The 144,179-nt window shown below is 43.9% G+C and overlaps 2 protein-coding genes across 2 annotated transcripts; one reads left to right on the top strand and one right to left on the bottom strand.

Annotated features, from left to right (window-relative positions):
* Positions 1-38,165: 38,165 nt before the first annotated feature.
* On the bottom strand, positions 38,166-115,137 carry LOC106584451 (potassium voltage-gated channel subfamily KQT member 1). The gene is made up of 11 exons (XM_014169807.3): positions 114,498-115,137; positions 75,331-75,421; positions 61,305-61,431; positions 60,018-60,096; positions 59,576-59,672; positions 58,330-58,470; positions 51,158-51,268; positions 50,822-50,917; positions 48,958-49,086; positions 44,150-44,345; positions 38,166-38,284 (listed from the first exon to the last, which is right to left on the bottom strand). Exons 1-11 carry the CDS (start codon positions 115,001-115,003, stop codon positions 38,166-38,168), a joined length of 1,692 nt encoding a protein of 563 aa, XP_014025282.3. The 5' UTR covers positions 115,004-115,137.
* A 4,547-nt stretch (positions 115,138-119,684) lies between these two features.
* LOC106584460 (small ribosomal subunit protein mS35) lies at positions 119,685-137,348 on the top strand. The gene is made up of 7 exons (XM_014169817.3): positions 119,685-119,880; positions 120,206-120,243; positions 124,185-124,349; positions 124,492-124,576; positions 126,708-126,847; positions 134,866-134,933; positions 135,129-137,348. Exons 1-7 carry the CDS (start codon positions 119,790-119,792, stop codon positions 135,208-135,210), a joined length of 669 nt encoding a protein of 222 aa, XP_014025292.3. The 5' UTR covers positions 119,685-119,789; the 3' UTR covers positions 135,211-137,348.
* Positions 137,349-144,179: the final 6,831 nt, after the last annotated feature.

Genomic DNA, 144,179 nt, shown 5'->3' with positions numbered 1-144,179 from the left:
ATCACTTCAATCATCAGCACTACAAACTACCACTTTAACTTCACTTTCAGCAGCACAATTACTACTTAACCAATGTAACTGTTTACTCAACCAAGTCTATTAATACTCCACATAGTATAGTATTGGCATGTGTGGGGCAGCAACAGTTAGCCAGGTGGATCAGTCACTCCAGCAGGCAGGCAGTCAGTGAGTCAGGTGGGTCAGTCACTCCAGCAGGCAGGCAGTCAGTGAGTCAGGTGGGTCAATCACTCCAGCAGGCAGGCAGGCAGGCAGGCAGCAGGCAGCCGCCCTCTCCAGTCTCTCACATCAAAGGGCCTGTCTGCAGCTCCCCTGTAGCCCCCTAGCCCGCTACTTCAAAAGGCCTCTCAGCGCATCACAGGCAGATTCCCATCAAAGGCAGGGATGGCTGCTCACCCATACAGGCAGGCAGATATTAAAAGCACGTTATTGGAGGGAAGATGAGAGGAGAGGGTATGGAGGAGAGGATATCTAGGTTAAATAATCTCTCCCTGTCACTCTCTCTTTCTCTCTCTGTCCTTCCCTAACTCTGTCTTTTACTCGCTCTATTCTCTCTCTCTCTCCCCCTTTCACTATATCCCTCTCTCCATCCTTCTCTCTCTCCCCATCTGGGAGATTCTGAGTGTCCAGGCATGGCAGGACAGGGTGATTAAAATGTGAAGGAGTCCAGCAGCAGCTCAGAGATGGTGTAGTTTGGCAGGACTGAGTGGTGCTCTCTCCCCCAGATTTGGGTGGGTCAGGTCTCAGGTCATTTAATGTAAGCCATGGGCTACACAGCCGATTCACACTTGAAATTACCCCTATGAGCCGCAAGTGGGCCTGAATGGCTACATTGTTGTCTATCGAGAGCTCTGACAAGCGCTGGTTCAATGAGAGCCTTAGGGGTTGGAATAATTTGACCAAATGCATGGGATTTGCAAGTGCAGATTGTCACTGCTGCCCAACACTCATTGTCAGGTCCAGCTAGGAGGCTTCCAGACTAGTCTGACCAGTCAAACCGTCATTGCTTCTGTTTAAAACACCAGTTGAACCAGATACACTTCTTACATGTTCCAGTGTAATACAGTGTTTGAAATGATTAACAACGGCACACCCATCCCGCTCGGCACAGATGTCAATTCAACGTCTATTCCACGTTGATTCAACGTAATTTCATTGAAATGACATGGAAACAACGTTCATTCAACCAGTATGTGCCCAGTGGGACAGCTCTTTAATCTTATTTTCATTCTCTTTTATATTATATAATTCAGTGTTTCCTTGGTTAACACAAACACTTTAGATTACATCAACAGATTCACTTCAGCATGTATACTTATTTCCATAAATGTCACGCTTGTTGCAGCTCATATGTGCAGCTTGTTGTTATTGAAAAGCGGCAGCGGCGGTTCAGTCATGATACCTCTCTGTGCATTATCCCAACTCATTAGAGTTAATGTCCAGACGTCAGAAGAATGTTTTATGGACTCTTGAGGAATTACTCTCAGCACAAGTCAGTCAGTGTTGTGCAGTGCAGCCGGGAAGATAAGGGTTTATATTCTTAAGGGGGGCAGGCTGCCTCAGAAGGGCTTAGGCCCAGTGTGGTGAATTAAATTGAACGCCCAGACTGAATTAGTTCAAAGCAGACTGAGACCCATTCTATGAAACTGAACAATTAGGAGGATTAAAATAATAATTCTTCAGGGGGGGTGTAGCTGCATTATTGTTGCCACGGCAGCAGCAGCACCCAGCAGTAGGGGTGATGGTGGGGGGGCATGGAGGGAGGCTTTATGTTGCTTGCATATGAAAAGTGATGGCTGACTATGAGAAATGTAATACACTTAGTGAAAGAGAGAGGTCAACACAATCGCAAACACTATATATTGTAGGCCTACGCTTCACTCTTCAGTTTGCATGTAGTGGGGATTTTATGATCAGAGGGATGCGGACGCAACACATGTCAAGACATGGACCATTCACTCCCTTTGTAGGTATTTTATATAAAGTATTTTGTATCTATTATAACGATATACAATAAATGTTGTTTTATACAATAATATCATATTTTTACACAGTACAGTGCATTCGGAAAGTATTCAGAGCACTTTACTTTTTCCACATTTTGTTACGTTACAGCCTTATTCTAAAATGTATTGAATTGTTTTTTTTCCCTCATCAATCTACACACAATACACCATAATGACAAAGCAAAAACAGGTTTTTAGAAATGTTTGCGAATTAATAAAACATTTAAAACTGAAATTTCACATTTGCATACGTATTCAGACCCTTTACTCAGTACTTTGTTGAAGCACCTATGGCAACGATTACAGCCTTGTGTCTTCTTGGGTATGACGCTACAAGGTCGGCACACCTGTATTTGGTGGTTTTCTCCCATTCTTCTTTGCAGATTATCTCAAGCTCTGTCAGGTTGGATGGGGAGTGTCGCTGCACAGCTATTTTTATTTTCAGGTCTCCCCAGAGATGTTCGATCGGTTTCAAGTCTGGGCTCTGGCTGGGCCACTCAAGGACATTCAGAGACTTGTCCCGAAGCAACCCCTGCGTTGTCTTGGCTGTGTGCTTAGGGCCGTTGTCCTGTTGGAAGGTGAACCTTCGCACCAGTCTGAGGTCCTGAGAGCTCTGGAGAAGCTTTTCATCAAGGATCTCTCTGTACTTTGCTCCGTTCATCTTTCCCTCAAGTCTCCCGGTCCCTGCTGCTGAAAAACATCCCCACAGCATGATGCTGCCACCACCATGCTTCACCGTAGGAATGGTGCCAGGTTTCCTCCAGACGTGACACTTGGCCTTCAGGCCAAAGAGTTCAATCTTGGTTTCATCAGACCAGAGAATCTTGTTTCTCATGGTGTGAGAGTCCTTTAGGTGCCTTTTGGCAAACTCCAAGCAGGCTGTCATGTGCCTTTTACTGAGGAGTGGCTTCCGTCTGGCCACTCTACCCTAAAGGACTTACCGTTGGAGTGCTGCAGAGATGGTTGTCCTTCTGGAAGGTTCTCCCATCTCCACAGATGAACTCTGGAGCTCTGTCAGAGTGACCATCGGGTTCTTGGTCACCTCCCTGACCAAGGCCCTTCTCCCCAGTTTGGCCAGGCGGCCAGCTCTAGGAAGAGTCTTGGTAGTTCCAAACGTCTTCCATTTAAGAATGATGGAGGCCATTATGTTCTTGGGGACCTTTAATGCTGCAGAAATGTTTTGGTACCCTTCCCCATATCTGTGCCTCGACACTATCCTGTCTTGGAGCTCTACGGACATTTCCTTTGACCTCATGGCTTGTTTTTTGTTTTTGACAGATGTGTCCCTTTCCAAATCATGTCCAATCAATTAAATTTACCACAGGTGGACTCCAATCAAGTTGTAGAAACATCACAAGGATGATCAATGGAAACAGGATGCACCTGAGCTCAATTTCAAGTCTCATTGCAAAGGGTCTGAATACTTATGTAATAAGGTATTTTTGCTTTTTATTTTTAATACATTTGCAAACATTTCTAAAAACCTGTTTTTGCTTTGTCATTATGGGGTATTGTGTGTAAGGCTGTAACGTAACAAAATGTGGAAAAAGTGAAGGGGTCTGAATACTTTCCAAATGTACTGTATATTTAGTAAATCCTAGAAAAATAAAATACAAACGTACCCAGTTAAGACAATATGGTATAAGAGGGAAGGGATAGCCCACTTCAATCCCAGACGCACAGACACAGTGGAGGTGGGTTAGGAACTCTGGGCTTACTGGCCGGCTGGCTGGCTGACTGGCTGGATGGCTTATTGTCTGGCTGGCAGGCTGGATGGATGGCTGACTGTCTGGCCGGCTGAGTCATTGGCTGGCTGGCTGGTTGGCCGGCTGACTGACTGACTGGCTGCTGGCTGATTATCTGGCTGGCTGACTGACCGACTGACAGACTGGCTGGCTGGTTGACTGACTGGCTGGCGAGCTGGCTGGATGGATGTCTGACTGGCTGACTGACTCGCTGGCTGGAGTACTGGCTGACTGACTCGCTGGCTTGGTGCAGCAGCAGCCACAATCCCCCTGTCATCCACCTGTGTGTAAAAGGCCCTTTGTCAGAGCGGTCTAATTTGATCTGACGCACCCTACACATGGAACAGCTCAGCGGCTCCACTCACTACTACTGATTATACAGAGAGAGAGGGAGAGGGAAAGAGAGACGAAGAAAGACGGAGGGAGAGAGGGAGCGTGCCATTAACAGTGAGCTGAGGGAAGTATAGCAGAGTAGTGCTGAGAGTGGAGTGTGGCGCCCGAGCATGAGGCTGTCAGGGAGGTTTACCTCATGCAAAACCCAGGGCTAGGCTAGCTCCCAGACTCTCCGAAAAAGTTTTCATTTAAAGTGGCACTCTAGTCTACTTTTCACCTCATTTAACACTTGATTTAATTAACAAAAGTCACATCTCAATAGGTGGTCCAGGTACATAGCAGTGGGGGGGGCTTTCCTCTTTTGTTCTCTATTGCTCCTCTATTGCTCCTCAAGCAAGGAGGAGGCAGATGACATCACGGATTCCCATTAGACCAACTCATTGAATGCCCTACTCCTTTAAGTTTGCAGTTGTGTCTTAATAAAAACACTATTTTGACGCAAATATATATTTTTTACCCTTTAGTGTGTCTACTTTACTGTATTTATACTTGGGATATCGCTTTTCAACTGTAAAAGTAAAAAAATCGCTGGAGGACGTCTTTAAGCTGTACCCCAAGGAGGAAGGATCATAGTTTGCTGGTCCCTGTCACAAATAAGGAAAAACACTAGTCTAATCAACCTCTACTCATCCCGCTAACCTCCTCTTCCTAACCATTACCAATAGCGGCTCCACTCTCCCTTTCACCAGCGCTCCTGAGTGGCGCAGCGGTCTAAGGCACTGCATCTCAGTGCTTGAGGCGTCACTACAGACACCCTGGCTCGTATCCAGGCTGTATCACAACCGGCCTTGATTGGGAGTCCCATAGGGCAGCGCACAATTGGCCCAGCATCGTCCGGGTTTGGCTGGTGTAGGCCGTCATTGTAAATAAGAATTTGTTCTTAACTGACTTGCCTAGTTAAATAAAGGTTAAAACATTTTTTGAAATAATAATAATGCCTGTGCCCGAAGGAGCCAGGGCTCTGCTTACAGTATGGCTGAGCTAGAAAGACATGGGACTAGTATCCCTGTGTGTAGCTGCAGCTAGACCTGGGTTATGAAACCCATTAGATAATGGGATAGATCATCAGCCCTGTCGGTCTTTCACTGATGGTAATAAAGACAACTATCACTACAGTAAAGTTAGATCACCCATATCACTTCTCTGCTTTGAGCGGTTGGACACAAACCACAATAACCAACACAACACATCACTCTGACTGTGACCCAGAGGGCAAAAATGTGGTGAAATATATACAGTGTATTTTCCCACAAACCTCATGCCATTCTAATTTCTACCTAAAATATTTCATCCCCTCTCTCTGTCTGTCATCATTTGTAATACAAATTACAGTAGAAAGTACGATATTATCACCATACTTAGGTGCCGATACGATATGCATTGATTTTATTGTAATTTGATGTTGTAAACATATTGCTCACTATATGTCTGCTGCAGAGAGACAAAAGAGAGCCATGAGAAAAAGAGATTTGATCAGTCAGGGAAATAAAAAAGTGCTGAAAACATTTTGGATTATTTTTTAAAAGAAGATACCGAACAAGCTATAGGATGAAAAATACCAGTGTTTTGGCACAGCTACAGCCGACTAGCACTAGCACAGTAGCGAAAATACATAACAAGATTTTTGGGGGTATTATAATTTATTTCATTTTTTACAAATCGATAATTGGAGTCAAAATTCGATATAATATCGTCCCAAAATAATATTTCTTATGTAACTGTATCGATTCCCCTCATGAATAACCAGGATTTTCATTGTTACCCCAGAAAGAATATGCTGAGTTACTGAACTATGACCCCACGTCAACACCAGAACATCTCTCTTTCTTCTCTCAGTGCCACTTTCATTCTCTCTCTCTCATTTTCTCTCTCTCTCCCCCACTTACCCGGAACACTTTCCAGTTTCCACTCATATCAATTCCTCTTTGTCATACTTTGTTTTGCCATGGGATAAATTATCTCAACTACTTCACCACTTTTTCTAAGCTCAAACGACAAACAACGATGCTCTTCAAGTGAGGGAGTTAGAGTGACCTTTCCACTACTCAGTACTATTCACTATTAAAACAGGGAGCTACAGTGAGCGGGAGCAACAGTGAGCTCCAGAGTGTGTACCGGCCTGGTACAAGGGGACTACCCCTGGCCTGTTTGCGTTGACGCTGCGAGGGCTGTTTGCTGAAGCTCGACTTGAAATTCACTGAAATTCCTCAACCGCCCCGTCCCCCCCCCCCCACCACTGGCTGCCCAGACAGACAGACAGACAGACAGACAGACAGACAGACAGACAGACAGACAGACAGACAGACAGACAGACAGACAGACAGACAGACAGACAGACAGACAGACAGACAGACAGACAGACAGACAGACAGACAGATGATAGATAGATAGATAGATAGATAGATAGATAGATAGATAGATAGATAGATAGATAGATAGATAGATAGATAGATAGATAGATAGATAGATAGATAGATAGATAGATAGATAGATAGATAGATAGATAGATAGATAGATAGATAGATAGATAGCGAGTAGGAACTCTGGGGTCAAGACCAAACGCCCCTCCATGGCGACTCTAGTCAGACACAGCAATAAGGAGGAATGAACACCCCCTCCAGACATGTAGGAACGGGCCATACACTTGATCCTCTCAGCATGAGGAACGATCCCATCAATGTCAAAGCAACATTATATTAGCCTCCTCTCAACCGGAGGTCATGGAATGTTATAATGAAGTTGTGATTTTGGGCATATGGTTGTTTGGTGATCACACCAGTCATGTGTACACTATGCATTCACATTAGGAGGATAATATCTAATGAAATCAAATGAGTGCACTCTATGTGTTGTGTGTGTGTACTGTATGTGTGTGTACTGTATGTGTTGTGTGTACTGTATGTGTGTGTACTGTATGTGTTGTGTGTACTGTATGTGTATGTACTGTATGTGTTGTGTGTACTGTATGTGTGTGTACTGTATGTGTTGTGTGTACTGTATGTGTGTGCACTGTATGTGTGTGTGTACTGTATGTGTGTGTGTACTGTATGTGTTGTGTGTACTGTATGTACTGTGTGTGTGTGTACTGTATGTGTTGTGTGTACTGTATGTGTGTGTGTACTGTATGTGTTGTGTGTACTGTATGTACTGTGTGTGTGTGTACTGTATGTGTTGTGTGTACTGTATGTGTGTGTGTACTGTATGTGTTGTGTGTACTGTATGTACTGTATGTGTGTGTGGATGTGTGCAAACACATGGCCTTTTGAGTTTTGAAGCAGTTGGATAATAAGAACATTCAGTTTGGGAACTCCCAGCGTATGGTTGCTGGGACATCCCCAGGGTCATGGGTTTATTTGTAAATATGTAATTTTAAATTATATAAAAAAATAAAAATAATATTAATGTACTTTGTGGGTTTTCCCCTAATGTCAACTTTAAATGTCTGTTTTAATTTATTTCACAACCCAAAATGTTTTATTTCAATGAGAACACTGGTTAGTTCAGGTCAAATTTCATAGCACAACCCAAAACCAACCAAATGAAGTCAGTGGTACTTAGAGGATGGAAATACAATCACACAATCATATCAGCTAACAACATATCAGGAAATAACAATGTCTACTTTCAGGTCCAAACGGCTGTTATATAGCTACTGGGAATAAAGAACAAATAGGAACATTTTGGATTCTTGGGCTCATCCCAAAGCAAATAGTTTATTCAACCTTGATTCATATTTTCCCACATAGTCGAGTGTGTTTATGCGTAGAATTTGGAATCTGGAAAAGGGCTTTGTTTTCTCATATTGTCCAGAGCCTAGTTAGTATATATACAGTGTTGGGTCTTCTCCCAGTGTTCAAGGCCTATGGGTAGTGTTTGGTCTCACCCTAAGACTCCGTGGACTCTCTTTCTCCTAGTGTTCAAGGCCTATAGGTAGTGTTTGGTCTCACCCTAAGACTCTGTGGACTCTCTCTTCCTCCCAGTGTTCAAGGCCTATGGGTAGTATTTGGTCTCACCCTAAGACTCTGTGGACTCTCTCTTCCTCCCAGTGTTCAAGGCCTATGGGTAGTGTTTGGTCTCACCCTAAGACACCGTGGACTCTCTTTCTCCCAGTGTTCAAGGCCTATGGGTAGTGTTTGGTCTCACCTTTAGACACTGTGGACTCTCTCTTTCTCCCAGTGTTCAAGGCCTATGGGTAGTGTTTGGGCTCACCCTAAGACACCGTGGACTCTCTTTCTCCCAGTGTTCAAGGCCTATGGGTAGTGTTTGGTCTCACCCTAAGACACTGTGGACTCTCTCTTCCTCCCAGTGTTCAAGGTCTATGGGTAGTGTTTGGTCTCACCCTAAGACTCTGTGGACTCTCTCTTCCTCCCAGTGTTCAAGGCCTATGGGTAGTGTTTGGGCTCACCCTAAGACACCGTGGACTCTCTTTCTCCCAGTGTTCAAGGCCTATGGGTAGTGTTTGGTCTCACCCTAAGACACTGTGGACTCTCTCTTCCTCCCAGTGTTCAAGGTCTATGGGTAGTGTTTGGTCTCACCCTAAGACTCTGTGGACTCTCTCTTCCTCCCAGTGTTCAAGGCCTATGGGTAGTGTTTGGTCTCACCCTAAGACACTGTGGACTCTCTTTCTCCTAGTGTTCAAGGCCTATGGGTAGTGTTTGGTCTCACCTTTAGACACTGTGGACTCTCTCTTTCTCCCAGTGTTCAAGGCCTATGGGTAGTGTTTGGTCTCACCTTTAGACACTGTGGACTCTCTTTCTCCCAGTGTTCAAGGCCTATGGGTAGTGTTTGGTCTCACCTTTAGACACTGTGGACTCTCTCTTTCTCCCAGTGTTCAAGGCCCATGGGTAGTGTTTGGGCTCACCCTAAGACTCTGTGGACTCTCTTTCTCCCAGTGTTCAAGGCCTATGGCTAGTGTTTGGTCTCACCCTAAGACACTGTGGACTCTCTTTCTCCCAGTGTTCAAGGCCTATGGGTAGTGTTTGGTCTGACCTTTAGACACTGTGGACTCTCTTTCTCCCAGTGTTCAAGGCCTATGGGTAGTATTTGGTCTCACCCTAAGACTCTGTGGACTCTCTTTCTCCCAGTGTTCAAGGCCTATGGGTAGTGTTTGGTCTCACCTTAAGACACTGTGGACTCTCTCTTCCTCCCAGTGTTCAAGGCCTATAGGTAGTGTTTGGTCTCACCTTTAGACACTGTGGACTCTCTTTCTCCCAGTGTTCAAGGCCTATAGGTAGTGTTTGGTCTCACCCTAAGACTCTGTGGACTCTCTCTTCCTCCCAGTGTTCAAGGCCTATGGGTAGTGTTTGGTCTCACCCTAAGACTCTGTGGACTCTCTCTTCCTCCCAGTGTTCAAGGCCTATGGGTAGTGTTTGGTCTCACCCTAAGACTCTGTGGACTCTCTTTCTCCCAGTGTTCAAGGCCTATGGGTAGTGTTTGGTCTCACCTTTAGACACTGTGGACTCTCTTTCTCCCAGTGTTCAAGGCCTATGGGTAGTGTTTGGTCTCACCTTTAGACACTGTGGACTCTCTCTTTCTCCCAGTGTTCAAGGCCTATGGGTAGTGTTTGGGCTCACCCTAAGACTCTGTGGACTCTCTTTCTCCCAGTGTTGGAGGTCTATGCATAGATTTTAGTCCTGAAAGGCCGCGCATCCGTCACAAATGGCAACCTATTCCCTATGTAGTGTACTACTTTTGACCAGGAACAATAGGTCTCCGGTCAAAAGTAGTGCACCATATAGGGAATAGGGTGCCATTTGGGATACATCCCCAGCCTCTGTCCAACAAGTGTCAACCCCACTCTGCCAAACACTGTCTCTTCACAAACAGCTCATCTTAACGCTCTTGACAACCACGGGAGATGAGTCCGGTTACACAAACATAGCCTGCTCACTCCTCCACAACTCTCAAACACTAGGTGAATCCATTCCGCCCTCCTCTCTCCTCACTCAGACGTTTTCCTTGGCCACCCTCTCTTCAGTTCCCTATCGAAAGATTTTCACAGAGTAAACTAACTGTCTCCAACAGAAGAGTTCTTCTAGTTTTCGTGCAGGTTTATGTTTATTGGGATGAGTCTTGTCCTGGAGGCAGAACTGAGCGATTTCCGCTAGATGGGCCACCTGCAAAGTTAAAATTGTCTAAATTGTCTAAACAAAAATGCTAGGTTAAGGTTAGACATTAGGGTTAGCAGTGTGGTTAATGTTAGGGTTAAGGTTAGGTTTATGAGTTATTGTGGCGTTGCCAGCTAGTGACCACTCCAGAACAAGACTCATGATGAAAAACACTAAACTGCTGTTTTTATACTCTCTGTTCATATTCAACAAGACATATGCTACTGTACATTACCCGTGATTTTCCTCAGAAATGTTTTGTAATTCTACACTGAACCATAAAGTCTACACTGAGTAAATATTGTGGTGTGTAGGGGGACAATGCATGGCCAGGGGTGCTGCGTGCCGTGCAGTGTGTCTCTGCTGTGAATGTCTCTCTAGACAGAGAGAGCCAGAGGAATCTGTCTGTGTACTACAATATCCTGTTTGGGCTTAGGCAGAGCAGACTGATCAGGCCCCAGGCTGCTTCTCTCCTCTCCTCTCCTCAGCCCAGCCTAACCCTATCCCTCTGCTCATGCATCACACTCATGCCCTGCTGCCTGGCCCAGACCAAAACACCAGGCTCTGTTATTGTCATTTTTTTTGCACGCACTTCTGCTCTGAAATGCTGCAACAAATCATGTGAGGTTACTTTCCATGTTTATGTGATTCATCATGTGAAAGGGGGAAAAAGAGACAGTTGACTGCATGCCAAAATGGAGACTTAGCAACAACAATATACACCAATATACACACATATACACCAATATACAGCAATTAAAAACAAAACAACGAAGTAAAACAAATATTTTTTCCAGAGCCAATTATAGAAAGGGAGTGTGAGGGCTGGGGTTTGTGTGTGTGTGTGTGTTTGGTTTTACTATCCTTGTGGGGACCAGAAGTCCTCACAGGGTTATTAAAACAAGGAAAAATTGAAATAGGGATTAAGGCTAAGGTTAGGTTAAGGGTTAGGTTTAGGGGTTAGGGAACATAGGATTTAGTTTGGTCCCCACAAAGATAGTAAAACAAACGTGTGTATGTGTGCGTGTGTGTGTGTGTGTGTGTGTGTGTGCGTGTGTGGAAAGGCCAGCCTCTGTTTCTGCATGAAATGAAAACAGAGTTGCTCTGGCCTACAGCTCCACAGCCCCACGTCCGCCTGCTTCCCGTAAGGAGCAGAAAAACAGTCCTGGCCAGCGGCAGATACCTCACTTCCCAACAGCGTGAGTGCATTTCCTGAAACTGACAATGTTGTACGGGGGCCAGGCCAATGTGACAGGGGGCTGCCAGAGAGAGAGAGAGTGAGGCTGGAGATAAACCTGCAGTGGAGAGAACATCCTAATACACTGGGGCTGGCCTGTATCACTGGGCTGTATCACTGGGCTATATCACTGGCCTGTATCACTGGCCTGTATCACTGGGCTGTGTCACTGGCCTGTATCACTGGGCTGTGTCACTGGCCTGTATCACTGGCCTGTATCACTGGCCTGTATCACTGGGCTGTATCACTGGGCTGTGTCACTGGGCTGTGTCACTGGGCTGTGTCACTGGCCTGTGTCACTGGCCTGTATCACTGGCCTGTATCACTGGGCTGTATCACTGGGCTGTATCACTGGGCTGTGTCACTGGTCTGTATCACTGGCCTGTAATAATGGGCTTATCTCATCACACACTGACTGGGTATAAGGGCTGGAAAGACAACTGATGATCAAAGTCTGTTCTAAAATATCTATTCCAAAAGAACAGTGGCCTGTAGTTAGTGCCATCTTTATACACTTCTATAGAACAGATGTTGTTCACAGTTGGAAAACAGTCCTCTAATTTCTGACACGAAAAGTGAATCCTTTTGGACAGAAACAAAAAATCTATGTTTTTGATTTAAAAAATATATATTCAAAAAATGATTTTGATATTAAAGGATTTTGTGTCATTTTTCTCTGCACAACACTAATGGAAAAGAGATGTAGACGTATAATAATGAATTCCGTGCAGTGGCCAGGGAGAGGGCTTGACCGAGTTGGGCAGGCACACCCTTACAAACCCTGGAAAACACTTGACAATGACATTTCCACTTTCACTCAACCCTGGCTGCTTAACTATTTCCTTTTCTTCACTCTGTAAATATGGCGTGGCAGCAGTACGATTGAATTAATGAATCCACGCTGTTCAAAAGACAAAAATAAAACCATATCTTAAATGATTATATTGTGTAACTCAGTATGAGTGTGAAGGGAGTTCAGTGCAGTGAGGGAAGATGCAGCTATAGCACAGCCTGCTGGTGACTGAAGAGATTTCTCCTGGTCTAACTGTTCCCCTCCCCCATTTCATAGTATGTTACTGCTGACTTTTGGCCTTTTTCACTCCGATGTTTGTTTTTGAGGTTTCTGTTTAGCGGAACCGTCATTTCTCTCAGGGGAGATAGTAGCAGCCAAAATAGTTTTGCTACCATTAATAATTTCAATTGTATTTAAGTAAATCGTATTTTGTCCCAGTGTATAGAGAGGTGATGTACCTTTCTGAGTACTAAAAGAGAGACAATAGGCTGGCTGGTGAGTATGCCCTCATGCTAATGTCACCAGGCTGTCTAGTGTCCGATGGTTCTTTCCATCCCCCACCCTCATGACTCGTAGAGCACCCCTTCCCAAAGAAACTCTACAAATGCCAAGATCTCACATGACAACCAGGAAAATATAATGTCTTTCATGAGACAACTTTTGCACAATATACAATGAAAATCGATACATCAGTCAAACCAAAAACATTTTATAATTCAATCATATCTGACTCACTTACTCCTGTGAGTTAGCCGAGCTAAACCCTTATGTGCCTAGAAACCTTTCCACCCGGCTGTACCCTGGGTCTGGGGTGTATTCATTAGTTACAGACCGTTGCAAAAGGTTTGGTGTGTTGCGAAACCATTTACTCCAAATGGAAAATGTTTTGCAACAAAAACTAGAGTTTCTATTGGACAAATTCAGGTAGGGTTATCGCCATTTAGTTACGTTTGCTCTGTTTGCTTCCATTTGGTTCCTAGAGTAAACTGTAAATGGTTTCAGACCAAATGTTTTGCAACGGCGACTAATGAATACACCCCTGGTCAATAAAGTTGCCTCACTGTGTACCCCACAGCTATCAGAGGCCTCTGCCCTCACTCCTTCAGTCAGAAGATTTAACAGGAAATATAATGATAGGCTGGACACTTCCTGGGCCTCTATGGCAGCCATAACAGTCTGTTCCCATGTCCCCATTTGTGTGTCTGTCTGTCTTTCTGTCTGTCCACCCCAGCCCCTCACTCAGTGCACTGCACAAATCCAGGTACTAGGTAACCACCTCTGATAATAACACATTCATAACCCATACATAACACATCCATAACACAATCATAAGCAGTACATGATCATTTTACCACTATGTCCATTACTATAATGTATTCCCATTTGCCTCTTAAACCAATAAATTCAAAAGCCCTGTGAAGTAAACTAAAACTTGACTTTTATCCACCAAAAGACATTTCAGATTCAGCTTCCTCCCAAAGTTCCCGACAGACGACAGAGTTTTTCAATAAAGGATAAAAAGAAGTCGTAAAGTTACAGTAGCACGCTGGAAAAGACTTTACACCACATATACACTTGTAGGAGAAAAGAGGCGGCTTTTCAGCACTCTGAGAAACTTATTTAGGTTATTAGTCCCACTTCCAGCCCCAGCCCCTGGGAGGCCTTTCATTAGGCTAGGCTGTTTGTATGGCTTCCATCAGGAGCAGTGGAAACTACACTACTTCTGGGTAGGGTTGCAAAATTCCTGTCACCTTCCCCAAATTCCCAGATTTTCCAGAAATCCTGGTATGAGGATTCCCAAAATTTCTGCTTATTCCTTGCCGTTTGCAGGGATCTTCCAACTGGGATTTTAGGAAAAACTGGGAATTTGGAGAAAGTTACCAGAATTTTACAACCCTAATTCTGTCGGACTGGGGGCGAGGGGAGTACTGTACAAGGCCAAAGCTGTTCAGTTCCGCTCAATGATCTATAGCCTTTACCCATCTTTTAAAACATCTGGCTCCAATGGCAGTCAAAGTGTGAGATCGGTATGCCAAGTCGGTATGTCACTCTATCAACTAAAGAGAATGTAAATGTCAAAAAAATAAATGTCAATTTTTTGTGTGAAAAAACAACTATTTAAAGTATAAAACACAACAACATTATGCAGTATACGCAAATATTAATATTAAATGCAAAGTGTTAAAAGTATTAATTGTGCAAAGGTGAAGTGTATCATACAAGTGGGTGTGACTATAAATTAGCTCAGTGAAAGGATGCTCAGTAAAGGATGCCTGAGTGTGAGACACTAACTCGCATGCTGCTTTGCGGCATGTTTAAAAAAAAAAAATATTGTGGGTAGATCAGCTTTAATATTCCAGATAGATTGTGGCTTCTATCAATGAAATCGTCTGCATCATTACCAATCCCCTATATATTTTTTATTTGTAAATATATATATTATAGAAAAAAAATATATATATATATTATTTTACCCTAACCCTACCACCCCTTCCCTAACTGGAGTAAACTAATGGACAACAATACTTAGGCTTCCACTTCCAGCTTATACATACTTTATTTTATGGACAGTATATTTTACATTAGGTATCTTTGTTTGCTTTTAGTCCCAGCCTTCAGCTACCTTCAACCCCTCCCATCTATCTCTGAAGAACATCCAGTTTGGGTTTCTTGCTATTTTTCCACTGTGCTGTTTCACAAAAGATCTGAACCTCTCATAGTTTCTACAAATTGTAAATTAAAGATAAACACTTTTGCTAAGAGTATTATTATATTATTGATCGATTCACTATGACTTTTCAAATCACCTAGCAGTGCTATTTGCAGAGTTAGCTCCAACTAAATGTTGCAATTTTTCAACCATTCCTGAACCTGCAACCAAAAACAAGCTACATATATATATATATATATATATATATATATATATATATATATATATATATATATATATATATATATATATATAAAACATTCTATTGGTTGCAAAACATTTGCATAAATAATTTACATTTAAAAACTCTTAAGTGTTGAATCCGGCGTCGTATTGTGTATCAGTTCATAAACCATGGAACCGAAAATCTCCTCCCAACTATTTTGCAACCTGTCTGGCGCAGCTGTCAATTTTTTGGTCCATAAATTAAACTGGTACACTTTTTATTTATCACAATTTTCCTTAGCCAATTTTGGTCCTTAATGTAGGGCCGACAGACAAGTTCCTTACCTTCTGCCCTTTCCACTTGACTCTTCCATTTTTGCAGTAATGCTGAAATCAGTTGATTGTAATTTTGAATAGAGCAGACATTTCCATATATTTTTATTAACTGCATGTGTGACATAACTCCACCAGTCCTATTTCTGATATCATTTACAAAGATTATACGTTTTCTTTTTAAGATTTTTTTATAGTAATTTTTTTAATCAATTCGTTTAGCCATAATAACATTTTTTAATCAATTAGTTTAACCATAATATTTGTTCTAATATTTGTTCTGTCTTTTCTGGTGGATTTAACTGAAATTGCAACCAGCTTTCTATTGTTTGTTTTAAAAATAGCGATATTTTGGAGATATAATAAACAAAAGTGAGAGGTTGTAATCTGAATGAAGGGCAAAAGGCCATTCTTGAACACAGGGTGAAATATTCTTACTAATCTGTTAGAGAACCATTTCGGATTTAATTACAGTTTTTGTATGACAGAAGCCTTCAGTGAGAGGTCCAATGCTTTAACATTTAATCATTTCTGCCCTCCGAATTCATATTCATTATAAAAATAGGCCTGTTTAATTTTGTCTGGCTTCTGAAGAATCATTCCATCTCACCAGTTCCCTAATTACCCTCTGGGCACGCCCTCTTTCTTGCCAACTCACCACACCTTAAATTAACTCTGATAATCAGCATTCTTTTTCCATTCCCCTGGTATGAAGTAGCTTGTGTTTTCCTTAGTGTGTGTTCAGTGTTTGTTGTTCTTCGTACCTGAGTTTAAAGAAGTGCCTTTTCATGTGTTAATGGAGATTGTATAATGCTAACTTTGCTGACTTCCTAGCCTATATATTGTCAATTAGAATGTTTATATGCTTTAAAATACTTCCTTTGTTGTCTGAATATGCGTGTCTAATATATATATGGGTGTACATAAAAAATAAGCTTACTGGCTAACGTTAGCTAGCAAGCTACATTTGCTCGCGAAAAAAATTAAAGGCAAGGAAGAAAGCAAGTTCAACGAAAATCCATCAAAAGCAACGTGTCAAGCTATTGAAGGATGATTATGAAGACTAAATACACAATGTAAATGTTTGAGGACAGGGTTTTGTTCTCTCTGGATTCCATTAGAATGACGATGGTGAACTTACTAAATGAAATGAGAGTTTGACTGTGTGATAATAGGTTGCTTCTTGCGTAAATATTTTCTGTCTGGATTTTAATGATTTGTATATATATTAGATAAACTGGCCACTGAGTGTATATGTATGTATGTATGTATGTATGTATGTATGTATGTATGTATGTATGTATGTATGTATGTATGTATGTATGTATGTATGTATATACATACATACATACATACATACATACATACATACATACATACATACATACATACATACATACATACATATGTACACACATATATATACATATATATACAGTTTATTAGGTACACCCATCTATTACTGGGTTGGACTCCCTTTTTCCTCCAGAACAGACTGAATTCTTCAGGGCATGGACTCTAAAAGGTATGGTGTTCAAACGTTGCTCAATTGGTATCAAGGTCCTAACGTTTGCCAGGAAAACATTCCCCACACCAATACACCACCGCCACCAGCCTTTACCGTTGACACCAGGCAGGATGGGTCATGGCGCACCAGGTGCATTTTTCCACTCCTCAATGCCCAGTGTTAGTGATCACATGCCAACTGTTGAGATCGCTGCAATAGCCCATCTGTTCTGAGATGATGTTCTGCACACCCCTGTTATACTGATGTCCTTTGTTCCTGTTTCTTATACCTTTTTACATTCTGTTAGTTATGACACTTTGCTTTCTTTATAGCCTAATGTGTTGTATCCCCCAGAACCACAACCTCCTATCATAACTTGTATCACAAACTTACCTTGTCCTTGTGCTGTGGCTTTTTAGGTAGTTAATAAATATTCTGAACTGGAAACCTTGTCTCCAACCATCATTCCTGCATTCTTACAAATGCACCATGGTGGCAATATCAGCCTAAACCGAGCCTCTTTAGCTTTACACATAATAATTCACATTTCCTGTTGCTGCAGGATTATTATTATTATTATCTTCTTACTGTAGCAAACTGGCTCAAATTAACATCCTACATCTGTAGGCGTAATTCTGAATCAAGTCAAGACTATCCTCCAAACCCTGTGAATGGATCCATACACTAATCAGACTGGGAGGGCTGCATAACTATAGAACACTGGCCTCAATCTAAGAGCTCTCTTGGCATTCCAAATATTACAAAGGTTTAAATTCTTCAAAGAGAGAGCTTGTGAATGCTTTACACATTATTAGCCTAGTATCGTATTCAGTATGTTGTTACGTTTCCAGACGTTTCAATGTTACACTTGTTGCAAAGTATTTAAGAAAATAATCATAGAAAAAAAAACTTCCCCTCCCAGGATTTATTCAGCCAGGTGGGCCTTGTGACTGACGCACACATACACACACACACGCACACGCACACGCACACGCACACGCACACACACACACCCCTTGTGGGCTGCCCTCTCTGGGATTCCAGCGGGTATCCGCCCTGGCCGAGCGTCTCTGTGTGTGTGAGAGAGAAACCACAGGGCCCCACAGACGAGCTCTGTCAACAGACTCCTTATTCAGCCCCCAACCTGAACACTGGGCCTTCTAATGGAGCCCAGGCACCTGGCTGCAGCGCGCGGGAGACATAAGCGGCGACATTGCCACACCTGAATAAACCCCCCCGGCCCACATCAATGCCAGGGCTGGGCCACTTGAAACTGATCCCCAGGCAGCCCCAGCACCAGGCCAGCACCGCTACGGCCAGCGCATAAACAGCTCCAGTCAGATGCTCCTGTGTGCCACTGTTTTCATTACTGGGAGTGGAAGCCAAGCCCAGTGGAGAAGGAGAGACACAGTGAAGGGGATGGAGTAGTATTTATACAGGTGTTTCAAATAGGTCGAGCTGCATGCGAGAGAGACAAACCTCTGAAAGAGAGGAGTGGATCTGTACTAGTCTATTACTCTCTTCTCAGAACTCCAGCTTTGTGACCTAAAGCATGGAACACACCGAGAATCTCACTGCCGATAAGTACTTATCACAGTGGGAGGCCGTTCCTCCTCCTGCTAGAACAAAACTGGTACCTGCTGCATCCAGACCCGTTAGCAACCAACCTATCAATTGTACTTGTAGAATCGCAATGCTTATCAGTGTCCAACAACTTGACTTTGAGCCAATCAGAGAGCATGAACCCCCACGTGGGGGAGCCCAAAAAAAAGGGAAATAAATGGGGCATTTTCTCTAGTACATGCACAGATAAGCCAGTCACACTTCATATGCAATTTAGACTGTAGGGATGGTGGCTAGCTAAGTGCACAGACGCAATACACACAACATTAAATACTAGTATTGACATAATTCAATCACAATGAATATCTAGTTTCCATGAAACAGCTGCTTGTGTTAGCTACCAAATTAGTGCTGTGTCCTTAGCTAGTTAGCTATGTTGTGCTAACTAGGAATATGCTAATGTTAGCTAGCTAGCTAAACATTTGGCTATGAGCTGACACTGGCAGTATGGGATTATTGAGAGTGAATAAAAAAAATTCTAGGTAGTTATCTAGCTGAAGCCATCTGGCTAGTATCAACAAGGGCTTTCTACAAAATAGCAACATTAGTGCAGATAGCTTGGAATCTAGACAATAAGCAAAACGCACTGATATGCACTGCCAAACAACGCTACTGCCACCTTCAGGTTTGGAGTATATTAACATGGCTCAGTAGCTGACGAATTCCAAGGTCTTTGCTATGTGAACACAAAAGAGATTGACGTTTGACAATCCTACCGGTGTGTCTGAGCTTTAAGAGAGATTTCAACAGAGCCTGCTCTGATGGTTCGAAGCAACTACTGTAAGACACAGTAGGACTTCACGCATACAACACTGTCTGGTAAAAAGGCATGATCTGATGATCATTCGCATAAAGTCCCCCCCCCCCCCACACAAATATACAGTTGAAGTCGGAAGTTTACATACACTTAGGTTGGAGACATTAAAACTTGTTTTTCAACCACTCCACAAATTTCTTGTTAACAAACTATAGTTTTGGCAAGTCGGTTAGGACATCTACCTTGTGCATGACACACGTAATTTGTTCAACAATTGTTTACAGACAGATTATTTAACTTAATCACAATTCCAGTGGGTCAGAAGTTTACATACACTTAGTTCACTGTGCCTTTAAACAGCTTGGAAAATTCCAGAAAATGATGTCATGGCTTTAGAAGCTTCTGATAGGCTAATTGACATAATATGAGTCAATTGGAGGTGTACATTTACATTTTAGTCATTTAGTAGACGCTCTTATCCAGAGCGACTTACAGTACTGAATGCATACATTTCATAATTTTTTTTCCCCCTGTACTGGTCCCCCGTGGGAATCGAACCCACAACCCTGGCGTTGCAAACACCATGCTCTACCAACTGAGCCACACATGGAAGTATTTCAAGGCCTACCTTCAAACTCAGTGCCTCTTTGCTTGACATCATGGGAAAATCAAAAGAAATCAGCCAAAACCTCAGAAAAGAAATTGTAGACCTCCATAAGTCTGGTTCATCCTTGGGAGCAATTTCCAAAAGCCTGGAGGTACCACGTTCATCTGTACAAACAATAGTACGCAAGTATAAACACCATGGGACCACACAACCGTCATACCGCTCAGGAAGGAGAAGCGTTCTGTCTCCTAGAGATGAAAGTACTTTGGTGCGAAAAGTGCAAATCAATCCCAGAACAACAGAAAAGGACCTTGTGAAGATGCTGGAGGAAACAGGTACAAAAGTATCTATATCCATAGTAAAACGAGTCCTATATTAATATAACCTGAAAGGCAGCTCAGCAAGGAAGAAGCCACTGCTCCAAAACCGCCATAAAAAAAGCCAGACTACGGTTTGCAACTGCACATGGGGACAAAGATCGTAATTTTTGGAGAAATGTCCTCTGGTCTGATGAAACAAAAATATAACTGTTTGGCCATAATGACCATCGTTATGTTTGGAGGAAAAAGTGGGGAGGCTTGTAAGCCGAAGAACAACATGCCAACCGTGAAGCACAGGGGTGGCAGCATCATAATGTGGGGTGCTTTGCTGCAGGAAGGACTTGTGCACTTCACAAAATAGATGGCATCATGAGAAAGGAAAATTATGTGGAAATATTGAAGCAACATCTCAAGACATCAGTCAGGAAGTTAACCTCTATGGGCTAGGTGGGACGCAAGCGTCCCACCCGTGGTCCACTCCATCAACAGCAGGTGCATTTCAAGAGCGGCAAATTTGAATCCAAATAAATGTCAAAATTCAAATTTTTCAAACATACAACTATTTTACACCCTTTGAAAGATAAACATCTCCTTAATCTAACCACGTTTTACGATTTCAAAAAGGTTTTACGGCGAAAGCATAAATTTAGAGTATGTTAGGACAGTACATTTACAAGAGTTGTGTGTAATGTTTTGTCAATTCAAAGACAGGGTCACCAAAACCATAAAACCAGCTAAAATGATGCACTAACCTTTTACAATCTCCATCAGATGACACTCCTAGGACATTATGTTAGACAATGCATGCATTTTTAGTTCTATCAAGTTCATATTTATATCCAAAAACAGCGTTTTACTATGGCATTGATGTTGAGGAAATCGTTTCCCCCCAATAACCGGCAGTCAAGTCAGCACCACAAATTAAATAATTAAAATTAGAAAACATTGGTAAAATATTATATTGTCATTTAAAGAATTATAGATTTACATCTCTTGAACGTAATCAACTTGCCAGATTTAAAAATAACCTTACTGGGAAATCACACTTTGCAATAATCTGAGCACTGCGCCCAGAAAAATACGCGTTGCGATACAGACTAGACGTCATGTTGGGGAGATCTAAAATCGAAAATACTATGTAAATAATCCATTACCTTTGATTCTCTTCATCAGATGTCACTTCCAGGTATCACAGGTCCATAACGAATGTAGTTTTGTTCAAAAAAGCTCATCATTTATGTCCAAAAATCTCCGTCTTGTTAGCACATGATCTAAGCCCGCCGGAATTCACTTCATGAACGAGGGGAAAAAATATATTTACGTTCGTTCAAACATGTCAAACGTTGTATAGCATAAATCATTAGGGCCTTTTTTAACCAGAACATGAATAATATTCAAGGTGGACGAATGCATTCTCTTTTATAACGTATTGGAACGAGGGTACCCAACATGAACTCGCGCGCCAGGTGTCTAATGGGCCATCATCGTTCCATGGCTCTTGTTCGGTCAGATCTCCCTCCAGAAGACTCAAAACACTTTGTAAAGGCTGGTGACATCTAGTGGAAGCAATAGGAAGTGCCAAAATATTCCTCAGCCCCTGTGTTTTTCAATGGCATATGTTTAAAGGTAATACAACACATCAGGTATCCACTTCCTGTCAGAAAATGTCTCAGGGTTTTGCCTGCCAAATGAGTTCTGTTATACTCACAGACACCATTCAAACAGTTTTAGAAACTTTAGAGTGTTTTCTATCCATATATAATAAGTATATGCATATTCTAGTTACTGGGTAGGATTAGTAACCAGATTAAATCGGGTACATTTTTTTATCCAGCCGTGCAAATACTGCCCCCTAGCCCCAACAGGTTAAAGCTTTGTCGCAAATGGGTCTTCCAAATGGACAATGACCCCAAGCATACTTCCAAAGTTATGGCAAAATGACTTAAGGACAACAAAGTCAAGGTATTGGCGTGGCCATCACAAAGCCATGACCTCAACCCTATATAAATCTGTGGGCAGAACTGAAAAAGCGTGTGTGAGCAAGGATGCTTACAAACCTGACTCAGTTACACCAGCTCTGTCAGGAGGAATTGGCCAAAATTCACCCAACTTATTGTGTGAAGCTTGTGGAAGGCTACCCGAAACGTTTGACCCAAGTTCAACAATTTAAAGGCAATGCTACCAAATACTAATTGAGTGTATGTAAACTTCTGACCCACTGGCAATGTGATGAAAGAAATAAAAGCTGAAATAAATCATTTTCTCTGCTATTATTCTGACATTTCACATTCTTAAAATAAAGTGGTGATCCTAACTGACCTAAAACAGGGAATTTTCACTAGGATTAAATGTCAGGAATTGTGAAAAACGTAGTTTAAATGTATTTGGCTAAGGTGTATGTAAACTTCTGACTTCAACGGTATTAACTCCATGTAAGTTTGAAATATTGCTTGATAAAATAGACTTAGTACGGCTTTCTCTACAACACAGAAACTTTTATTTCCAGGCATTGATTCCATTGTACAGCAGAGAGAGTGGGTAGACTGCATGACATATCCCCCTAGACACTGATGCTAATCTCTCATAATAATAATACTGACAGAAGGATTTGTCTAAGTATATTGGTTCAGTGTCATTTTTACATTCAACCCCAGGTCACCTTTTCATTACAGCTTTTCTACACTAACACTGAAACTAATGTTACTTAATTTACTTTCCAAAAAAGCAGACAAATGCTTAAAAGTTATTATAATAGCCACAAATCAAAACACTAATTGTCATTAGTATAGTTCAGTGAGTGTGTAATTGTTAATAGTTCTCGAGCCTAATCACAACAAACACAACAGTAATTTTGCAGATATTTTCCTCCTCAAAACAAAAGAGGAGCAAACATGACAATCTCCTGGCATATTGAAAAAAAACGTCAATTTCCTGAGTTTATTATTATTTTCCGTCTCTAATTTCAGTTAGATTTGTCGCAGTAGGGACGGGCTGTACCAGGGAAAAAGATCAGTGTCTTGCTGCCAAATGTGGGCCTGGACGATCTGTTAGTTTAACATCTCACTACATAGTAAATCTATGAGTTGCTGCTATGGTGGAGGTCAAGCTCTCTGCCTGGAGGAATACAGGATTCATATCTTGATATGGTGCTCAGATCTGCACTGCACAGCACCATATATACTCTCACCACACTCAAACATACACACACTACACACTCCCGCATACAATAAACACACACAACAGATGAATAAATATTAATCTCCTAACCTCCCGCGTGGTGCTCTTGTATGTTATAGCCCCTGTATTTACCCAAACAGATGAGATGCAATACTGTTGATGTTAGCAAGAGTCTTTTACGCAATACTATTTATGTTCCGTAAGTGAGAATCTTTTTTCCCCCAGTCTGATTTTATTTATTGCTTAGCTGTTACCACTTAGCTGAGATTTCCAATCTGTGGTGAGGGAATATAAAGAGGCATTCCTCCAGTAAAGATCCCTGTCCATAAACCCCAAGCCGCCACCACTGGGAGTAAACACTGGGCTTTAACGACAACACGCACAGGGCATTCATTAATTCTGCCCGGCCAGTGTCAGCCCCAAGTAAATGTACTCTTTAATTAAAACTTAACGGAGGGACCTTTTATTGCCTTGGTCTGGCCTGGTGTACTATACCTCATTAAATAAATAAAACGTCTGTTGGTTGCTAACCTTTATATTCTAGTTGTTAGGACTTTGTTCAATATCCAATAATCTCTCTAGTCTATAGTATTGGCTCTGTGGCGACAACTGGGGAGATAAATCACTCTCTCTCATTCTGGGAGTTTCAGAAGGAGCCAGAGTCTAGCTACATGAATGTATTTCAACTATCTTGAGACACTCACCTAAAGGGTATTGGAGAAGCATGGCCTTCAGCTATCATTCATTTCAGGGATCCTAACACTTAATATGAATGTTATCACTGTATCAAATAAAATGAAATGTGAAATGACTTGAGGGAATTCCTTTTCGTCAGCTACAGCCAAACACTTATAGTTGGGCTTGTTGGAATGTTTTGTTGTCTCACTACACTGCTACTTATTTTAATTTACACATTGTTCCTAAAATAACTCCAGCGTGTTAAGATGCAGTCCCGTGAAGCATTTAAAATATGAGTAATACATGTGGGTGAGTGGGGACTGAGTGAGGGCTGTAGCCACATAAAACTGCAGAGTTGGTAATGAGATTAACTTCGGTCTCCCTCTATGGCGGCTGGCTGGGCCAGTAAGACCAGGAAGATGAACCAGTATGTGACTGTTTTACTACCAGCCTTATGATTTTCTCTCTTGCTCTCTTTCTCAAATTGGCAGCATTTCAAGAAACCGGGGCACAACTTGTTCTTTTCTTTTTTACTGTGTGGAAAGGCCAGGCAGCAACAGACTAGCCCTTCTTTCTCCCTGAAGACTGGGAGACAGTGGATCTATCTTACCTCATCAAGTGTGTGCTAGGACTAATTCAGCATCACGCTGACAGGGTACTTTGTCATCTTGACGCTGGATAGCTAAGTGGAAATATTAGGAGGATTTGTTTGGCGATTTTCACTGTTAAGACTATATCCAGCATGAAACTCCATAAAACATGTTCGGAGCGTATTATTACGAGCAAAAATAAATACTATAGCGTGGCTTTTTATGCAGGAGTGGACTAGCTCTGAGAAATGTTATAAAAAATGAAACTCTGATTTACTGGCTTACTGGGACAGACCCTCATAACTCCACTGGCCTAACATAGCGCACAGACACTCACAGTGGGGGATACTGTGTGAGGGAACATTTGTTTTAGACTTTTGTTTTTTACCTAAAAAGTTATACTAGGTTCACCAAGACAAATATTACAGTTTAGGGCCACATGGAGGCCACAGCAAAGTACAGACATTCAACAGAAATTCACAACAGAGTGAGTAGCACAACAGAGAAATGACTATCAGTGCAACAACAGCCAACACACTCTCTCTGTCTTGCTCTCTCTCTCTCATTCTCAATTCAATTCAAGGGGCTTTACTGGCATGGGAAACATATGTTTACATTGCCAAAGCAAGTGAAATGGATAAACAAAAGTGAAATAAACAATACAAAGTGAACAGTAAATAATACACTCACACAAGTTCCAAAATAATAGAGACACTTCAAATGTCATATTATGTCTATATACAGTGTTGTAATGATGTGCAAATAGTTAAAGTACAAAAGGGAAAACCTGTTGCCCTTTTCTTGTGGCAACAGGTCACAAATCTTGCTGCTGTATTTGCACACTGTGGTATTTCAACCAATAGATATGGGAGTTTATCAAAATATGTGTCTCTAATATGGTCATACATTTGGCAGGAGGTTAGGAAGTGCAGCTCAGTCTCCACCTCATTTTGTGGGCTGTGTGCACATAGTCTCTCTCTCTCGTTTCAATTTTAATTTAAGGGGCATTATTGGCATGGGAAACATATGTTAACATTGCCAAAGCATAATAATACAAAATAATAATATAAAGATAATAAACAAAAGATAAATAAACAATAACAATTAACAGTAAACATTCCACTCACAAAAGTTCCAAAACAATAAAGACATTACAAATGTCATATTATGTGCAAATGGTTAAAGTACAAAAGAGAAAATAAATAAACATAAATTCTCTCTCTCCTCTGTTTTATTGTTTCTGTGGTCAGCATCTTATAAGCAAGGGGGCTAATTAGGAGAGGTCTGCAGGTGGCCCATGCAGTATTTTCCAGGTCTGGGGGGGAGATCCCAGGGTCAGAGGTGAGGAACTAATCTGCTGCCTTGGAACAGAAAGGGGAAGAGAAAGAGAGTGAGAGATAAAGAGAGAGTGGGAGGCTATGCTTAAACTCTGGCATCTTCTCCAATATGTTGAACCAATGTCTGGTCTGGTCACCCAATCCACAAAAGTGGGGACAAATTTGACCCCAATAATTACCGTGGAATCTGCGTCAACAGCAATCTTGGAAAAGTCCTCTGCAGCATCATCAACAGCAGACTCATTTCCTCAGTGAAAACAATGTCCTGAGCAAATGTCAAATTGGCTTCTTCGGAAACAGACCACCTATACACCCTGAACACTCTTAGAGACCAACAAACAAACTAATACAAAAGCAAAGCTTTCTCATGCTTTGTTGATTTCAAAAAGCATTTGACTCAATTTGGCATGATAAATGTCATATCATATAACATTATAAAATCAATGTACACAAACAATAAGTGTGCAGTTAAAATTGGCAATAAACACAGATTTATTTTCCATTGGGGCCGTGGGGTGGGACAGAGATGCAGTTTGAGCCCCATCCTCTTCAACATATACACTCAGCGGACAGTTTATTAGGTACACCCATTTAGTACCGGATCGGAACCACCTTTGCCTCCAGAACAGCCTGAATTCTTCAGGGCTTGGAAACATTGCTCAGTTGGTATCAAGGGACCTAACATGTGCTCAGTTGGTATCAAATGACCCCCACACCATTACACCACCGCCACCATCCTGTACCATTGACACCAGGTAGGATGGGGCCATGGACCAAATCCTGACTCTGCCATCAGCATGATGCAATAGGAACCGGGATTCGTTGGTCCAGGCAATATTTTTCCACTCTTCAATTGTCCAATTTCCCATTGGAGCCTCTTCTTCTTGTTTTTAGCTAATAGAAGTAGAACCCGGTGTGGTCGTCTGCTGTAATAGCCAATCCGTGACAAGGACTGATGAGTTGTGCGTTCCGAGATGCCGTTCTGCACACCACTGTTGTACTGCGCCGTTATTTGCCTGTTTGTGGCCCGCCTGTTATCGTGCACGATTCTTGACATTCTCCATCGACCTCTCTCATCAACGAGCTGTTTTCGCCCACAGGACTGCCGCTGACTGGATGTTTTTTGATTGTCGCACCATGCTCGGTATACCCTAGACACTGTCTTGTGTGAAAAGCCCAGGAGGCTGGCCGTTTCTGAGATAAGGGAACCAACGAGCCTGACACACGACAATCATACCACGCTCAAAGTCGCTTAGATCACTCGTTTTGCCCATTCTAACGTTCAATCGAACAGTAACTGAATGCCTCGATCCCTGTCTGCCTGCTTTATATAGCAAACCATGTGACTCACTGTCTGTAGGAGCGAACCATTTTTGTGAACGGGTGGTGTACCTAATACACTGAATTGGCGAAGGCACTAGAACAGTCTGCAGCGCCCAGCCTCACCCTACTGGACTCTGAATTCAAATGTCTACAGTTTGCAGATGATCTGGTGCTTCTGTCCCCAACCAAGGAGGGCCTACAGCAGTCAGACTTAGGCCCTGACAATGAATCTCAGTAAGACAAAAATAATGGTGTTCCAAAAAAGTTGCCAGGACAACAAATTAAATTCTATCTAGACACCGTGGCCTTAAAGCACACAAAGAACTATACCTACCTCAGCCTAAACATCAGGACCACAGGTACACATACAAAAGTATGTGGACACCCCTTCAAATTAGTGGATTCGGCTACTTCAGCCCCACCCGTTGCTGACAGGTGTATAAAATCGAGCACACAGCCATGCAATCTCCATAGACAAACATTGGCAGTAGAATGGCCTGTACTGAAGAGCTCAGTGACATTCAATGTGGCACCGTCATAGGATTCTAATAAGTCAGTCTGTCAAATTTCTGCCCTGCTAGAGCTGCTCCAGTCAACTGTAAGTAATGTTATTGTGAAGTGGAAACGTTCCACGCATTCCACAACAAAGCCCTCAACTACAGAGAGATTAACCTTGAGAAGAGTCCCCTCAGCCTGCGGGCTCTGGGACTCTGTTCACAAACACAAACAGACCCCACAGAAATTCAGGACAGCAACTCAATTAGACCCAACTAAATTATGAGAAAGCAAAAAGATAACTATTTGACACACTGGAAAGAATCAACCAAAAACAGCAAATTTGAACGCGATCTGGCCCTAAACAAGAGAGTACACCGTGGCAGAATACCTGACCACTGTGACTGACCCAAAATTAAGAAAATCCTTAACTATGTACAGACTCAGTGAGCATAGCCTTGCTATTGAGAGAGGCCGCCATAGGCAGACCTGGCTCTCGAGAGAAAACAGGATATATGCACACTGCCCACAAAATGAGGTGGAAACTGAGCTGCCCTTCCTAACCTCCTGCCAAATGTATGACCATATTAGAGACACATATTTCCCTCAGATTACACAGATCCACAAAGAATTTGAAAACAAATCAAACATGTTGTTTGTTTATTTCACTTGCTTTGGCAATGTAAACATATGGAGAGAGAGAGAGAGAGAGAGAGAGAGAGAGAGAGAGAGAGAGAGAGAGAGAGAGAGACAGAGACAGAGACAGAGACAGAGAGACAGAGAGAAAGGGGTAACCGTACACTGCAATCAGCAATAGGCCTTCCTCTATTTGGGACCAAAGAAGTATTTCAAAACATTTACTTTTTCTCCAGGACTAAGCTCTGTGAATGTAAATCTGTCTTTGGGGAGTAGAATTGAGAACCATTCTCATGTCAGTTGAGTTTGTATCTTTATGACAGAGAAAAGTAAACCAACTACTCTCATTGATACACAGAGTGTATACAGAGCAGTGTGTGATCATAGCTAGCAGTTTCTCACACATTCTGTTGAGTATTGCACAATCATCGGAAATAACTATTTATCAGACTTGCCCGAGTTCGAAAAAAGAGGGAAGGAATATATATTTTTTCTTCTAATTTAACAGATTCTAATACATGTTAGTGTTAAAAGAGGGGAAATGTATACAATCAGCAGAACAAGTGTTCTTTGTACAACAAACCCCTAAAAAACTATGGTGAATACCACACTGACTATGTCAAGGAATTCAGTATTTCTCTCCCTGTTTGGTTTCCATTATGTGGGATTTATTTGGAATAGGTTCAGATAACAACTGGTATCTTTTTAAGGGAACGGTTGGTTGTGGGGGAGCGCTTCTGGATACCTCAGACTGCACGGTCCTCATTTATATTCATTGCATACATTTTACACTAAACATCTGCACAAAAATATTGAGATTTATAAAACTGGCACAGCCATACAAACACGTTTCCCGTTATAAATCAGACCAGTCGTAAAAATGTGCGTGTGTGAACGAGCATTATAACTCCGCCGGAAAAACGCCCATCATTCACCTTTTATGGTGACAATAACACCCTTATTTGCTGTATACTTTGGAAGTATTGGAATTAGGCCAACACAGTATGGCTAAAGGAAATATCAATGGTGAACTTGATGAAATGTCTTTGGAGGTGTTGGCAGAATGTTTTCTTTTGCAGTGACATTTGCTTTATCTGACTGTTTCTGAAAGACAAAAACAATTGCAAATAGTTGTGGACCTGTAAACAGATCGTTTGAATTCAATACTGTTTTGCGTTTACTTTTTCCCGAACATAAGTATGATGCAGTGCCCGCATATTCTGAAACATTGTCGACTTGATAATTTTACAGTAGTCCTACTTACAGTGGTAGCCTGCTCACCTGCTCTCCCTTTGGATGTATAGAGCAAAAACATACAATTATAATACAGTAGCCTATCAAATAAGCCAAAGTAAATGGGATGTGCATGGTCATTTGTTGTATGGCTAATTCGGGAATATGAACTCATCATGGCCAGAAAAGGTGAAGAATTTAGTCTGTAATGGTTATGACAGGTATATTCATTATGCATTATGTTTATGAATTAAATATTTTCTACTTGAGAAATTTGGCATTACAGTCAGGGGTGAAAATCTGATATCAACTTTGGGGGGGACAATTACATGAAATTTTCTCAAGGGCAATTCCTGAGGGGGACACCAAAAGTAGTGCTGTAACACATAGCCTACATTGTAATATGGTAAATGTATATTGAGGAACCAAAGAAATAAGGTGTTTGCCGTACTCCTAACTACCGGTACCCAAAACTACACAACTACTCACAACAGCAATACCATTGCCTTTAACAAATCTTAGTTCAGTCACCAGTTTAAGTTGAGAGTGGGGGTATCCATGGCATTTTCCAATTATGTCCCTATTTTACAAGTTAAAAAAATTGAGAACCTTTCATAATGTTGCCAAACAAAGACTCAACAAACTTACCTGAGACTCCCTGTCTCTGCCAGTCTGTCCCTGCATATCTGTCCCCAACTCTGCTGTCTGTGTGCCATCTGTTGCCTGCTCTGCCTAATAACATCATTGTGAAACATTTCCATTAGAATTTCATTTCTTTCTTATGAACATTTTATCAACTAGTCTTTGAGATATTAGGCTACTACGGTTCTTACTTTGCGTTTTGGTGTACTGAAAAATACTCTGATGTCCGTCTTTTATTTTTCTGCCATTTTTCTACCTGGCTGGCTGGCTACACACACACACACAGTGTGTAGGTTATTTACAGTAGGAGATGGGCTTCTATCATCTTATCTTTTATCATTCTATTTGGGCTTCGATCTAAAAGGTAGCTAGCAAATGTGAAACGGATTCAAATGACAAGAGTTGACAGCTGTATGAGTTCACCATTTACACAACATATGCTGCAACCTTTTGTAATTTTAATAGTTTGTTTCATATTGGCTGGCTTCCAACAATAGCTGAATTTGCAAAGCAAGCAAGCACCAATTCCGTTTCAGTGGTGTTTGCTATAATCTTTGCTACCTGGGTTAAATAAAATAAATAAATAAAAGTTCCCTTGCGACAATTTAGCTTTTGCAACGAGACCATTAAATATATTTAAGACAATGGTAGAAGAGAGTGTAGTTCTGTTCAGTTTTGACTTCAGTTTATCGCTAACCTTATCACAGGGACTTTGAAGCACTAACTTACATCATCTGCATGCTGATCTCGGAATAAATTGACGATAGCAAAGATTCCATCTTTGACGAGGCCACATAAATGGAATAGGTACTAGCTAGCTTAATAGTTAATATTTGCGTGCTAGCGCTGCATATTCAGCTAGTGTGTGTGCGCGATTGACTGGATTAACCTCACGTCAGTTACGTGCATTGAGTGCCTTTCAGACAGTAGACACGACAGCTCTGTTACCTTGCCAGTGGATCAAACCATTGTGAGGAAAAGGGTGGGGGGGTCGCAATCTTTTGAAACTTAAAAACGCGCTATTAAGTGTCTATAATCAGCACAATTGCTTTCATTGAGTATTATTAATATTATTTAAATTACATAGTTATGTTTCAGTGATATATTGGGGGGGGGGGCAAATCATATTTTTCCCAGGATGGGGGGGTCGTGTCCCCCCCGTCGCCCCCGGGATTTCCGCCCCTGATTACAGTATTCAGATGTAGACTAGCCTAAAAACATCAATGGAAAAGGTGAACAGTCTGTTCCACCGTTAAACTGCGCTTTGGATCGGATCACAGAGAGCAAAATACTTAAAATAGCTTATTTATTTACTACTGTGAAGTAGGTCCAATTTAATGAGAGATGGGATGAATGGTGCCCTATCCTAACTTGTTGTCGCCCTATAGGCTATTTCGTGAGAATGAAACCATCCCAGTCAGAAAAGGTGAGGAATTTATTCTGTAACGATCATGGAAATGACATTAACAATAGGAACTGGATGCCGATTTATAATTATTTTAGAACACAAAGATAAAATCAATAGATTTTCGCTCTTCTCACTAATGGCAAATGATTGCATCTTATTATATTTATCTACCAGTTTTTTAGTATGAATAAGAGTGTCATCATATATTCATGCACAAGGCTACTAGGCTACTGTCTCCTTGTTGCAATGCAATACTTCAACCACAAGACACTGTGTAAAGAACACATGGTCCACAGTTTGCGGGAAGATAAGCACATTCTCACATCTATCAGTTTTTATAAATGCCAACTTTTGCGTGAAAACTGGTGCATGCATGTTTTGGGGGCATATTTTGTGCGTATTCAATGTTTTTTAAATGAGCCCCCAGAAGCCTACAGGCTAGTACGGTGTAAGACAGAGATGGAAAGGTAGTGAGACAGATCTCCTAGAGGGGTAGTGAGACAGATCTCCTAGAGGGGTAGTGAGACAGATCTCCTAGAGGGGTATGGAGACAGATCTTCTAGAGGGGTAGTGAGACAGATCTCCTAGAGGGGTAGTGAGACAGATCTCCTAGAGGGGTATGGAGACAGATCTTCTAGAGGGATAGTGAGACAGATCTCCTAGAGGGGTATGGAGACAGATCTCCTAGAGGGGTAGTGAGACAGATCTCCTAGAGGGGTATGGAGACAGATCTCCTACAGGGGTATGGAGACAGATCTCCTAGAGAGGTAGTGAGACAGATCTTCTAGAGGGGTAGTGAGACAGATCTCCTAGAGGGGTATGGAGACAGATCTCCTAGAGGGGTAGTGAGACAGATCTCCTATAGGGGTATGGAGACAGATCTCCTAGAGAGGTATGGAGACAGATCTCCTAGAGGGGTAGTGAGACAGATCTCCTAGAGGGGTAGTGAGACAGATCTCCTAGAGGGGTATGGAGACAGATCTCCTAGAGGGGTAGTGAGACAGATCTCCTAGAGGGGTAGTGAGACAGATCTCCTAGAGGGGTAGTGAGACAGATCTCCTAGAGGGGTAGTGAGACAGATCTCCTAGAGGGGTAGTGAGACAGATCTCCTAGAGGGGTAGTGAGACAGATCTCCTAGAGGGGTATGGAGACAGATCTCCTAGAGGGGTAGTGAGACAGATCTCCTAGAGGGGTAGTGAGACAGATCTCCTAGAGGGGTAGTGAGACAGATCTCCTAGAGGGGTAGTGAGACAGATCTCCTAGAGGGGTATGGAGACAGATGGTGTGTGGCCACTGTGCAGTGCCACTTCCTTTTGGCCAGTCCAGTGTCGTCACAGTCACACACAGCTGTCCATTTGTCCTCTGATCTGAACCCCACTCGGAGGGTAGTCTGAAGATTAACAAACCCCACTGGGCTGCTATAGTCCACACTATCTGCTATATCACTATCACCTAGGAACACCAGAAGAAACTCAATAGGAAAATACAGAGCCAACTGGCCCAATGACAGATCCGTCTGAATAGGCAGTGTGATAGAGTTAGTAAGAACTGTAGGTATGATGTTGTTGTAGTGTTTGTGTGTGTGTGTGTGTGTGTGTGTGTGTGTGTGTGTGTGTGTGTGTGTGTGTGTGTGTGTGTGTGTGTGTGTGTGTGTGTGTGTGTGTGTGTGTGGTGTGTGTGTGTGTGTGTGTGTGTGTGTGTGTGTGCCTGCGTGACTGACTACACTTAATGGAGGGCTTCAGAGCCAGGGGACCGCATGTCAACCATCCAGCCAGCGCCCAGGACACGAACGCACACACACAAACGCACACACTCGAACACACACACACACGAACACACACACCACACACACACTCTTCCTGACCACATCTGGGAGCTGTAAATCTCTCAACACCACTGCTGCTCTCCTCTCCCCCCTTCTCCTTTCCTCCCCTCACCTTCTCCTTTCCTCCCCTCCCCTTCTCCTTTGCCCCTTCTCCTCTCCCGCCTTCTCCTTTCCTCCCCTCACCTTCTCCTTTCCTTTCCTCCCCTCCCCTTCTCCTCTCCCCCCACCTTCTCCTTTCCTCTCCTCCCCTTCTCTTTCCTCCCCTCCCCCTTTCCTCCCCTTCTCCTTTCCTCCCCCTCTCCTCTCCTCTCCTCTCCTCTCCCCCCTTCTCCTTTCCTCCCCTCCCCTTCCCCCTTCTTTCCCCCTTCTCCTCTCCCCCTTCTTTCCTCCCCTCAACCCTTCTCCCCCGTCTCCTCTCCCTCTCCTCTCCCCCCTTCTCCTGTCTCCAATACTGAGAATGTTGCTGTTGTTCAGCCGGCCACTTGCAAATGTATTTCTATATTTTAAAGTACAAAATACATGTTTTTTAATAAAATACAATACTTTGCGAAAATATATTATATTTTATTTTGATACATTGGTCTTTGGTATTTTGTCATTTAATCCCGTGTGTGTGTATGGTGTGTGGTGTGTGTGTGTAGTGGTGTAAAGTACTTAAGTAAAAATACTTTAAAGTACAACTTAAGTAGTTTTTTGGGGTATCTGTACTTTACTTTACTACACTGAACAAAAACATAAATGCAACACGTAACATTTCCCAGAAATGTCTCTAACATTTTGTGCACACATTTATTTACATCCCTATTAGTGAGCATTTCTCATTTGCCAAAATAATCCATACACCTGACAGGTATGGCATATCAAGAAGCTGATTAAACAGCATGATCATTACTCAGGTGCATCTTGTGCTGGGACTATAAAAGGCCACTTTAGAATGTGCCGTTTTGTCACAAAACCCAATGCTAAAGATGTCTCAAGTTTTGACGGAGTGTGCACTTGGCATGCTGACTGCAGGAATGTCCACCAGAGCTGTTGCCAGAGAATTTAATGTTAATTTCTCTACCATAAGCCTCCAACATCGCGTTAGATAATTTGGCAGTACGTCCAACCAGCCTCACAACTGCAGACCACGAATAACCACGCAAGCCCAGGACCTCCACACCTGGCTTCTTCACCTGCGGGATCGTTTAGGGGGGGCGGGGCATGGGTGGGCCTGGCTCCCCAGTGGGTGGGCCTGGTCCTTCTCAGTTCCGTTTTAATTTGTTTAAAAACTGTTTAGCTGGGAATCAAGAAATGTTAAATTGGCATGCGGCATCGGGTTTTCCAAAGCAGCTGTTATAGGAGTGCCCACGTCCCAAATCTGTTAGAGCCTCTGGCTCAGCCTTACCCATGTAGACCAGAGACATGGGCATGTTCCATGACACAACCACACTAGCAGTTGATAGTTGGTGATACATGTATTATATCACTGATTATAGTTCTCAACACCACATACTCCCTCAGTAATAAACCATATATCATGTCTGGGGGGCATTACTGTGAGATGAATAAACTGAGTACAGTTCACCCACTATGAGATGAATAAACTGAGTATAGTTCACCCACTATGAGATGAATAAACTGAGTACAGTTCACCCACTATGAGATGATTAAACTGAGTACTTAGGTGTTCAAGTACTGTACAAGAGTGTAAAGGAAAAGCGCCATCTAGTGTTGGGAGGGAGAAAAGGATCATTTGAGCTTTAGACACGTCTTCACACGTCCCTTATAAAAGATCCAAGACATCTTCTATTATTCACATGATCTCATACGATGCCCTTCATATGTGTAGTGTTCAAGGCCAGTAAACAGCCATATTCAACAGCGTAGTGTTCAAGGCCAGTAAACAGCCATATACAACAGCACATAAGGGAATGGCTACATAAAGTAGATTATGGCCTTATTGTGGACACAGTAATAGAGAAAAAATTGATTTTGTAAAAACTATATATATATATATATATATATTGCCAGGGGAATCCAAAACTGCATGACAGTCTTATAAACTTCATTTAATCATTTTTCCAGGGTTGGAACTATCAGATTTGTGATGCTCAATACCATTTGGATAGTTGTTTGTCAGTTGATATAAGATGTCACACTTCAGTCGCTCCGTTTTGATGCAGATGGAGTATATCATTAGAGTATAGGGGGGTGGGGGGGTTAGTGGGTTATAGTAATAGTGTAAAACCCAGCATGCAGTACAGTACCTTCTTGAATTCAAGTGGTGAGTTGAGACTGAGTCCTGGACCTTTGCCATGAACGGGCTGGTCAACAAACTGCAAGAGAGAAGCATTTGTGTTCCTTTTACAAAATCTCTAGGCTGGGGGTTTGTCAGGAGAGGAGGAGGAGGATGGAGGGAGGGAGGAGAAGAAAGAGATTGAATCAGAGGAGGAATGCAGAATGATAATGGTGTTAGAGGTGGTATTGGATTAGCTGGGCTGGGGAAGAGGTCAAGAGGAGAACAGAGAATGCCTACTGTGTGGTGTGAGTACACACTAACAGAAACACACTCTCACACACATTCACAAGCACAAATGCACGCACACACACGCTCCCCTTTATACTCGAGTCCATCGCATGTCTGTGCTCCCCCTTCCCAAAAAATGAAATTACATATAAATACATTACATTTGTGTAAATAGGTTATGCCCAACACTTCACTCTACAAACTCTGCCATAGATGGCTAGTAATAGGGTTAAGAAATGAAACGGCTCAAGACAAATTACAACAGATTTCCTAAATTAAACACATTTCTAGCTGAATTCTCTGTGATTTTATAGTCTTTTTTGACCCCCCCAAAATAAAACAGCCAAGTCCCACCCAGCAGACCACTATCATCATGTAACAACTAGCCAACTAGTCACCTTGTAAACATGTCCCCAACAAACTGGGCTGTTTTCTCCAACTCTAGGATAATCCCTTATTTACCGTTGTAATAACCAGGGTTTCAAGCACTCAATAGGCCATTTAACCCTCTAGTGAGTTGAACAGAGCAGCTTTCCATTGACAGGAAGGGCTCTTTGGCCTAACAAAAGGCTTTATGCCCTATGGAGTAGGGATGGACCTCTGTAAGCGCCAGGGAGGCATCTATGGTATTGGGTAGCCCTTTATGCTCATACCCGTATACAGGTTGAAAATGGCAGATTTGGACACTGATAAGCACCTCATTTGGAACACAGTGGCTGCACAGTAACAGCTAAACATGACATCAGAGCTCAGGGTCTCCACTTCAAATCTCTGTATGGTTTATAACTGACAGCCGTTTTGAACTTGAGCACCATGCCTCATGGTAATTGGGCAACTTTTGGAAATGTTATGTTGTCTGAGTGAGGGAAATGCTGTAAATTATGAGGATCTGATGTATTTTGAAAGATAAGACTTTGAGGATGGTAATAAATACCACTTTGATGTCATTCAAGCAAGCCAAACAACACCCTTGAGAACACATTTCCATATCATAAAACTCAGATAATATAAAGTGTCAACATGTAGGATCACTATGTTTGGTGTACAAGATGACATGGCGTTATACCATGGGTTTTCCTGAACAGAATGAGCTGTTGTTTGTTGTATTGTGAAGAGAATTTTCTGCAGCACACGCATCTGAATGCCCCCATAACTCCATTCTATGCGCACCAAAATTACGGTCTGCTTCTCTGAATTGCCTAGTGAAAGCCTAACACTGTAAGATCGTATTTTATAATTTAGCAAGTCATGTTGACAATAGAAGCTTTCAAATGATGCCCACCTGACCCAGACCGCAATTTATAATGGACTGATTTTGTGTAAACAACAGCAGTAATTCTGTAAGGTCCAGATGCAGGGTTGTGCTGCAAGCATAACAACTACAAGTGTGCTTGCTCTAGTTCCTCAACGGCAGAGCTAAGATAGCTAAAAAAAAAAAAGCACCTTATAGTTGATCTCTTTGAGTCATAAAAGTGCATTGAAATGACTTAGGAACTGTGTACACTTTGGAGAGGTGTGTGTCCACTTGGAGACACCAGTTAGTCCTCTCACTCAAACCCTTGTCATTTTTATTGTCTTATGTTGCCCCTACAACACATTTTCCAGGAATATTCTTATCATGTTACTGAATGTTTCAGAATATTTCCAGATTTTGTTATCAAAAAATGTGGCAAAAGTACAGTAAATGTAAAATGCACATATAATCAACAGTGTAATTTTGGATTGTTTTGTCCTCACCTTTAGTCTAATAATTTTCTAATCATCTCCAAACTGTTCCCTTTTAATTGGTACCATGGTTATGCATATGCTTTCCATATTTCTTCTGTAAGAAACATTTCAATTTAGCCCTATCCATATAGGCCAATTCCCACGAGTATAAGGGGTTAATAAGTTAATAAGGGCAAGAGCATGGGTACAATACAATGGCTGTATGGAAGATGAATGTGAGGTAGATGTTCTGTAGTGTAGTGAGTGACGGGGTAGTTAGGTACTTACTGTGATGCGTCTGTCACCACGGGTAAAGGTGTGTCTTCGCTGACATAGTCCATGTCATCACTCAAGCTGTTGCCCCGGGAGATGCCTATGGAAGGCCCATCCAGGTTTTTCTTAACTGTGCGAGACAATGCAAGAGTCTTGGTGACATATTCAAGGATTTAGTTCAATGCAACTTCCAATTTTATAAGTGAAAAGAAAATACACTGTTAGAAAAAAAGGTGCTATCTAGAACCTTAAAGGGTTCTTTGGCTGTCCCCAAAGGAGAACCCTTTGAAGAAAACTTTTTGGTTCCAGGTAGAACCCTTTTCACAGAGGGTTCTACATGGAACCCAAAATGGTTCAACCTAGAACCGAAAAGATCTCGACTTAGAACCAAAAAGGGTTCTCCTATGGGGACAACCGAGAAAAAAAAAACTATTTTGGAACCCTTTTTTGTAATTTATAGGCTTATTTATTGAAAAGTAAAGAAAAAGTACAGGATAGCTGGTAAAGAAGTGTAAGGTTCTACCTGGAGAGGCAGGACAGCTCAGATTGAAAGAGGACCATGAGTGCTGAACGCCTGCAGTCAACAGCAAGAAAGAAAGAAAGTGTGAAAGAGAAGTGGAATAAACACACAATGTGTTGACTAGTCAATGAAGTATATAGTCCACCATTGTATTGTATCATCACACTAAGATGAGGTTGTTTTGGTCTGTGAACATGATGATTGATAACATCCCTTCCAAACCTCTACAGCGGGTTTGGTTAGTGCAACTAAAAACCATTGCAAATGTTTGTAAGGACCTAGTCCAACAGTCCGCAAAGCCTGCCATCTCATCCTCCAATGGAGACGTTTCTTTAGAAGTGCCTAATTGTCTTTTTGTCGATTGTACTTCGTTTTTTAAGTATGCATACATGTGTATAGATGATGTAATGTATTATATATCACACCTGTACCATGTTTGACTATGATAGTTTTTTAGTGTCTCAAAACTCAATTTGAGTGGTCCACAATGTGCTTTAAAAATAATCTGTATTATTTATTATTGTATCATTGTGGAGTGACAAACTTTTCTAATCTAATCTAGTTTCAGGAACTGGGTTATGTGCAGCTCCTCCACCTCTCTCTCATTCAGGGGGACCGGGGACGCGAGCGGAATTATCTACTACACAAACACTGCAGGCTTATTAATATCTGGCTTGTCAGAGCAAACACACTGGGTTAGAAGCCCCGGCGAATGAAAACATGCAGGGCCCAGAGAGAGAGAGAGTGGGGGGAAAGAGGGCGATAGAGAGAGTGAGACAGAGTGAGAGAGAAAGCCCCATTGAGAAGGGAGATTCTCACAGACGGCAGCCGGGCCAGAGGGCCAGACAGATAAGTGGAGCGATAAGCCGGACGTTGACTAAATCAAACAATGCCCAGTTTATTTCTGACCACTGGAGCTCCACAATGGCCTCTTATCACCCCGACCTCCCTCCCAGTCCCCTGGCCCTCAGCCTCTGTCCCCTGTCCCAGCCCTCACCCCGGCTGGTGTTGGCTGGACAGACAGAAAAGAAAACACCCGGGCTGGACGATAAGACAGGAGGGAGTCCAGAGCCTGCCTGCGTCGGTCTCTCTGCTGGCTTCCAGTTTGCTCCGGTTGGTGACAAAGAGCCAGTCTAATTAAAATACTGTCTGGGCAGTTGTAAAAACCAAATGACTAATGATTAACACAGAGGATCTCTTAAAAGGACAAAGGATTGCATCGTTAACTGCGTGAGTTGAAGCTGGAGTGCGTCAATAAGACTGGAGACCATGGAGTGATGTCATCTAGGAGATATTACACTTGTGACACGTGTTAGAGAGATAGTGTTAGTGGGAGGAGCGATAGGAGGACGGGCTCATTGTAATGGCTGGAATGGAATCAATGGAACAGTATCAAACATACGGAAACCACATGTTTAACTCCGTTCCATCAATTCCATTCCAGCCATTACAACGAGCCCGTCCTCCTATCGCTCCTCCCACCAGCCTCCTTTGTTACAGAGAGGTGGAGGACTCACCTGTTTGTCTGAACATCCGGATGATGCCTGAGGAGGAAAATAAATAACTTTTCAAAATGATGTCCTCAAAAACACTGCCTTAATATGACATAATGTATATAGAGAAATCAATCTACACAACCGATGGCGTGGGATATGGACAACATGAGACCACTTTTGAGGTCAGAAAACATATGATAAACTTAGATTTTAGCATCATATATGACTTTAATTATGGATGTAAGAGAGTGCAAATGCCATTGCTGTTCTATAAACCCTTTTCCTCAGCAACACAGTTAACACTTGGTTTCTGGAGCAAAATAATCAATTTCAACAACCCATCATCTGCAAAGACATTTGAATCTGAAGATGTCTGTTTTTCTGCACTGTTAGCAATAGAATGTACACCATGTTGCCTGGACTCTAAACATTATCATTAGTGACAACATGCTGTTGAGAGTGTGGTGAGCATGGCTACTTAAATGTCTTTATGACATCAATAGACAGCCTTTCAAAAGCCTTGGCTCCACTAACAAGCCTCAACATCCAAAAAACATGCAATTTGACAAAAGTGCATTTTTTTCCCCACTCTAAAGTTCAAAGGCAGTAAGACATATGTTCCTGTTCATTATCTAAGTTATATCCCACCAAACAAGATAGCATTTTCCCCCATAACTCCTTTTTCTACTGGTGACGTTCTGCGTTTATGTCCTTCTCCCTCCTTTTATGATTATGTGCTTTGACAGGAAAAACTCATAAAGCACACTTATTAACCTCCAGACTGGGACGATTCATTTGGCAGGGGTTAGAGGTTTACACAGGAAGTCCCCCCCACCGTTAGATGGTGCAATGGAAAAGTCCAATCTATCATTAATATGGAGTAATGGGCCTCAGCAGCACCCGTATGGACCACTGGATTTCATCTGGAGGTGGATGGACAGGGCACGAGAGTTTGGGAAAATAATCCAAATTGGGAAAGTAATAATAGTTTTAGATAGCAACTTAGACAACAACAGGTTAGACTACGTGGCTAGCTAGCAACATCAGGTGAATACTGAGTAACTGAATGTAAAATCTGTGGGAATGTTATCACTGATTCAACACAAAACACTATAGCTTTCTGACTGACTCTTGCCACAACAGGTCTACCTCCTATTTTGAAGTATTCTTTTATAAAAAAAAATAATTACACTACCGTTCAAAAGTTTGGGGTCACTTAGAAATGTCCTTGTTGTTAAAAGAAAAGCACTTTTTTTGTCTAATAAAATAACATCAAATTGATTAGAAATACAGTGTAGACAGTGTTAATGTTGTAAATGACTATTGTAGCTGGAAACGACTGATTTTGTATGGAATATCTACATAGGTATACAGAGGCCCATTATCAGCAACCATCACTCCTGTGTTCCAATGGCACGTTGTGTTAGCTAATCCAAGTTTATCACTTTCAAAGGCTAATTGATCATTAGAAAACCATTTTGCAATTATGTTAGCACAGCTGAAAACTGTTGTCCTTATTAAATAAGCAATAAAACTGGCCTTCTTTAGACTAGTTGAGAATCTGAAGCATCAGCATTTGTGGGTTCGATTACAGGCTCAAAATGGACAGAAACAAAGAACTTTCTTCTGAAACTCGTCAGTCTGTTCTCGTTCTGAGAAATGAAGGCTTCAACTGACTTCAAATCAACGCTGCACCTTGGTCCGTCCTTTATGACGATCGTGACAGACCCCAAGCATACTTCCAAAGTTGGGGCAAAATGGCTTAAGGACAACAAAGTCAAGGTATTGGAGTGGCCATCACAAAGCCCTGACCTCAATCCTATAGAAGATTTCTGGCCAAAACTGAAAAAGCGTGTGTGAGCAGGGAGGCCTACAAACCTGATTCAGTTACACCAGCTCTGTCAGGAGGAATGGGCCAAAATTCACCCAACTTATTGTGGGAAGCTTGTGGAAGGCTACCCGAAACACTTGGCCCAAGTTAAACAATTTAAAGGCAATGCTACCAAATACTAATTGAGTGTATGGAAAACTTCTGACCTACTGGGAATGTGATGAAAGAAATAAAAGCTGAAATAACTCAGTCTCTCTACTATTTTTCTGACATTTCACATTCTTAAAATAAAGTGTCAATCCTAACTGACCTAAGACAGGGAATTGTTACTAGGATTAAATGTCAGGAATTGTGAAAAACTGAGTTTAAATGTATTTGGCTAAGGTGTATGTAAACTTCCGATTTCAACTGTATATACTGTATTCTAGTCATGGCTAATCCTATATAACTTTTCTTGTTCTGGATTATGTGTGTATTGTTTTTATTTTTATTTTGTAATGCTAGTTATTACTGTACTGATGGAGCTAGAAACACAAGCATTTTGCTGCACCTGTGATAACATCTGCAAATCTGTGTCCGCAACCAATCATCATTGATTTGATTTGATTTGTATCATGAACAACCAGCTACACAACACCTCAGTCAGTCCTCATCCCTACCCACCATCCCTATTCTCTCCCTCACTCTCTTTATGGGGGAGGAGAGAGTCAATCACACCACTGTGTCATGTCCTATCCACATGGCATACATTGCACAGATTCATCATTACTTACAATTTACACCATGACCATTAAACTGAATGGTAAATAGCTATGGATAAGAACATTGTATCCTCACGTCTGAAATATAGTCTACTCCCAAGGGGATTGAGTTCCTCTTATTTCTATATCACTGTTTGAATCTCAAACAGAGGACTCCAACTGTGCCATGGAAATGTTTGTCTCTCCTGTCTCCACTGGCCCCTAACCAGTCAAGTCACCAGGGTATACTCACCAAGCATCCAATATCTCTGTTTACTGAAATGATGGATTTTCAATGCGCAAAACATAAGGCTGCATGACATCATTTCAAGGGGCTCTTAAATACATTATTTTGTCAAATGAAGTTTGAAAAGGAAGAAAAAACTGTTTCATAACTGTGGTAATTCACTTTGGAAAATGCTCCTCATAGGACATCTGCTTCTAACACAGCTAGCTCAAACATGCATGACCCATGGTTATTTCTCTGAAAAATACCTCAACACAGGACACCATTCAACAGTATGACATGCTCTCAAATGAGACGTATCGTCAATTAAGGCATGGGAGTCAGTTTGCAATGTACTGTGGTGTCAAGTACTGGTTTTCAGTTCATAGTTTTAACAGTTCCTAGAAAGCACTAGTATTGTATATGCTGGTTCAAGTAGTCTATGTGTTCCTCTTAAAACAAACCACTACATATTACACATTATAAACTGGGAGGTTTGAGCCCTGAATGCTGATTGGCTGATAGCCATGGTATATCAGACCGTATACCACAGGTATAACAAAACATTTATTTTTACTGCTCTAATTATGTTGGTAAACAGTTTATAATAGCAATAAGGCACCTCAGGGGTTTGTGCGTCATGCATAAGAACAGCCCTTAGCCGTAGTATATTGGCCATATAGGTCCAAGAGGCATCTAAACATATATATATATATATTAAACTGCATTGTTGGTTGGGGGCTCGCCAGTAAGCATTTCACTGTAAGGTCTACACCTGTTGTATTCGGCGCATGTGACTAATAACATGTGATTTGATATATCACACCCCCTTGTGCCTTATTGCTTAATTCCAATACCAATGAGCGTGTGACCTATACCACTTTACACACAATGTGTTCAGATATGCCCAGTATGGTAGTATCTATCTTCACTTGAAGCCAAGCAATAGGAGCATCTGTAAGATGACCAACTGCATGTGTACAAAAACTAGGGCCGGGACGATACCACTATCGCAAACTCTTTGGTCCTTTTCAAAACCTGCTGTATGTAAAATAGCATGTGCTATAACTTGGAAAATAAATAAAGGTGACTGGATTTCAACATAATGATATTTGTTTCCAGCATTAGGGCTGTTTTCCAAAAGAAGTGAAATCCGCTTCGTGTTTTGATTCTGTTATATACCTTGGGGTTCTTCTAGAAAGAAGGGGACCTCTTTCTTCTCGTCGTTATCTTCGATGTGGTCGAAGGTGATCTGAGGAATGGACATCTTCCTCGCTCCAAGGATGGTCATGGAGCCATTGTCACGAACCATCTTCAGTTTCCTCTTGGTGTGCTTGTTCAACACAGACAGACACAAGAATGCATCACCAGGGCTTTCCTGAACACAGAGCATTGATTAAACTCAGGGCCAGGAGTTTTCCTAGTCAGGTTAATGTTCTCCTGTTTGAATATTTTTCATTTGAGCCTAGAGGAAAGTCTTTGTCCTCAGGCCTGGAGGGAAGCCAAAGTAATTCCGCTACCCAACAGTGGTAAAGCAGCCTTTACCGGTTACAACAGCAAACCTATAAGCTTGCTGCCAGCTCTTAGCAAACTTTTGGAAAAAATTATGTATGACCAAAATTGTGTTTGACCAAAGACAATGCTATTGTTAAATACGGAAGACACATTTCAGTTGTACAACTGACTAGGTATCCTCCTTTCCTTTAATAAACTGGTCCTGAACATCTCTAAAACTAAGAGCATTGTATTTGGTACAAATCGTTCATTTAGTTCTAGACTTCAGCTGAATCTGGTAATGAATGGTGTGGCTGTTGAACAAATTGAGGAGACTAAATCACTTGCCATTACCTTAGACTGTAAACTTTCATGGTCAAAACATATAGATTCAATGGTTGTAAATATGGGAGAGGTCTGGCCGTAATAAAGAGATGCTCTGCTTTTTTGACACCACACTCCAAAAAGCAAGTTCTGCAGGCTCTAGTTTTGTCTAATCTTGATTATTGTCTAGCCGTGTGGTCCAGTGCTGCAAGGAAAGACCTAGTTAAGCTGCAGCTGGCCCAGAACAGAGCGGCACGTTCTGCTCTTCATTGTAATCAGAGGGCTGATATAAATACTATGCATGCCAGTCTCTCTTGGCTAAGAGTTGAGGAGAGACTGATCACTTCTTTTTATAAAAAACAATGTGTTGAAAATCCCAAATTGTTTACATAGTCAACTTACACAAACCTCTGACACACACACTTACCCCACCAGACATGCCACCAGGGGTCTTTTCACAGTCCCCAAATCCAGAACAAATTATTGCTCAAATAAACAGCAAACCTGGTTTTAAAAAACAGATTGACCTAGATAGTTAGTGTGTATGCATTGATATGTAGACTATGTGTACCTTTAAAAAAATGTATGTAGTTCTGTCCTGCTGTTCTTGTTTATTGATGTTCTGTATTATGTTTCATGTTTTGTGTGGACCCTAGGAAGAGTAGCTGCTGCTTTTGCAACAGCTAATGGGGATCCTAATAAAAGACCAAATACCAAAAGTCACATGTGGCCAATCCCTACCTCCATATGTTAGACAAGTTGTTGTTGTTGTGTTTTATGGTTTAGCACTATCACTTGTCATTCATTCCTGATTTGCTATTTTCTAACATGGCGTATACTACCCAGTAAACTTTGATTCTAACCATTCAGAACACAGAAACCTCAGTATCTGTTTTGTAAGCAATGATTTGTGAACCTTCAAACCTTCAAATCTTCTTGCACTATAGCATGGTGATTAAGGCCATGGCTTCAAATCTGTGCTGGTTTAACTGAGATCAACGCTCTTTGAGTCTCTGAATTCCTCAGGGCCTTCATTGTGCTCCACTCCATCACCTAGAGGCAGCACGTCACTAACTGACTGCTTTATAGAAACACAATGATTTTTACTCAATGACACACACAGTGTCCTGGCATTGATACTGGCCCATAGTCCTGTCCAAATACCAGAATGGGTCTGAATCCTGAATGACTCATTAGGAGCAGAGGGGAGAGAGAGGAGAGAGAGAGAAAGAGAGAGAGAGAGAGAGAGAGAGAGAGAGAGAGAGAGAGAGAGAGAGAGAGAGAGAGAGAGAGAGAGAGAGAGAGAGAGAAGTCACATGCCGAAACAGAAAGTGACGGAAGCAGCCTTCACTCTCCCCAATATGTGTGGGTTCAATGCCAAACCATTTTTGTTGTTGTTGCTGTTCTACCAACACAAAGGTTTCCTCCCATGAGAAAGGCGGCAGTGACATCATCTCAACTGACTGTGTCTTTGTGTGGGGGAGACAAAGGCCCGGAATCATCCTGGGGGGCTCAAACACGAGACGTATGTGGCAGGGTCTACAGTCAATCACGGATTACAAAAAGAAAACCAGCCACGTCGCGGACATCGACGTCTTGCTCCCAGACAAATTAAACATCTTCTTTGCTCGCTTTGAGGACAATACAGTGCCACTGACACGGCCCGCTACCAAAGCCTGTGGGCTCTCCTTCTCCGTGGCCAACGTGAGTAAAACATTTAAGCATGTTAACCCTCGCAAGGCTGCCGGCCCAGACGGCATCCCTAGCCGCATCCTCAGAGTAGGCGCAGACGAGCTGGCTGGCGTGTTTACGGACATATTCAATCAATCACTATCCCAGTCTCCCTATCCCAGTCCCCACATGCTTCAAAATGGCCACCATTGTTCCTGTTCCCAAGAAAGCTAAGGTAACTGAACTAAATGACTATCGCCCCATTGCACTCACTGTCATCATGAAGTGCTTTGAGAGACTATTCAAGGAGCATATCACCTCCACCCTACCTGATACCCTAGGCCCACTCCAATTTGCCTACAGCCCCAATTGGTCCACTGACAACGCAATCGCCATCACACTGCACACTGTCCTATCCCACCTGGACAAGAGGAATACCTATGTAAGAATGCTGTTCATTGACTACAGCTCAGCATTTAATACCATAGTACCCTCCAAACTCGTCATTAAGCTCGAGACCCTGGGTCTCGACCCCGCCCTGTGCAACTGGGTCCTGGACATTCTAAAGCGCCGCCCCCAGGTGGTGAAGGTAGGAAACAACATCTCCACCTCGCTGATCCTCAACACTGGGGCCCCACAAGGGTGCGTTCTCAGCCCTCTCCTGTACTCCCTGTTCACCCATGACTGCGTGGCCATGCACACTTCCAACTCAATCATCAAGTTTGCAGACGACACTACAGTGGTAGGCTTGATTACCAACAACAACGAGATGGCCTACAGGAAGGAGGTGAGGGCCCTCGGAGTGTGGTGTCAGGAAAATAACCTCTCACTCAACGTCAACAAAACAAAGGAGATGATCGTGGAGCACCCCCCTATGCACATCGAAGGGACAGTAGTGGAGAAGGTGGAAAGTTTTAAGTTCCTCGGTGTACACATCACAGAGAAGGAGAAGTCACGGACAAACTGAAATGGTCCACCCACACAGACAGCGTGGTGAAGAAGGCGCAGCAGCGCCTCTTCAACCTCAGGAGGCTTAAGAAATTTGGCTTGTCACCTAAAACATTCACAAACTTTTACAGATGCAGAATCGAGAGCATCCTGTCGGGCTGTATCACCACCTGGTAAGGCAACTGCACTTCCCTCAACCGCAAGGCTCTCCAGAGGGTGGTGCGGTCTGCACAGCACATCACCGGGGGCAAACTACCTGCCCTCCAGGACACCTACAGCACCCAATGTCACAGGAAGGCCAAAAAGATCATCAAGGACAGCAACCACCCGAGCCACTGCCTGTTCACCCCGCTATCATCCAGAAGGCGAGGTCAGTAAAGGTCCATCAAAGCTGGGACCGAGAGACTGAAAAACAGATTCTATCTCAAGGCCATCAGACTGTTAAACAGCCATCACTAACATAGAGAGGCTGCTGTCAACATACAGACTCAAATCTCTGGCCACTTTAATAAATGGACTTAATAAAGGTATCACTAGTCACCTTAAATAATGGCACTTTAATAATGTTTACATATTCTACATTACTCATCTCATATGTATATACTGTTCTATACATCTACAGCATCTGCCTATGCCTATCATTAGTCACTTTAAATAACGCCACTTTAATAATGTTTACATATCCTACATCACTCATCTCATATGTATATACTACTCTATACCATCTACCGCATCTGCCTATGCCGCACGGCTATTGCTCATCCAGATATTTATATGTACATATTCTTATTCATCCCTTACATTTGTGTGTATAAGGTAGTTGTTGTGAATTTGTTAGATTACTTATTAGATATTACTGCATTGTCGGAACTAGAAGCACAAGCAATTCGCTACACTCGCATTAACATCTGCTAACCATGTGTATGTGACCAATAAAATTTGATTTGATTTTGATTTGACTGGCTCTTGCCTTGAGCGGTAGGGGATACGGGGGGTTGAGGTGGTGAAAGGGAGTGGGTGGGGGGCTTAACTTGTTCTTTCGTAGATCCATGCCCTAAGCACCACCACATGGCTAATGTAGTTCTCAAAGTTAAAAACCACACTGTCAAAGGGGATAGTACCATATGTCTGTCTGTCTGTCTGTCTGTCTGTCTGTCTGTCTGTCTGTCTGTCTGTCTGTCTGTCTGTCTGTCTGTCTGTCTGTCTGTCTGTCTGTCTGTCTGTCTGTCTGTCTGTCTGTCTGTCTGTCTGTCTGTCTGTCTGTCTGTCTGTCTGTCTGTCTGTCGGATGGAAGGCTCATATCACCACCAAACAGCTTTTTCCTGAGGGCAGCTCTCTTTCTGACATCTCCTCTGGGGATTGAGACAGGATGCAAGCTCTCCAAGAGACAGGTTGACAGATATATTAGATGTTGATTGACAAAGCAGCTATAGTGCATCAGTAGAATGCAGAGGAAAATGGTTGCTTCTCTGAACAGGGATAAAGGTGTATAAAGTGTGTATAGACCTGCAGTATTATGTTTGTTATAACTGAAGAAGTGATGTAGTGTTTACCTTGTTTCTGAGGTTTGGGTTGTTGTTTTCAGAGTTAATGGGGGGAATGTAGTCTCTGGTGAGGACATACATCTTCCAGGTGGCAGGACAGCCTTCTGGTTTCTCTGCTGCATAGCAGCGCCACAGCGTCTGAAAAAGAGGATGGACAAACTGAACCAGTGTGATAAGTGTCCTATCATATTTACCCACAGTAAACACAGATGGTGCGCTGATCACCTGGACATTATCTCAGCTCTGGGTAGAAACTGCCCTCAGGCACAGATCTAGGATCAGACCTGTCCAAACCTTAACCATTAGGTGGACAACAGCGAAATTGACCTTGGATCAGTGTTTAAGGGCAACAATGTGTTCTGACAGTTCTTCCCTCTGAAGTAGATTCCTGGTTTAACAACTTCATATGGCCATTCATATAGCCATTCACATATAGCCATTCACAAATAGCCATTCACATATAGCCATTCACATGTAGCCATTCACATGTAGCCATTCACATAAGGCCATTCATATAGCCATTCACATGTAGCCATTCACATAAGGCCATTCACATATAGCCATTCACATAAGGCCATTCACATGTAGCCATTCACATAAGGCCATTCACATAAGGCCATTCACATGTAGCCATTCATTTAACCATTCACATATAGCCATTCATATAGCCATTCACATGTAGCCATTCACATGTAGCCATTCATATGTAGCCATTCATATGTAGCCATTCACATGTAGCCATTCATATAACCATTCACATGTAGCCATTCATATAACCATTCACATGTAGCCATTCACATGTAGCCATTCATATAACCATTCACATATAGCCATTCATACAGCCATTCACATAAGGCCATTCACATGTAGCCATTCACATGTAGCCATTCATATAACCATTCACATATAGCCATTCACATATAGCCATTCACATATAACCATTCACATATAACCATTCACATATAACGTTTCACATATAAACATTCACATATAGCCATTCACATTTAACCATTCACATAACCATTCATATAGCCATTCACATTTAACCATTCACATTTAACCATTCACATACAGTATAACCATTCATATAGCCATTCCATGTTTAGCTCTGTACCGTCATCCTCATCATCATCATCATGTAGATTCAGTGACTCTATGTTTCTTAAACGTCAGCACAATAAGGAGTCTCTTTGTAAATGCAGCTGTGGGCTTCTTTGCATGTTCAGAGTCAATGTGATCCTTGTGATGGCCAGCTCCTGGTGAATAAACTGGCTGCTATTTGCCTGTCTTCTCTGCCTGGGAGAGAACAGGACAGGACAGCTCACCTTTTCCAGGACATGTGCAGACTACAAATACTGCTACTCATCTATTTGTACTAGACTGCTTTTTGAAGCTTACATTGGCAAGATTTGAAGGGAACAAATGTGTTATTTAAAGAATTCAGGAGATTTAGTGGTCCTGGACATGTTTAAATTGAACCTCTCTGACATCCTGGCCTGGAGTTGTTACATGAGTAAAGCACTGAATCAAAGATGGTGTGCGTCAGACCAGACCAGACCTGGTCCTACAGAGGTTCAGCGGCCTACAGTAGGTCCCATGTGTCATCACTGTGCTTAAGCCCTTTCTACACACTCATTCCTATACATATTCTCTCCTATACACAGCTGCTGAGATCCCAGACAGGACAGAGTGAGTGAGTGAGTGAGTGAGTGAGTGAGTGAGTGAGTGAGTGAGTGAGTGAGTGAGTGAGTGAGTGTCTGTCTGTCTGTCTGTCTGTCTGTCTGTCTGTCTGTCTGTCTGTCTGTCTGTCTGTCTGTCTGTCTGTCTGTCTGTCTGTCTGTCTGTCTGTCTGTGTCAGTCAGTCAGTCAGTACCTGGATTAGTGAGGCTGCAGCCGGGATCTGTCTGTTGAAATGTTTCTGTCTCTGTTTCTGCTGCACCTTCAGAGCAAAGCCCGAGCCCAGTATACCCTGGAAAAGGGGAGAGGGAGAGAGAGAAAGAGAGAGAGAGAGAGAGAGAGAGGCATCATGACACTGAAACCACAGGACGACCTGGAGCTGCACGCTGAGGCTTCCCCTCAGAGGACTAATTGGGTTACTCACCAGACAACACAGTAATGATGGAAGGCAATATTGTGTATTATAAATTATGTACACATTATGCTATTTAGTTTATTGTGGAAGAAGAGGAGGAAGATGAGGGGTAATTACTGCAGGCAGAGCAAAGAAGGAGATGGCGAAGACGCTGAAGCAGGAGGCAATGCACTTCCCTATCCACGTCTGAGGAATCTTGTCCCCGTAGCCAATGGTGGTCACTGTCACCTGGGGACAGTGGGGACGGGATAGGTTAGGGAAAACAAGGCAATGTTTCCACACACTGATGTCCATTTTATTTACACGATAATTTCCTAGTTATATATTTATATATATATATATCTTTTCACCATTTATACATTTACATATGTACTAAATAAGTTAAAAATCGTTTGTTAAAGGCTTCTAATAATGAGCTACTTGGTTGTAAAGAGGTCATTGAACACAGTTTGGCGATAACAACAAGGAGCAGACCATGAAGAGAAAGTTCATCACACGTATTGGCCTGCCTCCAAAACTGTCACCACTCAGCAGTTGAAATTCACTCAATAGGAATACGATTCTGACTGGGACTAATCCTCGGTGAGGAGAGGATTCTGGGACTAATCCTCAGTGAGGAGAGGAATTTGGCTGAGCGGAGCACGGAGGAAAACAAATACCCCTGCATTTCAATGTACATCCACTCTGAAAGCTGAGCCAATTGTGACACATTGAGAGAAGCACAGTGGAGTGTCTTTGGGGCACCGTGTGACCTTGTGCTGTGTGCTTATATAAAGAGGGTGATGTAAGGTGAGATACTTAAAACTTTTTGGGAGTAAATAGGAAGAAGGAGGGAGGGAGGGAAGGAGGGAGGGGGATGGTTAATCCTCATCTACACATTCTATGACTAAACAATGGGCCTGACATCAGTGTGGAATAGTCTACTCAACAACACCCCCGCATTCAAACCCCTGGTGTAAGCGCTGCACTCCAAGTGTGTGGCGAAGCCTCTCCATGTCTTCACAAAGGTCAAACACACCATCTTGAGTTCTCATTGGGGCACAGTCTATTTACTCTTTCTCCCTCTCTCTGTGGTGTCATTGCCACACCACACCTGCTATCATATGGTTCATAGTAAACACCATACACCCTATAAACAACATCAACTAAATCTCTCTCTCTCTCCCTATCTATCCTGAAATCAATCGGTTCTTTGTCTCTCTCTCCCATTTTCAGAGGTTGAGCAGAGTGCTGGTGAAGCTCCAGATCAAACACTCTTCCCTTAACAACCTCTGTCTGAGTGTGAGGCAGAGGAGAGGAGAGGAGAGGAGAGAAATATGAATCATGCCATTGGCCTGTGGGCTCTGGGCCCGTCCTACAGCTGTGCCCTGCACCTGCACACCCCACAGTGGAAAACAAGCTGACAGGGAATACACTGGGAAACACACACACACCACTCTCCAAACAGGCTCTCCCTTTACTGCTGGACAAACTGATCTCACCACACACACACACACACACACACCACACCACACCACACCACACCACACACACGCACACCCCACCACACACACGAGTGACCAAACCTATTGGCACGGCATATCACAAGTCTCAAGTTTACAGTCTCTGTGATTAACAAAGGAGAGCAAAGTTCCTATTGGGCTGTTTTGTTCATTGTGGCTATGACACACAAAAACAGCTTTTCTTCATGGTTCCATTGGGCACCAAGGACCCCTGAACCTTTCTAACTCTCATTACAAAACAGCTAGTAATCCTGCAATTATAGTTTTAATTAAAGGAACTGACACTTTATAGTGGCAGAGTAAAAGGTATTTGAGACAGAGAGCAGCGAGGTGGTTTATTGCGTGTAGATCCCTCTAGCACAAGACTACCATAGGTTTTTTATTACCCACAGCCTTACATTGAACTGTTTAATTAAATTAACTGGAAACTTGACCCGCCTGATGGAAACAGCCAAAACAGCCTGCACTCGAAAAAATTCTGGGTTGTTTAGATGACCCAACTGCTGAGTTACAAGCATTGGGTCACTTAGTTGGATTGTTTTCTTTAAAAAGAGCAGGGTTGGGTTGTTGATCAAATCAAATCAAATTGTATTTGTCACATGTGCCGAATACAAGTGTAGACCTTACCGTGAAATGCTTACTTACAAGCCCTTAACCAACAATGCAGTTAAAAAAATAGAGTTAAGAAAATATTGACTAAATAAACTAAAGTAAAAAATAAAATAAAAAGTAACACAAGAAAATTACATAACAATAACATGGCTACATACAGCGGGTACCGGTACTGAGTCAATGTGCAGGGGTACAGGTTAGTCGAGGTAATTTGTAGGTAGGGGAAAAGCGACTATGCATAGATAATAAACAGCGAGTAGCAGCAGTGTAAAAACAAAGGGGGGGGGGGTCAATGTAAATAGTCCAGGTGGCCATTTGATTAATTGTTCAGCAGTCTTATAGCTTGGGGGTAGAAGCTGTTAAGGAGCCTTTTGGAACAAGACTTGGCGCTCCGGTACCGCTTGCCGGGACTGGAGTCTTCCACAATTTTTTGGGCCTTCCTCTGACACCGCCTAGTATATAGGTCCTGGATGGAAGGGAGCTTGGCCCCAGTGACGTATTGGGCCGTACGCACTACCCTCTGTAGCGCCTTACGGTCGGATGCCAAGCAGTTGCCATACCAGGCGGTGATGCACCCGGTCAGGATGCTCTCGATGGCGCAGCTGTGGAACTTTTTGAAGATCTGGGGACCCATGCCAAATCTTTTCCGTCTCCTGATGGGGAAAAGCTCTTCACGACTGTCTTGGTGTGTTTGGACCGTGATAGTTTGCTGGTGATGTGGACACCATGGAACTTTAAACTCTTGACCCACTCCACTGCAGCCCCGTCGATGTTAATGGGGGCCTGTTCGGCCTTCCTTTTCCTTTAGTCCGTGATCAGCTCCTTTGACTTGCTCACATTGAGGGAGAGGTTGTTGTCCTGGCACCACACTGCCAGGTCTCTGACCTCCTCCCTATAGGCTCATCATTGTCGGTGATCAGGCCTACCACTGTTGTGTCGTCAGCAAACTTAATGATAGTGTTGGAGTCGTGCCACACAGTCGTGGGTGAACAGGGAGTACAGGAGGGGACAAAACACGTACCCCTGAGGGGCCCTGGTGTTGAGGATCAGAGTGGCAAATGTGTTGCTGCCTACCCTTACCACCTGGGGGCAGCCCGTCAGGAAGTCTAAGATCCAGTTGCAGAGGAAGGTGTTTAGTCCCAGGGTCCTCAGCTTAGTGATGAGCTTCGTGGGCACTATGGTGTTAAACACTGAGCTGTAGTCAATGAACAACATTCTCACATAGGTGTTCCTTTTGTCCAGGTGGGAAAGGGCAGTGTGGAGTGCGATTGAGATTGCATCATCTGTGGATCTGTTGGGGTGGTATACGAATTGGAGTGGGTCTAGGGTTTCTGGAATGTGAGCCATGAGCAGCCTTTCATAGCACTTCATGGCTACCGACATGTAGGTAGTCATTAAGGCAGGTTACCTTCACATTTTTTTATATCAGTTTTCCATTAAAACAAGAAGAAAAAATCATACAATTCTACATCAATTCATAATGCAGAATAATGGTCCTTTAAGTACGTATCACCGCAAGGGCCAGGCCATGAAGTTATATATATCACAGTTATATACCCTTGAAAGCGCCTCGACTACAGCATGTTAGTTTGTCTGTAAGGGTACAAATTATCAAGGAACCTACCAGATACAACCCTAAATCCGTAACCATGGGCACCCTCTTAGATATCATCCTGACCAACTTGCCCTCTAAATACACCTCTGCTGTCTTCAACCAGGATCTCAGCGATCACTGCCTCATTGCCTGCGTGCGTAATGGGGCCGCGGTCAAATGACCACCCCTCATCACTGTCAAACGCTCCCTAAAACACTTCAGAGAGCAGGCCTTTCTAATCAACTTGGCCCGGGTATCCTGGAGGGATATTGACCTCATCCCGTCAGTAGAGGATGCCTGGTTTCTCTTCAAAAGTACTTTCCTCTCCATCTTAAATAAGCATGCCCTATTCAAAAAATGTAGAACTAAGAACAGATATTGCCCTTGGTTCACCCCAGACTTCCCTTGACCAGCACAAAAACATCCTGTGGCGTTCTGCATTAGCATCGAATAGCCCTCACGATATGCAAGTCAGTAAACAATATACTCAGTCAGTTAGGAAAGCTAAGGATAGCTTTTTCAAACAGAAATTTGCTTCCTGTAGCACTAATTCCAAAAAGTTTTGGGGCATTGTAAAGTCCATGGAGAATAAGAGCACCTCCTCCCAGCTGCCCACTGTACTGAGGATAGGAAACACTGTCACCACTGATAAATCTACGATAATTGATCATTTCAATAAGCATTTTCCTACGGCTGGCTATACTTTCCACCTGGCTACCCCTACCCCGGCCAATATCACAGCACTCCCTGCAGAAACTTGCCCAAGCCCCCCCGCTTCTCCTTCACCCAAATCCAGACAGCTGATTTTCTGAAAGAGCAGCAAAATCTGGATCCCTACAAATCAGCTGGGCTAGACAATCTGGACCCTCTCTTTCTAAAATTATCAGCCGAAATTGTTGCAACCCCTATTACTAGCCTATTCAACGTCTTTTTCGTATCGTCTGAGATCCCCAAAGATTGGAAAGCTGCCGCGGTCATCCCCCTCTTCAAAGGGGGAGACACTCTAGATCCAAACTGTTACACACCTATATCCATCCTGCCCTACCTTTCTAAAATCTTCGAAAGCCAAGTTAACAAACAGATGACCGACCATTTCGAATCCCATCGTACCTTCTCCACTATGAAATCTGGTTTCCGAGCTGGTCATGGGTGCACCTCAGCCTCGCTCAAGGTCATAACCGCCATCTATAAAATACAGTACTGTGCAGCCGTCTTCATCAACCTGGCCAAGGCTTTCAACTCTGTCAATCACCACATGCTTATCGGCACACTCAATAGCCTTCGCTTCTCAAATGACTCCTTGGTTCACCAACTACTTCTCAGATAGAGTTCAGTGTGTCAAATCGGAGGGCCTGTTGTCCGGACCTCTGGCAGTCTCTATGGGGGTGCCACAGGGTTCAATTCTCGGGCCGACTCTTTTCTCTGTATATATCAATGATGTCGCTCTTGCTGCTGGTGATTCTCTGATCCACCTCTACGCAGACGACACCATTCTGTATACATCTGGCCCTTTTTTGGACACTGTGCTAACAAACCTCCAAACAAGCTTCAACGCCATACAACACTCCTTCCGTGGCCTCCAACTGCTCTTAAATGCAAGTAAAACTAAGTGCATGCTCTTCAACTGATTGCTGCCCGCATCCTCCCGCCCGACTAGCATCACTACTCAAGACGGTTCTGACCTAGAACATATGGACAATTACAAATACCTAGGTGTCTGGTTAGACTGTAAACTCTCCTTCCAGACTCACATTAAGCATCTCCAATCCAAAATTAAATCTAGAATCTGCTTCCTATTTCGCAACAAAGCCTCCTTCACTCATGCTGCCAAACATACCCTCATAAAATTGACTATCCTACCGATCCTTGACTTCGGCGATGTCATTTACAAAATAGCTTCCAACACTCTACTCAGCAAACTGGATATTGTCTATCACAGTGCCATCCATTTTGTCACCAAAGCCCCATATACTACTCACCACTGCGACCTGTATGCTCTCGTTGGCTGGCCTTCGCTACATATTCGTCGACAAACCCACTGGCTCCAGGTCATCTATATGTCTTTGCTAGGTAAAGCCCCGCCTTATCTCAGCTCACTGGTCATCATAGCAACACCCACCCGTTGCACGCGCTCCAGCAGGTATATTGAAATGGTCATCTCCAAAGCCAACACTTCCTTTGCCCGCCTTTCTTTCCAGTTCTCTGCTGCCAATGACTGGAACGAATTGCAAAAATCTCTGAAGTTGAAGTCTTACATCTCTCTCTCTAACTTTAAGCATCAGCTGTCAGAACAGCTTACCGATCACTGTACCTCTACACAGCCAATCTGTAAATAGTACACCCAACTACCTCATCCCCATATTATTACTTATCCTCTTGCTCTTTTGCACCCCAGTATCTCTACTTGCACGTCATCATCTGCACATCTATCACTCCAGTATTAATGCTAAATTGTAATGAATAAATAGGCGTCTATGGCCTATTTATCGCCTACCTCCCTACTCTTCTACATTTGCACACACTGTACATAGATTTTTCTATTTTTCTTTTCTATTGTGTTATTGACTACGTTTGTTTATGTGTAACTCTGTGTTGTTGTTTTTGTCGCACTGCTTTGCTTTATCTTGGCCAGGTCGCAGTTGTAAATGAGAACTTGTTCTCAACTGGCCTACCTGGTTAAATAAAAAATAGTTTTGTGTAAAAGTAGCTTTGTGTAACTGAAACCGGATTAGAAACTTGTTTCTTTATGGTATTCCAGAACCACTCAAGCTAGAGGGGGACCCCGACAGATACACACCACAAAACAAGCGCAACGGTGGAAATTGTTGTTTTATTTCTTTACTTACCTACACACACACACACACACACACACACACACACACACACACACACACACACACACACACACACACACACACACACACACACACACACCTTTTTTTCGCACTATTGGTTAGAGCCTGTAAGTAAGCATTTCACTGTAAGGTCTACACCTGTTCTGCGCACGTGACAAATACACTTTGATTTGATTTGAAATAGAGGAGATTCAATCTTGGGTTGTGGGTTTGATTCCCGCTTGGGTCACATATACTAAAATGTGCAGTGCATTCGGAAAGTATTCAGACCCCTTCCCCTTTCCACATTTTGTGACATTACAGCATGATTCTAAAATGGATGAAATTAAAAATGTTCCTCATTAATCTACACACAATACCCCATAATAACAAAGCAAAAACAGGTTTTTAGACATTTTTACAAATGTATTAAAAATAATGCACTGTATATCACTGTTCTGTAAGTTGCCTTGGATAAACGTGTCTGCTATATACAGTACTATCCTATTACTATGCCTTACCACCAGTGGTGGCTGGTGGCACTTTAAATGGGGAGGATGGGCTCATAGTAATGGTTGGTTTCCATGTGTTTGATGCCATTCTATTCATTCCATTCCATTAATTATTTTGAGCCGTCCTCCCTCACCAGCCTCTTCTGCTTACCACGCCCCACCACAGGACATCAGCTCTAATACTATGCCTTACCACGCCCCACCACAGGACATCAGCTCTAATACTATGCCTTACCACGCCCCACCACAGGGCATCAGCGTAGCTGGAGAACCCAGTCTTGCCCTCCTCGTCCACAGCATCCTTCTCCGCCAGGTACACAAAGTAGGAGGAGAAAATCAGCCCCAGGAAGCCAATGTACAGCGTGGTGATCAGCTCCTACAACAGAGGAAATGCAGATAGAGAGTGGAGTATGTCACTTGTAATGTGCAGTAGACCATGTATAGGTGCTACATGTATTTCTTTACATTATTTACACATTTTACATTGCAGGTGTGAATCAAACTAAAATGATATCTGTCCATAACATCAATCATTACAACACATAGTCTGATCAAGACTAGAGTGTGCAATGACTACAAAGAAAGAGGAGGCATATGACTCTCTCTCTATCATTTCACACAGACAGAAGACTTCATCTTTAGGAAGAGTAGCTGCTGCTTTCCCAACAGCTAATGGGGATCCTAATAAAATACCAAATTCCAAATCCCCCCTATTTATATAAACCCTAAACCCTAAAAGAATAGCAGTAGACCCATTGCACATCACAGAGAAATAACCCACAGCTTCCTGTTAAAGATAGAAAACAAAACAGAAGAGGAGGTCTTCAAAAGAACATCAGATGACTGAAATTAGAGTACAAACAAAGAGGGGGAAACACATGAAGAGGTGGAAAGGAAAGCTGTTAAACCTGACTCTCTATCTCTCTCCTTATAAAGCGTCGCAGGTCCTAGTGAGAGTATCAGAGGAATCTGTGATTGTGCAACGGGCCCTGTGATAATCACTGGTGGCAATATAGCATGGACAACATGGACAGACGTCTGCCTCAGTCTACCCATAACCAGACAAGCTAGGCAGGAGGCAGGGCAACTCAGACAGAACAAGTGCACTAATCCTCTGGAAGAAATAGCAACAATGTGCACCCATCATCTGACCACAGTGTCCTTATTTGGTTAAGAAATGTCCAACAATAGTTGTTTTATCTTTTATTTTCAAAGCCATGACTAACCACATCTTTAGCCATCTCATCTACCTTGCTTTTTTATTTTCATCTGCTTGATTGACTGAGGATTTATGAGAAGCCTACTCAGGGTACAGTAGACAAGTAGATCAAGTTAGATCAAGTAAGATCAAGGTAGATTAATTCACTCTACTAAAAACAGCATTATACTCCAGATTACCTTTTGATATTTAACTTCATGTAAGCTCATACTGCACATCATTATGATATGAAATGAGCCAACAGATGTAAAGGGATCTCCACCTGTCTATGGATGAAGACTACTGATCCAAGAAGCCTCCATGTTCCTCCCTGACGATCCACGTGCAGCATGCGTAGAATCTGGAGGAAGCGGATTCCCCTGTAATCATGGAGACAAAAGGCAACCAATGTCAATCAAACCTTAGCCTACTATACCTCTACTCTCTTCCACCTGTTTTACTATGCAACGAAAACACAATTACAGTACAACACAAAATGTTACACTTACATTACAATATTATATTATTTTGTAATTATGGTTGCAAAATTCCAGGAACTTTCAATACATTTCCTGGTTTTCCCTAAATCCCGGTCGGAGGCTTCCCGTAATCAGGAGGTGAATAAGCAGGATATCTGGGATCCTCCAACCAGGATTTCTGGAAAAGCAGGTAAAATACTCAAAGTTCCCGGAATTTTGCATCCTGATTTGTACCACACCCAGTACCTGATAGCAGATGTGGCAAACACTTGGCCATTGGAGCCTACACCCAGCACTACGACGGAGGCAATAACCACTATCAGATCTGGGGGATACAGGGATACACCTGTACATTAGCATTGGCATCTAGTTCATAATCTTCAAATGTTTAAGTTGCCATTGAACAACAAAAGTAGTAGACATAATAGTAGAAGTAATGATAGTAGAAGTAATGATAGTAGAATTAATGATAGTAGAAGAAGTAAGAAGAGAGCCGGGACGAAAGTAATACAGGGCAAAAGCAACCCCCCCCCCCCACCCCCCCACCCCCCCCCCCCCACCCCCCCCCAAAAAAAAGTAACACAATGTTAACTGATGACCTGGAATAACCAAAAAAATGTTTAAGCACAGGCCATTGTCTCCCCTAGTTTATATTGCTTTTATAATGATAGCAAAATATCAACAGGTGACTTAATGTTAGAAAATTATATATGACATCATTAGAATTATGCCTTAATCAAATGACTTGATGGATCAGCTTATGACATAAGCTTTTATCGACAGGTTAGTGGTTAAAAATATATATGATTCTGGGGGTTAATTACCTGTGTCAAGCCATGGAAATGTGATAAGCCTGATTACTTTGCAGTTTGGGAAAATAATACAAACGTTTACTCTATCAAGACACGAGGAGCGCGCATGACAAGGACAACTGGAGCACAGCTGATTGGTAGGGCTAAGCATGAATAACATCTCCTACTATGGTTAATGTAGCTATTATGTGATCCATTTTAGTCTGATTAATATTGTAAGGCAAAATATTGTGGCTGCGCAACATTGAGATGGCTCCTTTTCATTCATTTCTAACCTATAGCGTGAATTATTCATGAAATGATGGCTGATAGTACTTTTGTTGAAAGTAAAGACAATTACAAACCAGAAACATGGAGATAAGACAGATATTGTGCACTTCTCGCCAGATGTTACTCCCGCCCAGCCGGCAGGTGCAAAAGTAACTATGCGGTAGTCTATTTAATTTCAACTCACTTACCTCAGAAATGAAATTACAGTTTCTAATGGTAGAGGACATACACAAGTTGTTTGTCATAAAATATAGTCTCTCTAGCACTATCGATCTGTGAGTAATTAAGAAACAAAAAGTGTTACTTTCGTCACGGTTCTCCCCTAGTAGACATAATAGCAGAAGTAATCAAATTTGACCCCAAAAAAGAAGGGTTAAAAACATGTAACAACGGTGTCTAACTGCATGTGGCACGGCTGTGTGAGATTTAATAAAGGATAAGCCAGGTGCACCTATGATAGAAATGGGTTTCCTGATGAAGCGGAGTCGTCCCTTGATCCCCACATATTTGCTCCTGCAGCCAGCAGACCAGAGCCGCACCACATACTCTGTCCCAAAGAACAGCACCAGGACAATCTCCTGTGGACCAGAACACAAGCAGTTACAGACAACAATTAGCAGAACAGGGCTGGGGAAGAAGGGGAGAAGACACAAAGCATTCAAACTAGTTCAATAAGACCAAAGCATTTTACTATCACATTTTACTAAGACTACTACACACACACACTATCTATTTACCATTTCATACTATGAAAGTAATATGAGTGTTTTTCTAAGTCCAGTGCCAAGCAATGCATTGAGATGTCAGGCTTGATAAGCGCTTGGTGGGACTGGGACTTGACAGGTGTGCTGACAGAGAGAGGCTGAGGTGGTCTAGTAGTAAGGGAACCATTCACACCAGCCCACCCAGAAGGTTAGATTGCATCTCTGATGACAGAGCATATTGAGCCAGGGTCAATGGCTCAGTGATTTGAGCCTCATGGCTGTGACAGGGCCTCAGCAGGATGTGCAGGTAGGATAAATACTAAATCAGCTGGGTTGTGTTGGAGCCCTTTACACATCTGTTGGGTGGTTAAAATATAATAGGTGACATTTTTCACAGTGCAAATATTGTGTGTATGGTGGGGAGGGGTGAGTGTGTTTGTTTGTGTGTGTGTGATAATTCTTCATGAACCAATATATTTTACATTAGCACCATGTCTCCATAATATTTTGCCACCTAACACTCAGTAATAGCTGTCTTAGTGTGGGTGGCCATCCCGTTGCTTGCTTGAATTGGCTGCTCTACCAGCCCCCCCCCCCCCCCTTTTGAAACCTAATACCACAGGCCCTGCTGCAACAACATAGCTCCATAGTCACAAAAACAATCCCCTGGCTGTCACTCACCCTATAGACACATTCACTTACTGCGAATGCAGTGACAGTGTCCTTCCTTTCCTTAATAATACTGTGGGTTGGATTGCTCTTACAGGAACAAGTAGCACTGTTGTGTGGATTTAACATAAATAGCTACCGTATTTGTGACTGAGGGAAAAAGTGAGAAGTGGGTTAATAACATCTATTTTAGTTGGACTTGACCGACCAGGCACAGCCCTACTTGTGTATACCGCGGAGAGAGTGAGAGACCAAATGTCATGGCTCTGTGCTGTGTCTATATAACATTGCACTATTTGTGGGTATTTGTATCTAAAAGTTGGCCAGGGCTATTTTCCCACACCTGTCCAAACTGCTCCCCAGTGGCCAGCACCTCTACACAAAAAAAGGTGCCATCTAGAACTTAAAAAGGTTATTTGGATGTCCCCATAGGAGAACCATTTGAAGAAACATTTTTGGTTCCAGGAAAAAACATTTTTTATTGCAGGTATAACCCTATTCAAATCAAATCAAATTTTATTGGTCACATGCACCGAATACAACAGGTGTACAACAGTGAAATGCTTACTTACAAGCCCCAAACCAACAATGCCGATTAATAAATACGATATAAAAGGAACAAGTAATTAAAGAGCAGCAGTAAAATAGCAATAACGAGACTACATACAGGGGGTACTGGTACAGAGCCAATGTGCGGGGGCACCGGTTAGTCGAGATAATTGAGGTAATATGTACATGTAGGTAGAGTTATGAAAGTGACTATGCATAGACAATAACAGAGAGTAGCAGTGGCGTAAAAGGGGGAGGGGGGCAATGCAAATAGTCTGGGTAGCCATTTGATCAGATGTTCAGGAGTCTTATGGCTTGGGGGTAGAAGCTATTTAGAAGCCTCTTGGACCTAGACTTGGTGCTCCGGTACCGCTTGCCGTGTGGTAGCAGAGAGAACAGTCTATGACTTGGGTGGCTGGAGTCTTTGACAATTTTTAGGGCCTTCCTCTGACACCGCCTGGTATAGAGGTCCTGGATGGCAGGAAGCTTGGCCTCAGTGATGTACTGGGCCGTACGCACTACCCTCTGTAGTGCCTTGCGGTCGGAGGCCAAGCTGTTGCCATACCAGGCAGTGATGCAACCAGTCAGGACGCTCTCGATGGTGCAGCTGTAGAACCTTTTGAGGATCTGAGGACCCATGCCAAATCTTTTCAGTCTCCTGAGGGGGAATAGGTTTTGTCGTGCCCTCTTCATGACTGTGTTGGTGTGCTTGGACCATATTAGTTTACTGGTGATGTGGACACCAAGGAACTTGAAGCTCTCAACCTGCTCCACTACAGCCCAGTCGATGAGAATGGGGTTGTGTTCGGTCTTCCGTTTCCTATAGTCCACAATCATCTCCTTTGTCTCCTTTGTCACATTGAGGGAGAGGTTGTTGTCCTGGCACCATACGGCCAGGTCTCTGACCTCCTCCCTATAGGCTGTCTCGTCGTTGTCGGTGATCAGGCCTACCACTGTTGTGTCATCGGCACACTTAATGGTGTTGGAGTTGTGCCTGGCCGTGCAGTCATGAGTGAACAGGGAGAACAGGAGGGGGCTGAGCATGCACCTCTAAGGGGCCCCTGTGTTGAGGATCAGCTTGGCGGATGTGTTGTTACCTACCCTTACCACCTGGGGGCGGCCCGTCAGGAAGTCCAGGATTCAGTTGCAGAGGGAGGTGTTTAGTCCCAGGGTCCATAGCTTAGTGATGAGCTTTGAGGGCACTATGGTGTTGAACGCAGAGCTGTAGTCAATGAATAGCATTCTCACATAGGTGTTCCTTTTGTCCAGGTGGGAAAGGGCAGTGTGGAGTGCAATAGAGATTGTATTATCTGTGGATCTGTTGGGGCGGTATGCAAATTGAAGTGGGTCTAGGGTTTCTGGGATAATGGTGTTGATGTGAGCCATGACCAGCCTTTCAAAGCACTTCATGGTGCTTACTGCTTTAATTTTTGCTTGTAAGCCGGAATCAGGAGGATATAATTATGGTCAGATTTGCCAAATGGAGGGTGAGGGAGAGCTTTGTACGCGTCTCTGTGTGTGGAGTAAAGGTGGTCTAGAGTTCTTTACACACTAATTGCACATTTAACACGCTGGTAGAAATTTGGTAAAACTGATTTAAGTTTCCCTGCATTAAAGTCCCCGGCCACTAGGAGCACTGCCTCTGGATGAGTGTTTTCCTGTTTGCTTATGTGTCATACTCGTTGTAATGGACAGACCAAGGCGCAGCGGGTAAAGTGCTCATCTTCTTAATTTATTAGAAATAACACTTAAACAAAAGAAACAACGACGAAACAGTCCCATAAGGTGCACAGACTATACAGGAAATAACCACCCACAAAACACAAGTGAAACAAACCTCAACTAAATATGGCCTCCAATTAGAGACAACGACAACCAGCTGCCTCTAATTGGAGGTCCTACCAAAAACCCAACATAGAAATAGAAAACTAGATTTAAACATAGAAATAGAAAACATAGAACCTAAACCAAAAACACCAAAACACACAAAACAAACACCCCCTGCCACACCCTGACCAAACTACAATGACAAATAACCCCTTTTACTGGTCAGGACGTGACATTATGGTGGAATACAGCTCATTGAGTGCGGTTTTAGTGCCAGCATCGGTCTGTTGTGGCATGTAGACAGCTACAAAAAATACAGATGAAAAGTCTCTAGGTAGATAGTGTGGTCTACAGCTTATCATGAGATACTCTACCTCAGGCGAGCAAAACCTTGAGACTTCTTAGATATCGGGCACCAGCTGTTGTTTACTAATATACATAGTCCGCCACCCCTTGTCTTACGAGACGCCACCGTTCTATCCTGCCAATACAGCGTATAACCAGCCAGCTGTATGTTGATAATGTCATCGTACAGCTTCGACTCTGTGAAGCATAAGATATTACAGTTGTTAATGTCCCGTTGTGGTTTAATCTTCCTCGTAGGTCATCAATTTTATTTTCCAATGATTGCACGTTAGCTAGTAAGGCAGTGGGGGTTTATTCGATCGCCTACGAATTCTCAGAAGGCAGCCCAACCTCCGCCCTCTTTTTCTCCGTCTTCTCTTCACGCAAATGGGGATTAGGGCCTGTTTCTGGGAAAGCAGTATGTCATTCACGTCGGGCTCGTCAGACTTATTAAAGGAAAAAAAAGCTTCTGCTAGTTCATGGTGAGTAATCTCAGTTCTGATGTCCAGAAGTTATTTTCAGTAATAAGAGACAGTAGCGGCAACATTATGTACAACATAAGTTACAAACAACGCAAAAAAATCTACAAAAAAACACAGTTGGTTAGGAGCACGTAAAACGTCAGCCATCTTCTCCGGCGCCATGATACATGATGGGTACTCTTGGGTTCCATGTAGAACCCTTTCCACAGAGGGTTCCACCAGGAACCAAAAAGGGATCTCCTATAAAGACAGCCAAATAACCCTTTTGGAATCCTTTTTTCTAAGAGTGTAGGAAATAAGTCTTGTTGAGAGATTTAAAGGAACCTAAGCTAGAGTGGGGATACGTGATGGGAACAGCAACATGAACAAGAACATGAAAACGTAGATGAACTACCAGGTCAGGTCAGTGCTGGGTGAGAATAAAAACTGGGTAATGTTTTATTGTACAGTCCTATTTCACCTTGTGCTTACCTGATGTTATGTATAAACTATATACAAGAAATGGGTACTGTCTGGTTCTTCACTATCAAATAATTACATTATAACATAACAACTATTTGACCATGACATTTCCAGGTAAAACCAGGTGAACATGGAAATCAAATCGGATTACAATAAATCCCCAAAATTCTAAAATGGTTCACCTGGATGTCCAAAGGATTTTGGTGTCACGAACCGGTAACTAGAAGTTTGCAGAAAACGGCTAATAGTTTCATTTTGTAGTGTTCCCTAATCTCATAAAACTAGGACGGAGCTGATTCATAGGCCTGGGTATTAGCAATCTGAATGTAATTACATGGATTAGAGATGGATTGGGCAATTCGGAAATGTTTGAGGGAGCTCTGTGTTAATATGGTGGAATGATGGTGGAGGCCAGTTTCTGATCAGATGTTTGGTGGTGCCACTGTGCCACATAGCTGTGACATCAGTGGACCTGGAGTAGACTGGAGGACAGGAGACAGGAGAGAGAGAGGAGAGCGTGTGACACGTGATGGATGACGGTGCGTCCTGCTGGGCCTGGCTAACTTTACTTTGGCAGCTGCCTTGAAAGCCAAATATCCTTAAGGACTAATGTCCTCTCTGCCATCCAAAACAAGCACACAGATTCATGGGTGTCAGCAAACCCTGAACTCGCTAAGTATAGCCACTTCACCACAAATACGTGCCATGATGCCACAGACTGTCTCTCACTCACACACGCACACACACATACATGCAAACACACAGAATATATGAAATACACAAACACTATTACATCATACACACACATGCAGGTGCACATACAATGAGGTTGAACAGTTTAGTAACTGAAATATTCCCCTCAGGACATTGCCACCTGTCTTCCTTAATAATACTATTTTGTAGGTTTTGTAACTCTCATGTTTTGAGTTACAAATGTTTTGTTACAATGGGTAACTCTACCTCTAATGCTCCAATGTAACTAATGCTTTCAAACTCATCTGTTATAGCTTTCTTCTGTCCTACCCACTGGGTTACTACCTACTGTTCTAACTCTGTCTTCTGTCCTACCCACTGGGTTACTACCTACTGTTCTAACTCTGTCTTCTGTCCTACCCACTGGGTTACTACCTACTGTTCTAACTCTGTCTTCTGTCCTACCCACTGGGTTACTACCTACTGTTCTAACTCTGTCTTCTGTCCTACCCACTGGGTTACTACCTACTGTTCTAACTCTCTGTCTTCTGTCCTACTCACTGGGTTACTACCTACTGTTCTAACTCTGTCTACTGTCCTACCCACTGGGTTACTACCTGCTGTTCTAACTCTGTCTTCTGTCCTACCCACTGGGTTACTACCTACTGTTCTAACTCTGTCTACTGTCCTACCCACTGGGTTACTACCTACTGTTCTAACTCTGTCTTCTGTCCTACCCACTGGGTTACTACCTACTGTTCTAACTCTCTGTCTTCTGTCCTACCCACTGGGTTACTACCTACTGTTCTAACTCTCTGTCTTCTGTCCTACCCACTGGGTTACTACCTACTGTTCTAACTCTCTGTCTTCTGTCCTACCCACTGGGTTACTACCTACTGTTCTAACTCTGTCTTCTGTCCTACTCACTGGGTTACTACCTACTGTTCTAACTCTGTATTCTGTCCTACCCACTGGGTTACTACCTGCTGTTCTAACTCTCTGTCTTCTGTCCTACCCACTGGGTTACTACCTACTGTTCTAACTCTGTCTTCTGTCCTACCCACTGGGTTACTACCTACTGTTCTAACTCTGTCTTCTGTCCTACCCACTGGGTTACTACCTACTGTTCTAACTCTGTCTTCTGTCCTACCCACTGGGTTACTACCTACTGTTCTAACTCTGTCTACTGTCCTACCCACTGGGTTACTACCTACTGTTCTAACTCTCTGTCTTCTGTCCTACCCACTGGGTTACTACCTACTGTTCTAACTCTGTCTTCTGTCCTACCCACTGGGTAACTACCTACTGTTCTAACTCTGTCTTCTGTCCTACTCACTGGGTTACTACCTACTGTTCTAACTCTGTCTACTGTCCTACCCACTGGGTTACTACCTACTGTTCTAACTCTGTCTTCTGTCCTACTCACTGGGTTACTACCTACTGTTCTAACTCTGTCTTCTGTCCTACCCACTGGGTTACTACCTGCTGTTCTAACTCTCTGTCTTCTGTCCTACCCACTGGGTTACTACCTACTGTTCTAACTCTCTGTCTTCTGTCCTACCCACTGGGTTACTACCTACTGTTCTAACTCTGTCTTCTGTCCTACCCACTGGGTTACTACCTACTGTTCTAACTCTGTCTTCTGTCCTACTCACTGGGTTACTACCTACTGTTCTAACTCTGTATTCTGTCCTACCCACTGGGTTACTACCTACTGTTCTAACTCTCTGTCTACTGTCCTACCCACTGGGTTACTACCTACTGTTCTAACTCTGTCTTCTGTCCTACCCACTGGGTTACTACCTACTGTTCTAACTCTGTCTTCTGTCCTACCCACTGGGTTACTACCTACTGTTCTAACTCTGTCTACTGTCCTACCCACTGGGTTACTACCTACTGTTCTAACTCTGTCTTCTGTCCTACTCACTGGGTTACTACCTACTGTTCTAACTCTCTGTCTTCTGTCCTACTCACTGGGTTACTACCTACTGTTCTAACTCTCTGTCTTCTGTCCTACCCACTGGGTTACTACCTACTGTTCTAACTCTCTGTCTACTGTCCTACCCACTGGGTTACTACCTACTGTTCTAACTCTGTCTTCTGTCCTACCCACTGGGTTACTACCTACTGTTCTAACTCTCTGTCTTCTGTCCTACCCACTGGGTTACTACCTACTGTTCTAACTCTCTGTCTTCTGTCCTACCCACTGGGTTACTACCTACTGTTCTAACTCTGTCTACTGTCCTACCCACTGGGTTACTACCTACTGTTCTAACTCTCTGTCTTCTGTCCTACCCACTGGGTTACTACCTACTGTTCTAACTCTGTCTTCTGTCCTACCCACTGGGTTACTACCTACTGTTCTAACTCTCTGTCTTCTGTCCTACCCACTGGGTTACTACCTACTGTTCTAACTCTGTATTCTGTCCTACCCACTGGGTTACTACCTACTGTTCTAACTCTGTCTTCTGTCCTACCCACTGGGTTACTACCTACTGTTCTAACTCTCTGTCTTCTGTCCTACCCACTGGGTTACTACCTACTGTTCTAACTCTGTCTTCTGTCCTACCCACTGGGTTACTACCTACTGTTCTAACTCTGTCTACTGTCCTACCCACTGGGTTACTACCTACTGTTCTAACTCTGTCTTCTGTCCTACCCACTGGGTTACTACCTACTGTTCTAACTCTGTCTACTGTCCTACCCACTGGGTTACTACCTACTGTTCTAACTCTGTCTTCTGTCCTACCCACTGGGTTACTACCTACTGTTCTAACTCTGTCTTCTGTCCTACCCACTGGGTTACTACCTACTGTTCTAACTCTCTGTCTTCTGTCCTACCCACTGGGTTACTACCTACTGTTCTAACTCTGTCTTCTGTCCTACTCACTGGGTTACTACCTACTGTTCTAACTCTGTATTCTGTCCTACCCACTGGGTTACTACCTACTGTTCTAACTCTCTGTCTTCTGTCCTACCCACTGGGTTACTACCTACTGTTCTAACTCTGTCTTCTGTCCTACCCACTGGGTTACTACCTACTGTTCTAACTCTGTCTTCTGTCCTACCCACTGGGTTACTACCTACTGTTCTAACTCTGTCTTCTGTCCTACCCACTGGGTTACTACCTACTGTTCTAACTCTGTATTCTGTCCTACCCACTGGGTTACTACCTACTGTTCTAACTCTCTGTCTTCTGTCCTACCCACTGGGTTACTACCTACTGTTCTAACTCTCTGTCTTCTGTCCTACCCACTGGGTTACTACCTACTGTTCTAACTCTGTCTTCTGTCCTACCCACTGGGTTACTACCTACTGTTCTAACTCTGTCTTCTGTCCTACCCACTGGGTTACTACCTACTGTTCTAACTCTGTCTTCTGTCCTACCCACTGGGTTACTACCTACTGTTCTAACTCTCTGTCTTCTGTCCTACTCACTGGGTTACTACCTACTGTTCTAACTCTGTCTTCTGTCCTACCCACTGGGTTACTACCTACTGTTCTAACTCTGTATTCTGTCCTACCCACTGGGTTACTACCTACTGTTCTAACTCTGTCTTCTATCCTACCCACTGGGTTACTACCTGCTGTTCTAACTCTCTGTCTTCTGTCCTACTCACTGGGTTACTACCTACTGTTCTAACTCTGTCTTCTGTCCTACCCACTGGGTTACTACCTACTGTTCTAACTCTGTCTTCTGTCCTACCCACTGGGTTACTACCTACTGTTCTAACTCTGTCTACTGTCCTACCCACTGGGTTACTACCTACTGTTCTAACTCTGTCTTCTGTCCTACCCACTGGGTTACTACCTACTGTGCTAACTCTGTCTACTGTCCTACCCACTGGGTTACTACCTACTGTTCTAACTCTGTCTTCTGTCCTACTCACTGGGTTACTACCTACTGTTCTAACTCTCTGTCTTCTGTCCTACCCACTGGGTTACTACCTACTGTTCTAACTCTGTCTACTGTCCTACTCACTGGGTTACTATCTACTGTTCTAACTCTGACTTCTGTCCTACCCACTGGGTTACTACCTACTGTTCTAACTCTGTCTTCTGTCCTACCCACTGGGTTACTACCTACTGTTCTAACTCTGTCTTCTGTCCTACCCACTGGGTTACTACCTACTGTTCTAACTCTCTGTCTTCTGTCCTACCCACTGGGTTACTACCTACTGTTCTAACTCTGTCTTCTGTCCTACCCACTGGGTTACTACCTACTGTTCTAACTCTGTCTTCTGTCCTACCCACTGGGTTACTACCTACTGTTCTAACTCTGTCTTCTGTCCTACCCACTGGGTTACTACCTACTGTTCTAACTCTCTGTCTTCTGTCCTACCCACTGGGTTACTACCTACTGTTCTAACTCTGTCTTCTGTCCTACCCACTGGGTTACTACCTACTGTTCTAACTCTGTCTACTGTCCTACCCACTGGGTTACTACCTACTGTTCTAACTCTGTCTTCTGTCCTACCCACTGGGTTACTACCTACTGTTCTAACTCTCTGTCTTCTGTCCTACCCACTGGGTTACTACCTACTGTTCTAACTCTCTGTCTTCTGTCCTACCCACTGGGTTACTACCTACTGTTCTAACTCTCTGTCTTCTGTCCTACCCACTGGGTTACTACCTACTGTTCTAACTCTGTCTACTGTCCTACCCACTGGGTTACTACCTACTGTTCTAACTCTGTCTTCTGTCCTACCCACTGGGTTACTACCTACTGTTCTAACTCTGTGTCTTCTGTCCTACCCACTGGGTTACTACCTACTGTTCTAACTCTCTGTCTTCTGTCCTACCCACTGGGTTACTACCTACTGTTCTAACTCTGTCTTCTGTCCTACCCACTGGGTTACTACCTACTGTTCTAACTCTCTGTCTTCTGTCCTACCCACTGGGTTACTACCTACTGTTCTAACTCTGTCTTCTGTCCTACCCACTGGGTTACTACCTACTGTTCTAACTCTGTCTTCTGTCCTACCCACTGGGTTACTACCTACTGTTCTAACTCTGTCTTCTGTCCTACCCACTGGGTAACTACCTACTGTTCTAACTCTGTCTTCTGTCCTACCCACTGGGTTACTACCTACTGTTCTAACTCTGTCTTCTGTCCTACCCACTGGGTTACTACCTACTGTTCTAACTCTCTGTCTTCTGTCCTACCCACTGGGTTACTACCTACTGTTCTAACTCTGTCTTCTGTCCTACCCACTGGGTTACTACCTACTGTTCTAACTCTCTGTCTTCTGTCCTACCCACTGGGTTACTACCTACTGTTCTAACTCTGTATTCTGTCCTACCCACTGGGTTACTACCTACTGTTCTAACTCTGTCTACTGTCCTACCCACTGGGTTACTACCTACTGTTCTAACTCTGTCTTCTGTCCTACCCACTGGGTTACTACCTACTGTTCTAACTCTGTCTTCTGTCCTACCCACTGGGTTACTACCTACTGTTCTAACTCTGTCTTCTGTCCTACCCACTGGGTTACTACCTACTGTTCTAACTCTGTCTTCTGTCCTACCCACTGGGTTACTACCTACTGTTCTAACTCTGTCTTCTGTCCTACTCACTGGGTTACTACCTACTGTGCTAACTCTGTCTACTGTCCTACCCACTGGGTTACTACCTACTGTTCTAACTCTCTGTCTTCTGTCCTACTCACTGGGTTACTACCTACTGTTCTAACTCTGTCTTCTGTCCTACCCACTGGGTTACTACCTACTGTTCTAACTCTGTCTTCTGTCCTACCCACTGGGTAACTACCTACTGTTCTAACTCTGTCTACTGTCCTACCCACTGGGTTACTACCTACTGTTCTAACTCTGTCTTCTGTCCTACCCACTGGGTTACTACCTACTGTTCTAACTCTGTCTACTGTCCTACCCACTGGGTTACTACCTACTGTTCTAACTCTCTGTCTTCTGTCCTACCCACTGGGTTACTACCTACTGTTCTAACTCTGTCTTCTGTCCTACCCACTGGGTTACTACCTGCTGTTCTAACTCTGTCTTCTGTCCTACCCACTGGGTAACTACCTACTGTTCTAACTCTGTCTACTGTCCTACCCACTGGGTTACTACCTACTGTTCTAACTCTGTCTTCTGTCCTACCCACTGGGTTACTACCTACTGTTCTAACTCTGTCTACTGTCCTACCCACTGGGTTACTACCTACTGTTCTAACTCTCTGTCTTCTGTCCTACCCACTGGGTTACTACCTACTGTTCTAACTCTGTCTTCTGTCCTACCCACTGGGTTACTACCTACTGTTCTAACTCTCTGTCTTCTGTCCTACCCACTGGGTTACTACCTACTGTTCTAACTCTGTCTTCTGTCCTACCCACTGGGTTACTACCTACTGTTCTAACTCTGTCTTCTGTCCTACCCACTGGGTTACTACCTACTGTTCTAACTCTCTGTCTTCTGTCCTACCCACTGGGTTACTACCTACTGTTCTAACTCTCTGTCTTCTGTCCTACCCACTGGGTTACTACCTACTGTTCTAACTCTGTCTTCTGTCCTACCCACTGGGTTACTACCTACTGTTCTAACTCTGTATTCTGTCCTACCCACTGGGTTACTACCTACTGTTCTAACTCTGTCTTCTGTCCTACCCACTGGGTTACTACCTGCTGTTCTAACTCTGTCTTCTGTCCTACCCACTGGGTTACTACCTACTGTTCTAACTCTCTGTCTTCTGTCCTACCCACTGGGTTACTACCTACTGTTCTAACTCTCTGTCTTCTGTCCTACCCACTGGGTTACTACCTACTGTTCTAACTCTCTGTCTTCTGTCCTACCCACTGGGTTACTACCTACTGTTCTAACTCTGTCTTCTGTCCTACCCACTGGGTTACTACCTACTGTTCTAACTCTGTCTTCTGTCCTACCCACTGGGTTACTACCTACTGTTCTAACTCTGTCTTCTCTCCTACCCACTGGGTTACTACCTACTGTTCTAACTCTGTCTTCTGTCCTACTCACTGGGTTACTACCTACTGTTCTAACTCTCTGTCTTCTGTCCTACCCACTGGGTTACTACCTACTGTTCTAACTCTGTCTTCTGTCCTACCCACTGGGTTACTACCTACTGTTCTAACTCTGTCTACTGTCCTACCCACTGGGTTACTACCTACTGTTCTAACTCTCTGTCTTCTGTCCTACCCACTGGGTTACTACCTACTGTTCTAACTCTGTCTTCTGTCCTACCCACTGGGTTACTACCTACTGTTCTAACTCTCTGTCTTCTGTCCTACCCACTGGGTTACTACCTACTGTTCTAACTCTCTGTCTTCTGTCCTACCCACTGGGTTACTACCTACTGTTCTAACTCTGTCTACTGTCCTACCCACTGGGTTACTACCTACTGTTCTAACTCTGTCTTCTGTCCTACCCACTGGGTTACTACCTACTGTTCTAACTCTCTGTCTTCTGTCCTACCCACTGGGTTACTACCTACTGTTCTAACTCTGTATTCTGTCCTACCCACTGGGTTACTACCTACTGTTCTAACTCTGTCTTCTGTCCTACCCACTGGGTTACTACCTACTGTTCTAACTCTGTATTCTGTCCTACCCACTGGGTTACTACCTACTGTTCTAACTCTGTATTCTGTCCTACCCACTGGGTTACTACCTACTGTTCTAACTCTGTCTTCTGTCCTACCCACTGGGTTACTACCTACTGTTCTAACTCTCTGTCTTCTGTCCTACCCACTGGGTTACTACCTACTGTTCTAACTCTGTCTACTGTCCTACCCACTGGGTTACTACCTACTGTTCTAACTCTGTCTTCTGTCCTACCCACTGGGTTACTACCTACTGTTCTAACTCTGTCTACTGTCCTACCCACTGGGTTACTACCTACTGTTCTAACTCTGTATTCTGTCCTACTCACTGGGTTACTACCTACTGTTCTAACTCTCTGTCTTCTGTCCTACCCACTGGGTTACTACCTACTGTTCTAACTCTGTCTTCTGTCCTACTCACTGGGTTACTACCTACTGTTCTAACTCTGTATTCTGTCCTACTCACTGGGTTACTACCTACTGTTCTAACTCTCTGTATTCTGTCCTACTCACTGGGTTACTACCTACTGTTCTAACTCTCTGTATTCTGTCCTACTCACTGGGTTACTACCTACTGTTCTAGATATAACCAAGCTGCTGATAGGAGAGCTCTTCTTCCAGGGTTTAATAAATGAATAACTCAGCAGCCAGAGAATCCTCCAAAGGGCACTGGCCAAAAGTTTAGAGAACACTCTGTACAGTCCTGTCTTCTGATTGCCCCCACACTGGTGAGGTGAGTGTGCGAGCATGTGTGTGTGTGTGTGTGTGTGTGTGTGTGTTTATATGCAAAGCATGATGCAAAGTCTTTATCCTGCCCCATATCAGTATTTCTCTACCTGTGAGAATAGGACTGATAGCACTGAGAGTAACAACACTGAGTAGCCAATATAATCTACATCAACCAAAACCCCCAGCAATAAGCTCTGAATCATGCCAATGACTAATAGATATAGTCTCATGCACCTATATAGACCCTTTCCATTTCATCTGAGGTTCATTATTTTTATAATACTGTTGAACACTGAGCTCGAAGTCAGTTGAATTTAAGATGGAGGTTAGTCTGCGTCCCACTCAATATGTTCTACTCCCATCATGTGGATATGGATGGTATTGCAATAAAACAAAATCAAAGGTAGGTCACTGATTTGGTGAATCCATCCCAAATCCACTCACCATCACGAAGAGTGTTCCGCTGGCAAAATCGGCATAGTGTTCTATGGTGGACAGGACACTGAAGATAAGGCACACCAGGACCATGAGGAAACTGTGGAGGGAAGAAACACACGTCAAACTTAGTATCACATATACAGTTGAAGTCGGAAGTTTACATACAGCTTAGCCAAATACATTTAAACTCAGTTTTTCACAATTCCTGACATTTAATCCTACTAAAAGGTCCCTGTCTTAGGTCAGGTAGGATCCCCACTTTATTTTAAGAATGTGAAATGTCAGAATAATAGTAGAGAAAATTATTTATTTCCGCTTTTATTTCTTTCATCACATTCCCAGTGGGTCAGAAGTTTACATACACTCAATTAGTATTTGGTAGAATTGCCTTTAAATTGTTGAACTTGGGTCAAACGTTTCGGGTAGCCTTCCACAAGCTTCACACAATAAGTTGGGTGAATTTTGGCACATTGCCTACTGACAGAGCTGGTGTAACTGAGTCAGGTTTATAGGCTTCCTTGCTCGCACACACCTTTTCAGTTCTGCCCAGGGGAATTTTCTATAGGATTGAGGTCAGGGCTTTGTGATGGAAACTCCAATACCTTGACTTTGTTGTCCTTAAGCCATTTTCCCACAACTTTGGAAGTATGCTTGGGGTCATTGTCCATTTGGAAGACCCATTTGCGACAAAGCTTTAACTTCCTGACTGATGTCTTGAGATGTTGCTTCAATATATCCACATCATTTTCCTTGCTCATGATGCCATCTATTTTGTGAAACGCACAAGTCCCTCCTGCAGCAAAGCACCCAAACAACATGATGCTGCCACCCCTGTGCTTCATGGTTGGGATGGTGTTCTTCGGCTTGCAAGCGTCCACCTTTTCCTCCAAACATAACGATGGTCATTATGGCCAAATAGTTATATTTTTGTTTCATCAGACCAGAGGACATTTCTCCAAAAAGTACGATCTTTGTCCCCATGTGCAGTTGCAAACCGTAGTCTGGCTTTTTTATGGTGGTTTTGGAGCAGTGGCTTCTTCCTTGCTGAGCGGCCTTTCAGGTTATGTCGATATAGGACTCGTTTTACTGTGGATACAGTTACTTTTGTACCTGTTTCCTCCAGCATCTTCACAATGTCCTTTGCTGCTGTTCTGGGATTGATTTGCACTTTTCGCACCAAAGTACGTTCATCTCTAGGAGACAGAACGCTGTAATCTGTAACGTTACCAACAAAAATATTGTAATTGGATTACAGATACTTTTGAAAAACTAGATGATTACTTTGAGGATTATGTTTAAATTCAGAAAGGATGTTTGCGAGAAAAAAAAGATTTGGCCCTTCTCTGTTTTGTCAATGACATTCAAAATCAGCATTGAAAAAAGGCACAAGTTTAAGTTTGTTCCACCTGAGCGAGTCAGAGACCACTATGATGACACACCAAATGTATTGCTGGATGGAGGGAAAAGAGCAGGAATAGGCTTTTGTAGGCTACAGTTCAAGCTATGTCTTCACCTGACTTCGCCTCCCGTACACACCCTTGACAGAATTACACACCAAACTATGGAGTCAGCAGGAGCAGGGACCCCGGTTAGAGGAGTCGAGGAGCGCGTCCAGGAACATTCTGCTACAGTGCCTTGCGAAAGTATTCCGCCCCCTTGAACTTTTCGACCTTTTGCCACATTTCAGGCTTCAAACATAAAGATATAAAACTGTAATTTTTTGTGAAGAATCAACAACAAGTGGGACACAATTATGAAGTGGAACGAAATTTATTGGATATTTCAAACTTTTTTAACAAATAAAAAAATGAAAAATTGGCCTTGCAAAATTATTCAGCCCCTTTACTTTCAGTGCAGCAAACTCTCTCCAGAAGTTCAGTGAGGATCTCTGAATGATCCAATGTTGACCTAAATGACTAATGATGATAAATAGAATCCACCTGTGTGTAATCAAGTCTCCGTATAAATGCACCTGCTCTGTGATAGTCTCAGAGGTCCGTTTAAAGCGCAGAGAGCATCATGAAGAACAAGGAACACACCAGGCAGGTCCGAGATACTGTTGTGGAGAAGTTTAAAGTGGATTTGGATACAAAAAGATTTCCCAAGCTTTAAACATCCCAAGGAGCACTGTGCAAGCGATAATATTGAAATGGAAGGAGTATCAGACCACTGCAAATCTACGAAGACCCGGCCGTCCCTCTAAACTTTCAGCACATACAAGGAGAAGACTGATCAGAGATGCAGCCAAGAGGCCCATGATCACTCTGCATGAACTGCAGAGATCTACAGCTGAGGTGGGAGACTCTGTCCATAGGACAACAATCAGTCGTATACTGCACAAATCTGACCTTTATGGAAGAGTGGCAAGAAGAAAGCCATTTCTTAAAGATATCCATAAAAAGTGTCGTTTATGTTTGGCGTAAAAGCAACACAGCTCATCACCCTGAACACACCATCCCCACTGTCAAACATGGTGGTGGCAGCATCATGGTTTGGGCCTGCTTTTCTTCAGCAGGGGCAGGGAAGATGGTTAAAATTGATGGGAAGATGGATGGAGCCAAATACAGGACCATTCTGGAAGAAAACCTGATGGAGTCTGCAAAAGACCTGAGAGTGGGACGGAGATTTGTCTTCCAACAAGACAATGATCCAAAACATAAAGCAAAATCTACAATGGAATGGTTCACAAATAAACATATCCAGGTGTTAGAATGGCCAAGTCAAAGTCCAGACCTGAATCCAACCCGAGAATCTGTGGAAAGAACTGAAAACTGCTGTTCACAAACGCTCTCCATCCAACCTCACTGAGCTCGAGCTGTTTTGCAAGGAGGAATGGGAAAAAATGTCAGTCTCTCGATGTGCAAAACTGATAGAGACATACCCCAAGCGACTTACAGCTGTAATCGCAGCAAAAGGTGGCGCTACAAAGTATTAACTTAAGGGGGCTGAATAATTTTGCACGCCCAATTTTTCAGTTTATTATTTGTTAACCTGTTATGGCTAGGGGGCAGTATTTTCACGGCTGGATAAAAAACGTACCCGATTTAATCTGGTTACTACTCCTGCCCAGTAACTAGAATATGCATATAATTATTGGCTTTGGATAGAAAACACTCCAAAGTTTCTAAAACTGTTTGAATGGTGTCTGTGAGTATAACAGAACTCAAATGGCAGGTCAAAACCTGAGAGATTCCTTTACAGGAAGTGGCCTGTCTGACCATTTATTGTCTTTCTTTGACATCTCATTCCATTACAAAGGATCTCTGCGGTAACGTGACACTTCCCATGGCTCCAATAGGCTCTCAGAGCCCGGGAAAAACCTGAATGTCGTCATTCCAGCCCCAGGCTGAAACACATCATCGCCTTTCTCAAGTGGCCGATCAAGGGACTGTGGGCTTAGGCGCGTGCACTGGCCGCCCCCGTCTTTGTGTTTTTTCCTCTGTTTGCCAAAAAGGAGATTCCCGGTCGGAATATTATCGCTTTTTTACGAGATAAATTGCATAAAAATTGATTTTAAACAGCGGTTGACATGCTTCGAAGTACGGTAATGGAATATTTAGAATTTTTTTGTCACGAAATGCGCCATGCGCACGACCCTGATTTACCATTTCGGATAGTTTCTGGAACGCACGAACAAAACGCCGCTATTCGGATATAACGATGGATTATTTTGGACCAAACCAACATTTGTTATTGAAGTAGCAGTCCTGGGAGTGCATTCTGACTAAGACAACAAAAGGTAATCAAACTTTTGTAATAGTAAATCTGATTTTGGTGAAGGCTAAACTTGCCGGGTGTCTAAATAGCTAGCCCGTGATGGCTGGGCTATGTACTTAGAATATTGCAAAATGTGATTTCACCAAAAAGCTATTTTAAAATCGGACATATCGAGTGCATAGAGGAGTTCTGTATCTATAATTCTTAAAATGATTGTTATGCTTTTTGTGAACGTTTATCGTGAGTAATTTAGTAAATTGTTAGTAAATTCCCCGGAAGTTTGCTAGTTCTGAACGTCACATGCTAATGTAAAAAGCTGTTTTTTGATATAAATATGAACTTGATTGAACAAAACATGCATGTATTGTATAAAATAATGTCCTAGGTGTGTCATCTGATGAAGATCATCAAAGGTTAGTGCTGCATTTAGCTGTCTTCTGGGTTTTTGTGACATTATATGCTAGCTTGAAAAATGGGTGTCTGATTATTTCTGGCTGGGTACTCTGCTGACATAATCTAATGTTTTGCTTTCGCTGTAAAGCCTTTTTGAAATCGGACAGTGTGGTTAGATAAAGGAGAGTCTTGTCTTTAAAATGCTGTGAAATAGTCATATGTTTGAAAAATTGAAGTTTTTGTATTTTTGAGGAATTTGTAATTCGCGCCACGCCTATCATTGGATATTGGAGCAGGTGTTCCGCTAGCGGAACGTCTAGATGTAAGAGGTTAAAAAAGTTTGAAATATCCAATAAATTTCGTTCCACTTCATGATTGTGTCCCACTTGTTTATTCTTCACAAAAAATTACAGTTTTATATCTTTATGTTTGAAGCCTGAAATGTGACAAAAGGTCGAAAAGTTCAAGGGGGCCGAATACTTTCGCAAGGCACTGTATGCTACATCATCTTGGTGCCATGATGGATCGCGTTGTCCAGACTATGGACCGCTGGGAGAGACAGGAAGTCTCTCCAGTGCCTCGACCAGCGCAACCGGGGATACCTCTACCAGTCCCGTCTGGAGCCAGTCCCAGTGGGATGCGTCTCTCCCTTCCCAGGGAATATGATGGGACGGCAGCACAGTGCCAGGGATTCCTGCTACAACTGGACCTCTAACTGGCCACTGTGCACCCAGCTCCCTCGGAAAGGGAGAGAGTGTCTGCCCTCGTCTCATGCCTCTCGAGGAGAGCTCTGGAGTGGGCAAACGCCGTGTGGGGAGAAGATGTGGCGTTGGACCACTTCGGGGAGTTCACCCATCGCTTCCGGGCCATCTTTGACCATCCACCCGAAGGTAGAGCGGCGGGGGAACGGCTCTTTCATTTGAGGCAGGGGACGAGGAGCGCCATGGAATTCGCCCTGGAATTCCGGACCTTGGCCGCCGGAGCAGGCTGGAACAACAGGGCCCTCATCGACCACTATCGGTGCAGCCAACGCGAGGACGTCCGACGTGAGCTGGCCTGCAGGGATGCCACCATCTCCTTCGACCAACTGGTGGATTTTTCCATCCGGTTGGATAACCTGCTGGTCACCCGCGGACGTCCAGAGGGGGCTCTGTCGGTGCCATCTTCCAGCACCCCCGCTCCGGTGCCCATGGAGTTGGGAGGGGCTGCGCGTAGGGAGACTGGAGGAGGAGCCATCACATGCATCATCTGTGGCCGCAGTGGGCACACTGCTGGTCGGTGCTGTGTCGGTTCCTCTGGGAACAGGCAGGGCACTCTGGCATCACCCCAGGTGAGTCTGTACCACACTCATCCAGAGTCCTCTGTTGACCACCTATTTGTACCTGTTTGTTTCCCTGATTTTCCCCCGCATTCCCAGCATATGCAGCCCACGCTCGTCGATTCAAGCGCAGCTGGGAATTTTATCGACAGAGCGTAAGCCCTTAGTTTAGGGATCCCCATTATTCCTGTAGTTCGACCTTTCCCGGTTCACGCTCTAGATAGTCGACCATTAGGGTCCCGGCTAATCAGGGAAGTCACCATCTCCTTGGGCATGGTGACGCAGGGGGGTCACGAGGAGAGAATCAGTCTCTTCCTCATTGACTCTCCTGTGTTTCCCGTGGTACTAGGCCTACCCTGGTTAGCTCAGCATAACCCCACTATCTCCTGGCAACAGAGGGCTCTCACGGGGTGGTCGCGGGAGTGCCCTGGGAGGTGTGTAGGGGTTTCCGTTGGTGCTACCATGGTGGAAAGTCCAGACCAGGTCTCAACCGTGCGCATCCCCCCAGAATATGCCGATTTGGCTCTCGCCTTCTGTAAGAAGAAGGCAACTCAATTACCACCTCATCAATGGGGGGATTGTGCGATAAATCTCCTGGTAGACGCTGCGCTTCCCAGGAGTCACGTGTATCCCCTGTCGCAAGCGGAGACGGTGGCTATGGAGACATATGTCACTGAATCCCTGCGTCAGGGGTACATTCGGTCATTCACTTCACCCGCCTCCTCGAGTTTCTTTTTTGTGAAGAAGAAGGATGGAGGTCTACGTCCGGGGATCGCCCGGACGGTGCGCTGTCTGACTGGGAAGTACTGGTGGCCCACCTCGGCTAAGGACGTGAGGGTTTATGTTTCCTCCTGCTCGGTGTGTGCCCAGTGTAAGGCTCTGAGACACCTGCCCAGAGGTAAGCTACACCCCTTATCCGTTCCACAACGACCTTGGTCACACCTGTCTGTGGATTTTGTAACCGATCTACCTCTTTATTTGGGAAACCCTACTATCTTGGTCATTCGTTTCTCTAAGTCCTGTCATCTCCTCCCTCTGCCCGGTTTTCCTATGGCCCTACAGACTGCTGAAGCCCTGTTTACTCACGTCTTCCGGCACTACGGGGTGCCTGAGGATATAGTGTCTGATCGGGGTCCCCAATTCACATCGAGAGTTTGGAAGGCGTTCATGGAACGTCTGGGGGTCTCGATAAGCCTTACCTCGGGTTTTCACCCCGAGAGTAGCAGGCAGGTAGAGAGAGTCAACCAGGATGTGGGCAGGTTTCTGCGGTCCTATTGTCAGGACCGGCCGGGGGAGTGGGCGGCGTTCGTGCCCTGGGCCGAGATGGCACAGAACTCGCTTCGCCACTCCTCCACTAACATCTCCCCCTTTCAGTGCGTATTGGGGTACCAGTCGGTTATGGCGCCATGGCATCAGGGTCAGACCGAGGCTCCTGCGGTTGACGACTGGTTCAGGCGCGCGGAGTAGACATGGGAGGCCGCCCATGTTCACCTCCAGCGAGCTGCGCTTCGCCAGAAGAACAGTGCGGACCATCACCGCAGTGAGACCCAGGTGTTCGCACCGGGGGACCGGGTCTGGCTCTCGACCCGAAACCTGCCCCTCCACCTGCCCTGCCGGAAGCTGGGTCCGCAGTTTGTGGGGCCATTCAAAGTCCTGAGGAGGGTGAACGAGGTGTGTTACAGATTACAGCTTCCCTCTGATTACCGTATTAACCCCTCGTTCCATGTGTCTCTCCTCAGGCCGGTGGTGGCTGGTCCGCTCCAGGAATCTGAGGTGCGGGAGGTCCCGCCGCCCCCTCTGGACATCGAGGGGATCCCGGCGTACTCCGTTCATTCCATCCTGGATTCGAGACATCGGGAAAGGGGCCTTCAGTACCTCGTGGAGTGGGAGGGGTACGGTCCGGAGGAGAGGTGTTGGGTTCCGGTTGTGGATGTCTTGGACCCCGAACTGCTGCGGGAGTTTCACTATCGCCGGCCGGATCGCCCTCCGGGTCGTCCCCGAGGCCGGTGTTGGAGCGCCGCTGGAGCTGCGCGTCGGGGGGGGGGGGGCACTGTCACGACTTCCACCGAAGTCGGCTCCTCTCCTTGTTCGGGTGGTGTTCGGCGATCGACGTCACTGGCTTTCTAGCCATCGCCGCTCCATTTCTCATATTCCATTGGTTTTGTCTTGTTCCATTACACACCTGGTTTTCATTCCATAATTACTGCATGTATTTAGTCCTCTGTTTCCCCTCCATGTCTTTGTGTGTAATTGTTTGTTTGTGATGTGGATTATTGTCGGGCGCTTTACTTTTGCCATGTTCTGTGTTTTTGGCACTTTATTGTTTTTATGTGCTGTATCTTGTGGAACGGAATTAAAGTACGCCTGTTCACTACGCTCCGCTCTCCTGCACCTGACTTCGCCTCCCGTACACACCCTTGACAGTAATAAAACAAGTGTTAAAGAAATATATATTTTATATTTGAAATTCTTCAAAGTAGCCACCCTTTGCCTTGATGACAACTTTGCACACTGTTGGCATTCTCTCAACCGGCTTCATGAGGTAGTCACCTGGAATGCATTTCTATTAACAGGTGTGCCTTGTTAAAAGTTAATTTGTGGAATTTCTTTCCTTCTTAATGCGTTCGAGCCAGGGGTGGTATACAGATATAGCCCTATTTGGTAAAAGTCCAAGTCCATATTATGGCAAGAACAGCTCAAATAAGCAAAGAGAAACGACAGTCCATCATTACTTTAAGACATGAAGGTCAGTCAATCTGAAAAATGTCAAGAACTTTCAAAGTTTCTTCAAGTTCAGTCGCAAAAATCATCAAGCGCTATGATGAAACTGGCTCTCATGAGGACTGCCACAGGAAAGGAAGACCCAGAGTTACCTCTGCTGCACAGGATAAGTTCATTAGAGTAACCAGCCTCAGAAATTGCAGCCCAAATAAATGCTTCAAAGTTCAAGTAACAGACACATCTCAACATCAACTGTTAAGAGGAGACTGCGTGAATCAGGGATGAGTTGGACCGCAGAGTGAAGGAAAAGCAGCCAACCAGTGCTCAGCATATGTGGGAACTCCTTCAAAACAGTTGGAAAAGCATTCCAGGTGCAGCTGGTTGAGAGAATGCCAAGTGTGTGCAAAGCAGTCATCAAGGCAAAGGGTGGCTACTTTGAAGAATCTAAAATGTAAAATATATTTGGATTTGTTTAACACTTTGGTTACTACATGATTCCATTTGTTATTTCATAGTTTTGATGTCTTCACTATTATTCTGCAATGTAGAAAATAGTAAAAATAAAGAAAAACCCTTAAATGAGTTGGTGTGTCCAAATTTTTGACTGGTACTGTACATTTCAAGATATCAACAAACGCTTCAGTAAAAGTCTGACGTATACATTCCAGAACAAGCACACAAAATGTATTGAATGCTCAAGCTTCTGAAGCTAAGATATGATACACTAATATTCATCACATCCACAACTTATGTATGTTACGGATATCATAACGCTGAAAGAATATACTGACAATGAAAAGAGAGAAACCAATTATACAGTATACCATATGTAACAGTGTAGGTTCCGTCCCTCTCTTCGCCCCAACCCGGGCTCGAACCAGGGACCCTTGCACACATCAACAGCTGACACCCCACGAAGCATCGTTACCCATCGCGCCACAAAAGCCGCGGCCCTTGCACCGCAAGGGGAAACCCTACTTCAAGTCTCAGAGCGAGTGACGTCACTGATTGAAATGCTATTAGCGCGCACCATACACATATAAAATATTAATGAAAGTTAGCTTACAATGAAAGTTTCAAGATGACCTGATGTAAGTTGATTGGTTTACAAAAAAAATCCTAAAAACCTTTATGGATGTTGCATTGCCTGGCCCAGTCACCTTTTTTCTATCCCTTTATCTCCCCAATTAGTAGTTACAGTCTTGTCTTTTCGCTGCAACTCCTGTACGGCGGGAGAGGCGAAGGTCGAGAGCCGTGCGTCCTCTGAAACACAACCCAACCAAGCCGCACTGCTTCTTGACACAATGCCCACTTAACCCAGAAGCCAGCCGCACCAATGTGTTGCCCGGCATGCCACAGGAGTTGCTAGTGCGCGATGGGACAGGGACATCCCTGCCGGCCGGCTGCAACAGAGCCTGGACTCAAACCCAGAATCTCTAGTGGCACAGCTAGCACTGTGATGCAGTGCCTTAGACCACCGCGCCACTCGGGAGGCCCTACCCCTCTATCTTAACAAGATTGAAGAACACGCAAACACAACTCAAGATACTTGTCACGTCCTGACCAGTGAAAAAGGGTCATTTGCCATAGTAGAATGGTCAGGGCGTGGCAGGGGGGTTGTTTTGTGTGTTTTGGGGTTTGTTTGTTTCCAGGGGTATGTGTTCTAGTTTTAATTTTCTATATTTCGTTTTCCAGGTTTGGCTGAGTATGGTTTCCAATCAGAGGCAGGTGTCTTTCGTTGTCTCTGATTGGAAGCCATACTTAGGCAGCCTGTTTTCCTTTGGGTTTTGTGGGTGGTTGTTTTTCGTATAGTCTATGTTACCTTACGGAACTGTCGTTTGTTTATTTTGTTTAAGTGTTCTCTCATTAATAAAAGAAGATGAGCACTCAACACGCCGCGCCTTGGTCTGTCCCTTTCGACGCATGTGACAGAATCACCCACCCGAGAAGGACCAAGCAGCGTGGTAAGGAGCAGCAGGAGAAATGAACATGGGAGCAGATATTGGACAGCAAGGGATCCTGGACATGGGAGAAGATCCAGGGGGGATGGAATCGCCATCCATGGGAACAAGTGGAGGCAGCAAGAGCAGAGCGGCGACGAGAGGAGGCTCGATATGCACCGAAAGGCTAGGCTGAGAGGCAGCCCCAAAAAATGTTTAGGGGGGGGGCACAAGGGGAGTTGGGCAGAGTCAGGATGGAGTCCTGAGACAACTTCCCGTGCTTACTTTGGGGAGCAAGTGATGGAGCAGACACCGTATTTTGCGGTGAAGCGCACTGTGTCGTCAGGGCGCATTCAAAGGCCGGTGCGAACTGTGCCCGCACCCCACAGTTATCGAGCGGAGTTGAGCATCCAGCCAGGGCGGGTTGTGCAGGCTGTGCGCTCCAGACCTCCAGTGCGCCGCCAAGACCCAGTGTACCCTGTGCCTGCTCCGCGCACTCTTCCTCCAGTGCGCCACCATAGCCCAGTCCGTCCTGTACCTGCTCCCCACACTAGCCCGAAGGTGCGTGTTACAAGCCTGGCGCCTCCTATGCCAGTCCCACGTAGCAGACCTCCAGTGCGCCTCCAAGGCCCAGTGTTCCCTGTACCTGCTCCGCGCACTCTTCCTCCAGTGCGCCTCCATAGCCCGGTAAGGCAGATGCCTGCTTTGAGCACGCGGTCCGCAGTGCGTCTCCCCAGTCTGGTGAGACCAGTTCCAGCGCCCCATAGGAAGCCTCTAATGATGGTCAATGGTCCGACGTCTCCAGCAATAATCCATGGCACGAAGCCTCCAGTGATGATCCATGGCCCGGAGCCTGTAGGAATGATCCAAGGCACGAAGCCTCCAGTGATAACCCATGGCCCGGAGCCTCCAGTGATGATCCATGGCACAAAGCCTCCAGTGATTATCCATGACGCGGAACCAGTAGTGATGATCCATGGCACGGAGCCTGCAGCGAAGGTCCCCAGTCCGGAACCTACAGAGACTCTCTTCAGTCCGGAGCCTCCAGCGACGCTCCTCAGCCCGGAGCCTCCAGCGACACTCCTCAGCCCGGAGCCTCCAGCGATGCTCCTCAGCCCGGAGCATCCAGCGACGCTCCTCAGTCAGGAGCCTCCAGCGATGCTCCTCAGCCCGGAGCCTCCAGCGATGCTCCTCAGCCCGGAGCCTCCAGCGACGCTCCTCACTCAGGAGCCTCCAGCGACGCTTCTCAGCCCGGAGCCTCCAGTGACGCTCCTCAGTCAGGAGCTTCCAGCGACGCTCCTCAGTCAGGAGCCTCCGCGACATTCCTCAGCCCGGAGCCTCCAGCGACGCCTGTCAGCCCGGGGCCTCCAGCGACGCCGCTCAGCCTGGGGCCTCCAGCGACGGTCTGCAGTCCAGAGCCTCCAGCGGGGGTCGGCAGCGCAGAACGGGGGCTACGCCCGGAGCCAGAGCCAACTCCGTGGCTGGAGGATTGGCGAAGGGTGGGTGTAGCACAGGAACCGTCATAGACGGTGGCCACCCTCCTTTCCCTCCCTTTAGGTTTGGGGTTGTTTTTGTGTTTTTTTGTTTTTTGTTTGAGGTGCAGTTGGGGTCTGCATCTTCGGGGGGGGGGGGGGGGTACTGTCAGGGCGTGGCAGGGGGGTTGTTTTGTGTGTTTTGGGGTTTGTTTGTTTCCAGGGGTATGTGTTCTAGTTTTCATTTTCTATGTTTCGTTTTCCAGGTTTGGCCATGTATGGTTTCCAATCAGAGGCAGGTGTCTTTCGCTGTCTCTGATTGGAAGCCATACTTAGGCAGCCTGTTTTCCTTTGGGTTTTGTGGGTGGTTGTTTTTCGTATAGTCTATGTTACCTTACGGAACTGTCGTTTGTTTATTTTGTTTAAGTGTTCTCTCATTAATAAAAGAAGATGAGAACTCAATACGCTGTGCCTTGGTCTGTCCCTTTCGACGCATGTGACAATACTTACATTTGGTCTGTATTGCTTAATTAACATCTCACCTTCAAAACTAACACTGGGGGACAGCTTTTCAAATAAAGCCTGAACTCCAACATATAGACATTAGGGATAATTATGAAAGTGGTTTCATTTGGAAATGACTAACTTTATTGTGCATGCAGGTTTGTTGGAGTATGAAAATAATCAAATTAAATATAGTTGAAACATAATCCCATGACCTTAGAATTAAAAGGTTCTATCTGCAAAAAACTATTCGGAGATAATTGGCTTTAAAGATCTAAACCCTCATTGGGTTTAATTGTAAGAGTAATGTAGCTTTTTAACTTAACATGATTTGGGGTATTAAGAGGTACTATACTATATATAATGCATTCAGAAAGTATTCAGACCACTTTACTTTTTCAACATTCTGTTACATTACAGCCTTATTCTAAAATTATTTAAATTGTTTTTTTCCCTCATCAATCTACACACATAACGACAAAGCGAAAACAGTTTTTTTGAAAATACAGAAATACCTTATTTACATAAGTATTCAGAGCCTTTGCTATGTGACTCAAAATTTAACTAAGGTGAATCCTGTTTCCGTTGATCATCCTTGAGATGTTTCTACAACTTGATTGGAGTCCACCTGTGGTGAATTAAATTGATTGGACATGATTTGGAAAGGATCACACCTGTCCCACAGTTGACAGTGCATGTCAGAGCAAAAACCAAGCCATGAGTTCAAAGGAATTGTCCGTAGAGCTACGAGACAGGATTGTGTCAAGGCACAGATCTGGGGAAGGTTACCAAAAAATGGAGAGTGGCCTGAGGGAAGCCACTCCTCAGTAAAAGGCACATGACAGCTCGCTTGGAGTTTGCCAAAAGGCACCTAAAGGACTCTCAGACCATGAGAAACAAGATTCTCTGGTTTGATCATACCAAGATTGAACTCTTTGGCCTGAATCCCAAGCATCACATCTGGAGGAATCTGTCACCATTCCAATGGTGACGCATGGTGGTGGCAGCATCATGCTGTGGGGAAGTTTTTCAGCGGCATGCCCTGGGAGACTAGTCAGGATCGTGGGAATGATGAACGGAGCAAAGTACAGACATGAAAACCTATTCGAGTGCTCAGGGCCTCAGACTGGGGCGAAGGTTCACCTTCCAACAGGACAACGACCCTAAGCACACAGCCAAGACAATGCAGGAGTGGCTTTGGGACAAGTCTCTGAATGTCCTTGAGTGGCCCAGCCAGAACCCGGACTTGAACCCGATCAAACATCTCTGGAGAGACCTGAAAAAAGATTTCAATCTTGGTTTCATCAGACCAGAGAACCTTGTTTCTCACGGTCTGAGAGTGAACAGAGCAAAGTACAGAGAGATCTTTGATGAAAACCTATTCCGGAGTGCTCAGGGCTTCAGAATAGGGCGAAGGTTCACCTTCCAACAGGACAACTACCCTAAGCACACAGCCAAGACAATGCAGGAGTGGCTTTGGGACAAGTCTCTGAATGTCCTTGAGTGGCCCAGCCAGAACCCGGACTTAAACTCGATCGAACATCTCTGGAGAGACCTGAAAAAAGCTGTGCTGCGACACTCCCTATCCAACCTGACAGAGCTTGAGAGGATCTTCAGAGAAGAATAGGAGAAAATCCACAAATACAGGTGTGCCAAGCTTGTAGCGTCATACGCAAAAAGACTCAAGGCTGTAATCACTGCCAAAGATACTTCAACTATTACTGAGTAAAGGGTCTGACTACTTATGTAAATGTAATATTTCGGGTTTTTTTTATACATTTGCAAAACTGTATAAAAACCTGTTTTTGCTTTGTCATTATGGGGTATTGTGCGTAGATTGATGGGGGGGGGGGGGGGGGGGAGAATGTAATCAATATTAGAATAAAGCTGAAATGTAACAAAATATGGAAAAAGTCAAGGGGTCTGAATACTTTCCAATTGCACTGTAGGCAGATCCAGGCTATGTCAATACAAAAATGCAGATAATATAAGGTTCTATCAAGCTCTCGATCAGAGAGAAAGGGGGGACTAGAATACTGCTAAAGGCAATGCTAAATTCTCCAAGTGCTGAGTTGTAGCCATTGTAAATGAACTGAACAGAACATGGAAGTAGCATTCCAGTATTTAGGCTATGATGGATTTTCATCAAACATGTATGGTTTTATACATTTACTGATGCTTGGATTAATAAACACACTTATGGAGGAATCATGATGTCACGGATGTCATATGAAAGAGACCAAGGCACAGCGTGCGTATCGTTCCACATCTTTATTTCTATGTGAAACTATGCAAGACAGACAATAAACTATAAACAAAAACAACAAACCGTGACGAAGAGGTGCTACATGCATAAAATCAAAATAATCTCCCACAAACACTAGTGGGAAAAACAACAACTTAAATATGATCCCCAATTAGAGACAACGATGACCAGCTGCCTCTAATTGGGAATCATACGAAAACCCCAACCTAGAAAAAATAACCTAGAACACAACAAAGAAAATGTAAACTAGACAAAAACCTCAACATAGAAAAAAGAACCTAGAACACAACATAGAAAATTTAAACTAGACAAAAACCACAACATAGAAAAAAGAAACTAGAACCAAACATAGAAATAAATAAACTAGAGAAAACCCCCCAGTCACGCCCTGACCTACTCTACCATAGAAAAATACGAGCTCTCTATGGTCAGGACGTGACAGTACCCCCCCAAAGGTGCGGACTCAGGCCGCAAAACCTGAAACCAAAAGGGAGGGTAGGGGGGGTATCTAGTGTTGGTGGCGGCTTTGGGGCAGGACGAAGAACCTTCTCATCTGGCGGATCCTCCCGCATCGGAGGCAGTTCTGGTGCGGGACAAAGAACCCTCTCATCCTGCGAACCCGCCAGCATAGGAGGCGGCTCTGGTGCGGGACAAAGAACCCTCTCATCCTGCGAACCCGCCAACATCGGTGGAGGCTCTGGGCTGCCGACCATCGCTGGAGACTCCGGGCTGCGGGCCGTCTCAGGAGGCTCCGGGCCGTCTCAGGAGGCTCCGGGCCGTCTCAGGAGGCTCCGGGCTGCGGGCCGTCTCAGGAGGCTCCGGGCTGCGGGCCGTCTCAGGAGGCTCCGGGCGGTCTCAGGAGGCTCCGGGCTGCGGGCCGTCTCAGGAGGCTCCGGGCTGCGGGCCGTCTCAGGAGGCTCCGGGCTGCGGGCCGTCTCAGGAGGCTCCGGGCCGTCTCAGGAGATTCCGGACTGCGGACCGTCTCAGGAGGTTCCGGACTGCGGACCGTCTCAGGAGGTTCCGGACTGTGAAACGTCGCCGGAAGCTCTGGACTGGGGACTGTCGCCGGAAGCTCTGGACTGGGGACTGTCGCCAGAAGCTCTGGGCTGGGGACTGTCGCCGGAAGCTCTGGACTGGGGACTGTCGCCGGAAGCTCTGGACTGGGGACTGTCGCCGGAAGCTCTGGACTGGGGACTGTCGCCGGAAGCTCTGGACTGGGGATTGTCGCTGGAAGCTCTGGACTGGGAACTGTCGCCGGACTGGGCAGGCGCACTGGAGGCCTGATGCGTGGGACCGGTACAGGTGGCACCGGACTAGTGACACGCACCTCAGGGAGGGTGCGAGGAGGAGGCACAGGACATACCTGACTGGGAACACGCACTTCAAGGAGAGTGCGGGGAGCAGGCACAGAACGTATCTGACTGAGGACACGCACTTCAGAGAGAGTGCAGGGAGCAGGCACAGGACGTACTGGGCTGTGGAGGCGCACTGGAGACCTGATGCGTAGAGCTGGCACAACCCGTCCTGGCTGAATGCTCACTTTAGCCGGGAAAGTGCGGGGCGCTGGCACAGGACACACTGGGCTGTGAAGGCGCACTGGCGACACAGTGCGTAGAGCTGGTGCAGGATATCCTGGACCGAGGAGACGCACCGGAGACCAGGAGCGCTGAGCCGGTACAACCCGTCCTGGCTGAATGCTCACTTTAGCCCGGCAAATGCGGGGCGCAGGCACAGTGCTCACCGGGCTATGAATGCGCACTGGAGATACAGTGCGCATCACCGCATAACACGGTGCCTGACTGGTCACATGCTCCCCACGGTAAGCACAGGTCTCAACCCTGACTCCACCAATCTCCCCGTGTGCCCCCCCAAAAAAGTTTTTTGGAGCTGCCTCTCGGGCTTCCGTCGTTGCCGTGCTAGTTCCTCGTATCGTCGACGTTCCTCTCTCGCTGTCTCCGCCTGCATCCATGGCAGGGTCTTGTCCCCTGCCATTACCTCCTCCCAGGTCCAGGATGTCCTCCACTCTCTTCTCTCCCTGGCCCAGGATCCCTGCTCCTCCTGGGCACGCTGCTTGGTCCTTTGGTGGTGGGAGATTCTGTCACGGATGTCGTATGAAAGAGACCAAGGCGCAGCGTGTGTATCGTTCCACATCTTTATTTCTATGTGAAACTACGCAAGACAGACAATAAACTATAAACAAAAACAACAAACCGTGACAAAGAGGTGCTACATGCATAAACTCAAAATAATCTCCCACAAACACTAGTGGGAAAAACAACAATATAAATATGATCCCCAATTACAGACAACGATGACCAACTGCCTCTAATTTGGAATCATACGAAAACCCCAACCTAGAAAAAAGAACCTAGAACACAACATAGAACATTTAAACTAGACAAAAACCCCAACATAGAAAAAAGAAACTAGAACCAAACATAGAAATAAATAAACTAGACAAAACCCCCCAGTCACGCCCTGACCTACTCTACCATAGAAAAATACGAGCTCTCTATGGTCAGGACGTGACACATGAAAAGAGAATAAAGCATTTCTGTAATCTGAAAATCCCTGTCCTTCAATACCCTCGCCCTTGTACAGGAATATTGTGAACAAAGTAATTGTTGTGGTATTCATCTCTTGGTGTAATTTTTGTATTTCCTAACATCTGGGGAGGAAGTGAAAAACTGAAATTAAAAATAATCCCTTTCTCTTGTCATAACACAGGATCATTTTAACTGGATTTATAAAAATACAAATATGATGTCATATGTCATTGTTAGTCAGGTTATACACAAGTGTACATTTTCTGCAAAAACACAATTCCCCTGAGAAAATGATGTTACTCAGCAGTATGAAACACGGCGTATCCTTTCGATGTTGTTTCTAACTCTAATTTCACAAAAATGATTTGTGCTGTAGACTGCTGACATTTCCTGTTGTGTAGTAATACCTGCAAGAGTATCAATACAAAACAACACAAATTAATAAAGAAATGTGTCTGATAGGCCAGTCAAAGCTCCGGGAAGAACAAAATGAAGGTAGCTGCTAGCTACTGTAGTAAAGTGATAACTTGATGGGACTGAAGTACATGGAAGAGAAAATGACTGACTCCTGACCTCAGCAATATCAATAACACTTATCCACTGGAGCCAAATATGTAGCTACTTCCAAACCTCTGAGTGACGTCTGGTAACAGCATAAATGCAGAGTACGATATTGAAGTACTACACAGAGTAAAACCAGACTTCAAGCCCGACATGTATCCAGAGTTCATACACTCTAAAATCACTCATGCCTACAAAAACAGGAAGACCATAATACTTAAAAAAGCAAAAACAGAAAACAAATCCTTGTGACCAAGGTCCCATGCCAAAACCCCAAAACAATCACAATTACATAAGACAAACTGTCCTATTTTAATTCTCAAACTCTGAATAAAGCATATTTGGGTTCCAGAAAAGCATCATAAAAACACTATATACTATTATTTGTTTATCATTTATATAATTAATGGTGAAACTGACACATTACAACAAAGAAGCTACTGCAAACAACAAAAACAGTGGGGGGTTTTCCATTCGGGCATCATTGCAACAGTGATAGAACAGCAGAATATGTACTTCATTTCTTTTTTTACTGGGTGGCGCGAAGCTCCTCACCTCTGCGTTGTCAACAAAACAATACCAATGACCGTGGGGCAGACAGTGGCGCTGTTTCCCCTACTGCCGATTCTACATACCGTAGCACTTTGTGATTGTTATACAATGGAATTTTACTGTTTCATTTAATTGCATTGAATGCATGTGAAGTGTCAGTCTTGCCCACCTGCCATCTCACTGCCAAAAATGGGGACCACAATGGAAATAAGCTTCCGGACTGTATTGTGTTTTTATCTTCAATAATTGTTTTATGTATGTAATGTTGTCTCCGGCTGGAGCAGCCTACTACTTTTAATGATCTAATGAATTAAATCAATCAATAAATCAATAGCAGCTAGACTGAGGTACTGTGTATTCCTCCTACAGTAATATCCTAAAGGACCTAAAGCCTCTCTGTGTGTATCCTGACACCCCAGGAGGTTTTAGCGTTGGGACAAACCAGGTCACAACCATTAGAGAACCTGATTGGAAGGACAAAACCCCTGGGATCTGATTAAAACAAAACAGCTGGTGGTTGATCCAGCGTTATTACAATAACTGCATATCCCTCAGACCCACTTCAGAGAGGGTGCAGTGGAGTCCCAATCCCCCCTTCAATATGAACCATGACAAAAACATTAGTTTCTGTGTGCGTGTGTGTGTGTTTCACAGAAGAGGAGTATTCCTGTGGGGTTGCGATGCCTGTGCTGTGTGTATGGTGGTATACCTAATAAATAGGGCTGTGACGTAATTGAATAACCATGTTACTGATGGTTATGGATGAAGGTCATCATGAAAATAAAATAAACATTCACTTCAGGATTACATTTTGTTTTATTAACTTTATTTTCCTGTAGATAAAATTTACCTAGTAGCGTGTTTACTAATGATTACAGTGGCAAGAAAAAGTATGTGAACCCTTTGGAATTACCTGGATTTCTGCATAAACTGGTCATAAAATGTGAACTTATCTTCAAAACAATAGACAAACACAGTCGTCTTAAACTAATAACACATAAACAATTATACATTTTAATGTCTTTACTGAACACACGTGTAAACATCCACAGTGCAAAATGTTTTGATTACCTTGGGAATTCATTTTTCCGATGATAGCAAGCTGTCCAGGCCCTAAGACAGCCCCAAACCATTATACTCCCTCCACCATACTTTACAGTTGGGATGAGGTTTTGATGTTGGTGTGCTGTGCCTTTTTTTCTCCACACATAGTGTTGAGTGGGCCTTCCAAACGACTCAACTTAAATTTTGCCAGTAGCGCTGTGGAACATCCAGGTGCTCTTTAGCGAACTTTAGACGTGCAGCAATGTTTTTTTGGGACAGCAGTGGCTTCTTCCGTGGTGTCCTCCCATGAACACCATTTCTGTTTAGTGTTTTACGTATCGTAGACTCGTCAACAGAGATGTTAGCATGATTAAAGAGTACCCACACCAGATTAAAGAGTACCCACAAAACACCAGTCTCAACGTCAACAGTGAAGAGGTGACTCCGGGGCTGGCAGAGTTGCAAAGAAAATGCCATATCTCAGACCGGCCAATGAAAAGAAAAGATTAACATGGGCAAAAGAATACAGACACTGGACAGATGAACTCTGCCTAGAAGGCCAGCAATCCTGGAGTCGCCTCTTCACTGTTGACGTTGAGACTGGTGTTTTGCGGGTACTATTTAATGAAGCTGCCAGTTGAGGACTTGTGAGGCGTCTGATTCTCAAACTAGACACTCTAATGTACTTGTCCTCTTGCTCAGATGTGCACCGGGGCCTCAGACTCCTCTTTCTATTCTGGTTCGAGCCAGTTTTTGCTGTTCTGTGAAGGGAGTAGTACACAGCGTTGTACGAGATCTTCAGCTTCTTGGCAATTTCTCACATGGAATAGCCTTCATTTCTCAGAACAAGAATAGACTGACGAGTTTCAGAAGAAAGTTATTTGTTTCTGGCCATTTTGAGCCTGTAATCGAACCCACAAATGCTGATGCTCCAGATACTCAACTAGTCTAAAGAAGGACAGTTTTATTGCTTCTTTAATCAGAACAACTGTTTTCAGCTATGCTAACATAATGGCAAAAGGGTTGTCTAATGATCAATTAGCCTTTTAAAATGATAAACTTGGATTAGCTAACACAACGTGCCATTGGAACACAGGAGTGATGGTTGCTGATAATGGGCCTCTGTACGCCTACGTAGATATTCCATAAAAAAATCAGCCGTTTCCAGCTACAATAGTCATTTACAACATTAACAATGTCTACACTGTATTTCTGATCAATCTGATGTTATTTTAATGAACAAAAAATGTGTTTTCTTTCAAAAACAAGGACATTTCTAAGTGACCCCAAACTTTTGAACGGTAGTGTACATATGTACAACAGGTTGCAATATCTACGTATACCACAATGCAATTGTGAGCATACAAGGCATTGTAAATTATATTACAACATCAGTCTAACTAAATATGGATGTTGTGTTGGTTGAATGTTCCAAGCAGGTTCCAGAATGTTCTTCAGCTGGTGAACCTCTTCTTGTGTTGGGTAATGGCAGCTAGAAGCACAGACATTTTGACATTTCTCACATCAATTGTATACACATCCACGGGGCGGCCCTCCACGTCCTGAAATACACATTGAATTCTGGATATTGTGGTTTGCTTACAACCAGGAAATGCATCTGGCCCGTTTCTACTGGTGAGATGCAGAAATGCTTGTATTTACATTTAGCAGAAGCTCTTATCCAGAACGACATACAGTGCATTCATCTTAAGAAACTTTAGAATCTTAAACTAGGTGGGCCAACCACATATCACAGTCATAGTGGGCTCCCGAGTTGCGCAGCGGTCTAAGGCACTGCATCTTAGTGCTAGAGGCGTCACTACAGACCCTGGTTTGACAACCGGCCGTGATTGGGAGTCTCATAGGGCGACGCACAATTGGCCCAGCGTCGTCCGAGTTAGGGTTTGGCCAGAGTAGGCCGTCATTGTTAAATAAGAATTTGTTCATAACTGACTTGCCTAGTTAAATAAGGGTTACAAAAATAAAAATGTAAAGTACATTTTACCTCAAAAAAGTAGCTATCAGCAAAGTCTGAACTAGTAAGGGGGTCAAAAAGTTGAGTGTTAGTTCACAAAAGCTGTGGGATTATTTAAGATACTCTTTGAAGAGGTAGGGTTTCAGATGTTTTCGGACGACGGGCAAGGGACTCTGCTGTCCTAGCTTCCGAGTGAAGCTGGTTCCACCAATCGGGTGCCAGGACAGAGAAGAGCTTGGACTGGGCTGAGCGGGAGCTGCCCTCCTGTAGAGGTGGGAGGACCAAGGGACCAGAGGTGGCAGAACGGAGTGCTCGGGTTCGGGTGTAGGGTTTGAGCATAGCCTGAAGGTTGGAGGAGGCAGTTCCTCTTGCTGCTCCGTAGGCAAGTACCATGGTCTTGTAGTGAATGCGAGCTTTGACTGGAAGCCAGTGGAGTGTGTGGAGGTGCGCGGTGACATGGGAGAACTTGGGAAGGTTGAACACTAGGTGGGTATTTGCGTGAAGTGAGGAAATTCCACATTTTTATGACATGGACATATATGGACGTATATAGTTAAATAGAGGGGTGACGTTTCCCTTAAAACTTTCTACATCTCATCTTTCCAACTGTCCTTTGATGTTCGACCAGCTGATCTGCTAGTTGCACGGGGGTGTAAAGAGCTATAGGCGATGGCACTTCAGTAAAAAAATTGTTTGATGCGTCGACATTATTTTATACAATGCATGTTTTCATTGCTTGCGAGTAAATAAATAAATTGATCTTCTTTTAAAAAAGGTTGAATGTGTCTGATGATATATGAATTATTCAACAGCAGTGGACAAGGTTGTTCTGGCTCTGACGCCTATAATGCGATAATGTTGTGTCCAATGGACAATGCGTCAGTCTTCTCCAAACTGGCATGGTATAATTTGATACAGAATCTTTTTTTGATTTAAAGACTAATCAAACGCTGATCAGGCCCGGTTCTGGCTGATATGCCCCCCTAGGCCTCCTATCCCCGCACAGTATAATAGTAGCCTAGGCTATCTTCATACTGTAGCATAGCTGCCCCCTTCATACTTTCCTTGTCAATTCGTTATCTTATAAAATACGTCCGAAAATCCTAAGGTAGGGCTAGGTTTTTTAATATGTTTTATGGAAAGGATAAATATTGCTCTTGTGTCTGACATACACTGGTGGCTTTGATTGACGGTGGCTTTGATTGACGGGTGCTTTTATAGGGGTGTGCGTGTGTCCCCTTGACTTATTCCACATTTTGTTGTGTTACAGCCTCAAATAAAAACTGATTTAAAAAAATAATTGTCTCACCCATCTACACATTATACCGCATAATGACAAAGTGAAAACATGTTTAAGACATTTTTGCACATTTATTTAAAATTAAATACAGAAATATCTCATTTGAGTAAGTATTCACACCCCTAAGTCAATACTTTGTAAAAGCACTTTTGGCAGCGATTACAACTGTGATTCTTTCTGGGTAAGTCTTTAAAGAGCTTTCCACAGCTGGATTGTGCAACATTTGCCCAGTAGTCTTTTCAAAATTCTTCGAGCTCTGTCAAATTGTTGTTGATCATTGCTAGACAACCATTTTCAGGTCTTGCCATAGATTTTCAAATCTGTAACTCGGCCACTCATGAACATTCACTGTCTTCTTGGTAAGTAACTCCAGTGTAGATTTGGCCTTGTGTTTTAGGTTATTGTCCTGCTGAAAGATGAATTAATCTCCCAGTGTTGGGTGGAAAGCAGACTGAACCAGGTTTTCCTCTAGGATTTTGCCTGTGCTTAACTCCATTCCGTTTATTTTATATCCTTAAAACCTCTCCAGTCCTTAACGATTACAGGCATACCCATAACATGATGCAGCCACCACTATGCTTTAAAATATGGAGAGTTGTACTCAGTAATGTGTTGCATTGGATTTGCCCCAAACATAAAACTTTGTATTCAGGACAAAATGTTAATTGCTTTGCCACATTTTTTGCAATATTCCTTTACTGCCTTGTTGCAAACAGGATGCCTGTTTTGTAATGTTTTTATTCTGAACAGGCTTCTTTCTTTTCACTCTGTCAATTAGGTTAGTATTGTGGAGTAACTACAATGTTGTTGATCCATCCTCAGTTTTCACCATTGCCCTCTGAGCGGTTTCCTTCCTTTCTGGCAACTAAGTTAAGAAGGACACCTGTATTTTTGGAGTGACTGGGTGTATTGAAAAAACATCCAAACTTGAATTAATAACTTCACCATGCTCAGAGGGATATTCAATGTCTGCTTATTTTATTTTTTTGCCATCTACTGTACCAATAGGTGCCTTTCTTTGAAAGGCTTTGGAAAACATCACTGGTGTTTGTGGTTGAATCTCTGCTTGAAATTCACTGCTTGACTAAGGGACCTTACAGATAATTGTATGTGTGGGGTACAGAGATGAGGTAGTCATTAAAAAAATAATGTTAAACTATTATTGCAGACAAGGTGAGTCCATGCAACGTATTATGTGACTTGTTAAGCTCATTTTTACTACTGGGCTGGCCATAACAAAGGGGTTCAATACTTATTGACTCAAGACATTTCAGCTTTTCATTTTGTATTGATTTGTAAACATTTCAAAAAAGATAATTCCACTTTGACATTATGGGGTACTGTGTGTAGGCCAGGTATAGAAACATCTAAATGGAATCCATTTTACATGCAGGCTGTAACACAACCATATGTAGAAAAAGTAGTGCTAGGCGATTACTGCTTTTTGAGGTCGGTTCGTTTAAAAATAATCACGGTTTTCAATTTTTTAAACATTAAATGCACTATGCAACAGAGAATAAAACAATTGATAAAGGTCCTGTGATGGTAGTGACTGCCCATTACTGCTTATCACTTATTAACCATCATGTATTCACATTTCTTTACTTTAATAAAATATTGCAGTTGTTGTGTAGCCTATATTACATTTGTTTTATCTGATGGCTTTATTATTTCATTCCAAGTCATCATCTCATCTCTATAGGGCTGCTGCCTATGCTGTCTGACAAAATAACTATTTTGTATTTCTTCAAAGTAAATAAGACATACTTTTATGACTGCTGAACACCAAATATCAATCATTTAGATCATGTATTTTCAGGTAGAGATACCTGGGCAAAGCATCAGGCTGGGTCTGATTTATCTCTAGAGAAACTGTGCAATGTGCGCATTGTGCTAAAAAAAAATAAACTAATTGAACAATTAGTTGTTTAAAAATCAAGAAATCATTCAGAAAGTTTCCTAAAGTAGCCTGTCTTTAATAAGAATCAAATGTTCCGGTCATGATATAATCTTGTAAAATGACTATTTTCAGTAGCTTAGGCTACGTTACTTCTCTCATTACGGAGTCCTCTCTTTGATGAACATAATGCCAATGCCACTGCCATTGAATGACCGCAGCAGCAGGGTTTGTGAAGATTTGCACATTTTTCAGGAAAAATGGGTGAAAACCCATCAGACTTCATTCGAATGGTTTTGTGCTTTGAAATAGGATCTGTATTTTTTTTTATTACGCAGAAAAGACAAAAGACAAAGACAAGGTAGAAATATATATTTATTTTGACTCCGTTAATGTGTCAATACGTATATGGGAGAGATCCTCTCCAACCTGGCATTTCTTCATTTGTTGATAAATATTTATAAGTAGTAACCTAAATAATAATAATAATGAAATGCCATGATAATAATGAAGTGTAATGGCTTGTTTCAAATATCCATGTAAACAAGTGTAAAAACAGAATTGTGACCTCCCCTTTATTGAACGGTTATGTCGGTGACCGTGTACAACCTCAAATTCCAAGACCGTCACAGCCCTAGTAATAAATGCATTTGAGAAATAGATTATTAGGGACATCCATCAATGGCTATCTCCCTAATAAATTACAGCTTTTTCCAAATGAGGATTTCTTAATCAAAGTGTCAAATTATGAATCAGCTTATGTAACTGGAAAGATACTGAGATACAATAAGATAATGCTAGGTCAGCTGGCAAGTGTCTTCACTGACATTTTCAACCTCTCTCTGACCCAGTCCGTAATACCTACATGTATCAAGCAAACCACCATAGTCCCTGTTCCTAAGAACACCTAGGTAACCTGGCTAAATGACTACCACCCCATAGCACTCACATTTGTAGCCATGGAATGCTTTGAAAGGCTCACATCAAAACCATCATCCCAGAAACCCTGGACCCACTTTAATTTGCATACCGCCTCAACAGATCCACAGATGACACAATCTCTATTGCACTCCACATTGCCCTTTCCCACCTGGACAAAAGCAACACCTATGTGAGAATGCTTTTCATTAAAGCACAGCGTTCAATGCCATAGTGCCCTCCAAGCTCATTGCTAAGCTATGGACCCTGGGACTGAACACCTCCTTCTACAACTGGATCTTGGACTTCCTGACGGGCCGCCCCATGTGGTGAGGGTAGGCAACAACACACCTGCCACATTGATTCTCAACACGGGGGCCCCTCAATAGTGCGTGCTCAGTCCCCTCCTGTACTCCCTGTTCACCCACAACTGCGTGGCCGCACTCGACTCCAACACCATCATTAAGTTTTACGACAACACGACGGTGGTAGGCCTGATCAGCGACGACGATGAGACAGCCTATAGGGAGGAGGTCAAAGACTTGGCAGTGTGGTGCCAGAACAACAACCTCTCCCTTATCGTGAACTACTGTCACACCAGCCTTCGCTTTGGCTCCCCCTCCTGTTCAGCACTTTGGGCGTTGCCGGCCTTCTAGCTGCTGCCAAACCTACTCCTGGCAAACGCCCTTCACTCATCAACCCCGGACTTGTCTCGTCATCATTACACACACCTGATTCCAATCTCCTCTATCACTGTATATATACTCCCTCTGCCATTTGTCTTTGTCGGTCATTGTAAAATGTTACTTGTTTTCCTGAGAGGAATCTCTCTGACTATTTCCTGAGTACTTTATACTTTGCACTTTGGGTTCACCCTGTGCCTTTTTGTTTATGAAGATATATTCTGAGCACAACAGCGTTTGGGTTTCGTCCCGCTTTGATCTATGGTGTTTAAATAAATCCAGTAGTTCTAAACCTGCGACTGCCTCCTGCCTACTCCTCCCTACACCAGTGACAGAAGGACCGACCCAAGAAAACAGGAAGCAGCAGGACATCCCAACCTCTCCGCTTTAGGAGTGAAGCTCCACCACCACGACTCGTGCCTGGAGCCCCTCTGGACTGCCATGGACGAGGTGCTCCAGGCCGTACGCCAACTGAAGGCTACACCACCACCTTCCTAGCTCCCTGCGGTCGTTCCAGCCACCCCACACCATCTACATCACCCGGTCCGATCAGCAACGTCCACATGCCCCTGCCGGAGCCGTTTGATGGCACCCCAGCTCACTGTAGGCGATTTCTCCTGCAGTGTGACCTCCACCTGACCCGTCATGCAGAGACGGCCTCCGAGATGGACAAGGTGGCCTTGGTGATCTCGGTGCTGACAGGCGGGGCTCTGGAGTGGGCGCATGCCATCTGGGAGAGGGACGGTCCAGAAGTGCAGTCCTATGAGCGCTTCACCCAACTTCTCCGTGCCGTCCTCGACCATCCTACAGAAGGCTGAGAGGGAGGTGAGCGTCTCCTCCGTCTACGCCAGGGGTCCAGGCCAGCGTCAGAGTACGCTCTCGATTTCCAGACGGTGGCTGCGTCCACTGGCTGGAACAACCAGGCCCTGTTGACAGTTTCCGCAGCGGGCTACAGGCGGACGTCCAGACCGAGCTGGCCTGTCACGATGAGGACCTCACTCTGGACCAGCTCATTGGCACGGCCAACCGCCTGGATAAACTCCTGCGTGCCCGTCGTTGCCCATCCCGGGGGTTCAGGTCTCTCCCAGGAACCTCCAGCCAGACTGAGCCCATGGAGGTGGGCACGACGCACCTTCCCCCCGAGGAACTTCAACAGGGTCTCTGCTCCTACTGCGGGGAGTCGGACCACCCCTGGAACACCTGTCCCAGAAGGAGAACCAGGCGAGGAAGCGACAGGCCAAGGAGCGCTCCTGCATCTTCCCAGGTAGGCATGGACATGCCTTGCTCCTCTCTGTCCACCCAACCCGTCCTCCTCCTTGTCACCTTCCCTGACAATCCTGGTCCCCCACTGAGTCCTGCCCTAGGGGACTCAGGTGCTGCAGGCAATTTCCTAGACCAGTCAGTGGCCTATCATTACGCATTCCTCTAGTCCCTTTACAACCCCCTATCCTAATCCTTGCCCTAGAGAACTGTCCCCTAGGAACAGGACTGGTGCTCCAGACCACGATTCCCATTTCACTCACAGTTACTCACAACCACCATGAACGCATCACTTTACTCATCTTAGACTCTCCTGCACACCCCGTAGTTTTAGGTTTCCCCTGGCTACTGTTGCATAACCCCAGTATATTGTAGACAGAGAGGGGGTTGTTGGGTTGGTCGCAGGAGTGTCAGGGGAGGTGTCTCTCTGTGTCAATCTGTGCCACCTCCGTGGAAAGTCCAGACCAGACCAGGCCACCCACGTCCTATCCTGGAGGAGTACCGGAACCTACAGGTGGCCTTTTTGAAGACCCGTGCCACGTGTCTGCCCGTGCCACGTGCTTGCCCTGCACTATCAACCTACTGTCTGGTTCTACCCTCCCTCAGGGGCACATCTACCCTCTCTCGCATGCAGAGACCGAAGCCATGGAGGCCTACGTCCAGGAGGCACACACCCAGGAGGCGTTCTTTTTCATGAAGAAGGAGGGAGGTCTCCACCCCTGTATCGATTACAGGACACTGAATAAGACTACTGCTAAATTCAGTTATACTCTGCCTCTCATACCCACTGTGATCGAACAGATGCATGGTGCAAAGTACTTTACTAACTTGGATTTAAACAGTGCCTACAACCTGGTGCGCATCAGAGAGGGGGATGAATGGAAGACTGCCTTCAGCACCAGCACCGGGCACTACGAATACAGGATAATGCCCTACGTCCTGACAAATGCACCCTCTGTTTTAATCAATCATTAATGAGGTGTTTAGAAATGTTGGATCATTGTGTAGTGGTGTACTCCAATACACGCGAGCAATATGTCTCTCATGTCAGGTCCGTTTTGGAGAGGCTGATGGGGCATCACCTGTACGCCAAGGCAGAGAAGAGCCTTTTCTTTCAGCAGGCTTCCTGGGCTATCGGATATCTACCGCTGGAGAAGAGATGGAAGAGCAGAGGGTCAGTGCAGTACCGTGCAGCCTGTTCCATCCAACATCAAAGCGGTGCAGTGCTTCCTTGGTTTTGCCAACTATTTCAGGCGCTTCAAAGGGGGTTTCAGCACAGTGGTGGCCCATCTCACCTCCCTCCTGAAGGGAGGTCCTCGACAGCTGCGTTGGACTGGGGAGGCCAACGAAGCCTCCGTGCACTCAAGGAACATTTTACTAATGCACCTGTTCTGGCTCACACTGACCCCTCTCTGCCCTTCATCGTGGAGGTGGACGCCTCCGAGGTTGGAGTAGGGGCTGTTCTCTTCCAACGCACTGGATAACAGCCTAAACTCCATCCATGCGCCTTCTACCTATGGAAGCTGTCCCCCGCAGAGCGGAATTACGACGTGGGGGATCATGAGTTGTTGGCCGTCAAGAAGGCGCTGAAAGCATGGTGGCACTGGCTGGAGGATGCTAAACACCCATTCATTGTCTGGACGGACCACAGCAACTTGGAGTACATTCGAGCAGCAAAGAGGCTGAACCCACGTCATGCCAGGTGGGCCCTATTCTTCACTATGTTTGACTTTACCCTCTCCTACTAGCCGGGATCAAAGAACGTTAAAGCCGATGCGTTGTCCCGGGTGCATGTCACAGAGGATCGGAGGGAGAAAGTGACACCCATTATTCTCCTGTCCCGCATCGTGGCTCCTGTCGTGTGGAATGTTGATGCGGACATCCGTCGAGCCCTGTGACAGGAGCCCTCACCTGCCCACTGTCCTGAGGGGCGTATCTACGTGCCCTCCGATGTGCGGGACCGTCTACTCACCTGGACACATCGCCTGTCTCTCCGCCAAGTACTGGTGGCCCACCTTGGCCTGGGACGTCCAGGTTTACGTCTCTTCCTGCTCCACCTGCAAATAGAGCAGACACCTAGACACCTCCCCTATTGCAAACTCCAATTACTGCCGGTTCCACAATGACCCTGGTCCGTGGACTTTGTCACAGACCTTCCCCCCTCGGAGGGGCACACCACCATCCTGGTCGTTGTGGACTGGTTTTCCAAAGCCTGTCATTTGATTCCTCTGCCTGGTCTCCCTACGGCCCTGCAGACCGCAGAGGCTCTCTTCTCTCACGTCTTCCGGCACTACGGGATCCCGGAGGACATCGTGTCTGAACGTGGGCCTCAGTTCACCCGTGTCTGGAAGGCCTTCATGGAACGACTGGGGATCACGGTCAGCCTCACCTCCAGGTACTGTCCCAAATAAAATGGGCAGGTGGAAAGAGTAAATCAGGAACCGGGTAGGTACCTTCGTTGTTACTGTCAGGACCGGCCGGGGGAGTGGGCTGCATTTCTGCCTTGGGCAGAATATGCACAAAACTCCCTCTGTCACTCCTCCACTAACCTCACACCCTTTCAGTGTGTTCTAGGCTATCACCTGGCCCTGGCACCGGAGTCAGATCGAGGCTCCTGCAGTGGACGATTGGTTTCGGCGCGCCGAGGAGGTATGAACACCGCGCATACCCATCTCCAACACAACGTCTTCTGGCAGAAGGCACTGGCCGATCGTCACAGCAGTGTGGCCCCGGTCTTTCACCCTGTTGATAGGGTCTGGCTTTCAACGAAAGACCTGCCACTCCGCCTGCCCTGCTGGAAGCTGAGCCCCCAGTTTGTGGGGCCGCTCAAAGTCCTGAGGAGAGTCAATGAGGTGACGTACAGATTACAGCTCCCGTCAATTACCGTATCTCACCCTCATTTCACCCTCATTTCATGTATATCTCCTCAGGCATTCATGTATCTCTCCATGTATCAGTATAGCTTCCGTCCCTCTCCTCGCCCCAACCTGGGCTCGAACCAGGGACCCTCTGCACACATCAACAACTGACACCCACGAAGCATCGTTACCCATCGCGCCACAAAATGCCTTTTTGTTTATGGAGATTTACTTTTTGAGCACCACAGCGTTTGGGTTTCGTTCCGTTTTAATCTATGGTGCTTAAATAAATTCAGTAGTTCTAAACCTGCGACTGCCTCCTGCCTACTCCTCTCTAAATCAGTGACAACTACAGGAAATGCAGGGCTGAGCACGCCTCCATTCACATCAATGGGGCTGTAGTAGAATGGTTTGAGAGCTTCAAGGTCTTTGGTTACGACACCGAACTGCAGTCAGGTCAAGACCCTGGCGAGGACGACGAACACGCAGACAACGAACACGCAGATGAGCCAGTTTCAGAAATTCTTTGGTTGTGCAAACCCACAGTTTCATCAGCTGTCTGGGTGGCTGGTCTGAGACGATCCAGGTTTTAAATCAACTCATGAATTGTACTGAATATATAGTAGCTATGATCCCCTCTTATACCTAAATGTAATGACATTACATTTTTTTGCAGATTACTATCAATTACTTATCAACAGCTGTAACAAGTTGTCCAGTGTAGGAAATCCTCACTGCTACCCTAGTTTATAGAAATACCCTATTACTGAACTGAAACAATGTTCTACAGAGTGCCTGTGTGTGTTTTTCCTAACAGTCCTCAGGTTCAAACCTGCAAGCTGACTATGAAATAGTGTATTCCTATTCTGATCATAACATCTGTCCAGCAGCCTGCTCTGACAGGCCCTCACCCATCCACCATGGGTTAGGCAGGATACCTCAGCGTCCACAGCAACAGAAGAATCCTCCTCGCTTAGTTATGTAGCTGAAGATGAATAGATGGAAAGATCATCAGAGATAAGCAGCATCACAGTTCACAGCCAGCCAACCTCATAGGTAAAAAAACTATAATCAGCTGTGTGTGGTTGTATCAGCTGTGTAAGGTGGAATATTAACAGAATATAAAAATCAGTAAAGCGGTCTGACTTTAGTCAGTAAACTGCATTCAGTGGTGTAAAGTACTTAAGTAAAAATATTTAAAAAATACTAAAGTCATTTGTTGCAGTATCTGTACTTTACTTTACTATTCATATTTTTGAGTACTTTACTTTTACTTCACTACATTCCTAAAGAAAATAATGTACTTTTTTTACTCCATTCATTTTCACTGTAACGCAAAAGTACTCGTTACATTTTGAATGCTTAGCAGGACAGGAAAATGGCCCAATTCACACACTTATCAAGAGAACATCCCTGGGCATCCCCTGCCTCTGATCTGGCGGACTCATTAAACACAAATGTTTAATTTGTAAAGGATGTTTGCATGTTGTAGTGTGCCCCTGGCTATCTGTAAATTAAAATAAAAACACAAAATTGTGCTGTCAGGTTTGCTTAATATAAGCAATTTGAAATGATTTACACTTTTACTTCTGATTCTTAAGTATATTTTTGCAATTACATTTACTTTTGATGCCTAAGTATATTTACTTTTACTTGAGTCATTTTCTATTAAGGTATCTTTACTTTTACTCAAGTATGACAGTTGGGTACTTTTTCTACCACTGATTGCATTTCCCTGTTGGGGTCTAAGTCAGTCCACTGCCATTGAGGAAAGTGAGAGGCTTGGCAAGCCATGGATCAAAGGAGCCTGTTGTCTGAGGGGCTGAGTGAGGCTGAGGTAACACATGCCTTATCCCCTGTGTTAGATAATGTTATATAAAAGATTCAAATCTACTGGGTACTGCACAAGACATGTTCGTCAGAGATCCAGAGTGTCTGTTCTCTGGTGAGCCTGCAGTGCCTGCTGACAGCACTGCATAAGACTCTTTATTCTTTTTATTTATCTAGGCAAGTCAGTTAAGAGCAAATTCTTATTTACAATGACGGCCTACCCCGGCCAAACCCGAACGACGCTGGGACAAGTGTGCTCCACCCTATGGGACTCCCAATCACGGTCGGATGTGATTCAGCCTGGATTCAAACCAGGGACTGTAGTGACGCTCCTTGCACTTTAAAAAAAGATATATAATTTCACCTTTATTTAACCAGGTAGGCAAGTTGAGAACAAGTTCTCATTTACAATTGCGACCTGGCCAAGATAAAGCAAAGCAGTTCGACACATACAACAACACAGAGTTACACATGGAGTAAAACAAACATACAGTCAATAATACAGTAGAAAAAGAAGTCTATATACAATGTGAGCAAATGAGGTGAGATAAGGGAGGTAACGGCAAAAAAGGCCATGGTGGCAAAGTAAATACAATATAGCAAGTAAAACACTGGAATGGTAGATTTGTAGTGGAAGAAAGTGCAAAGTAGAAATAGAAATAATGGGGTGCAAAGGAGCAAAATAAATAAATAAATACAGTAGGGGAAGAGGTAGTAGTTTGGGCTAAATTATAGATGGGCTATGTACAGGTGCAGTGATCTGTGAGCTGCTCTGACAGCTGGTGCTTAAAGCTAGTGAAGGAGATAAGTGTTTCGAGTTTCAGAGATTTTTCGAGTTCGTTCCAGTCATTGGCAGCAGAGAACTGGAAGGAAAGACGGCCAAAGGAGGAATTGGCTTTGGGGGTGACCAGAAATATATACCTGCTGGCGCGCGTGCTACAGGTGGGTGCTGCTATGGTGACCAGCGAGCTGAGATAAGGGGGAACTTTACCTAGCAGGGTCTTGTAGATAACCTGGAGCCAGTGGGTTTGGCGACGAGTATGAAGCGAGGGCCAGCCAACGAGAGCGTACAGGTCGCAGTGGTGGGTAGTATATGGGGCTTTGGTGACAAAACGGATGGCACTGTGATAGACTGCATCCAGTTTATTGAGAAGGGTATTGGAAGCTATTTTGTAAATGACATCGCCGAAGTCGAGGATCGGTAGGATGGTCAGTTTTACGAGGGTATGTTTGGCAGCATGAGTGAAGGATGCTTTGTTACGAAATAAGATTTAATTTTGGATTGGAGATGTTTGATGTGAGTCTGGAAGGAGAGCTTACAGTCTAACCAGACACCTAGGTATTTGTAGTTGTCCACATATTCTAAGTCAGAACCATCCAGAGTAGTGATGCTGGACGGGCGGGCAGGTGCGGGCATCGATCGGTTGAAGAGCATGCATTTAGTTTTACTTGTATTTAAGAGCAGTTGGAGGCCACGGAAGGAGAGTTGTATGGCGTTGAAGCTCGTCTGGAGGGTTGTTAACACAGTGTCCAAAGAAGGGCCAGAAGTACACAGAATGGTATCGTCTGCGTAGAGGTGGATCAGAGACTCACCAGCAGCAAGAGCGACATCATTGATGTATTCAGAGAAAAGAGTTGGCCCAAGAATTGAACCCTGTGGCACCCCCATAGAGACTACCAGAGGCCCGGACAACAGGCCATCCGATTTGACACGTTGAACTCTATCAGAGAAGTAGTTGGTGAACACGGCGAGGCAATCGTTTGAGAAACCAAGGCTATTGAGTCTGCCGATGAGGATATGGTGATTGACAGAGTCGAAAGCCTTGGCCAGGTCAATGAATACGGCAGCACAGTATTGTTTCTTATCGATGGCGGTTACGATATCGTTTAGGACCTTGAGCGTGGCTGAGGTGCACCCATGACCAGCTCTGAAACCAGATTGCATAGCGGAGAAGGTGCGGTGGGATTCAAAATGGTCGGTAATCTATTTCTTGACTTGGCTTTCAAAGACCTTAGAAAGGCAGGGTAGGATAGATATAGGTATGTAGCAGTTTGGGTCAAGAGTGTCAGCAGCTGCTTTCCAATCTTTTGGAATCTCAGACGACACGAAAGAGAGGTTGAACAGGCTAGTAATAGGGGTTGCAATAATTTCGGCAGATAATTTTAGAAAGAAAGGGTCCAGATTGTCTAGCCCGGCTGATTTGTAGGGGTCCAGATTTTGCAGCTCTTTCAGAACATCAGCTGACTGGATTTGGGAGAAGGAGAAATGGGGAAGGCTTGGGCGAGTAGCTGTGGTGGGTGCAGTGCTGTTGACCCCTGTAGGGGTAGCCAGGTGGAAAGCATGGCCAGCCGTAGAAAAATGCTTATTGAAATTCTCAATTATAGTGGATTTATCGGAGGTGACAGAGTTTCCTATCCTCAGTGCAGTGGGCAGCTGGGAGGAGGTGTTTTTATTCTCCATGGACTTTACAGTGTCCCAGAACTTTTTTGAGTTTGTGTTGCAGGAAGCAAATTTCTGCTTGAAAAAGCTAGACTTGGCTTTTCTAACTGACTGTGTATATTGGTTTCTAACTTCCCTGAAAAGTTGCATATCACGGGGGCTGTTCGATGCTAATGCAGAACGCCACAGGATGTTTTTGTGTTGGTTAAGGGCAGTCAGGTCTTGAGAGAACCTGAATCTGTTCCTGGTTCTAAATTTCTTGAATGGGGCATGCTTATTTAAGATGGTGAGGAAGGCATTTAAAAAATAACCAGGCATCCTCTACTGACGGGATGAGGTCAATATCCTTCCAGGATACCCGTGCCAGGTCGATTAGAAAGGCTTGCTCGCTGAAATGTTTCAGGGAGCGTTTGACAGTGATGAGTGGAGGTCGTTTGACCGCTGACCCATTACGGATGCAGGCAATGAGGCAGTGATCACTGAGATCTTGGTTGAAAACAGCAGAGGTGTATTTAGAGGGCAAATTGGTTAGGATGATATCTATGAGGGTGCCCGTGTTTACGGCTTTGGGGTGGTACCTGGTAGGTTCATTGATAATATATATATATATACATACTGCTCAAAAAAATAAAGGGAACACTTAAACAACAGAATGTAACTCCAAGTCAATCACACTTCTGTGAAATCAAACTGTCCACTTAGGAAGCAACACTGATTGACAATAAATTTCACATGCTGTTGTGCAAATGGAATAGACAACAGGTGGAAATTATAGGCAATTAGCAAGACACCCACAATAAAGGAGTGGTTCTGCAGGTGGGGACCACAGACCACTTCTCAGTTCCTATGCTTCCTGGCTGATGTTTTGGTCACTTTTGAATGCTGGCGGTGCTTTCACTCTAGTGGTAGCATGAGACAGAGTCTACAACCCACACAAGTGGCTTAGGTAGTGCAGCTCATCCAGGATGACACATCAATGCGAACTGTGGCAAGAAGGTTTGCTGTGTCTGTCAGCGTAGTGTCCAGAGCATGGAGGCGCTACCAGGAGACAGGCCAGTACATCAGGAGACGTGGAGGAGGCCGTAGGAGGGCAACAACCCAGCAGCAGGACCGCTACCTCCGCCTTTGTGCAAGGAGGAGCACTGCCAGTGGCCTGCAAAATGACCTCCAGCAGGCCACAAATGTGCATGTCTCTGCTCAAACGGTCAGAAACAGACTCCATGAGGGTGGTATGAGGGCCCGACGTCCACAGGTGGGGGTTGTGCTTACAGCCCAACACCGTGCAGGACGTTTGGCATTTGCCAGAGAACACCAAGATTGGCAAATTCGCCACTGGCGCCCTGTGCTCTTCACAGATGAAAGCAGGTTCACACTGAGCACATGTGACAGACGTGACAGTCTGGAGACGCCGTGGAGAGCGTTCTGCTGCCTGCAACATCCTCCAGCATGACCGGTTTGGCGGTGGGTCAGTCATGGTGTAGGGTGAATTTCTTTGGGGGGCTGCACAGCCCTCCATGTGCTCGCCAGAGGTAGCCTGACTGCCATTAGGTACCGAGATGAGATCCTCAGACCCCTTGTGAGACCATATGCTGGTGCGGTTGGCCCTGGGTTCCTCCTAATGCAAGACAATGCTAGACCTCATGTGGCTGGAGTGTGTCAGCAGTTCCTGCAAGAGGAAGGCATTGATGCTATGGACTGGCCCGCCCGTTCCCCAGACCTGAATTCAATTGAGCACGTCTGGGACATCATGTCTCGCTCCATCCACCAACGCCACGTTGCACCACAGACTGTCCAGGAGTTGGCGGATGCTTTAGTCCAGGTCTGGGAGGAGATCCCTCAGGAGACCATCCGCCACCTCATCAGGAGCATGCCCAGGCGTTGTAGGGAGGTCATACAGGCACGTGGAGGCCACACACACTACTGAGCCCCATTTTGACTTGTTTTAAGGACATTACATCAAAGTTGGATCAACCTGTAGTGTGGTTTTCCACTTTAATTTTGAGTGTGACTCCAAATCCAGACCTCCATGGGTTGCTAAATTGGATTTCCATTGATTATTTTTGTGTGATTTTGTTGTCAGCACATTCAACTATGTAAAGAACAAAGTATTTAATAAGATTATTTCTTTCATTCAGATCTAGGATGTGTTATTTTAGTGTTCCCTTTATTTTTTTGAGCAGTATATATATATATATATATATTTACATCTTTTCTTCGCATATCTTTTTAGATATATTTTTTTCTAAAAACTCAACCTCAAAACACTCTCCTGCAACCCGCCTCACCAATTAAAAAAAAAAGTATTATTTACCTCAAATCTGAAATCCACAACAGAAGCTAGCCAGCGGTTAGCCAGAGGTTGGCCAGTTCACTGGCTAACACACATATATATATATATATATATATATATATATATATATACACATACATGGGACACGACAAGACGAAAGGACAAAGACGTACTGAGATGCAGTGCCTTAGACTTCTGCGCCACTCGAGAGCCCAGGGGATTTATGGACCCTGTCCGAGTACGCTGTGGGTAGCCCAAGGGATTTCTTCCGTACTAGACTATATTTATCTGTGTGTTTGTGTGTGTGAGAGAGATACAGAGACAGAGAGTGTATGCATGTCTTTGTACCTGTCATTCATTATGTGCGTGCCTGTGAGTCCATGTCCGTGTGTGGCCCAGAGGCGGATGTCATTTCTGAGCTGATAACGTGGCATGGGTTCAGTCTGTTTCTTCTCACTACGTAGTGCCTGTCCCTGGCTCTGGTCTTGAGAAGCCAGACAAGAGGAGTGATGGATAGGGCTGGAAACACTGTCAGCCAGGCATAGAACCACTCACCCTTCTCCCTCTCTGCCTGCCTATCTATCTGTGTCATCATAATGAAGAGCAGGCCTATTAGCCTGTCATGGGTGCTGTACACAGCCCTTTACACATCCTTCTTTTTTCTCCTCTCGTGTGTGTCCTGGAAGGCCTGATGGAGCGGAGCAGAGAGGAGTGGAGCAGAGTGGCATCCGGGGAACAGTGGGGTAACTGCCTTGCCCAGGGCCAGAATTACAGATTTTTACCTTGTCAGCTCGGGGATTCAATCCAGCAACCTTCCAGTTACTGGCCCACGCACTAACCACTAGGCTACCTGCGTGCACGTTAGGTCAACCGTCCCGCGGGGGACACACCGATCCTGTAGAGGTTTTAAACAGTGGGTGTTGAACTTGAGGTTAAGTCAATAAACAGTAGAAGCGGTATTATCCAATCTCTTGAATGATAGGGCAACAATTAGGATCCTGCCTAAATAGACATACCCAAACGTAATTCTTTTTCATGAGATGGCCATCAACAATAACTGGTAAAGTTGCCTAGTTTTAGAAAGGTCTGGAACTCACCTTTCTGGTAAAAAATGTTCTAAATTGCTAAGGTGCACTCACTTGAGGACACAAGCTCAAGTACATAGTACAAATATTACGAAAATATGAAAAATCATACATTATTTTTTTACTATTCAACAAATGTGGGGAAATAGGAATTTAAATGACTGAAACGCACTCTAAATATATTAACGATCAAATTATAAAGTACTTACTATAAGATTTCACCTTTGTCATAACTGTAAAACAAATATGATCATACTTAGTGACAGTACAATATTGGCACTATTTCATATAACTGACGACAACATCCACTGAGCGACTCAGAGACACCATTCAAATGTGTGCAGACTCGTTACAACTTCAGCTTTAAGCACAACGTGATTTCGTCCATCTGTGACCAAGAGAAATGGATCTGGTTTCAATTCTATTAAATTATTTAGTATTTTTTCATGTCAAGACTGTTTCATATGCGCTATTGCAAGCACAGCTGTGAGTGTCACAGGCACAGGAAATTGTTCCTTTGTCTGGATAGGCCAGAAAATGTGACACGTCACTCCCTATGCAAATGTGGAGGTGGGTTCAAATAGAAATGTGTGGCTTTCAAACTTTGCAGAAAATGTAAATGTTAATATTATTCAGAAAGATATATTTCATGTTATATTTAGGAATTTGTGTTTTTTAGGGCAGTGGTTCCCAAACCTTTTTGAACCATGACACACCTTGATATAGAAAATTCTGCGGCACACCTAAAATGTCCTTATTAATTTATTTAGTGGTAATGACCTCCATCTCATCTGAACCACACTTCAAATTATCTATTTTCTGTGACAAACTTTTAATAGATGAAATAGTGTTTATTTTAACTATTTTAATAGTTTGCATAGTTCCTTACTCATGGTGATTAATTTGATGTGTTCCCCTTTAAGAGCGTCCCGCAATCCACACCAGAAAGAAAAAAATGTAGCTCTGGTAAAATATGTCTTCAGTTTCGAACAGTTTGAGCTAGAGACGAGAGGTTTTCTGCATCGTAAAAGGTGCAACCACGGACACAAGGCCATGCTCTGTTTTTTATCTATGGCAGAGACTGTAGTATAGCTAAGCCTAGTCAGACTTGCATATGCTAATGATTCTCACAGGTGAAGTAAAATTATACAAATTACTTTGCTCTTGATGCGCCCCCCTCAGATGATTCAAATGTAACAGCCTGAGCACAAAAGACTTGAAACAATGATACAGATGTAACCATGCACCGTAAAATGTATTATCTGAGCGGCACTGGTGCTCCCAGGTCAAAATGACATGTACACTCCACAGGTCACATTTGTGAGATACATTTTTTTAAATCAAGATTAGCAAAATATGTACGGCACACCTGAGAGTTCCTCAAGGCACACCGGTTGAAAACCACTGATCTAGAGAAGCTGTCTACCCACTGGGCGCAGACGTCAATTCAACATCTATTCCACGTTGGTTCAATGTAATTTCATTGAAATGATGTGGAAACAATGTTGATTCAACCAGTGTGTGCCAAGTGGGTAGTCCTTTAGCTGCCTACATGTATGTTAAAGTGACCAGCAAAGGATGAAAATGTACTGTAGGTACTCACACCAAGAAGTGGTAGAGGAAGCATCTCAATCCAGCGGGTCTCTCTAGGAAGTTGTAGACATCCCCCTGCATGCTAGTCTTGGTGACGTAGGGGCTCTGGGAATGTATGGTGGAGCGCAGCTGGCTGGCTGGAGGGAGAGGAGGGTTAGGGCAGTGGGCAGGGGGCCGGCCGTCGATCTGCAGCGGTGGGTCCTTTGTGTCCGTCTGCGGGCTGCAGGGAGTGTCTGATCCATTATTCACCGCTGTGGGCTCCAGTTTCAGTGAAACAGGAGAGTAGTGTGTACTGTCAGCAGCAGCAGTGGCAGCCTCATCCAGGGCCAGGGACCTGTCACTGTCCATGGTGCCCATGCCTTGGCTCCCACCCATGGGGCTCCGTCCCGGGTTGGTAAGGCTGGTGGTGGCATGACCATTTGGCCCGAAGGTCTTGGATCCTCCACCACCACTACCACCGTGGTCTCTGTGCGCACGGTTCAGCAGCTGAAAGGGACATCCTCGCTTCTCGCTCATACTGCCAAAGAGAACAGTCCGGTTCAAAGGAGCAGGAGGCTGGGTTAAAGGTCAGACAGGTCCAGGTGGGAGGAGATAAACAGCTAATGACAAGGCAGGTCCACCCCAGAGGCTAAAGCACTCTTTGTTAGGCTACAGAACTGCAGAGGAGAAGAGATCAGATAGGTTAGATCTAATGGGCAGGGTGATCACAGTGACAGTTGAACCCCTGTAACACAGTACAGTACCAGTCACCAACCCTCTGAGATGGTTGGCACTTTGCAGGCTTTGGTTCTGACCAAGCCCGACACTTAAACCCTAAACAGCAACTAATGAAATAATCATTAGTCATGCACTGAAGCAAAAGCTGACAGCCATAACATGTAGCTCTCCAGGAACAGCCTTTCAGCCTCCGACCACAAGGACTTGTTTCCCCAGGTCAGTCTCCTTAAGGAAAATGTATTACCCCTACCATACTGAACAAAAATATAAACGCAACATGTAAAGTCTTGGTCCTGTTTCATGAGCTGAAAGAAAAGATCCCAGAAATGTTGCATAGGGACAAAAAGGTTATTTCTCTCAAGTTTTGTGCACAAATTTGTTTACATCCCTGTTAGTGAGCATTTCTCCTTTGCCAAGATAATCTAGCCACCTGACAGGTGTGGCATATCAAGAAGCTGATTAAACAGCATGATCATTACACAGGTGCACCTTGTGCTGGGGCCAATAAAAGACCACTCTAAAATGTGCAGTTTTGTCACACAACACAATGCCACAGATGGCTCAAGTTGAGGGAGCGTGCAATTGGCATGCTGACTGCAGGAATATCCACCAGAGCTGTTGCTAGAGCATTGAATGTTAATTTCTCTACCATAATCCGCCTCCAACGTCATTTTAGAGAATTTGTCAGCACGTCCAACCGGCCTCAAAAACACAGACCATGTGTAACTACGCCAGCCCAGGACCTCCACATCTGGCTTCTTCACCTGTGGGATCATCTGAGACCAGCCACCCAGACAGCTGATGAAACTGTGGGTTTGCACAACCAGGAATTTCTGCACAAACTGTCAGAAACTCTCAGGGAAGCTCATCTGCATGCCTGTCGTCCTCACCAAGGTCTTGACCTAAATGCAGTTCGGCGTCGTAACCGAGAAGTGTGCTCTTCACGGATTAATCCCGATTTCAACTGTACCGGGAAGATGGCAGACAGCGTGTATGGCGTCGTGTGGGTGAGCGGTTTGTTGATTAAACGATGTGAACAGAGTGCCCCATGGTGGTGGTGGGGTTATGGTATGTGCAGGCATAAGCTACGGACAACGAACACAATTGCATTTTATCGACTTCATGTTTCAGCATGATAATGCACAGCCCCATGTCACAAGGATCTGTACACAAGTTTGGGATGCTCTTGATCGACGTGTATGACAGCATGTTCCAGTTCCCGCCAATATCCAGAAACTTCGCACAGCCATTAAAGAGGAGTGGGATAACATTCCACAGGCAACAATCAACAGCCTGATCAACTCAATGAGAAGGTGATGTGTCACGCTGCTTGAGGTAAACGGTGGTCCCAACAGATACTGACTGGTTTTCTGATCTACGCCCCTACTTTTTTTAAAAGGTATCTATGACCAACATATGCATATCTGTATTCCCAGTGATGTGAAATCCATAGATTAGGGCCTAATTTATTTATTTCAATTGACAGATTTTATTATATGAACTGTAATTCAGTAAAATCTTTGAAATTGTTGCATGTTGTGTTAATTTTTGTTCAGTGTAATTAGTGCATTTTCCTTTTCTGGTGGATGATGCTAGAGAAGGAGATAGAGAGACAGAGCGTAAAGGAGCTTGGATATGATAGACTATGCCTGAGATGGCATATCTTACCTTGTATTCATCCTTCATACGTGCCGTTGCTATAACTCACTTGTTTACAATGGGAAATCAGACATTAACACTTCCAGGTCTCAGAATCTCAGAATGTTATGTTCTTGTCCAAAGTTAAAATATGAATCTGACGACTTGTAGAAGTCACATCCAAGGCCTGAGCCCTGAGAGCTCACACAGAGGATTCTGGTCCATTAATGTTGCAAGGGGATGAGGATGGACAGGGGATTACCATTGTGACTATGGATTTGGAGAAGTGTGTCATCTCTATGCATCATCATTATAGCTATCTCCTTTCACATGTGATCTGTTTACATCAACACAACCAACAGACACAATACTGGTAACTTTATTCAAACTGGTAATGATGATAGATGTCAAGCGGTCCAAAGTTGAGAGGCATTAGACCATCTTGGTAACAGATAACGTGTGTGTGTGTGTGTGTGTGTGTGTGTGTGTGTGTGTGTGTGTGTGTGTGTGTGTGTGTGTGTGTGTGTGTGTGTGTGTGTGTGTCACCCTGCATGATAGATTCCTTAGCCAATGGTAGAGACCAGAGGTCACCACACACAAGGTCTACAACACATTTATAGAGGATCACACAAGAGCTTTACCTCAGGTGAAATACCACCCTGATAGCATTGACTGAATTTAGGCCATAGTCCATGTCCAAGCTCCTCTACCCCCTCTCTCTCCCTTCCCTTCTTATTCTCTATTGACCAGCATCATCCACCATAAAAGTCATGGCCACTATTCAGTAGGTGTCAAAACCTTTTCCTTAAGGAAATTGACCTGGGTCTGAAAAGTGAACGGATCATGGTCACTAAATCTGTCGGAAACAAGTCTTTGTGGTGTGAGGTTGGAACGTAACAGGAGCTAGCAACCCTCCAACGTGTCTGTCCTCCACAGCAGATAATGTGATGACAGTCTGTTCTTACAAACACTGCTGCTGTCACCAGGCCATAGATTGAGTTTCTCTGCTACGCTGGACAACCATCAAACACACAAAAACTCTGTCAGGCATTGGAGTCCTTGGGCATAGGAGTTACCTTCAGTTAATCCATCATCAATCATTCCATATAGGAATATCATCTTCTTAACCTTATAGTAGCATCTTATTACTTTGAATATTCAAATATTTAGGACCAAACATGGTTTATGCAAAACACATTTGTGAGAGGATGTTGAAAATGGTCTTGGAGGTGAATTAGAAGCTATTTGAGCCACTGTAACAATGATGATTAGAGCACATCTGTCAATATGTTTCTCTTTACCTGACAACTGACACTGACAACCGACCTATAAATGTATGTTTTGAGCCATCAAACTAACAGATCAGATGTGTTGGATGAGCTTTCAAAAAAAGGTATCTGCCAGACAACACAAAATACAGAAATATTTGCCATGGAATATTAGGATGTTTCCATTTCAGCTATTAGTTATTTCAAATATCCTATAGGGATATAACTCTTAACATATTTTATTGTAATAAAGTAATAATTTCAGATAGCCCAAATTCATTTAATGTAAAAAAATTAAAAGTGAACTTACCTTTCAGCTGAGGACATTCAGTTAGCCTATCTTCCCTTCAAAGTGGTACCCAGATGTAAGACGTGTTTGTGCGTAAATTACAGTGGACACCATGGAAAAAGGGAACATTAGAATACAGAAATGAGAAGAAAAAAACAACTCCGGTCGTTGTTTCTATCCTTTCGCAGCTTGTCTCTGAATTACGTCTGTCACGAACTGGATAGTGTTGTGCTTGCTAAAAGCAACAGCTGGTGGCAGTACGCGCACGGCGGCAGGGATGCTGTTGAAATACACTGGAGCCTGTCATCTTGTGCTCAACATTATCCACCTGACTCACGTGACCTCAGCGGCGCAAATAAATTGTATTGTCTACCAAGGATGAACCAAGTAACATTAAGGATACAATCAGAAACGTACTTTTTTAGATAATGATCATGAGAGCTAGGATATCCCGAAGTTTAACAGTTGAATGGCCTACATAGTCCATAAACACTAGCCTGGGTACCAGTCTCTTCAGCTAATCAACTCCCTGTACTCCATGTCGTGTGCCAAAGAAACTGACTTTAGTCTGCCATCTTCAAATACGAATATTCTGATTAAATATGAATCCTATTCGATAAACCTCACACCTATCCTCCAATCACAACGATTATGCAAATATTGGAACACATTTTTTTCTCCACAGAACGCGTAGGTATCCGGATGCTATCTAACAATTTTCTGTTTGTCCCGAGATGAAACCAGTCTGTCAAAAGTTGCCAACTCATGTCTAAATTCTCAAACTAAATACATAGTGCAATTCCAACCACAAAACGTCGTAGTTTTGATTTTAACCCTCGAAATACAACAACTTGTTTAGCTAACAGGTAAATGTTTGTTTTTGACGTTGTTATACATTCTAATTATATTTTCTAGGTTTGACATGTTGTCATGGAAAATAGTCATGTTATATCCAACAACCAATAAGCAACTCCGTTGTAAATCCAGCACATATTGAACATTGATATTTCTTGAAAGGCCAGTATCTTTGGTAAGGAGTGGCATGAACAAGAGTGGAATGTTAGCTGAGGAGACTGGTACTCAAACTACATAAACACAATTAAATGTTATTTGAGCTCTTAAAATGTAGTCTAACAGATGAAGAAATTCTAAAATAGGCCTACATTTTACGAAATACATAATAAACCTTTGTTGGCTAAATGCTGTCACCTGTTCGCAAATTGCAGTTCATTATCTATATCAAAGGGGGGCACTGATACCAATCTTGTCTGCGCGTTCTGTTTCGCTAAAAAAACAGTCCCTCTCGACTTGCCATAGGTTGACATTACATGGTCAAACTTGGCTGCACACACAATGAACAAATCCATTTTGTCCTTCTTAGGACAAATAAATGGTTGCATTTATGGAATTCATGCGCTTAACCCGTTATAGGGCTACATACGCGACGGCCTTGTCTACTAATAATTCTAGTCAGAATAAAGGTGAGTTTACATGCAATATGCTGTCACGACGAGGAACCTGCTAACATGGTCCCGATTATGTCTAACTGTTTCCTAAGAAAATTAGAGACAACATGGTTAGCTTAATTTAAAAAAAAAAAAGTTTAATGTAACCTTTATTTTACTAGGCAAGTCCGTTAAGAACAAATTCATCATTACAATCACGGCCGGATGTGATACAGCCTGGAATCGAACCAGTGTGTCTGTAGTGATGCCTCTAGCACTGAGATGTAGTGCCTTAGACCGATGCGCTACTCGGGAGCCCAATGAAGTTGGATATGTTTTTCTGACACAATATACATTTTAGGCTTTCCTGACAGAGGCAACAGAAGACCAAGGAGAGAGGTGAGGAACAAGTAATGTTTGTTGTAACGAGTCAAAGTTCATGATACTCACTCGAACACAGGTGGGCTTGCAAATGTTCATAAACGTGTACAAAACAAATAATTTCCAATCCAAGCGTAGCTAGCGGATTGTAACGGGCTAATGTGATGGATGCTCCATTAGCCGTTACAGGATAGGTGCTGTTTGGTACAGAGGTAAAGTCAGTTTCAGGTTGGATATTCGACGGATATTCACCTGTAGTTTTCCTTACGTCCACCAACAGCAGTTAGGGACCGTCAACATAGTGACAAATCTAATTTTTCAAATTTCAATAGCTCTTTAACCATTACTCCTAAAACTTTCAAAACGGGTTCTAGCTAACCCAGTGGCATAGACACACTGCGCACTTTTTCTTTTGTCGATTTACATCTCGCACTATTTAAAATTATTTACATTTTATTTTAATAGCTCTTTGGTCATGTGACCTACTGACCACAAACAAAGTTCAGAATGTCCACTGACTACCCTTCTATATCGCACACCCTTTAGTTTGTCCATTTTCATCTCACATGATTTGACATGAATTATTCAAAATGTTAAATTTCAATAGCTCCTTGGTCATGTGACATACTGACTTCAAACAAGGTTCAGAATGTTCACTCAATGGGCCTACACATTGCACATCCTTTAGTGTGTCCATTTTCATATCACACAATTTAACATGAATTTGCCTACTATGCCCCCCTGAAGGACAGTGTGACTCACACACTTGTTCACTTGGGCCTTCTCCCTTGGGCCTTCCTGACCTCCAGGCAGGCCCACATTGACCTGGTGACCTCTGACTCCTGGCCTCTAGGCCTACACTCCCTGCTCGCCTGCCTGCCCTCTCCCTGGGCCTGAGTGTGTAGCTTACTCCCTGGAACTACAGACCTCCAGGCCTCCACACCTACTCTTCCAACCTGGTCAGCACCCCTCTCCCCTGGCCTTAGAGTATAGCTTACTCCCTGGAATTACTAAAATATCTATAGTCCCGCTCTCAGGAACCACGTGCACCTGGTAACCCGTTATAGGCTCTGTGCTCCTGGTGACTCGCCCACTTTTTTTCTGCTCACAGACTAAGTCCCCACTCCAACCTCCATGGCCTGAGTGCTGCCCCAGGCCCCGAGTCCGGCCGCCCCTGCTTGGACTCGGAGTGCCCCCCACCTTCATGGAGGCCTCCTTGTGCACCTAAATACCTGAAACAAGCTCTGTGCACCTGGTGACCCGCACGCTTTTATCCGCTCATAGACTAAGTCCCCAACCTCCGCAGCCTGACTACTGCCCCCCCCCCCCCAGCCCCTGAGTAACGCCCAGTGGTATTGTCAGAGGCTTTTCTGTCTTACAAACTGGACATCAGTTGCCGCTACTAACCTTCAGCAGACTAACTTAAAAAAAATAAAAAATAAACATTTTTACACCCAATTGACATCAAGAGCCAGCGCAATACTTATAGGCTTGAGAACCAAATACCCCTCACAGTATCTAGCGGCAACAGAAAATAATAATCATCCCCTTTCAATCATTTGCTTGCCCAGTCAGCCCTCTGGGACAGAACCATAGGAACCACCTTTACCAGCGCTTCATCTATATTCCTCACTTTGACATGAGGTGGGGTCACAGTCACCCCACGGGTGATTTTTGAGTGTGACTGCGACAGGTGGGTACGCGCCTTTGAATTTCATCAAGTTGACATTCAGTGATCCATGCCCAGTGGGAACCTAGGCTTCTTCCGTCCGTTTTATGGTTCCGTAGCAAATCAATGGGCGTGGATGGTACTACCCACATCAGATGTAGGCCTCCCTCCCCAGATAAGCTGGAGATACCTCTTCCCACTTCGTAGGGCATGAGCCAGATCCATGCAATGCCCTATCACTGCGGGGCCAATGGGTTTAGTATCCGCCACAAGTCTAGTGAGCATAGAGGAGACCTCCCCACCTACAATGTGTGGGGCTGGGGAGATCCACGAGAAGGGCCTGGCGCGCGTCCAGAGTTGCCGCCGGACCCAAACCCCCACCGGTCCATCTTCGGCCCACTGACTGACACACCCCCCCCCCCCCCCACGAATACTTGCACTCAGCCCCTTGCGAGACCACACACGAGAGACTGCGAGATGGGCCGCACAATGAACTTCCAATGGTGGTGAGAGGAGGGCGACGGAGCGACTGCTCCCCTAGACGCGGCTCGAGCCCAGCCCCACTTCGCACCCCAGCCCGACTGACCCAGCCCTTAGAGCCAATCCTTATCCCGACGTTACAGATTTCTTTTGCCAACTTCCCTTACCTACATTGTTATAACATGCCAGAGGCTGTTCACCTTGGAGACCTGCTGCGGATATGGGTACGGCCCGGCGTGAGATTTAAAACCTCTCGCTCGGATTTTCAAGGGCCAGGGAAAGCTCACCGAACGCCGCCGAAACCGCAACGCTTTCCAGGGCTTGGGCCCCTCTCTTGGGGCGAACCCATTCCTGGCTGCCCTGCCCTTCAAAAGAAAAGAGAACTCTCCCCGGGGGTCCCGCCAGCTTCTCCAGGATCGGTCGCGTTACCACACTGGATGCCTCGCGGCACCCGTCTCCGCCAGTCCGTGGACATTCTGAATCTTGTTTGAGTCCAGTAGGTCACATTACCAAGGAGCTATTGAAAGTTGGAAAAATGTATGTAAAAAAACATGTGAGATGAAAGTGGACAAACCAAAGGGTGTGCAATATAGAAGGGTAGTCAGTGGACATTTTGAACCTTGTTTGAGTCAAGTAGGGCACATGACCAATGAGCTATAGAAAGTTTGTACTTTGTTTACACTCCCTAACTAATTCCACTAGGAATACAAAATGCTGCTCACATTTCCACATGTTTGTTAGCTTTGGAAAGCTAATTAAGGTTCAAATCATGAAAATAATACCTGTGCAATGTTGTGCGCAATTTCTCCAACATGACACTTATTTGGAGTCTGTGGCTCAAGTGGTTTGGAAGCTATTGAGTTTTGAAAGCGCGAATATCTGTCGAATATCCAATTTGAAACTGTCTACCTCGGTCTGTTTGGTGTACCACATAAAATATTTGAGCAACCTTAAAGAGCGATAGCTTCGTCCCACAACTAGACATTTTAAATTTATATTAACAATGTAGACATTTACTTGTCAATGTAACAACATTAAAAGTAAAAACAATATTTTAATAACTGAGCATTTTCAAGTCTGACAAACCACCTGCAACTAGACAGGGACATGTTTTTGAAGATACTGTACGTTTGGCCAAATCAAGAACTAAGGTGGTATCGCCAAATTAATGTTGGTAGAACATTCTCTGTGCAACGCCAAACAGTACCACTTTCACATTAGCCCGTTACAATCTTAACTAATCCAAATGTAGATTTTTGGTTGCCCATTTTATAGCAGTAAAGATAAAAACATGACATACTGGCAGATGTAGCCGTACAAGTTAGCTAATTACCATAGGTCAATAACGTTATCATAGTTCCAAGGTGAGAATTGTTTGCGCTCCATACCTGGGTGGCATCCACACTTTTCTTGTCACCTAAATAAATACAACTTTCTAGACACTTGTGTGCTAGTTTCACAAGCCATCATTGCTACCTGTGTGCTGAAGTGAACAGTGACCCATGACCCAACATATTACCCTCTAGTGTACAAATTAAGTGGAAATATACAAAGACAGAAAATATATAGACTACCCAACAAGCACGCCAACATGACTCTTTCTGGCTACAGCACATTATGGTCCATGGGTAGAGGCTCATGTCATGAAATCAGCCAAGATAATTTACCAATAAAACAAATTGTGAGGAATGCATTATCAACTTTAGACGAAGCTGTATATTGACAGAAATAAAGCTATATTTTGAAGTTGTTGTGACATCTCTAATTAGTCACCTTTTTCTCTGTTCCCTGTCTCCATGGTGTGTGTCAGGCGGGTGACCCCAGGACAGATAGGATGCCTGTAGACCAGGACTGGACAGCAGTGTACCCGACCGCTGCCCCCTTCAGACAGGGCTCTGTGCCCCTGCCTGTCCGCATGGGCTTCCCAGTGAAGAGAGGGGTGCCTCCGGAGAAGGGCAACCTAGAGCTCATCAAGGTCAGTTCCTCACCTCCAACCTGACATGTCAGAGCTTTTGATTATGCATTGGGATGGAAATCATTTGTACCATTTAAGGCTATATATTGTATTGTGCTGTCAGATCATACAGGCATTTATGAAAACTCTTTGTCTGTTTCAGATTCCAAACTTTTTGCATTTAACTCCAGCAGCCATAAAGAAACACTGCGAAGCTCTGAAGCATAAGTCAAAGTGCTTATTGAGCGGTAGTATTTAATTAATAATTATACAACGGGTGGGTCTAATCCTGGATGTTGATTTGGTTAAAACCGCGTTCCAGCCGGTGTCTATTACACAAGATTCCACCGGCTAAGGGTATGACGTTGAAATGCCTTTACACTATTCCATCTGACTGCGCAATCCACTGTCTCATCAGCCCAGCCAGGCATTTTATATACTAGATCTCCACTGTAAAAAAGCATCTAGATATTATCTCACTTTTCTTTTTAGACTAGCGTTTGGTTTTCAACAGCGGAAATTTGTATTAACCTTGCTGTCTCTGACATTTGCAACATTGTTTCAATATTGAAATTCGACCTCCAGCTGTCCCATAGTTCTGATTGTGTCAGGACGAGACAGACAGCCTGGCAGATTTTCTCAGCCAGTCAAAATCATTTTTTATTTTTATGTTACCTTTATTTAACTAGGCAAGTCAGTTAAGAACAAATTATTATTTTCAATGACGGCCTAGGAACAGTGGGTTAACTGCCTTGTTCAGGGACAGAACAACAGATGTTCTTTACCTTGTCAGCTCGGGGATTCTGTCTTGCAACCTTTCGGTTACTAGTCCAACACTCTAACCACTAGGTTACCTGCCGCCTCATGAATCGGCATCATTTTTATACACTACCGTTCAAAAGTTTGGGGTCACTTAGAAATTGCCTTTTTTTTTAAAATGCATCCATTAAAATAACATCAAATTGATCAGAAATACAGTGTAGACATTGTTAATGTTGTAAATGACTATTGTAGCTGGAAACGGTAGATTATAATATTTTTTCCCTAGCCACCGTGCTTCTACTTCTACATTGCTTGCTGTTTGGGGTTTTAGGCTGGGTTTCTGTACAGCACTTTGTGACATCAGCTGATGTAAAAAGGGCTTTATAAATACATTTCATCTTTAATAGAATATCTACATAAGCGTACAGAGGCCCATTATCAGCAACCATCACTCCTGTGTTCCAATAGCACGTTGTGTTAGCTAATCCAAGTTTATCATTTTAAAAGGCTAATTGATCATTAGAAACCCCTTTTGCAATTATGTTAGCACAGCTGAAAACTGTTGTTCTTATTAAAGAAGCAATAAAACTGGCCATCTTTAGAGTAGTTGAGTATCTGGAGCATCAGCATTTGTGGGTTCAATTATAGGCTCAAAATGGCCAGAAACAAAAAACTTTCTTCTTGTTCTGAGAAATGAAGGCTATTCCATGTGAGAAATTGCCAATCTTAATCTTTTTATTTTTATTGGCCAGTCTGAGATATGGCTTTTTCTTTGGGATGCTGGCCTTCTAGGTAGAGTTGCAGAGTCGCCTCTTCACTGTTGACGTTGAGACTGGTGTTTTGTGGGTACTTTGTAAATATTCCATTAAAGATCAGCCGTTTCCAGCTACAATAGTCATTTACAACATTAACAATGTCTACACTGTATTTCTGATCAATTTGATGTTATTTTAATGGACAAAAAAATTTGCTTTTCTTTAAAAATCAAGGACATTTCTAAGTGACCCCAAACTTTTGAACAGTAGTGTGCATGCACACACCAAGAAATGTCGATAGAAAAACACGAAATGCAGCTAGTTTGCCATCATCCCAGCTTCAGTTTGAAGTGATTGTGTTAGCTGTTTAGTTGGCTAGTTCCTCTGAACTAGAAAACAGCTTAAACACACGCAGATGCAGCTGCTTTGCTATTCTGGCTGCGCTGTTTGACGTGACTGTGTTAGCCAAAGTTGGCTAGCTAGCAAGCAAACATTGCCAGCCATCATCGAGAATGAATGGCTCGTTCACTTCCATAGATTTAGAACAAAAAGACTGGCAACCGAACCGATAGACCAAACGACCAGCCGGCTTGCATAGCAACCCTAGATTTGTGTCGGACTATATCTCGTGGAAGGATGAGATGGTATGAATAAATTAATCAATGTTTTTAATGAAAATATTTCAATCATTATTTGAATATATTGGTAACACATTGTATAAAAGTGATAATGCCCTCTAAGTCGGTGTTTGGAGGATATATTGGCACGGTTTGCCTAACACCTGTGCCAATATATCCTCCAAACACCGGTTTATCTGGCATTATCACTTAATTATCTTTCTGTGTTTCTCCTTTCCCTGCAGCGTTCTGCACAGAGTGGCCCTCTGCCCTGGACACAGATGCTAAATATGATGAGCACTTCCCTGTCAAAGTAAAGAACAAGGACTACGTGTCTGCTGGCACCTCCCTCAGAAACCCATCTGCCCGCATAGTCCACCTCAGAGTGAGTGTCTGTCTTCCTGTGTTGTAGGCATACATGGTCTGGGATTCAGGGGTTTAAGGTAGATTAAAATATTAGCTAAGAGTTCAATTTGACTCTGACCTGTATTTGAACCTTCTCAACCAAATCCATATAAAGTGCAGGGTTATCCTCTTTTGTGTTGAAGGGATCTAGAGGTTCTCTAAACAGCTGTCATCTCACGTCTGGTTGACCTTTCAGGATATTACTCCATTGTCCGGATCTATGATGTTAATGGAAAAGTCATCCCAAATCAATCATTCCTATAATTTACAGTGTTAAAATACACTGAGAACAATATTTTTTTTGTGAACAAATGTTTTTATTTTGGCATTTATAATAATTTAGACAAATGTCCAAAATGAGCAACTTCATTTTTATGCTGATACTGTTATTTACTGTTGTGCCTCGTCTCTTCCAAAAGCTTTCCAGAACTTGCAAACTGCTTTTAATACTGTTCAACATAGCTTGTGTCAATTGAAGCTTGTCCTCAATACTGACAAAACTAAATAATGGTGTTTTCTAAAGCAAGAAATAGACCTCTGGACCTTTTCACCTATTATTACCTGTCAGGGCAATGACCTTGAGACTGTAACCTCATTTAAATATCTTGGAATTTTAATTGATGACGGCCTCTCTTTTAAATTGCATATTCAACAACTTACAAAAAAATTGAAGCAGAAATTGGGATTTTATTTTAGGAATAAGGCCTGTTTTTCTTTTGAAGCCAGAAGGAGGCTAGTATCAGCTACATTTATGCCTTTACTAGACTATGGGGATATTTTATATATGAATGCTTCCGCTCAGTGTTTGAGATCAATTGACACCCTTTACCATGGCTCTTTGAGATTTATTTTAAACTGCAAAACCCTTACGCACCACTGCAATTTGAATACCAGGGTTGGCTGGCCTTCTCTAGTCACTCGTAGCCTCAGTCACTGGTATACTTTTATTTACAAAGCCATTTTGGGTTTACTACCTTTTTTATTTGGGCATTTTTATTGTTCAGAAATGTGGTGGGTACTCTCTTCGTTCGCTGGACTTTATCCTGCTAACTGTTCCAAATGTCCGAACTGAATTTGGTAAAAGGGCTTTTATGTAGTCTGCGCCATCGTCTTGGAACGCCTTACAAAATACTTTTAAACTGGAAAAACTTGTCCCGATTGGTATTTTTAAATCACTGATGAATGATCTTGATACTGATTCCCTGACCTGTCAATGTTTTTAATTTGCTGTTTTTGATTTTGTTATACTCTTGTGAATTCTATGGTTTTTACTAGATGTAGTTTTTCATGTTTGTCTGTAATTTTTGTAATGACTTGGTGCTGCCTATCTTGGCCAGGATGCTCTTGAAAAAGAGATTTTAAATCTCAATGAGCCCTTCCTGGTTAAATAAAGGTTAAATAAAAATATATTAAGGTTGGTAGAAACGTGAAAATCGTTGTGGAAATCTGTTGCAGCTCAAATTGACTACAAAATCCACAATGCAATGCTCTATGGGCTGGCTGGCTAGCGAGCTAGCAAACGTAGCTACATAAACTCAGCAAAAAAAGAAACGTCCTCTCACTGTCAACTGCGTTTATTTTCAGCAAACTTAACGTGTAAATATTTGTATGAACATAAGATTCAACAACTGAGACATAAACTGAACAAGTTCTACTGACATGTGACTAACAGAAATTGAATAATGTGTCCCTGAATAAAGGGGTCAAAATCAAAAGTAACAGTCAGTATCTGGTGTGGCCACCAGCTGCATTAAGTACTGCAGTGCATCTCCTCCTCATGGACTGCACCAGATTTGCCAGTTCTTGCTGTGAGATGTTACCCCACTCTTCCACCAAGGGACCTTGGTGGAAGTTCCCGGACATTTCTGGGTGGAATGGCCCTCACCCTCCGATCCAACAGGTCCCAGACGTGCTCAATGGGATTGAGATCCGGGCTCTTCGCTAGCCATGGCAAAACTCTGACATTCCTGTCTTGCAGGAAATCACGCACAGAACGAGCAGTATGGCTGGTGGCATTGTCATGCTGGAGGGTCATGTCAGGATGAGCCTGCAGGAAGGGTACCACATGAGGGAGGAGGATGTCTTCCCTTTAACGCACAGCGTTGATTGCCTGCAATGACAACAAGCTTAGTCCGATGATGCTGTGACACACCGCCCCAGACCATGACGGACCCTCAACCTCCAAATCAATCCCGCTCCGGAGTACAGGCCTCTGTATAACGCTCATTCCTTCGACGATAAATGCGGATCCGACCATCAGTCCTGGTGAGACAAAACCGCGACTCGTCAGTGAAGAGCACTTTTTGCCAGTCCTGTCTGGTCCAGCGACGGTGGGTTGGTGCCCATAGGCGACATTGTTGCGGGTGATGTCTGGTGAAGACCTGCCTACAACAGGCCTACAAGCCCTCAGTCCAGCTTCTCAGCCTATTGCGGACAGTCTGAGCACTGATGGAGGGATTGTGCGTTCCTGGTGTAACTCGAGCAGTTGTTGTTGCCATCCTGTGCCTGTCCCGCAGGTGTATTGTTCTGATGTACCGATCCTGTGCAGGTGTTACACGTGGTCTGCCACTGCGAGGACGATCAGCTGTCCATCCTGTAGTGCTGTCTTAGGCGTCTCACAGTATGGACATTGCAATTTATTGCCCTGGCCACATCTGCAGTCCTCATGCCTCCTTGCAGCATGCCTAAGGCACGTTCACGCAGATGAGCAGGGTCCCTGGGCATCTTTCTTTTAGTGTTTTTCAGAGTCAGTAGAAAGGCCTCTTTAGTGTCCTAAGTTGTCATAACTGTGACCTTATTTGCCTACCTTCTGTCAGCTGTTATTATTGTTATTTTTTTTGCTGAGTTTACAATAATACCAAAGACAATATCAGCAGGTGAAGTAGCCTGTTAGTGCAGTTTGTTTAAGTGATTTTACAGCTATCAATTTAGGAGTCTACAATCTCACCATGTTCAACTTGCAGATCGATGTGCCCCATAGTGGACTCTGAAATTTGCAATGACACCATGCAATGCACCCTGGACTGAAGAGGCAGACATAGGAGTAATGTGCTAGATCCTCTGTTAAATTACACATTTCTTGAGGTAGGAATACTGCAAAAAAATGATCAATGGCTCATTCGAGAGAAGACAACCTCGCGAGTTGACATTGGCCAGTATTGAAATCTGACATGTATGATAGACAATTTCGCAATCTAAAAGTCTTATTTCTATTAACTTCCAGTGTAGTAAGAGTGGCTTTATCATAATGCTACTTCATACCGACTGAATTTCTGCCTGCTTTAATGCCAATACCTCCGATAAACATGAAATGACCTAGGGAATCGATAGGACATTACTGCATAAAAACAATGCACAAAAACACAAAATTCAAAATGGGTGAATATTTCCTTTTAAGCCTATGAAACGCTGCTCTAAGGTACTTACTTAAACAAATCATACCTTTTTCATAGCGCTCACTGTATGATTGCAATATTCCATCATATGAACATACTTGTCACAAATAGAGTATGGTAATAGGCATGGAACATAAAAACAATTGACAGTTATCTCTAGAAGAACTTTGATTAATCGCTAGCCATCTGCTCCACTGACACTTTCCCCTTAGATTACGACCTCGACACAGGAATTATTTAGCCATGAGAATGGATTAGCATGAGAATCAAAGATGGATTACAGGGTCCAGGATACAGCCGAAATGGACTGATACCATTTCAGCCCACTGTTCTCAGGCTTGCCACACAACTCCAAGTTTTATGATCTAATCTGAATCAAAAGATAATACTCCTGCATCCCTCTTAGTTGCTATCCAACTAAGTATTCAGACTCTTTAATATGAGACTCTCAGCTGCATCCTGTTTCCATTGGTCATCCTTGATGTTTCTACAACTTGATTGGAGGCCACCTGTGGTAAATTCAAATGATTGGACATGATTTGGAAAGGCACACACCCACCTATATAAAGGTCCCACAGTTGACAGTGCATGTCAGAGCAGAAACCAAGCCATGAGGTCGAAGGAATTGTCTATAGAGCTCAGAGACAAGATTGTTTCAAGGCACAGATCTGGGGAAGGGTACCAAAACATTTCTGCTGCATTGAAGGTTACCTCCATTTATAAATGGAATAAATTTGGGACCACCAAGACTCTTCCTAGAGCTGGCCGCTCGGCCAAACTGGGCAATCTGGGGAGAAGTGCCTTGGTCAGGGAGGTGACCAAAAACCTGATGGTGACTGACAGAGCTCCAGAGTTCCTCTGTGGAGATGGTTGTCCTTCTGGAAGGTTCTTCCATCTCTGCAGCACTCCACCAATCAGGCCTTTATGTTAGAGTGGCCAGATTGAAGCCACTCCTCAATAAAAAGGCACCTGACAGCCCGCTTGGAGTTTGCCAAAAGTCATCTAAAGGACTCAGACCCTGAGAAACAAGATTCTCTGGTCTGATGAAACCAAGATTAAACACTCTGGCCTAAATGCCAAGCGTCACGTCTGCAGGAAACCTGGCACCATCCCTTCAGTGAACGGTTTTGGCAGCATTATGCTATGGGGTTGTTTTTCAGCGGCAGGGACTGGGAGACTAGTCAGGATTGAGGTAAATATGAACGGAGCAAAGTACAGAGATCCTTGATGAAAACCTGCTCCAGAGCGCTCAGGACCTCAGACTGGGGGTGAAGGTTCACCTTCCAACAGGACAATAACCCTAAGCGCAGGAGTTGAGTGGCCCAGCCAGAGCCTGGACTTGAACTTGGTCAAACATCTCTGGAGAGACCTGAAAATAGCTGTGCAGCAATGCTCCCCTTCCAACCTGATCTGCAGAGAAGAATGGGAGAAACTCCCCAAATACAGGTGTGCCAAGCTTGTAGCATCATACCCAAGAAGACTCAAGACTGTAATCGCTGCCAAAGGTGCTTCAACAATGTACTGAGTCAAGGGTCTGAATACTTACACTACTGTTCAGAAGTTTGGGGTCACTTAGAAATGTTCTTGTTTTTTTAGAAACAGAAGTCCTTAACTGTTAGCTTCATTAAATAGTACCCGCAAAACACCAGTCTCAACGTCAACAGTGAAGAGGCGACTCCGGGATGCTGGGCTTCTAGGCAGAGTTGCAAAGAAAAAGCCATATCTCAGACTGGCCAATGAAAAGAAAAGATTAACATGGGCAAAAGAACACAGACACTGGACAGAGGAACTCTGCCTAGAAGGCCAGCATCCCGGAGTTGCCTCTTCACTGTTGACGTTGAGACTGGTGTTATGCAGGTACTATTTAATGAAGCTGCCAGTTGAGGACTTGTGAAGTGTCCGTTTCTCAAACTAGACACTCTAATGTACTTGTCCTCTTGTCAGGTGTTGCCCGGGGCATCCCACTCTTTCTATTCTGGTTAGAAGTGAAGGGACTAGTACACAGCGTTGTGAGATCTTCAGTTTCTTGGCAATTTCTCCCATGGAATAGCCTTCATTTCTCAGAACAATAAGGAAGTTATTTGTTTCTGGCAATTTTGAGCCTGTAATCGAACCCACAAAGGCTGATGCTCCAGATACTTAACTAGTCTAAAGACGGACAGTTTTATTGCTCCTTTAATCAGAACAGTTTTCAGCTGTGCTAACATAATTGCAAACAGGGTTTCTAATGATCAATTAGCCTTTTAAAATGATCCACTTGGATTAGCTAACACAACGTGCCATTGGGACACAGGAGTGATGGTTGCTGATAATGGGCCTCTGTACGCCTATGTAGATATTCAATTTTTTTTAAATCACGTTTCCAGTTACAATAGTCATTTACAACATTAACAATGTCTACACTGTATTTCTGATCAATTCAATGTTATTTTAATGGACAAGAAATGTGCTTTTCTTTCAAACAAGGACATTTCTAAGTGACCCCAAACTTTTGAACGGTAATGTATGTAAATGTGATATTTCAGTTTGCCAAATTTTCTAAACAGTTTTTGCTTTGTCATTCTGTGGTATTGTGTATAGATTGGGGGGACAATTCTAATCCATTTTAGAATAAGGCTGTAACGTAACAATGTGGAAAAGTCAAGGGGTCTGAATACTTTCCGAATGCACTGTATATACATTGCCTTGCAAAAGTATTCGGACCCCTTGGATTTCTTAACATTTTAATTTATTACACAGTGAAAAGAAGATGCATATTACAAAACTTGCATCTTGTATGCAACAAGGCACTAAAGTAATGCTACAAAAAATATACAGCATAGCCTAAATGCAAAGCCTTATGTTTGGGGTAAATCCAACACATCACTGAGTAACTTCATTTTCAAGCCTGTTGGTACCATCATGATATGGGTATGCTTGACATCATCATACTGGGGATTTTTTAAGGATTAAAAAGCATAATCCTAGAGGAAAACCTGCTTTACAACAGACTGGGAGAGGAATTCACATTTCAGCAGGACAATAACCTACAACACAAGGTCAAATCTACACTGGAGTTGCTTACCAAGTAGACAGTAAATTCTTGAGTGGTCAAGTTAGTTTTGACTTAAATCTGCTTGAAAATCTATGGCAAGACTTAAATTCCTGTCTAGCCATGATCTCCAACAGAGCTTGAAGATTTTTTTTTTTTAAAGAATAATGGGAACATATTGCACAATCCAGGTGTGCAAAGCTCTTATAGACTTACCCATGAAGATTTACAGCTGTAAACAATGCCAAAGGCATTTCTAACATGTATTGACTCAGGAAGCAGAATACTTATGCAATTACTATTTTAGTTAATTTCTGTTCATGTTAAAAACATAATTGCATTCTTCCACTTTAACAGAGTATTTTGTGTAGATTGTTGACAAAATGATAAATCAATTTGAATCCCACTTTGTGACACAGTAAAAAGTGAAGAAATCCAAGGGGTCTGAATACTTTTACAAGCCACTGTATGTACACGCATTTCCTGTCAACACACGTGGCAACCGGTTCTCTCTCTCTCAGACACACACACACACACACACACACACACACAGTTGTAGAACATGCACACGTGTGTACATGTAACATTTCTATAACATACTTGTTATGTGATATGGCGAGCCTTGTGTATAAACTCTCCCATGTGAGGTACATGCATGTATAGTACGTGTGAAACCCATTCCTAAGCCTGAAGTGTTCCCACTTGCGCTGCCAAATAGCTAGCTTCTCCGAGGCGTGAATATTCTCTGGTTTCTTCCTAGATTCCTGCCTTTCTAGGGAGTTTTTCCTAGCCACTGCTTCTGCATTGCTTTGGGGTTTTAGACTCGGTATCTGTATTTCACTTTGTGACAACTGCTGTAAAAAGGGCTTTAGAAAATGCATGACATTGATTGTAAGATGCTTCAGGAGGGTGGTTGTGATTGCAAGGCATAGGTCCTGTGTTTTGTGTCCGTATGAGCCAAATCAGAAGGAAGTGGTACTTACTAAGCAAGCAGCGCGATGTCCGTTAAGACCTGCAGTAATCTTTTGTTTTCCACCTGATCTGCAAAGGGCTTACTGATCACTCAGTAGCATGGCCTCTCTTTAAATAACTATGTGACTAATCTGATGAAAGTAAGGGGATTTGACCAATGGGGTAAGGGTCTTAGTCTCAATAATGAGAAATGTGACCTTTTTTAAGGTTTTGTTTTGGTTGACATTGTGCTGGAACAATGTGAGGGAATAGCCTATAATCCTTCTCCTGAAAAGCCTCTTCATGTCTCATTATTCACTTCTTCTCTTCCATGAACTTCAGCTGTCACAAAGCTGTAAAGGGGAAGAATGTTTTCTGCAACATGAGCCATATCTGCATGTCATTTTCCATTATTTATATTCCATTCAGTAGACTTTGAGTTTAAACATGAACTGATTTACCGCTGCAGAGTTTCAACATTTAGTGTGGCACTGTGCATATTATTTCAGATTGAGGGGTGACTGCATCTATTGTTTTTGGTATGTTTATGGTTTTATTTGAATCAATTTGCCAAAGCCAATAAGTTTGAGTATTATGTCAGATGTGTCTTTGTCCACTCAGTTGAAGCTCTCCAGTCTGAACTTGGACGACCATGCCAGGAAGAAGATGGTTAAACTGGTAGGAGAGAGGTACTGCAAAGAGACACACACTCACCATCACCACTGACAAGCATCACCCCCTGTTGTTCAATGTGCTGTTACCAATAAGGTGTCGGTCCTTCACTACAGTTGCTTTACAGTAATGTCTTTTAAATGGAGGCTTTATTTCAACTAACACTATCTTCTGTAATGTCTTTCTTTCTTTTCTCCCCTTTGCTCCTTCAGCTGCCCTGTGAGACAACACAGTTATGACTACGCCATGTACCTCCTGACTGTCCTCTATCACGAGTCGTGGGGAAGTGTCTAATTCTACTACTCTGACTAGTCAAGTCCAGAGAGGTGCTCAGCAGGGCAGAATATGGAAAGGTCAGATGTACAATATATTCCCAGCTCTATTCATGACATGTCTAGCTGTTCCGTTCAGTGTGTTGCATCCTCCTAAACGTGACCCTGGTCAGAACCAAAGAGCTTGAGTAGTCATGATCCTCCGCCTAACCTCACCACCCAGCCAGCCCATAGGTAGACAGTGAGTGGACGGATGGTCAGGCAGCCAAGGCCATCACTGTGCAGAGCATCAGAGACCCCTAATGGACTAGGAAAGAGATGCATGATACCTTAAACCATCCCTACAGGTACAGGGCTTAGATATACATTAGGGCTTTGTAAATAGAAAGAGTTACAGGCTTTTATGTTGCTTTTCATCCAAGTCATTTCAGGGATTCACTATTCAAGTGAATCATTATTTCTCCCCTTCGTGTGAAAGAGTAAGGCCATAAGGGGAGATATAATGCATGAGAAGAATAGGCAGAGGGATGGCATACAGCAGCATTGTCACCCCTGGCGTTTCCCCTCTAAACAGGAGAAAACAGACTCCAGTATCTGCCACTTATTCACAGCACTCCAACCAACACCTGAGAAATCCACCGTCAGGGTCACCAGCACAGGCTGTTTTCACATGAGTACAGCCACAAGGGACTTAATGGCTCTCCCTGTTGTGCCTTTGGGAGTTCTCTCACCAAGGCAGCAGGGTTTAGCTGGTTAAAAAGCCTTGGCTTTTTGTCTCTGGGGAATGGCATACAAGCCGGGAAGCGGAACACTTTCTGCTGCCCTTTGCATACACAATGGAAGGCACAGTGCAGCCCACCGGTCGGGGGAAGCTGTGCTCAGGTAGTAACGCTTGCCCACAAAGAGGCCGCTTGTTAGCCGCCGCTTGGGTGATTCTATCTATTCACTCAGTGAGACGGACTCTCTGGGCCTGTTGCTAATTCCACTGTGGGCTGTTGATCCAAACCGGTGCTCCACTGTGACGGAGCACAGTCCACCACAGCACAGCAGGTAGTGTACTGTACCATCTCCCCTGCTGGGCACTAGAGGCACTCCAATCCCCGAGAGACTGGAGAAGGCGTGTCATGTCTAGCAATGTACAAATCCTTGTATGAACAGCAGCCCTTCACAACAACAATGGACTCCATTACATTTGACTCATGTAGAATACAAAATGGCTCATGGTTTGCAGGGTACCAGAGTGTTAGATTATATTTTGTTGGTAGAACTTGCAGCCTTAACAGTAAAGGTGAGAATGTCCTCGCCAATGGCAGCATTCTGGTACATGGAATGGGAGACAGGGATTAGCACAGTCCAGAGCAGCGAGTTTCCCCTGCAGCCTCAGGCCGGTCCAGTGTTGCAGTAGCTGCATCCGTCTAATACCAAGGAGTGTTGTCCTGGATGTAGGATGGGATGTTCCATCATGGGGACAGAAGCCTCCACAACAACACTGCAATCTACCACAACTGCATCAGAGGACGTCACTAGCTTAGTTTGCATATCAGTCCGTATCCACCTGCGCTTCAGTCCGGTTCCACAGGTCGTTGAGGTCCAGCCAGTTGGACCAGACTACAAAACCCACATCACGAGTGTTCAATTTTACATTGGCCTTAAACCTTAGGCCCAGGGAGTTGTCCTGTGTCCCTGGCCAGTAGAACCTCCGTAGCCAGAGCCTCCCTACTTCTGGACCTAACTCCCTAACTGTCACATCGTCACTATATTGAGCATGTTCAACAGGTGAGTCAGTCTGGTAGCAGTGTAAATCCACTCAATATTCAGGACACCTAAACTCCTCACTTTGGCTCAGGAAGACGTCACATGTGACTGTGTTAAGCATAGTTTTAGCAACTGGCTGTGTTTTAAGCATAGCCCCCTTCTCACCACTTGAACAGTTTTGCAGCATTATCACCTCAGGTCCAATCGCGGGACAGTGTAGTTAAAGGTAGTGTAGTACAAAGACCAGAATTTAATTTCTACACCCTGATGTTGACCGGTGCAATGTTAAGAGACCAACCTCTCTGATTTCACCACACAGCATTTGATGTCTAACTGTCTTTTGTGAAATATTTGACAAATGTACCTCTTTATATTAAAACAAATAAAAAGCTTTCTTTTTCTCAAGTTCGGAAATTTGGGCTAAGTTCTTAATGTTATTTAAACAAGTGCTTTTTACATTACTGAACAGATGTTTACTGTATTACCAACCAGCCCCCCCCCCCCCCCTTACCTTCTTCATGGCTTCAACCCCATTCCCTTCTCCCCTCTGGCTCAGGGAGAGAAAGAGAAGCACCCTACTGAAAGGACGCATTCTACAATGGGCCAATTTTTTTTTTATTTTAAATAAAATTAAAATCTTGAGGCAAGTGACCTCAAAATGCATCAGCAGTTACTCCAAGTCTCAAGCTATTACCTCACAACGGTAACCACAATCCTCACAGCAAATTTGATCTTAGTTTTGACTGCTTCAATTCATTCTCCATGCATCTCATCTCTCCAAGAACACAAATATAGTTAGCGATACAGTTACATGAAAATAATAAGTTCCAGAACTATCTACACCACTAATGGTCCCCGGTCTTTTCAGACCACCCCTGGATAGGCAAGGGTGGTCTGGGTGATGTATGGGGGCTGCTGTGGTGGGGGCATAGGTCCCCAAGGTGGGCATTACGGTGGAGGGGGAATTAATCGTGCCCTGAGTAGAACTCTGGGGTGCGATGGTGGTGCTGGGCATCCTGCCCTGCTTCTAACCAGGGCTATGGGGTGGTGGTCAGTTGAACTGGCACTTGTCTGAGGCCAGGGACTCTGAGGCAGTGACACCCACACGTTGGAGGTAGAGTACTTCCCAAACACCAACAGGTCTGGACACACCAAAATGAGACAAGAAAACTAACCCCCCAGTCAATCTGTAGCAGGTGACGGGTCATCTCACTGAAGCCTATAGGCTACCATCTCAATCACTCAATGTAAGCTATAACAGAGTTTGAGAAATGGTTTTCAATAAGTACATGATTATGCTTTTTAAATGTTTTATTAGCAGAAATAAACAGCTGTTTGTCTTGTTTTATTATAGAAACAAACACTACTATAGTAGCCTACATCTTAGTTCCAGTGTCTAAATTGTATCATATGGAGGCTCACCTTTCGTGATGTTGTACAGGATAAAGCATCTGTGGCTGAGGATGCAGCTCTCCAGTGTTGGACAGTGCAGATGAAATGCAAAACTGAACAAATACAGTAAAATTACAATGTCTCGTAAGGCAACCGTTTCGGCTGCATTTGAGCCACCGCTTCTTGTTAATACTTCAGAAGCTGTGCGCCTCTTCTGAGATTCATCACTATCGATGAAAATACCAGGGTATCAACGAATTCAACAGTATGTATAGTAAGAAGTTGGTGAACACCTCGATTCCGTGTGGTACACCAAACTCGTAATTGTTATCAAACTGCATGGAACAGTCATTGCGTGTGTAGTAATATGTAATCAAATCATTTTAAAATTCAAGTTGAAGAGAGGACCGTGAACATTTTCGGACGCATCTGCGAGGTTTCTTGAACTTGGTCTTGGTCGATTGACAGAAATGAAGTTGGACTGCTTGCGCCAGCTATGAGTGTCCCTTCTCAGGCGTGTCACGACTACATAGGCTACCTCGAGATGAGGACGACCGGAATCTCTCCATGCGCCAAAACCCAATTGTTTTCTTCACTTCTAATTGCACGGGCATTATGTCTGATCTCTGCAACCGGTTTTAATGTATGTACCCTACTACTAGTAGCAGTACGCATAGTGTAAACCTATATTTGTTAGCAGTTGCTATTTGCATTATAGCCTAATGCCGAAAAAGCATTTGAATACTTCCTTATGCGTATATTATTGACTTTAAAACAACTCAATTCAGTAAACTTGATTTATTTTACCGTAATAGATGATCAGTGCACACTCTTAGCACTAAGGCAACCTGACCCTCCCTCAATGTAAGTAAGCAGTGAGTCCAGACAGAGGGAATGCCACAACCCATTGTTCCCCCACCCCTCAATACCTGCTGTTTATAGAGGCAGACATTAGAGAGGATTACCATAATTGTAGCTAGCAGCCTATTCTTAAAAACTAGATTACGAGATTTAAGATTTCTCCCTTGCTCTCTTTTGTTCCACTCGCTTACAAACTGCCATGTTTATGCAGGGTTTGGAGTCCAGCTTTCAGGGTGAGGGAGGGAAAGGATTGTAGTGGTAACATGGACCCTTTGAGCCGGGAAGGCTGTAGGGACTTGCCAGCACAGTCTGAAGCTGGTCTCCCCCCCACACAGACAGCCTAGACTATATATATATATATATTGAGACAAGGGCAGTGAATAGTGCGTGGAATTCATCACAACCACTGGTTGGGTTATTATTCATTCTCAGATGGATAATCATCACAGTAATGTAGTCATGACATCAAATGTTGAACCCACCGATCAGTTCAATGGTCCAACATTTTCAATGTTTAATATTGCACTTTTATCTACCACGTCAGAGGATCGTTTTGCATAGAAGCTTTCTAACATCACAAACTAGAAAACTGTCAAGAAAGAGAACACGTAAAGACACTTCAATGAACAAAGTTATCAACATTTATTATGTTGTGAATAAAACACACCATCCCTGGATGAAGAAAAAAGACATGTTTCACAAGGTTCATTTATATGAATGGGCCCACTTAAGCATTTCAATCATTGCATCTCCCATGTGAGTACTTTTTGGATTTGTGTCATTCCTGAAACATCAGTCATTAACACGGCAATGATATCGTTTCTCCCGTGAGTCCTCGTGTATCTTTTGATGGTCAATCGGATTGAAGCCTGTGCCACAATTAGGGCAGGAACAGTCTTATTTCTCCTCTGTGTGAATTCATTTGTTGATCAAGCTGTAACATTAATGTTTTGCCACAATCAGGGCAATGAAATGGCTTCTCTCCCCGCGTACAGGGTTGGGGTTAATTCAACAAATTCAATTCCCTCTCCCTGTAAATTCAATTTAATTAAATTGCAGTCCAATTCCAATGTTAGGTCATTCCAAGAACTCAATTCCCAATTCCACAAATTCCAATTCAAATTCAATTCACTCAGGCTTCTTTCTGGCTGATCATGTCACTGTTCAGACAGCTTAGCTATAGTTTTAATATATAAATACAAGTTGAAATGATTTAAAACAGGAAAATTCTAAGTGCATAAATTCCATACATTTTCATTCAATTCCAAAGATTAAATGTTTTTACAATTCCAACTCAACAGTCTAATTCCAATTCCATAACTTTAAGATTGAATTCAATTCAAATTTCAACTGTAAATTCTCCACTTCTTGAGTGAATTCAAGAATTGAATTGGAATTTCTAACTAAATTGGAATTGACCCAAACCCTGCACCTGTGTGAATCCGTATGTGTTTTTTCAGATTACTGCTGTTGCAGAATCCTTTGCCACAAAAATGACAATGATAAGGTTTCTCTCCTGTGTGAATCCTCATGTGTCTTTTTAGATTTCCATTCTGGTTGAATCCTTGGCCACAATGACGACAATTAAAAGGTTTCTCCCCTGTGTGAATCCGCATATGTATTTTTAGATGTCCACTCCGAATGAATGTTTTGCCACAATCATGGCAATAATATGGATTCTCTCCTGTGTGGCTCCTCATGTGTCTTTTCAGATCTTCATTCTGGTTGAAGCATGTACCACAAACAGGGCAGGAACAACAATAGGAAGTAGCATGACTTTGACTGGGTGATTTTAGGAGGGAGAATTGTGTCGATTTCTTACCCTTAGTATTGATACGGGACTTTTGTCCTTTTGCCATCTCTGATCTCTTTGATATGACTTGCTTAAAACCTGACAGAGGTCCTCCAGTCTCCATACCACCTACACTTTCAATGTTTTCACTCTGAGCTGCAAAACACTCTGGATTTACTGCAGAGAAAGGCTGGGAGACACTGGTTGGTTCTGATTCTATGTAGTCCTCTCCATCAGGTTCTGTTGTGATCTGTTCAGTTGTAGGGTCTCTCTTGCCATTTCCTTCCTTTTGGGCTTGATAGAGATGTGTGGGATGAGTTGGGTCCTCATCACAGTCACTTTTCACACAGCCAGCAGTGAATATGGAGTCTTTAGTATCAGTCTCAAACCCATGAATATGCTCTTCCTCCTGAGTGGTTCTGAGTTCCTCCTCTTCCTCTTTAATCTGTATGGGCTCTGTGTCCTGTCCCAGACTGGGGCTCCACTCCTGCTCACAGTGCTGCTGCTCAGAGGGAACCTCCTCTTCAGAGACAGAGAGAGTACGCTGCTGGAGGTCTGGAGGAAAGGAGAAAGGATGAAACTGAGAACTTAATGCTGACATTATTACATTTAGGCCTACCCGCTAACTTTAATATTACATTTACCAAAGTGTTTGGTCCTTTAAAAACCTGCTGTTTGTAAAATAGTGTGCTTTGAATTGGGAAATAAATCAATGTGACTCTGGATGACAACATGTTTGTTTACAACATTAGGGCTGTTTTCTTAAAGTTACATCCACTTCGTGTTTTGTTTACTTGCCACGATACTAACGAGTATCACTGAAAGCGAAGATTCTCTGGAACATATGAGTCTTCGGTTTCCCTCTACAATGCTCATAAGTTGCACAGGACTCTGTACAGAATAACTGGGTGAAATGAATTGGATGCAATCTTCTCCCTATGAAATGTTTGAACGGTTTGGGCTATTGGCAATTACGACCCCATCCCTGAAAGCTAAGACTCAGGAACATACAGGTAACTGCCAACATAAAGGAAACACCAACATAAAGAGTCTTAATAGAACAGCTTCAATGCACCTTGGCATAGATTATACAAGTGTCTAGAACTCTATTGGAGGGATGCGACATCATTCTTCCATGAGAAATTCCATCATTTCGTGATTTGTTGTTGGTGGTGGAAAACGCAGTCTCAGACACAACTCCAGAATCTCCCATAAGTGTTCAATTGGGTTGAGATCTGGTGACTGAGACGGACATGGCATATGGTTTACATCGTTTTCATGCTCATCAAACCATTCAGTGACCACTCATGCTCTGTGGATGGGGGCATTGTCATCCTATGCAGGCATAGCCATAGTAGTCAAAATAATGGCCTGCCCAGCATTTTTATACATGCATGATGGGATGTTAATTGCTTAATGAACTCAGGAACCACACCTGTGTGGAAGCAACTTTGTATCCCTCATTTACTCATGTGTTTCCATTATTTTGTCAGTTACCTGTACATGTGTCTTCTGTTTCCCTCTACAACTCACAAGTTACACAGGACTTAGAAGGGACTGTGACAAGACTGCACAGAATGACTGGGGAAAATAAATTGATCTTCTGTTCTTACATGCTGACCAGACCGCACGTGCGCCATCGCGAGCAAGTTGATTTTGTCCACCCAAACCAGACGTGATCAGGACACGCATATTGAAATATCAAAGCAAGCTCTGAACCAATTATATTAATTTGGGTACAAGCATTAAACATTTATGGCAATTTAGCTAGCTAGCTTGCTAGCTCATTTGTCCTGGGATATAAACATTGGGTTGTTATTTTACCTGAAATGCACAAGGTCCTCTACTCCGACAATTTATCCACAGATAAAACGGTAAACCGAATTTGTTTCTAGTAATCTCTCCTCCTTCAGGCTTCTTCTTATTTGGACTTAATATGGCAGTTGGCAACCAAGTTTAAAGTGCATTACTACAACTGACTGGAGTGTGGACCTCAGTTCATCTCTCAATCACCCACGTGGTTATATGCTCCTAAAAAACAATGATGAGATGGGAGAGGCAGGACTTGCAGTGCGTTGAGCGTCACAAATAGAACCAAGTTCAATTTTAGAGCCTGGCTACGCAGACGCTCGCTGACATGCGCGAGCAGTGTGGGTGCAATGATTGAATAACATGTAACTTTAATGAAATTATATGACTCTCCACATGGGATGATTTCACTGAACAACAAAAAAAAGGGAATATTGAATGATCCCCAATGATCCATCGCATCTCCCAAAACGTTTTCAACATAAAAATGATGTCTAGAAACTAAAGCTTTGGCTGTCTTCCTCTCAAGCTTCACGTCTTCTCCCTGGACTTCAATGTCCACCTCTTGACCATCAGACTCTGAGGCCTCATCTTCACTGTCCCTTTCCAACCTGGTTGAGGATGGCTCGTTGTCAGGCTCAAAAAGCCTCAAATTTGCCCAGATGGCCACCAATTTTTCAACCTTTGTATTGGTCAGCCTGTTGCGTGCTTTGGTGAGAGTGTTTTCAAACAAGAACCAGTTGCGCTCTGAGGCGGCTGATGTTGGTGGGATTTGGAGGATGATGGAGGCAACAGGGGAAAAAGCCTCAGATCCAGAATGTCCCGTCCACCAGGTGGCTGATGAGATATGTTGGCACGACTGCCATATTGCATCTCCATCCCAAAGCCCTTGCTTGGAAGTGTACTTCACCAGATTGCCAAGAATCTTGACCTCATCCAGGCCAAGGTGGCGAGACACGGTAGTGATGACACCATAGGCCTTGTTGATCTCTGCACCAGACAGGATGCTCTTGCCAGCATACTTGGGGTCCAACATGTGTACTGCGGCCTGTATGGGCTTCAGGCAGAAGTCTTCACGCTTTTTGATGTATTTCTGAACTGCAGTTTCCTCTGCTTGGAGCAACAGTGAAGGGCAGTACAGATTTCTGCTCTTACACCTGCAAGCAGAGTCTGAACATCAGACAGGATGGCATTGTCTCCCTCAATCCATGCAATGGCTACTGCTATAGGTTTCAGGAGTTTCCGGCTGCTTACCACTCTCTCCCAAAATGCATAATCCAGGAGGATCCTCATGATGGGGCTGTCCATATCAGCAGACTGTGATATGGCCATTTCTTGGAGAGACTCCTTACCCTCCAGGAGACTGTCAAACATGATGACAA

This window comes from Salmo salar, chromosome 23 (assembly GCF_965601325.2).
Source record: "Salmo salar chromosome 23, fSalSal1, whole genome shotgun sequence".
NCBI classification, from domain to species: domain Eukaryota; kingdom Metazoa; phylum Chordata; class Actinopteri; order Salmoniformes; family Salmonidae; genus Salmo; species Salmo salar.
Note: the sequence above shows the minus strand (reverse complement) of the source record. Positions and strands in the feature narration are given on the sequence as shown.

What these genes read in the sequence shown, in the direction of transcription:
- LOC106584451 (XM_014169807.3), bottom strand. Translation starts at nt 115,003, where the DNA reads ATGAGCGAGAAGCGAGGATGTCCCTTTCAGCTGCTGAACCGTGCGCAC. An exon ending in GCGGAACACTCTTCGTGATG is followed by an intron (nt 61,432 to 75,330) that starts GTGAGTGGATTT and finishes TCTGGTCCACAG; the next exon opens with GAGATTGTCCTGGTGCTGTT. An exon ending in ATGCCCTGTGGTGGGGCGTG is followed by an intron (nt 51,269 to 58,329) that starts GTAAGGCATAGT and finishes CACTGTCCCCAG; the next exon opens with GTGACAGTGACCACCATTGG.
- LOC106584460 (XM_014169817.3), top strand. Translation starts at nt 119,790, where the DNA reads ATGGTTGCATTTATGGAATTCATGCGCTTAACCCGTTATAGGGCTACA. An exon ending in GCAACCTAGAGCTCATCAAG is followed by an intron (nt 124,350 to 124,491) that starts GTCAGTTCCTCA and finishes TGTCTGTTTCAG; the next exon opens with ATTCCAAACTTTTTGCATTT. An exon ending in GTTAAACTGGTAGGAGAGAG is followed by an intron (nt 134,934 to 135,128) that starts GTACTGCAAAGA and finishes TTGCTCCTTCAG; the next exon opens with CTGCCCTGTGAGACAACACA.